General features: G+C 39.0%; 1 protein-coding gene across 2 annotated transcripts; it reads right to left on the minus strand.

Moving 5' to 3' along the window:
• Nucleotides 1–4,478: 4,478 nt before the first annotated feature.
• Nucleotides 4,479–114,743, minus strand: ATMAK3 (Acyl-CoA N-acyltransferases (NAT) superfamily protein). 2 transcript variants are annotated; one of them, XM_089403508.1, is made up of 5 exons: nucleotides 114,542–114,743; nucleotides 114,412–114,448; nucleotides 59,459–59,579; nucleotides 58,779–58,834; nucleotides 4,479–5,187 (listed from the first exon to the last, which is right to left on the minus strand). In XM_089403508.1, the coding sequence occupies exons 1-5, from the start codon at nucleotides 114,646–114,648 to the stop codon at nucleotides 4,939–4,941; spliced, it is 570 nt and encodes a 189-aa protein (XP_089259634.1). In that variant the 5' UTR covers nucleotides 114,649–114,743; the 3' UTR covers nucleotides 4,479–4,938. The 2 variants fall into 2 exon arrangements, with proteins under 2 accessions (XP_089259634.1, XP_089259633.1); XM_089403507.1 differs by having other exon boundaries at nucleotides 114,412–114,735.
• Between the last annotated feature and the right edge of the window lie 29,436 nt (nucleotides 114,744–144,179).

Here is a 144,179-nt window from a genome sequence, read left to right on the forward strand (position 1 = left end):
TTCTTACCTCGAGAAGCCAAGATCAATTGTTATAGACACGCTAAGGGTAACCAACAAATGTTTAGAGATTATAAGATATAACTCAATGTGCTATGAATACCTTGATAATGAAGGGTGAACAAGAAATACCTGAAGATGATATGATATATCTCCCTTTGATAGATATTTTCCATGTAGGTGAAGAGATGCTCACGGAAATATTGCATGTGTTATTTTGTACATGTCATAGACCCTTCAAGCAATAAAGACCCCAATCTTGAAAACTAACTAATCCATCATTCAGGATACTCGAATGTGTTTCGTGTTTCCTAATGTGTCGTTCGGAATTATCCTGAAGTGAAATTGTGTCAAAGGTCAATCATTTTACTTCTTACGGAATGGGATTTCGAAAACGACAGTGCAAATACCAGAATTTTTAAACAAAGGCTACATGAAGACTTACGTTCCACATTAACCATGTTAAAAGACTCCCTGGGAAATGAGTATGTTGGAGGTTGTGGAAATAAAAATATAAATATAAATATTTATAAGATAAAAATAAAACATGTGATGGGCACTATGAATTTGTGATGATGTCATTTCATATCATTGTTGAACAATTTGTAAACGGATTCATTCTCCATTTCTTAAATGACATTTCGATCTATACTACATGTAAGAAAAGCATGAAAAGCACTTGTAATTTGGTAGAAAGTTTAAGAGATCACAAGTTGTCCAAATGTGGGTTTTGTCCAAATCAAGTCCAATATTTGAGACACATTATTTAGTTGGTCCTTAGAAGGCTCAAGCTTTGTCGAGATGGTTACTCCCAGGAATGCTCCCATTGTTAGATCTTTCATGAACCTTGTAAGCTACTACAAAAGACATAACAAATGACTTTCCAAAGTAGTTATCATCACTTGGAAGTTTGACTTAACACCTGAATGTGTGGAGGTTTTAGCTTAAGAAGTTGTTCGTTAGTATTACCCTAAAGGTTCCAAATCCATATAAAGATCTTATTGTACATATAGATGGATGCATTGATGGTACCAAAGGGATTCTAATGTAAGCACGCCATGTTAGCTATTATGAGTCCAAAAATCTCAATGGACCATGGACTAAATTATTCTACTCATGACTTGGAGTTTATAGTTGTTCCTGCCTTGAAGAATGTGGAGACAATATCCTTTGGACAAAAGATTTAAATTGGGTAATGAATATGACAAGCTCAAATATTTGTTCACTCATCGACACGTAAGGCAAGACAATGAAAATAAATTGAATTTATTTGAGTGTAACTTTGAAATCGAACATGTCAATGGTGATGAGGACAAAGTGGTTCATGCACTTAGCATAATAAGACATGCAACTACCATAAGCTTGTGTGAAATTGAATTGGAAAAACAAATACTTGAGAGATGTTGTACATGATGAGTACTTCCCTACAGTCATGGAAGAAATTCTACATGCCAGAAATTATATGCAATAGAATTACGAAGACTTGAATTTAGAATAAGACTTCTTCAAGTTTGCGGGAAAAATTAATGTGCCTACCAATGTAGAGATGAGGCAACTTGATTTGAAAGAAGTTTATGATGCACCTTATATACATTGTCCTAGATATCAAAAGAGTATAACATTGAGGAAGCAATGAATATACCAAAAATGAGGGAAGATGTCACGGACTATGTTGCCTAGGGTTTGGAAAGTCGGGAGGTGAGGATGAAACATCATTATCCCATTGAATTGCTGTAGCGATTTGTTATGAATAAATATATACGAAATAATGTAAAATAATGTAAATGATAATAATCATAAATAATGATTAGTTAATTAGTAATTAGGTTGAAGAGTCATGTCTAAATGAGACATGACTCTCCATGAAGAGACACTTGCTTGGTATATAAGCAAGCCTCTCATTCTTATTGTATCAATCATTCTTATTCATATATTTAATATATAATATGTGTATCATCATGGATAGCTTTATACTCCAAATATTTTGGAGTAATTAATTTGAAGAAGGAATTTTGTTCGCTTCACGATTGCTCATTTTAAAATGAATACAAATATATTTTTATGGATCTCGTTATAGGTTTTCCCAACACAAGTAGGAAGTATCACCCCATCATGTTGTTCATGGAAGGACTTGCCACTTCTATCCCCACATGAACTACACACAAGGCTTCAAATATTGGCAAGATCTTTATAAAGGAGATAGTTCAATTGCATGGTTTGTTTACGAATATTTTCTGACAGATACAAAGAGAGCTGAAGTGTATGGTGTTTAAGAAGATTGTTCTGATAGAGATACAAAGATAGTTGAATTGTATAGAGTATCTAATGAGATCTGACCATTGAATTGTATGGTGTCTCTAAGATGATTTCCCGGTTAGAGATATTAAGTTTATTTCCAACTCTTGGGAATGGGTTTCAAGCTATGGACACCCAACTAAAATTTGGTACAATTTATTATCTGTAATCTAATGAGAAAACTAGAAGAGTGAAGCAAGCTCTTAACCAGGTTGTAAATGTATGTCATGGACACATAATCCAGGTAGAAGGAATACATATATCTCATTGACTTTACTTGTAAAATATTTTCCATACATAACTTGGCATGATCCCATTCAAATCACTTTATGGGATAAGGTTTGTTTGACACTCCACCGAGTTGGAATGACTCTAGAATCAGTTGGGCCAAATAGATCAAGAGGCATGGGGGAAATTGTTGTGAGGATTAGGAATCATTTGAAGGCAGTTGAAGGCCATCAAAAGAGTTATGTAGATGAATACATAATTCAGAATAATTTTGCAGTTGGAGAGTGTCTTCTTGAGGATTTAGCTTGGCATGATCCCATTCAAATCACTTTATGGGATAAGGTTTGTTTGACACTCCACCGAGTTGGAATGACTCTAGAATCAGTTGGGCCAAATAGATTAAGAGGCATGGGGGAAATTGTTGTGAGGATTAGGAATCATTTGAAGGCAGTTGAAGGCCATCAAAAGAGTTATGTAGATGAATACATAATTCAGAATAATTTTGCAGTTGGAGAGTGTCTTCTTGAGGATTTAGCCTAAAAAGAGTTCCTAGAAGCTTGGGATTTACTCAGATTTCACCTAGACATTGTGGAAAAATTCAGAGCTCAGAGAGGATTATGTTCTTTGCATCTAGGTTTGCATTACCACCTATTGTTAGCATGCATGTTTTTCATATTTCTTTATTTAGAGAAATGTGTAAACAATCTAAATCACATTCTTGATTGAGCTTTGATTCAGGTCTAATTGGAAGGAGAAATTCAGACAAAGCCAATACACATGCTCCACAGGAAGGTCATAATAATCTACGATCAAGCCATCAACCAATCATATTGTTAACAAACTGATTTATATCTATAAACCCGTATGTTATAATCAGTATTTGGTTTGTCAAATGGAAGCATAAAGGTTAGGATATATACTAAGTTACTAACCAAGTCATAGCAGTGTCACAGGAATTGCAAACCTGACCAGGGTCAATTAAAAATCCAAGTTTAGGTTTAGATTCCTAGGTGCAGCCCTGGAAAGTGCATTTGAGACTTGTGCTTAGATGAGTGCACCAATGTGGACATTTATAAGCTTTCCAGTTTGGTCAAGACAAGCTAAATACCAAGCAAAAGCAACATTCTATAGACAGATCCATGAACAGCAGAAAGGAGAAAATTTTGCATATTGTTGAATTTCAAAACAAGATTCTTAATGACCAGCTTTCTACTCTCGTATTTTAGACAAATATGGTTAAATTTCGATATACCTGCTGCATGGACACCTGAAAAAACACACATACATAAAGTTGAACCAGTCTGTAGCTACCTACAACAGCATCTGTGAATCAAATTAGTCCAGCAGGCTGTTATCTATCAAAATAATGGAGAGATCAATGTATCTCTATCATCACTGAAGAAAGACCCTTTTCAGGCTTCCTGTCATTTGACACGGATACTGGAAATAATTTTCTATGCTCCATTTATAAAATATGCATTGTAGCCAAGAATGGTATCACTAACAGCACGTGCATTGAAATCCTGGATAATGAATATATATGATACGATTGATGTTCTTCACAACCTGTTGCAAGCATATTTATACAACACCAGGGATATTTTATATGCAATATGCACATTTGATGAATAATCTATGGTAAATGCTATGACCTATATTTGTATTCATAATAAATGATAATAATGATATGAAATGATATTAAATTATATCAGTTTTAAAGTAAAACATTCCATGATTAAGCCATAATCAAATCGAATACAATTTATTGATGCAGATTAAAAAGAAAGAATAGTCAAGCATATGAAAGCCGCTGGTGGAAGACAACTACAGATAGGTGAGAGAACTCTATTGCACTAGATCGTTAGCATCCATTAGCAGTGGGATTGCATGAGGTACACAGTTTAAGATGGATGAGTCGTACTGAATTTTAACATGAAATCTCAACCGATACCAGATACTGTAGTAATGCATAACTCTTAACATTTTCATCCTCGAAACAAAGTAATTGGGAATTTGTAGCTGTTTTCATAACGTGAAGGCAGCCTGGTTTAAAGATGGGAGGATAAAAATTTATTTGTTGTCACACAAGCAACTCCTAAATGGACTCGTCATAAAGCATCTCTTGCAGATTTCAGAAGGTGCTATGAAAACGTGTCTTACCTAACTCCTAAGGTAAACTATGGGATACCAATAAATTATAATACTCACTAAATCTTCCAGAGAAATCTTACTGAAACCTACACAACCAAAACTTAATGTCATGATATTCTTTGCAAAGATCATTGGAAGAAGAGCCATAGAGTACACCAAAAGGGTGTCTCAATGCATCTGTAAGCACTATCATCACAAAGAAAACCAATGAATTTGCCAAAAGTGTATTTCGAGAAAAGCCACTCTCTCTCTCTCTCTTTATAAATATCAACAGTTTGTCTGTTGATCCCAGTGATAACCACTCCCCTCAGAAATGGGATGAGACAATTCCATATTATAATTTTCTTCACTTAGCATAAGCAATGAATCTAAATCAGGTCGTGGGAACAATAGTTTCAACCGAAAAGCATCAACACCATTCAAGTAATATCTAAAGAGCCTTTTTACACGGATAAATCCCAAATTTCCATATAATGCAAGGGCTCCCTTGTTTGTAACTTCTGCCTCCAGTGCTACCTGTGCAAACCAGAATGTCAATGCAGTCTGCTAAGATGGAAAATATTCGTATGGATCATTTGTGATGAAACAAACCATAAAGGAAAATCCTTGCAGATTTCAAAATACGTATGTTGCCATTATATATTCCAAAAGTAATTGTTGCCAACCTTAATCCACATACAACCATTTCTAAGTGACTAGATATGTCAACTAACACGGTGAATGGGTGGGTTCAGAATCACCATCTTTTCAATTCTAGGAAGCAAGCAGCATATATATTTTTATTTATATTCAAGTATCAATGTTAAATATTCATAGATGTGAGAATTTTTTATGCCATTTCTTTCATAAACAGTATATCCAATTTCATCTTTTTTTTTCTGAAATTTTTTCATGTTTTCGGTTTTTATAATCTTTTTTGTCATTTGTACTCAAGAATAGGTCGTGTGCCACTAACAAAAAAAATTCAAAATCAAATTTTGAGGCCAGAAACACCTCATCTGCACAATAAACTGTCAAGGAACACACAGGAAACATGTCACTAAAATTTTCATACAGCAAGCAACTTGGAGACATTTTTAGTGGTCTTTCCAAGGGTTTTGTACCAGTTCCCTGGAAAAGAAGGGGGTGGAGCATAGGAAACCAACCATTGTCACAGGAAAAGAACAGATGGCTTGGTTTTATCAACAAGGAAACTTTCTTTAATGGACTGGCAAATCATTCCAAATCTTTTCTAGCTCAAGGAACTTGCTGAAAATCTAATGTCTGTTGACAGGTGAACGAAAAACAAAAATAAATAAATAACCATATAAGGCTCCAATGTAACCATATAAGCCCAATTTCAAACATACATATTTGCATGTACACAGAAGCCTCTGCCTAAGGAGGGGTCAAATAATTTTTAAAAAATATGAATTTATGCAGTGCACGTATTCATAAAACCAGTTCACTAAAACAGTTATCTAACATGTCAAAACCCTAAGCAGGCCATTGCCTTCATGAATTTGCATTTTCCTGGTAAGTTCATAGAAAAACTGAATAAATGGACATGAGTAGAAAAGTTAGGTCGTATTTGGGATGTAAATACTGTGAGATCCATGCAAACACTATTTGAAACACATCTGTTATGATTTGTTTTAACTTTTAAGCCTAGATTGTTTTTTCCTAGAAGTTAATATGATGCTTGTGTCTGTTTCTAACTATGATGCAACCGAAAAAGATTTTAGTCATCCTTTTAGAAACATGTTCATAAATGTTAACATCACTATCAGGTGTCATGATATTTTTATATTGACTGCTTATCATCAACCTGATTTTTATTACACTTGAGGTCTTGGAAGACACTAACCCAGGTTCCAGTAATGACAACTTTGTAAGGAAGAGGCAAAAAAGACAAAACATGAAGTGCTGACCTGTTATTGATACTATTTGTATGCATGGATGACAGTGAGAATTCATGGTTCCTTGAATATTCTTTCCATCCAAAGTTTTGAATGTGGATTTGCTTAGGATAACTGTTGCATAAAAGGCCTAATGATGGTACTGTCTGTCAACCTTGGTCATGTGATCAACAATATCGTACACTATTTAGGTTACACTTTGGCCTACTATAACCTTTTGTACATATGCACAACTAAAGAAAGAGTTTTGCCTACTATTATATTAGTATGGAATGAAACACTACAGCATATTGATGTGCAATAACTTTGTAGTTCCATTTCATGATAGATTTTACTTGATGTTGAAAAAATACGCTGGATATCTAATTCAATTTGGATTGTACCTTTTAGTTTTAGGAATTTAATAGCTAGAGTTTACAATGGATAAGCTCTCTTAAGTTGTTTTAGCATACATAATAAATGTAATTTTTTTGGACAAGTTGCCCATTGTTATAAGGTATCTTAAGAACCCATACATGCATATGCACACATACTTCGCTGCATTTATGATAAATCTCAAAAATTCTAGATTGACCATGTTACCCACCAAAAGTGGGTGATCCCATAGGAGAATTTTTCTCCTAGTCATCTTTTCTAGCCAGCAGCCAACAGCGCCTGAGAGCCACCATGTAGCCGATGTGACGTGCCATACATATCTCCGCCACCTGCATCAGTCATATGTACCCTAGCCCATTTGCTAGGATCACATGTTGGAAGGTGGGCTTCTGGTTAAAAGGTACTTTATTCATTTTGCATTTGGGTGCTTATGCTTCTTTGTATTTGGGAATTTTGGCATGAACTATGGGGCGACTTGGAAGGAAGAAGGGTCTTGGCCGTAGTCTTATAATTTCACCTTAAATGGGGAGTTAATTTTTTGTCCTAGTCCAACGAGACCGCCTCTAATGGTTTATTGCTTTAGGAAGGGGCACTACTTCAGAATCCATGATTGACATAGTGTGTCCCATCTATCCCCTTTCCATAGTTATCACTCCCCTCCACACATTACAAACCCTTATTCCACTTCCCTTCTCCGGGTCCACTTGACCATGGGTCCACTAGGATCTACCACACCCCCTCCCCTTTTCCACACATCTGGGTCGGGCCTGGAAATGTTGCCCCAGAAGGTTAACGCAACTAAAAGAAAAAGAAAAAGTATATCATGGCCACAAGCAAGAAACAAAGGAAAGAAAATCATAAAATGCGAAAGAATGGTCGGGACATTAACATTAGCACGTGGGAGAAACCAAGCATGAGCTTTGCCCCTTATCATATGGCCATCACCTGGTTCCTATGGCCAATGTTGCCCTCTCACATCATTAAAAAAAACCCTTGTATGTCCCAACCACTGGTGGGCAATGAATTGCCCCACTACTAAGGGGGTAACCATTGCTATATATCATTCAAAAAATGCTCTCATTTCCTAGAGCTTCAAGTAGTAATACAAAGAAAATCAATAAAAAGCAAAAGGCAATAAAAGGGGTGCAAAAACAAAGGTCAGAGTAACTCATGCATCCATGATTGCTCGCTCCTCACATTTGTACACACAATATGTGGAATCCCTCATCATTGCTAGCCCTTTGACCATGGCATTTGGCCTTGAGACCCCTTATCCCTTTCTGTCATTATTAGTCACATGACACCTATCAATTGAAGGGAGGACTGAGGACATGTCACTTCCCTTTAGGGGTTGAAAACGCCTAAAAGGGCCTTCTTTTACCCACTCCCACCTAGGGACATAACACGATTACAAGACTAAGGCCCCAATTTTGGAAGAGGAACCTTGTACAAAGTGTCACATTGGCCATTACTTGCAAGCTTGGTTCACTTAGATGCTAAAATGATTAAATGTCCCTAATTTCATAAGTTGCAGCACTGGATATTGTGTGTGATTGGCAAGTGGTTTCATTATGGGCTAAGTAGCTTAACTGGGGCCCAAGTCCACCAGAGGATCATATTGACAGCCACAGGTGTTGTGTTGAGAGCCATTGGTCCCCAGACATTCATAGAGCATCATTTGCATTCATGGGCACCTTCAACATCCACAACCTCCAGACTTTGCCCTACATTATTCACGGTATGATGAACTTGGACAAGTTTGCCCCCAACCAAATTAACATGTATATATGGTGTGGCAGTTGATCCAGGGCCCAAATAATGTTTGTCTCGTTCATTAAGACATGGGAGGGCTTGCACCATCTTCAATGACCTCAAAATGTTGGAGCAAAGATAAAGATCTAGCCACATGGACACCGATCAAACCGAACATTGTGCTACAAAACCACTTTGACGGGCTAAAGGATGATTTGCACATAAGGCTAGGGGCCAACCCCTAGGCCATGATTTTAGAGGCCCCCTACACTTCATTCGGCACAAGAAGGCCTCAACGCAATCCCTAGGAGGGCCTACGGCTACATGAAGTCAGCAATCCGGCCTTTCTATTGGGGATTTATCTTATTTTCACATTGGTTACTAGGTCGGCCTATGACCTAGAGGATTTTTCTCACATTATTTTATAATTTTGGGGGCTCATAGGCCTAATTCAAGTTAGCAGGACGTGTATACATTGAAGATCGTTTCATTTGATCATCATTACTTAGAAATTTTTTACCTTTTTGAGGAACTCGCATTTGCTTCTTTCTGGCTATTGGAGATTCTTGGAATACATTTTGATGTGTGGAAGTGGATTGTCTTTGGAGTTATTCTATGGCAAATGGATGGATATATAGCATGTTATTTTGTAACTATTTTTTGTTGAATATTATCATTTTGAATGTCTAATATATGGAACTATTGCTTCTAGATTATGCTAGTTTGTGCCCTAATTTGTTGAAGATAAATTTTGAAGCCTATCTAGATCAATGTTGCGTATGTTACTCATGCATAACATGTAATGAATGTTTCCCAAGAAACTCCATTTGTCCTTGAGTGGGTAAATGTTGGAATTTTGATACCTAAGGCACCAAATTTCGGCCTCCTAAGCAACAAATTAGGCTTATCTAGAGCATCCTTGTTAATTTTAGGTATGTTCTATGCTTAGAGCAATTTATTTCAATTTTCACAGTTAGCTCAATAGCTTTTCCAGATTAGCAATCACATTAGCATTAAAGTAAACTGCAGATAGAACAAAAACATAGATCGTAGAAGACAAGCCAAGACAAGAGGACACAAGATGTGGCACTAGCCAAGGACAAACCCCAATGTGGGGAAACCCTTGATCAATTCTTCTTATATGTTCTTCAATAGTTCAGCGAAGAGACAGAGAGATAGTACGTTTACAACAGAAGCCAACACTTTGACTTATCTAGATAAGAGCATAGATCATCTCTAAGAAGATGATACATGAGATCAGTTGAAGACATGTTGCTTCAACTGATTCTCCAAGGTGACTCCTTCACCTATCGTTGTGTTGCATTTTGTCATCATGTTGCACCTCACCGCATTGCACCATGCTGCACCCATCATCACTATGCTGCATCTCATCACGCTTCATTAATCATGATTGTACCCATCACTGTACTGCATTATGTGCCATTGCTACACCATGTTGTCGTACTGACCTATGCTCTGGCTGCACCTTGCTTGCTTGTTGTCCCTTGCTTGCTTGTTGTCCCTAGCATGCTTGTTGTCCTTAGCATGCTTGATGTTGCATGCTAGTTGTCCCTTGCATGCTAGCTGTAACATTGCATGCTTGGTGTATTTGCTGCTAAGTACCATACAACTGTCCTAATGTTAGTTAGTTGTCCCTTGCATGTTGCTCTCCTTCGGAGATAGATGCTCTGACAGTTCCCAACAATTCCGACAATTCCGGTTGTTCCCAACAGTTCTGGCAGTTCCGACTATTCCCAACAATCCCAGCAGTTTTGGCAATGCTAGCAGTTCCGACAGTTCTAGGCAATTCCCAGCTCTTTCGGCAGTTCCCAGCTGTTCCAGCTATTCCCAACAGTTTCGGCAGTTCTGGCTTCTGCCCTCTAGATTAGCGCAGCGTTATCCCTTAGGATCTCTCCTCCTACTAAAACCCAAAGACAAGTAGAGAGGAAGAGATCCCAAGTGTGTTTAAAATGACTTGAAGGCCACCTCTATTTATACTAAAATGTTGAGCAAAAGTGGGGTTTATTTGGTCGATGGCCGACCTTGACGAATTGTCCCATAACACAAATAAATTCATATCTCCATGAATACTTATCGGAATCGGATGATCTTTAGATCAATCCTACACCTCTCGATGAGAGGGATCCAAGAAAAATATCAGCTTCCATTAATAAGATGACTCACATGGAGTTTGGCCCTAGTTGCCAATTTTAACAATCCTTGAGTCCATATGCCCACAGTACAAGGAACCAGTGCAAGTCTTTGGTGATCAGCCTAAAATTTCTCCATAATTTTATCTTCTCAAATTTGGTCCTTTTAAGGCTAGGGAGAAAACCTACGGCATGGAGCAAAATTTAAGAGAGGCTTTTTGATAATTTGAAAGCCTAAACATCAAGGCATAGATCTAGGCTACCTAACTTATCGATTTGGTGGGCATCCACTCAAATTTCATCCATAAAATATCTTACCCTAGTTGTTGCCCTAAGAGGGAAACCCTAATTTCTTCTTCCTCAACTTGAGGGCGTCTTTGAGGGTTTCATGAGCCTTGGATTAGTTGATTATCCTCACAAGAAACCCTTTCCCACAGACCTTGACTGCTGAAGATGTAAATAGTGTCAGTCTTCATAATTGTAATTTGTATCATGACTTGATGTAATCATTGTACTTGTCAAAAGAAAGAATGAGAAAATATATTTTATTAAAAGAAAAAATTATTTTTTTGTAAATGGGTTTCTTGCCCATGATTTTTGGTCCTAGGTCAAGCACCCATTGAGTGCTCTAGGGAGTCAAGTCAAAGTCATAATGTAAAGTCCCTTGTGGGCTCATGTAATAATGAAAAAGAAACATATTATGTAATTGAAAGGTCTAGAAACCATCAAGATGATCAGGTCGGCCAGCTCCTTGTGTCGGCCTTGAGGAGGCATGTGCACCCATAAGAAGGCCTACAAAAAGAAGAGGATTTGACCTCTTTTGACACACTTAAGTACTCGACTTTCTTGAGCATTCTAAGGTTGGAACATAGGTGTGAAGAAATAGGAAGGTGGAAAAGGATATCTCTCTTGTTTTGGTCTTGGACGAGTTTCTCTCTCTTATCTCACATGTGCAAAGTATAGAAAAGAGGGTGGTTGGCCTGGTTCTTATTTGGTGGTTTGGTCTTGGTTAGAGGGCTTGGAAGTCTTCATTGAATGTGATTCTATAAGAAGATTTCTCTATGTTTTCCCCTCGGTGGGTTTTGCCCTGCCTTGGAGCCTATTTTTGGTGTCTCCTTACATTGTGATCTTCTTGTTTGGCATTTGTTTTGATGATGAACAGAACATAATAATGATGATGTAATATTGTAATAATAATCACAAGCACTTGTCAAAGTTAAAGAGAAATTTGTAATAAAACCCTCATATATCTCTGCCCTAGATTTCTTAACATGGAATCAGAGCTTGGTTCACATACATAAGGGCATGAAGGAGATCACAAAGGATTACACAACGAAAAAGGAAGTCTTTTACCTAGGGTCGATCTCCTAGAAAAGAAAGATTTGGATTATGGGCCTATTTACAAGCCCTAATAACAGTGATAAGACTGAAGTCCTGAGCAAATAGAGTGAGGATTTTGAAGAGTTTAACAGCGTTGTTTTAAGGGACCGAGAGGCTAATCTTCTCGCCCAAAGAAGGTCAAGTCCATGAAGCCATGAATCGAAGTCTTGGGCACATTCTACAAGGGCTGAAATCATTGCTAAAAGAAGTCTGAAATCTGGTGCTATCTCAGAGATCTGAATCTCACATGTTATGGGTACTTTATGTTTCTCGTAGTAATCAAGGAATAACCTTTATGATCAGTTAGAAAGGCACGCTAGTGCAAAGTGTTTGTAAGACTTATCGGGTTGGTTGGAAGATTCATTATGTAACGACAATCACTATAAGAGAGGGAGTCAAGCCTCCTTAGACTTGGGCATGAGCCACAGTCATCTTGTGAAAGGGCCGAGACCCATTCTAAACATGGGCATTGAAAAATGAATTGTTTAGAAGGCTTGTCATTTATCCTGAAGCTCACTATAGTCACCACAAAGGAATCGAAAATTCTAGGCATAAGTGTTTTGGATAAAGTATATCCACAATCCTATTCAAAGAAAGTCGAGACTCCTATTGTAAAGAAGCTTCAGTCATCTGGAGAAAGAGTCGAGCCTCCTACCTCAGTCGTGGGCTTAAATGTATTCACTATCACCTTAAAAAAGGTGTCGAGACCTTTTCTACAGACCTGTGCATTAAGAAAACTGTGGAACGAATTAAGTTTGTCATCCATCTAAAGGAGAAACGCAAGCAGTTATGTACATACATAAGTGATATATATTATAGAGGACAAGAACTTATGTCAAAAGGGCAACAATCCTATAGCATATATACACTGAGTTCAAGCTTGAGAAGTCACACAAGAAGCCAACATTGTGACACCCGTTCTGAGCACACATATATATATATATATATAACTCAAAGTTTGTGTCTTGGAAAGCCCTACTTATAGGGTCATCTCAAGTCTTTGAAACCTATTCTCCCTGACACGTTTAAGGACAGATATCCCTACAATGGAGAGAGGAAGAAGCTACAGGCAGTTGTGATTATGTAACAGTGGGTTTCTAAGTTTTTGAAGGAACAATCTCCTATATACAGTGGTGGGAAGCTTCAAGATCCATCTTGAAGTTTTGTAGCAAAGCATAGATATTGTTGAAGATATGTTGAGAGATAATCTTGGCAAAGATCTTAGATCTGTCTCAAGAAAGGAAGAAACCACAATCTTGTATCAGTGATCTAAAAAAATGAAAGATCTTTGAAAAGGAATAGTCTCCCTGGAAGCAGTGATAGAAGATCACCTTGAAGACCTAAAGTTGTCATAAAAGTCAAGGGTAGCAACATTATTGTTTGGAGGGAGCAAGTCAAGGTCTCTGTTGACACCTAATCCTCTGCGATTGGGTGAATGTGGAATGTGAACAGTCATCAAGAAGATGAATTGATCAGTCACATTCATGTATATAACAATAGCTACCTAATGAAATAAATGAATCAGTTTTTCTGCCAAGTCTGGAGTTACTCCTGGTCTGACATGGTATCAGAGCCAGTCCTAAGAATAGTCGTAACTCCCTTCATCTCTGCCACTGCCTCTGTCCAGAAATGATGATGCACTGCACTACTCTGCCTCTGTCGCTGCCCAGAGATGCGTTGGACCCAACGCTCATTGAGGCACAATGTAACGTCCTCCCACCGTCGATGCACCAAGTTGAATCGGATTTTGCATCACACAACAATTCATAGCACGCCCCGCATGCCGCCCCTTCCTTGAACATAATGCTGCTCACTGTCGTGTTGCTTACCCCATACCCAGCTGCGTAGATATCATCATATCCGCATGCTCCTCCTGCAATATCTTCCAACATGAACCAAATTATTAAAACTAGAAGGACTGTACATGGACGCACCAGCTTGTCTCTATCAACCCAAATCAAGAAAATAATATAGGAGATTCGGCCTTAATCAGATTATGTTGACGTGACACAGCTTACCCATTGTTGATATGCCATTAGTGTCTCCATAACTAGTTGCTTGAACTTTAATTACATTTTTTTGAGCCGCATTTTCATTTCCATTTGTGGACTCCTCCCTTCGGCTCGGTGCTTGTTACGTTGAGCGTTGGCTTGTGAGACGGTAGCTGGTTGTTGCCTGGACTTTAACGGGATTTAAGGTTTCGTCTGCGTGATTGGAGCTCTTTTTTTCATGCACAAATGGGCTGCATACTTGCAGCAGACTTTAGCCCTCGACAAAGCAGAGACTCCGCATGAAAAGGCTTCGCATTTGTCTTCTGCGAGGAGGTATAATGTGTCCCTTAAGCTTGAGAATGTCGATAAATAACAAGAGCGTTGATTCCAGTGTATATTTATGATGGTGGTTTTGGTATAGTGTTGCGCAGTTGATTTTAATTCCAGTGTATATTTATGATGGCGGTTCTGGTATAGTGTTGCGCAGTTGATTTTAATTCCAGTGTATATTTATGATGGCAGTTTTGGTATAGTGTTGAGCAGTTGAGTCAAAGTGTATATCATTCAAAACGTTTGTTGAATTCATATCATTCAAAGCGTTTATATATCATTCAAAGTATTGCGCTGTTTTCAAAGTGGTTTATATATCAAAGCATTTGTGGTATTGCGCGTTCTATATATCATTCAAAACATAGTAGTATTGCACAGTTTTTCTATCATTTGAATGGTAAAAAAAAGGCATTAAAGTGATATGTACAATGAAATGTTGATGCTTCTATCAAACATTAGAGGGATTTCAAGAAAATATAGTGCATAAGGCTGTAACGTAAGGAATTTTTTTTCAGCAGAATTATTTTTTACAGAATGCATTCAATCATCTCTATGGTAGGAATAGTTCTCACTGGCAAGGAGAACTATCCTGAATGGTCCCGGATGATAAAACACACCCTCAGCAAAGCATATGCATTAATCGCAGCATCTGTAAATGAAGACGTAAGTCGCCATATTTCATCATATTCAACTGCCTTTGAAGCTTTACAAAAGCTCAAAGAACTCTATGACTCACATTCTGCACTTGAAGTTGTTCAGCTCATGATTAAACTCTTCACTCTTGAACTGAAAAATAATGATCCTCTTGCTCTTGCATCTGAAGTAAAATCCATAATGCATGATATCAAATCCACTAAGGTTGAGCTGGATATCCCTCTTATTGCTTTTCTCAAGGCACTCTATCCTACTTACTCCAATTATCTTGAATCTTTACAAGCAAATGGAAATCTTAAAGATATAACCTTTGACTCTCTTGTGAAAAAGTTTGTTGAAAGAGAGAAAGCCTTTGGAAAGAAGACAGTCCCTGAATCTTCTGAAGAGACTGTTTGCCTTGCTCATAAAGAAAAGCATCCTGCTCAAGATTCTACAAGAGGAAGAGGTGGACGAAGAGGAAGAGGAAGATACTTCAGAGGCAAGGGGGGCAGACATTCTCAAGGAGAAAAAGCAGATCTGCATTGCATTCGCTACAAACGAAATGGATCACATGATGCTTCTACATGCAAGCTACCATGGGACAAAATTGAGCATAAAAGAAACCAGCAGAAAGGTAAAATTGATGATACAGACAAAGGTAAAGCACCTGAATCCGCTCACTATATTGAGGCACAATGTAACATTGGAGTAAATGAAGATTTGTTTAATGCTTCACTTGCTTCTTCGAACAATGATTGGTTGCTTGATTCAGGAGCAACCTGTCATATGACTCATAGGAAAGATTTTTTTGAAGATTTCACTGACAATGTTGATGGAGCAGTATACTTTGCAAATCAATCAAAAATCAAGCCATCAGGGCTTGGCACAATCAGGCTTAAACTGCCTGGTCTTCCAGACTTTCTTCTGGATCATGTTCTATATCTCCCACAGCTCAAGAGAAACTTGTTGTCCTTGGTCCACATCCGCCAGCAAGGTCACTCCATTCATATGTTTGATGGCAAGCTTGAGGTAAGAAAAGCATCTGACCACTCACTTGTCATGAGGGGAATAAAAGAAGAAAGGCTTCTCAAACTGCAAGGAACCTCTGCTCATGCACATCATTTCTCATATATTTCTCATCATGAAGAAGGTACACTTCCATCAAGTTTATTATGGCATGCTAGATTTGGACATTTAAACTATGACAGTCTCCACTTATTGAAGAAAAATGGTGTTGTTGGTTTGCCTACAATTCCTAGGAAACATAAGCAATGTGATGCTTGCATTCTAGGAAAGCATAGCAAACAGTCTTCTCATGATTCACATTCAAGATCACATAGGAAGCTTGAACTCATTCATTCAGATTTATGTGGTCCAATGCCTGTTTCTTCTGCAAATGGAAATAAATATATCATGATATTTATTGATGATTACACCAGAATGTGTTGGGTTTATTTATTGAAGAACAAATCTGATGCTTTTCAAACATTCAAGAATTTTCATAAATGGATTGAAAATGATGCACAATCTCATATTGGGTCTATTCGCACTGATAATGGAAAAGAATATACATCAAATGAATTTGAACACTATCTTCACCAACATGGGATTAAACATCAAACAACTGTGCCTTATAATCCCCAACAGAATGGTGTAGCTGAAAGAATGAATAGAACAATCTTGAATATGGTACGATCCATGCTCTTTTTCAAAAATGTAAAGATAATGTTTTGGGCTGATGTTGTTCTATGTGTTGCATATATAAAGAATAGATGTCCATCTAATGCTATAAGAAACAAGACTCCTTATGAATTGTGGTATGGACATGTTCCTTCGGTAAAACATCTCAAGATCTTTGGTTCCACCTGTTATGCTTTGATACCAAAGGTACATAGAAACAAACTTGGTGCTAGAAGTCGTCAGTGTATCTTCCTGGGGTATTCAAACACCTCTAAAGCATACCGCCTCTATGATGAAGTAAATAAAAAGTTTGTTGTATCTAGAGATGTCATTTTTCTGGAATCATCCAAATCTGACAATGTTGTTGAGCGGCAACTTGATCGCTTGGATAGATTCGCAAAAACAAAATCATTTCAAGAATTTGATAATCAGATTCCACATCTTGAAGGGGGGATTCCTATACTAGATCAACATGTGGAATCTTCTTCTAAAGAACAATCTCCCCTGCATGAAACTCCAACAACGGATGATGCTTTAAGTGATGTAATTGATAGAATTGGGAGACTCAATCTTGATTCAGTCCCAACTCAATCAACAGAGCAGCCTGGACCATCTCAGAAAGGTCCCCCAAAGTGGCTGACAAAGACACTTGAAAGTGTTCATCCTGATGAAATTGGAAAAACAGGAACCAAAAATTCAAACCGGCAAAATGGAGGTGATGTAGAAGACTCTAATTCACCTGTTGATATGGATGTTACTTATGATTTTGAATGGAACTTGTCTACAGATTTTGAACCAACTTCCTTCAAAGAAGCTGCTTCTCATGATGAATGGAAAGAAGCGATGAAAAAGGAGTATGATGCCCTCATAAAGAATGGCACTTGGAAGCTGGTTGATCCTCCATTTGGGTCTACAAGAACAAGTACAAAGCTGATGGCTCACTTGACAAGCACAAAGCTAGGCTTGTGGCAAAAGGCTTTGCACAGAAGGAAGGGGTCGATTATGAGGAAACTTTTGCCCCCACAGCAAAATGGGCCACCATCCGGACACTCTTTGCACTAGCTGCTCAGAACGATTGGAAAGTCCATCAAATGGATGTAAAAACTACATTCTTGAATGGAGATCTAAAAGAGAATGTTTTTATGTCCCAGCCTGAAGGATTTGCTGTGAAAGGACATGAACATAAAGTATGCAAACTTGTGAAGTCCTTGTATGGCCTCAAACAAGCACCACGAGCCTGGTATGAAAAGCTAACTGAGTATCTTCTGAAACTCAACTTCAATCATTTTGATCTTGATGATGCAACTTTATTTGTCAAGAAAGTTGGCAAAACAGTTGTATATCTTGTGGTATATGTAGATGATCTTTTAATGACAGGGAACAATGAAAATTATATTGCATCCATAAAGAAAGAATTAGGAAAAAGTTTTGAAATGACTGATTTGGGCTATGTTCATTACTATTTTGGCATTGAAGTAACCCAACATCCAAAATCCATATTTCTTTCTCAAAAGAAATACATTGGAGATTTGTTAAACAGATTTGGCATGACAGAGTGCAATCCTCTTTCTACTCCAATGGAACAAAACTTAAAGCTCACATCTATTGAAGGAAAGGAATTTGAGGATGCAACAAAGTATAGACAGCTTGTAGGAAGTCTCATCTACCTCACTACTACCAGACCAGACATTTCATTTACTGTTGGAATCCTCTCCAGGTTCATGCAAAAGCCTTGTGAGGGACATTAGTCTGCTGCAAAAAGAGTTCTAAGGTACTTGAAGGGAACTCAAGACCTTGGAATCAAGTATACACGGGTGGACGACTTCAGCTTGATTGGATACTCTGATTCAGACTTCGATGGAGACAAAGAAACTGGAGTATCTACTTCAGGATATGCTATGAGTCTTGGATCAGGAGTTGTCTCTTGGAGATCACGCAAACAATCAGTTCCAGCAGATTCCACAACAGAAGCAGAATACGTGGCAGCAGCTGAAGCAACGAAAGAAATTGTGTGGCTCAGGAAAATTCTTGAAGATTTGCAGGTAAAACAACTACAATCAACTCCACTCATGATTGACAACACCTCTGCAATAAAGTTGGCCAAGAACCCAAAGTTCCATGATCGTACAAAGCACATCAATACTAAATATCATCTGATCCGACATCATGTTGAGGCCAAAACAATCCATCTTCATCATTGTTCCACAAATGAGCAAATTGCAGACATCTTCACCAAAGCGCTTGGAAGAGAAAAGCTTGAAAGATTCAGAACGATGCTTGGACTCACCAACATCCCTTCAGATTAAGGGGGGGAATGTTGACACCTAATCCTCTGCGATTGGGTGAATGTGGAATGTGAACAGTCATCAAGAAGATGAACTGATCAGTCACATTCATGTATATAACAATAGCTACCTAATGAAATAAATGAATCAGTTTTTCTGCCAAGTCTGGAGTTACTCCTGGTCTGACAGTCTCAAAAGAAATGTCTAACCGCATTTTGATAAGAAGATCATGGCATCTCGGAGCAAACCTTATAGCAGCCTTTATGATCATGAAGGACAAAGGTATGTAATCATGTTGTATGTACAATATGTTTATTTGTTAAACATGAAATATTTTAGGGCTAGTTAGTTGTATGGTTCTAGGGTTTGTAGTTTTTGTTGTTTTTGAAAGTTGTTGATGTCTAGGATTGTGAACCCTAGATGGTATGTAGAAAGCCCTAATCGTATGGAAACGCAAACCCTAACATGCTTGTTACCTCATCAAAACCATATTTCTTGATTTCTTGTATGGATAGATGAGGATGATAAGTTGAATATAACATCACGTCCCAAGATCTAGGTTTTGTACTTGAAAACCCTAGGAGTACATTCTCTAAGTTTTCATGGAAACCCTAGATTGACATATTGACATCATGCTTTTGTTATCACATATTTTGCTTGGTTGTATTTGTCAATGAATACTGCAGGTACAGGAAGTAAAGGAAGATGATGGCTAAGTAAAGCAGATCCTTTGTTTTTGGAAAGCATGGTGAGAGGAGGGAACTATAAGGACCCTGGAAAATGGTAGATTGGTAATCTAGTTGGATCCTTAGGCTCTCTGATCTAAAGTAAGATTTGTAAGGAGAATGGTCGTGAAAATATGAACGCTTGGTAAAGAAGATAGTCTAGAAAAATTCGTTATACGAAAGCCTGATGCATTTATAGCAGTCATTTAGCACATGATAGTACAGAAGCTCATGCAGCAGCTGGTTAGTGAGAGTCACCTAAGGATCCTCCATTGAATGACTTCATGAGAAGATTTATTCACTTGGTGAAAAAGGACGATGATGATATTACAAACATTTTCTATTCTCTCATATTTAGAGCAAGCTTCCTAGAAGTTTGTCAGTACAGTTGCAGCATGATGAAGCCTCATCATCAAGATGGGGAGCATTTTGAAGAAGACTAGATGACCAATTGAAGTAAAAGGTATGTATGTTTTGAGATTCTCCTTTGATTTAGTTAACTCATGTTTTCAGTTTGCAAGAAGAGCAAGTTGCAGGCATATGTCTAGTTGCATGAGCATGATGTGCCATGGACTTGTTTGGGCTCTTCTGAATGAAGACATGAGGATAGTGATCAACGTCTGATATGGTCTCATAAAGTATGAAAAACTACTGACTTGAGAGGGAGTTGCAGAAGCTCTGACATAGTAAGCCTGATATGAAGACGACTCTGCTTGTTTAGATGTTTGAAGGAAGACCATGATGAAGAATGTTGATGAAGACAAGACATGACATCTTGTGAAGAACTATATGACGACTCTAATATTCGATATATTTCTGCTACCTAAGAAGATGCATTACAAGAAGATAATAATGATGACTCAATTCCATGAATTAAATAGCTAACTTTGGAACTTGGTCCAAAGGATTTGATGACATTGTACACCACGCTAACAAAAAGAAGAATGTTGACAAGAAAGGTAGCAAGTTGCAAATAGTTGATTGGTCATGTCTTGGAAGATCACTTTCCTGACGTTTAAAGGGAGCGAGATTAAAACTCTATGATGTTTGGTTCGTGAATATGCAGTTGATGAAGATTGATGATATGGAAAGTGATGGTGTACCCTGTCTTGTTGAATAAAGTTGTTTATGAGGAAGGGATTTATGATGTTCAAAGAGGTCAAAGCTCGCACGTGTGATGATGATAGAGCCCTAAGAGCTACTGTCATGATCTTGGAGATCATAGTAATTGATGATCGACACTTCTCCCTAGATGAGAGGGAGCTCCTCCCTGGTTAAGAGGGAGTGATAGATATGGTTCTTTGCTTCATGTGTCATGCACTAACTAGACCAAGACTAATAGTCATAGGTCTTAGTGAAGGCCATGAGGAGAAAACGGCCTCTGAAGGATTGGGTACGCATCTCAGACCGATACTCCTTGAGGATTGTAAATCCAAGATAGGTAGTAGTCTCGTGACCAACACTCTTTGAGGATCTGATAGGGTATCCAAGACAAGAGTGGTCGAAGAGCACCGATATTCTTTGAGGATTGGGAATCCAAGATAAGAATAGTCCTAGAATGACATAACTTGTGAACATCTAGATGGGGTATGTGACTTGAGAGGTAGTGCGATCTCCCACATAAAGCCTCCCAACATTATGCTTTGATCTATTGAGAGAGAGACCCAGTTAGTCAAGGCCTTGCTATGTTGACAATGTTGGTTGTATATTGATCATAACGTTGATGCTTACAAGATGGCTTACCAATCCAGCTCTTCTTATGAGAACTTTTCAATGGAAGTATTGTCCATGTACCTGTGGTCAATTATGAATACCTCCCTAGTTAAGAGGGAGTGTTGAAGATGTAACTAGTGTCAATCTTCATTGTTGAGAAATCTAGGGTAGACATTTAAGTTGATTTCTCTACAAGTCTCGACATTTTCTTGTGATTTATATTAGGACATTTTTCATCATTATTTAATTATGTTCATCATCAAGACAAATGCCAATAAGAAGATCACAATGCAAACACAAGAACACCATATGTAGGCTGCTAGCCAGGGCCAAAACCTCTCCTAGAGAGGAAAACCCACAAAAATATCTTCTTATAGAATTTCAATGAAAGCTTCCAAGACCTTGACCTTGACCTTGACTTTGACCCAAGACTAACCCCCAAGTGATGAGCCAACCAAAACTCCAAACCAATTCTCTGCAAAATGATGACTAAGGAAACCCTAGTTCCTCCAACAGATCTGCACGTGTGAGCAGCAAAGATAGATTTTTCCTCCTTCATTGGGCTCCACAAAATTCGCTCCTTCCACATACTTTGTTGGATCAGATGTCCCTCTTCTACACTGGAATCAAAGATCGATCTTGATGTTTTTCTATCACAAATTAGGTGAAGCTCCTCTTTAAATAAGCTTTTCATGAGAGCAAATTAGGCCTCCTTAGGCTAACATGAGGAGGGTTGCCTGACCCATCACTCGGAGGCTTCTAGACATGACGTTTTACATTAAAAAAAAAAACTTTCTTGACACATGGCCCCTCCAAGGGCTAGTACATCATGACCTTGACCTTTTGTTTTGTCAACAAGACCCTTAGAGCACTCAATGGGTGCTTTGACCTAGGACCACAACATGATGGGCAAGAAACCCATTTTAATAATAATAATTTTCTTTTACAAATAATTTTTCTTTTTCTTTTGGCAAGTAGATCAATAATTACATCAAGTCATGACTCAAGTACAAATTATGAAGACTGACACTAGTTACATTTCAACGCTCCCTCTTAACTATGGAGGTATTCATAATTGACCACAAGTACAAGGACAGTACTTCCATTGAATCATTCTCATAAGAAAAGTCGGATTAGTAAGCCATATTTAAGCATCAACATTATGATCAATATACAACCAGCATTGTCAACATAGCAAGATTTGACTAAGACTCTCTCTCTCTCAATATATTACAGCACAAGGTTGGGCGGCTTTACGTGGGACACCACATTACCTCTCAAGGCACATACCCCATCCGAATGTTCACAAGGTATGTCCTTCTAGGGCCATCCCTATCTTGGATTTACACATCCTCAAGGAATTTCCTCTTCGACCACTCTTACCTATTGGATGCCCTGCCAAATCCTCAAAGAGTGTCGATCACCAGACTACTTCCTATCTTGGATTCCAAATACTCAAGGAGTATATATATCAGATGCTTACCCAATCCTCCAAATGCCATTCTCTCCTCATGTCTTTCACGAAGACTTACAGTTGTTAGTCCCGGTCTAGTGCATGACACATGAAGTAGAGAACCATATTCGTCACTCCCTCTCAACCAGGGAGGAGCTCCCTCTCAACTAGGGAGAAGTATCCATCATCAACTACTATGATAGTAGCTCTCAGGGCTCTATTGTCATCATCACACGTGTGAGCTTTCTTTGATCCTCACATAGCCCTCTATGTACGGCATCATCATCATGACAGGGTCCACCATCACTCTCCATATCATCAATCTACATTTGCTGCATCTTCATGAACCAATCATCATAGAGCTCGAACATTGCTCCCTCTAAACATTCGGAAAGTGATCCACCATGACATGATCATCGAACCATCTGTGACCTGCTATCATATCTGGCATTGTGTACATCAGCTCCTCGAACCAAGCACCAAGGCAACGACCTAATGGAGTCATCATATCCTTCCTAAAGTGAATCTTCTTCATATAGCAGGATCGTGCAAAACCTAACAGTATATCATGTCTTCATCAACATCATGGTCTTCCTTCAATCTTCATTAGAGTGATCAACAAGTCTCAGCCAATCATCTAGCCATGTTCCTTATTGTCCAAACTTAGGTCCATCGAGCTGCAATTGAATTAGCAAACTTCTAAGAACCCTGCTCTAAAACAGAGAGAGAGTGGTACCATCATGGTCATTCTTCCTAAGATGAAGGAATCACTCCATGACATCACAAAGGAGGATCCATAAATGATCCTTATCATCAGTTTACAGCAATATCTTGTTCTATCCTTCGTATGTTGCTACTAATTCTCATGTTCCAGGGATCCTCCCACAATTATACCATGAATCTATCTTTATACTTCAGAGTGCCCAATGATTCAAGGGTTCTTACAGTTCCCTCCTTCCATCATGCGTACCAAAACAGAGGATCTGCTCATCCTTCTTCCTTTGCTTCATGTACCTACAACATTCATTGACAAGTATACCCAAGCAAAATATACAATAATAAAAGCATGATGTCTATCAATCAATCTAGGATTACCATGAGATTCAAAGGGTGTATTACTAGGGTTTTCAAGTGCCAACCCTAGACCAATTTATCATCCTTACCCATTCATATTAGTTATGAGCACTAGATTGCACACAAATCCTAAAGACCAAGGTTTAGGGTTTCTATGAGGGAACAGGGTTGGGATTTACCCAAAACAAACCCTAGATCCATATACTCAACCTACCCTACAAATTTTATGTGGGATCCTTAATAACACATGCCATACATACCTCAATGTTACATACCTTTGTTGTAGTGACTTGTTATTCCGGATGCCATGGTTGCTTCATCGTTTTTCCTCATGGTGTGCATCAACTCAAGATATTCTTTACTGCATTTATTTGCTTACCTTTTCTTGCTTCAGGATCAATATACTACAATTTTTTTGTTTGTTCATTAGAGCACTGTCTGCAACAATATACCACTTACCCAAGAATTTCTTGAAGTTGCCAAGATGTTGCCAATGGTTGTCAACAAAACTTATCTTGTTATCAACTACTAATGTAACAGATTTTCTCCCTTCACAATATTGTGACCCTACTTACAGCCTCTTGGACTGCTAATTTCTTCAATGTCAATAGACAGCTACTTCTTTGTATCCACCTTGAAATGCACAGGTCCCACAGAACTTCTTGCAAGTTGCAACAGGTGTGACAATATTTCTTATACCCAAAATTTTTCTTCAAGGGTTGACTTACAATGACTGACAACAAACACAGAATTACTTTGCACTGATCATTGTCACAATGATGTGACCTTACTACTGCCTGTAGCCTGCTTCTTTCTCAATGTGAACAATCAAATATGTAGCTTCCTTATTGATGTCTATACCCTAGGACTAGGGCTTTAATATAGACTCACACTCAACAATTATTCCAAAATGAATGCTATTGTAAATTACAAAATCAAACAAATGTACCATTCCCATGTAGGTCGGCTTTACTGACTTCTGTAGACTTCAGAGTGTCTATATATATATATATGCCAACTTTGTTATTGTGGTATGTACAGGTCCTTTATAATTTTGTGGATCTCGTATCTCAGGATTTTATACCACTTCCACAGGTCAGCAAATTGGAAAATTCTATCTTGATCATTGGTTACTGTAGCTAAATTAGATGCACCTTCAGGATAGGCCTGTAGCCTCTACACAACTAGGCCTTGCGAATTTCTGAGATGTATACACAAGCCCCTTTTGATGAATAAGAGAGTATGCTTGTACCCAATTCTAAAGGAGGTCTCAACAGTTTAGAATTGTTTTAAGACTATACAAGTTGCAAGATGACCCTTCAAACAAGAAACGTGCTCAGATCTACAAAATACAAACTTGACTTCCCACAGGTATGCTCAGAATCTCGGTCTCCAGAATTGACAATGAATATGTACAGGTGTAGGGAATGGATCTCGCTTCTCAATGAGACCTAGCTTCAAACCTTCAGCACTATTGACAATGGAGTAGAGGTAGGACTTATGCTCAATATCACCTTCACAAAATCAATCTTGGACCAAATATTTACATAGGTGTACAACAAGTAACCTTGATACTGTTGAGATTGACTTTCTATTGATATGACACTCTTTACTCAGAATGATGATACAAAAGTTTCAGACCTCTGCTATAGGATTCGACTCCTATCTAGGGCTTCCAATGTAGTAGTTGAGTACAAAACCAATACCCTCAGAGATTCGAATTGTGACAGAGGGTTTGCTTCCCTTTCTAGGGTTATTGGAGATGCCAAAAGATGTCTTTGATGCCTTTCAAAACTCAGAATCATTTGCAATAAATTCGTTGATCTATAATATACATACCAGAAATGAGATGATGCTCAGAAATTCAATGACTTGGATGAGAGATGCAGACCTTGTGAGGTCTCTAATTGACCTTCGCTCCTATGCCAATGACTGTGGTCCCACTAGATCTGCTTGACTAGCCTTTTGCTCCACAAGAATAGGCTTCTTATGACCTCGTTCTTCTGTAGCTGGGTCTGTGGCCTATTATCAGAGATTAGAGATAATTAGGTGCCCAAAGAGTTGTGTTCTACTGGCAATGTGTGCAGATTTGAGAGGATTGCTTCCTCACTTATTTGCTCCCTTGAAACAAAGCTTGAATGCTCTCCAAATGCTCTCGATCTTGCACTATATACAGAGGCCTAATCTCTGCAATTAGGGCTTGATAAATTGCCCATAACTTTGTTCTAGATGCCTCCACAGATTCGACCTAGGGTTATTGCTTCCTTTGAGGTGAGATGATGCCAAAATGATCTTTTTTGCACTCTGTTCAAAACCTTGCTCTGATACCATGCAGAGAAATCTAGGGCAAACAATTAGGGTAGATATTTAATTTAATTTCTCTGCAAGTCTTGACATTTTTCATCATTATTTAATTTTGTTCATCATCAAGACAAATGCCAATGAGAAGATCACAATGCAAACACATGAACACCAGATGTAGGCTACTAGCCAGGGCCAAAACCTCTCCTAGAGAGGAAAACCCACAAAAATCTCTTCTTATAGAATTTCAATGAAGACTTCCAAGACCTTGACCTTGACCTTGACCTTGACTTTGACCCAAGACTAAACCCAAAGTGATGAACCAGCCAAAACTCCAAACCAATTCTCTGCAAAATGATGACTGAGGAAACCCTAGTTCCTCCAACAGATCCGCACATGTGAGCAACAAAGACAGATTTTTCCTCCGTCACTGGCCTCTATAGAATTCGCTCCTCCTTCCACAGACTTTGTTGGATCAGATGTCCCTCTTCTACGTTGGAAACAGAGATCTTGCTTGATGTTTTCTCTATCACAAATGAGGTGAGTCTCCTCTTTAAATAGGCTTTTCATGAGAGCAAATTAGGCCTCCTTAGGCCGACATCAGGAGAGTTGGCCGCCCCATCACTTGGAGGCTTCTAGACATGACATTTTACATTAAACATTTTTCTTTCTTGACACATGGGCCCTCCAAGGGCTAGTACATCATGACCTTGACCTTTTGTCTTGTCAACAAGACCCCTAAAGCACTCAATGGGTGCTTTGACCTAGGACCACAACATAATGGGCAAGAAACCCATTTCAATATTAATAATTTTCTTTTACAAATAATTTTTCTTTTTCTTTTTCTTTTGACAAGTACATCAATAAATACATCAAGTCATGACTCAAGTAAAAATTATGAAGACTGACACTAGTTATGTTTCAACATTCATAATTGTAATTTGTAGCATGACTTGATGTAATCATTGTACTCATCAAAAGAAAGAAAAAGAAAATATATTTTAGCAAAAGAAAAAATTATTTATTTGTAAATGGGTTTCTTGCCCATGACTTTTGGCCCTAGGTCAAGAACACATTGGGTGCTCTAGGGAGTCGAGTCAAAGTCATAATGTAAAGTCCCTTGTGGGCTCATGTATCAATGAAAAAGAAACATATTATGTAATTGAAAGGTCTACAAACCACCAAGGTGATTAGGTCAGCCAGCCCCTTATGTCGACCTTATAGAGGCATGTGCACCCACAAGAAGGCCTATGAAAAGAAGAGGATTCGACCTCTTTTGACACACTTGAGTACTCAACTTTCTTGAGCACTCTGAGGTTGGAACAGAGGCGTGAGGAAGAAGGAAGGCAGAACAGGATCTCTCTCTTGTTTTGTTCTAGGACGAGTTTCTCTCTCCTATCTCACAAGTGTGAAGTACAAAAAAAAGGGTGGCTAGCCTGGTTTTTATTTGGTGGTTTGGTCTTGGTTAGAGGTCTTGGAAGTCTTCATTGAAAGTGATTTTATAAGAAGAGTTCTATGGGTTTTCCCCTTGGTGGGTTTTTCCCTAGCTTGGAGCCTATTTCTGGTGTCTCTTTCCAATAATCACAAGCACTTGTCAAGGTTAAAGAGAAATTTGTAATAAAAACCTAATATATCTGCCCTAGATTTCTCAACATTGACCTTGTGAATATCTGTTACCATCAAAAAAACCTCAAAATCCTAGGCCTTGAGCCTTCCTTTTCTAGGGCTTTTCTTTGAGAGTAATTTGCTTCTTTTAACCCTTGTATCATTATTGTGCCTCTCTTTGAACGAGCTCTAGTTTGGTCACATTGTACCTTATCATTAGCATACCTATTTTAAGTGATTACTCCTTCACCAAGATTCCTCCCAGTGACATTGGGCCTCTGCCCCATTTTTAGCGCTTACTAGCTTTTGTCTTGCAAGGCTTCCCTCTCCATGGCCTGTTAGATTTTGTGGTAACATTTTTGGTGCCATTCTCGAGGACACGAAGCTAGTGTCTTATCCCAATATGACAATATACATACTTATTTGGTGACTCCATTGGAAGTATGAAGCCTTTGTTCTTCATTGAACTCTAATATTTAATGCTTGTTGGGGGGAGCAAGCATCTTTGAAGACATCTTAAATTCCCCCTGGCGACCCCCATTAGATTGTTATATGAAACTTGAGGAAATGGCTCCTTCGGATTTGCATGAGGTTGACAATAAGGAGTTTCTCCATATAGAAGACGGGAAGTGCGAGATTAGCCATCTAACAATGACCCAATATATGATACTAATGATGATCTTGCCCTTCCTCCGTCTTCTTCATATCACTACCACCATGTCCCTAGAGACAATGATGAGAATGATATGCCTGAGCTTGCTCTTCATCGAAAGTTTGTGGGCTTATTGTTGAGTTCTCCATTCTTTCGCTGCAAGAAAGGATCTAATGGCACAAGTTGGAATCCTCTTTTCCCTTCTCATCAATGATCCTTGATTCACGCTCATCTTATTTTCCCACATCCCACCTATGAAAATTTATGAATCTTTACAAACATAAATCCTACTACAATCATTGATCTAGCATCTCCTACTTGTTATTTAATTCAACAAGTTATTTAATTTATAAACAGTAATGAAAAACACTACTGCAGACTACACTGACATACAGATCATAAACTGAAACAATAGATGAGACAAACACACAAGGGACATCATTATTTTGGACAACACGTCCCCGAAAAAACCCAATGTGGGAAAACTGGTGCAGCAGATAGAGGGTTTGTATTATTTAGCAAGCAGAATTTGAGTACAACAGGTTGCCTCTCACACCAGCTAACCTTTCAGAGAAATCACGACAACAAGAAATACATACGAGGGTTTACCTCGTTCCTCAAGTCACGGTTGATCCAATGAGTGATCTAGCTCCTCCTGACAGATACTGCGAAGTCCCTACGCAATCACTGTGTGGGCCAACGTCTTGCCTTCAAAAGACTGTGTCACCCCTTCTGCTAGATCGATTTGCTGAAGGAAGACAGTTGTTCAGCCTTCCCAGCTCAGAACTTCGCTTCTCCAACAAAATCTCGAACTACTGACGAATACTCTGCACTGCCACTGCAAGAGAGCCTCCTGGCCTACATCGGCTCTGTGTGAGCCCCTCCTGGGCTACGTAGGCCTCTGCGCTGCCTCTCTGATGCTATTGTTGCCTCTCTGCCATGTACTCTTTGGCTTGGAACTCCTTTCCCATCCAAATCTCTGCTTCTACCCCTCTCACTGCAACCCATATCACTTGTTCAATTTTCTCAGTAAACCACGCCCCAGAAAAATCGAACTGATTGATCAACTTGGTGTATTTCCCACTGACCCTCAAACCTCCTCTTATACTTTTCCTGTTAATGAATCAATGGTTGAGATTAAGTCCCTAATCAACGGCTAAGAATAAAACAGACTTGATCCTTGTCTCTTAGAGGCTTCTCACTCATATTTTTATTAATACCCATTAAAAATTTTATTTTCCCAAGTTTAGACTTAGAAACCCCATTAAAAATATTAATTATTATAATAACTAACAATCTGGGTGAAATTTCTCCAAACAATTTTTGGGTCTTGGAGATCTCATGTGTTCTAGCCCCTCCACAAAATTTCGGAGCTAGAGTATATCCGATGCTACCCAAAATCAACACTCCCTCTTAGCGAGGAATGTGCTCTAGCAATACTTCCAATAGAAGCATCTCACTAATCCATGGCATCGGTCCTCTGTGATGTTGATGCTTGGCCTGTTGCCCTTCATCCACTGCACTGTTGCAACCTGTATTGGTGCCCATGACACTGCCACTATCATTGCTACATCTATACTGCAGCTCCCTCTCAATATGTTGCATCATGCTGCCCATAGCACTGCCACTGCTAACTGCTGCACTGCAACTCAATTGCTGAGAAGTAAGCAACTGAAAAGCTACCCAAAAGCTGACATGTTGGTCAGTCTGGATACCTCGTGATGCTGAAGCTACCTCTGCTGCTAATTTGTGTTGACCCTCTGATGCTACTGCGTTGTTGTTGTATCTGCTTTGTGCCTTCCGCACTGCTGCAACACTCTACTACGTTGCTTCAGACTTTGGCACTCTAGCTCTGCCATTGTCACTCCATCATCCCTCGCACCAACTGACTCCCGTCATTCTGTTACTGTCGTTAAGGGCTCCCGTAGTCGTATGTGATCCAAGAGTTTGGGCACCTCAAGGATCCTGCCCTTGTGTAATCCTCCCGACTACAGCTCTATGTCGCCCCACCTCTTCTCCAGAGGTGCATGAGCACTCATGGCACAATCCTCATCATCGTCCTCCTTATCAGCTTTCGCTGGAGCAGCCTTCGAGTCAAACTTCTCTTCCATGCCCTTCTTTCGAGGGCACTAAGTGGCAAAATGTCCCAATTCCCCACACTTGAAGCATCTGACTTTGGTGATCCTTTTTCTTCCTCTTTTGCTACCCTTGCTATCCTGATGAGCGAGAGTTGCATCCTCCTCCTCCCCTTCTTGGCTCTAACTCCTTTGCCACTACTTCCCGCCTTGGTTAACCACTTGATTTCTTCCTGTCGAAGAGCTGCCCATTGAGCTCATGCTGGGATCGGATACCGGGCCTTTGAGACTCGGGCTTTGATACTTTGCGAGAAGGAGGGAGGGGATAATTTAGCCTCATTGGATACTCAATAGACACTTTGTGCTTGTCAGAGAGGGACTGGTATGTTTAGATGGGCAATGCCATCTTTGCGCTCTTGAATTTCCCAGTTTGGTAGGCTCCCTGTCCTTAGAAATCCTTGGCCCGAGCCAGTTGATCCAGTCTCTTACATACGTTGATTCACCATTCAAAGATCATATGCCATACACATAGTCATTCATGCTAGTCAGGCAGTTCCAGTCAAGGGGGGAATAGGTGTAGCCCCCAGCGTGAGGTGAGACTTAGCACAATTCACCTAACTCCACCAGTCCATATTATAGAATGAATATGTTGATGATCTTTATCCAGCACCCATGGCTGAATGGTTAAAGCGCCCAACTCATAATTGGCGAACTCGCGGGTTCAATTCCTACTGGATGCAGGGGAACTACACATATCCATCTCCTCCCAGCTGGGGAGAGAAGACCTGCCCAAAAAGGTCTGGACAAAGGTCTCCCAGTCTTCAGTGAATGCATTCAGGGCAGTCTTGACCATGAACTCAGGATCTGGTGTAGACCCTACGGAAGTTAGCTGGTCTTGAATCCCTTGCAACCTGAGAAGGAAGGGATCGATTTCTTCTCCCTTCTGCATCTGATATTGTCTTAGTTGATTCTCCAGCAACATCTTCCATTGGACGGAAGTTCCCTCATACAAGGTGGTCGAGGCCTCCCACATTTCCCTTATTGTTTCCTTTTCAACAATATGTGGGACTACATGATCCTTGACCCCGTCCAAGATCATGCACTTCACCTTTGCTTGAGCCTCCTCGTATTTCTTGAGAGGATCAGCATCGACCAGAACCAATGTTTTTAAAACCGGAACTGGTGACCGGACCGGTCCACCTAATGAACTGGTTTATCGACCAGAACCGGTTGAACCGAGACTAGTTAGGTCTAAACAAACCGGTTTTAGAAAAATACATTAAATAATTAATTTTTAATGAAACAAAACTATTTTTAAGATTTAAAACCATGATTCCAAGACAATAGAGACAAACTATGCAAAGTTTGCTCATTTATATACAATGTAAAGGTGAATATATTAAAATGGCACCAAGTGCAATACATATCATTGACAAAATAGCAAAATACATAAGCAATGAGGCTCTAAATAACCTATAAAGTCCAAAAACAATGTTGCAATCTATGAGGCCATTGGCCTACTACAAGTCTACAGTGTACACATGATCAATCATCAAGTTCATCACCACTACTAGACACAGGATCATCATCAGGAGCTACATAGATATCATCTGGTTTAGAGTCTGAGGATGCCTCAACCTGATTTGCAACCTTAGTAGCAATGCCACCAATAACAGTAGAAGTGGACCTAATGGAAGCACGAGTTTGTCAACCTGCACGACTAGTGCCTTCCATTTGTTCTTTGCCTTTCCTTGATGCCGCTACTGATCCTGGTTCTGATGCCGCCACAAAATCTGCTTCATCACTCGCTAAAGCCATGTTGATTTCAATATCAGCCTCAAACATAGGATCTTCAGTCTCCTCCACCCATTTTGATGTTGGATCAATATTGTCCAACAAAATGGGATCTAGATCAGGTGTTTTGTTCATCATTTGGTCCCCCCACAGTCGAAGGTTGTATTGCACAAAAACAAGATCATTTAACCTTTTTTGTTCCAAACGGTTTCTCTTCTTCATGTGTATGCGCTCAAAAACAGACCAATTGCGCTCACAACCTGAAGCACTGCAAGTTTGGCTGAGGACTCTAATTGCAAACCTTTCCAATTGAGGACACTAGCCACCAAATGACTCCCGCCAATGCGCTGCAAAGAAAAAGACATTAATTAGTAACTTAGTTTATAATTTGAATTGTAAAGAACGTAAACAATTTTAACTTGGAAATTGGAATTGCTTACCTGGTTGATCCATGTCTCTTGCCATCATTGCCAAGTTTTGGCCAAAGGTACCACCTGCCATAGTGAAATCAGTAAGTTGTCTATGTATTTCCAACTGGTCTACATGGGTAGGACCATGCGCTCCAAGAAATCAATCAATCCAGCTCTGACCTCCCCATCAGGCAGATCTCCTAGCCGATCTTTATAATGATACTTTGGGTTCAAAAAATACCCAGCTGCATGTATAGGACGATGGAGTTGATTGTTCCATTTGTTATCAATGATCTCCCTTATACGGCCATATTTAGCTAACCTGTCCTTGTAAGTTGCCCGTATCTGCTCCTTTGCCTGATCCATTGCCTCATAAATGTAGCCCATGGCCAATTTTTCCCCATCCACCATCCTTAGCACCTTAACAAGGGGCTCGATAATTTTCACAAGCTCTACAGAGCTTTTCCAAAAATAATTGTCAAAGACTTTCTTTTTGGTGTCTTTTCCATCTTGTCTACGAGCCCACCGAGATTCAAACCATTCATCAGAAGAAAACATTTTCTGCAAGTTTTTATGTTGACCATTGAGACATTGCAACGTGAGGAAGAGAGTTGCAAATCTCGTAATTGCAGGCCCAACAAGCTCTTTGCCCCAGTGTTTTTGCTCATTAGGTTTAATACCCACGAGTGGTTGTAAATGTATTTTGTAATGCACTTGGCATGCTCTACAGTGTTTTTTACCCACTCCACTTTGCCTATGTCCTCAAACATGAGGTCTATGCAATGTGCAACACATGGAGTCCAAAATATGGTCCTATATTTGGACTCAAGCATCTTTCTAGCAAGAACATAGTTTGAGGCATTATTGGTGATGACCTGCACAACACTCTGCTCCCCAACTTCCTGAATAATGTCATCCAAAAGCTCAAATAGAAGGGTTGCATCCTTCACCTTATCGGATGCATCAACTGATCTCAAAAACATGGTTCCTTGAGGGCAAGAAACAAGGAAATTAGTGATAGTGTGGTTCTTTCCATCGGTCCATCCATCTGACATGATGGAACAACCTACTTTGAGCCATGAATCTTTAAACTCAACCAAATACTCATAAATGGAAGATATCTCTTTTTGCAAAAGAGCTCCCCTCAAGTCATCCATACTAGGGCCTTTGAAGCCCTTTCCTGTAGCTATAACAAAGTCCCACATAGCTTGGTAATAAGGTGAGCAAGCAACATTAAATGGGATATCTAAATCATACCACCATTTAGCAATGTATTGATGAGAAGTTTCTTTGCATTGTTTTTTCCAATGTTGATCCAAAGTGGGTTAACAACTTGGCTGGGAGGAAGTGGGATTAGAAGAGGCAATTTTGGCAGAAAATGAGAAAATACTTTGGATGTTTGTTCTCTTTGTTCCTTTTGATGGTTGGCCACAAGAAGGATGAACATAGTGAAAGGGGTCATTGGTGGAAGGGATAGAAGTTGAGTCTTGAATCTCATAATCATCATACCCACTCTCTTTCATGGCTTTTAATAATTCCCTCTTCCTTGCAATGTCATCTTGGATGGCCTTCTCCCTAGCCATATTCTCATAAAACTTTTCAAGCTTGGAAATATATTCTGCCCTAACAGGACCTAACACTACATTTGGTGCACCACGTGGCGTTACTTGGCCTCTTATCCCAGCCAAGTTTTGTTTCAATCTAAGAATACCCCCAACTCCAATAGATTTATGGCATAATTTGCATATCATTTTTCCATCAATTACGTCACAATGAGCCCATGCATTGTCCTTTCCTTTTGGAGCCATGTTTGCTTGAAAATTGAAATAATTACAATTTGCAAAGAAATTTACCATTTAAAAAAAAATTGCAGCTAAGAAACATGGAAAACCAAAGTTAAATTTAGGAAAACAAATGCACATGTAGGCTACAAAATTTGATAGCATAGAACTAAAGATTTGACAACATAGATGATAGAAGTGAGAAGTTTATAAATTTATAACACATAAAAAAATTTAATTCATGGACAGCAGTCATATAAGGAATTTTCAAGTGAAAATCCTTACCTGGAAATGCAAACTAGCTTCCTTAGCCTCCTCTTGAAGATGCCAACTCCACTGATAGCTACAAATTATCTCCAAAATAGCTCCAACTCCAAGATGACTACCCCAGCAAAAACTCAACACTCTCCAAGCTCCCAAGCAAATTCACAAACACTCATAAACACTCCAAATGAGATGTGTGAGACAAATGAGAGGGAGAAGGGCCTCTTAAAGGCTTGGAGAGGACGTTTTTGGAGGGAAAGGACCCTTACTTTCCCTCCAAAACCCCTAAACCACCTTGGCTAGGCCGCTGTGTGGGTCCTCCGTGGGCATGACATGTAACCAGCCGATTTAGGACGGAACCGTCCAGTTAAGACCAGTTAGGGCCAAAACTCCGCCACATCGCCTTCCTGACCGGGTTTTTCAACCGGTTCCAACCGTTGGCCTCGCTGACCGGCCGGTTAGACCGATAACTGGTTAGTTAGGTCGGTTTTAAAAACACTGACCGAAACAGCAACTACTTTCACGGCATAATCCTTGATGCGATTCTTGTCCAAGACTGCCAGGATCTTGGCCTTCTAGATGACAAAGTTGGATGCTCCATCCAATCTATCCTGATCCCTCGGTCCATTAACTGCCATCTCTGCTCAAACAAGTATAGAATAGGTTCTCTTCTCCCTCTCTTGTTTTTGCCCCAGTAAGACTCGGATCTGGATTTCTTTAGCACTAGAAATCCTCTAAGGAACAAGTTCTTTCTAGACTCCCTCTGAGTCCTGATTTCCTTCACGGAAATCCTCCCGCCAAATAATGTCGAATCACCCCTTCTCCAATCCTCCTTTTCTGCTGCTCAGTAACCTATACCTGGATTTCTTTTGGCAAGAAATCTGCCAAGGCAATGACTCCCTCTACCTCGGTTTCGTCTCCACAGACACCCTTCTACAACAATAACAACGACGACGACGTCCCACCAACACCACAGATTGAATCTGCACTGCTCTTAATCCCCCGGCAACTGACTAATTGAGCCCCTCAGGCTCTGCGCTGGCCCAAAGCACTGACACAGTGGCTGCATGAAATCCTCTCGGCTACTGCGTCTCCTCCTCCTGGCTTAGAAAGCTGACGCAGGCACTGTGTGAGCTTCTACGTCACTCCTCTGGTATTGCGTCACTCTTTCAACTGCTCCTTTAGGTCTAAAACAACGTTGTCACTCGGCACAGCTACCTCTCTGAAACAGATTTGCTGTTTCACCGAGCTGATGGCTTCAGTGTCCTATGATCTGCAATCACTCTAATACCATGTGAAAATTTGAAAATCTTTACAAACATAAATCTTACTGTAGTCACTGGTTTAGCATCTCCTACTTGTTATTTCATTCAAACAGTTATTTAATTTATAAACAGTGATGAAAAACACTACTATAGACTACACTGACATACAGATCATACACTGAAACAATAGATGAGACAAACACACAAGGGACGTTATTTTTGGACAACATGTCCTCGGAAAAACCCAATGCGGGAAAACCAGTGTAGCAGATAGAGGGGTTGTATTATTAAGCAAGCAGAATCTGAGTACAACAAGCTGCCTCTCACACTAGCGAACCTTTCAGAGAAATCATGGCAGCAAGAAATACATATGAGGGTTTACCTCGTTCCTCAAGTCACAACTGATCCAATGAGTGATCTAGCTCCTCCTGGCAGATACTGTGAATTCCTTATGCAATCACTGTGTGGGCCAGCGTCTTGCCTTCAAAAGACTACATCACCCCTTATGTTGGATCAATTTGCTAGAGGAAGATTGTTGTTCAACCCTCCCGGCTCAGAACCTCGCTTCTCTAGCAGAATCTCGGACTACTGACAAATACTCTGCACTGCCACTGCAAGAGACCCTCCTGGCCTGCGTCGACTCCGTGTGAGCCCCTCCTGGCTTGCGTTGACTCTGTGTGAGTCCCTCGTGGGTTGCGTAGGCCTTTGCGCTACCTCTCTAATGCTACTGTTGCCTCTCTGCCACATACTCTTTGACTCGGAACTCCTTTCCAATCCAAATCTCTACTTTTGCCCCTCTCACTGCAACTCACATCACTTGTTTGATTTTCTCAGCAAACCACGCCCTAGAAAAATCTAACTGACTGATCAACTTGGTGTATCTCCAACTGACCCTCAAGCCTCCTCTTATACTTTTCATGTTGATGAATCAACGGCCGAGATTAAATCTCTAATGAACGGCTAAGATTAAAACAAACTTGATCCTTGTCTCTTATAAGCTTCTCACCCATATTTTTATTAATACCCATTAATATTTTTATTTTCCTAACTTTAGATTTAGGAATCCCATTAAAAATATTAATTATTTTAATAGCTCACAATCCAGCTGGAATTTCTCCAAACAATTTGTTGGACTTGGAGAACTCATGTGTTCTAGCCCCTCCACAAAATTTCGGAGCTAGAGCACATTCGATGCTACCCAAAATCAACACCACCATTATGATTCATCGTGTCAACCCTGCCAAGGAGGATATGATATTTGGTTGCCCTATGTCTTGATCACTCATAGAATCTAATGGTGTGTTGGCTACATTAGCTATATGAATATACTTAGCTCAATGCATGGTATATATGTCATGCATATTAAAGTAGGTGCATTGTAGATTATGTTTGCATAGCTAACATCATCATATCATGTTCTCATGGTAGAATAGTTGCATTTAGATTAGACTTGCATCTTAGTATATATTTACTTTTCTGTACGGATTATTATTTTTATGAAAAACATGGGCAATTAAAGTACGCTCAATGCACATGCTACCAACAATTGCTTTGTGATGTGCACATTACAGATATATTGTCCCAAGAGATTGATAGAGTTCTCATGAACTCCCCATTCGAGTACATGGACCATGCGCTCTACTGTGAGCTCATGTCCTAGTTGGAGCCAGATGTTACCCACCAAAAGTGGGTGGCCCCATACGAGATTTTTTCTCCTAGTCATCTCTTCTAGCCAACAGCGAGAAATCCTTGAGAGCCACCTTGTAGCCGATGTGATGTGCCACACATATCTCCACCACCTGCATTATTCATGTGTCCCCTCGCCCATTTGTTAGGATCACATGTTGGAAGGTGGGCTTCTAGTAAAAGGCACTTTATTCATTTTGCATTTGGGTGCTTATGCTTGTTTCTATTTGGGCATTTTTGCATGAACTATGGGGTGACTTGGAAGGAAGAAGGGTTTTGGTTGTAGTCTTATTATTTCACCTTAAATGGCGGGTTAATTTTCTCTCCTAATCCAACGAGACCGCCTCTAATGGATTATTGCTTTAGGAAGGGGCACTACTTGGGAATACATGACTGAGATAGTGTGTTCCATCTATCCCTTTTCCATACTTATCATTCCCCTCCTGTGTTGCATGGGTACCCGCACCCGGGGTGGGGTTCTCGAACCCGTCCCGGGTTCTCGAACCCAAGTACCGTATTCGGGTACGGGTTCTTCCCAGACGAACCCAAAAGAACCGGGTTCTTCAAAAAAAAAAAATTGGGTTCTTTTCCTTTAACGGGTTCTTGGGTTCTTGGGTTCTTCGGGTGCTTGGGTTCTTGGGTTCTTCGGGTTCTTCGGGTTGGGTTCTTTGGGTTCTTCAGGTTCTTTGGGTTCTTCATAAAAAAAACTATATTAAAAATTTAATTTTCAAATAATTTTTTTTTATTGAAATTTAAAAAATAACTTATAACAAAGGTAAAACTTATAACAAAACCAAAAAACCCTGAATCAATTCTTGTAAATCAATTTGGAATGAAACATTCTTCCACGGTCCTTACCATCAAAACCTATGTTGCACGGGTACCCGCACCCGATTTTTTAAGTTTTTTACAAGTCTTGTTTTTTAAGAATTCTTGTAAATCAATTTGGAATGAAACATTTACTCCCGAGCCAAATAACCATCAAATTATAAACTGTAAATGCACACATACAGGTTCAGACATTTTCGGTCAAATAGAAAGTAGGATTGAGACCAGCCATAAGCTGTAATCAGTTGACGTTGTTAAATGGCGAAGGGATATTTTGGACAATGGCTAAATTAAGTATCAAAATCTACCAATTTCTCACAGCATTCTGATAACATCATGTTAAGATTAAAACTAGGAAAATATGCCTAAATCATATATGGTCTCTACAGACTTGTACACCAAGTAATCTCTAAAAACTGCGAAGATGTTTCATGTTTAGATAATTAATATTCAGGCAGAGCTTCGCACTCAAAGACAAACTATCCCTCAAGCCATCAGATGGTTGTTGTGCATTTTATTGGGAAACAAAGACTGATAAGCGTGTTTTGTGGAAGGGTAAGGTTGCCACTGTTTTTGGGATTGCTTTACCACAGAGCACACCATGCATGGGGCAGGTAGATGATTAGACATCAAGAAAATTCTAGACCACTATCAGGTTGAGAAGAATCTCCTATGAAAAAATTATGTTTTTATGTGGGAGAGACTAAACATTCAAAGCAAAGTTACAAGCTCAAGCTCCAGCCAGAATGAGCATTTTCAATAAGGAGAGAAGTTGTCTTGAAATTAGAGCAGGAGGCAGAAATGCTAACACTCCTTGGCTGTGTAGGAGGAAGGGTCTGTACGACCACAACCTGATTCATTGATAGGCATCCTTGCAAATGAACCTAAGCTGCATAGTTATTTTAAAGCCTGTGTGTGACAAAATCTGTCCCAAGTTTCACCAAAATAGCTGAGTCTAGCATTTATCCTAGTATGTATTTTGAATTTTCACATAGCTGTCACAGTGTCATGGTTACACAGAAAAGATTCAAAAAAACAGTTTTTTGGTGATAAATTTTTAAAATTCAATGTCGATGTTGAATGTTCAATGATGTGCATGTTTAAACGATTATCATTAAAGTTTTCTTGTTTAAAGTTGAAAAAATATATAAATTCAAATTTCATATATATTATTAATTATAAATTTATAATTTATAAAATTTAATTATTAAAATTTAATATTATTATATTACCCGACGAACCCACGCACCCTGTTTCCAAAAATGTCGTCCCCGTCCCCGCACCCACGTTTCCTGGCAACATAGTTCCCCTCCACACATTACAAGCCCTTATTCCACTTCCCTTCTCTGGGTCCACTTGACCATGGGTCCACTAGGATCTACCACACCCCCTCCCCTTTTCCACATATCTGGATCAGGCCTGGAAATGTTGCCCAAGAGGTTGATGTAGTTAAAAGAAAAAGAAAAATCATATCATGGCCACAAGCAAGAAACAAAGGAAATAAAATTATAAAATGCAAAAGATTGGTCGACGCATTAACATTAGCATGTGGGCAAAAGCCAAGCATGAGCTTTGCCCCTTATCATAAGGCCATCACCCAGTTCCTATGGCAAATGTTGCCCTCTCACATCATTAAAAAGGAACCCTTGCATGTCCCAACCCCTGGTGGGCGATGAACTACCCCACTACTAAGGGGGTAACAATTGTTATATACCATTCAAAGCATGTTTCATTTCCTAGAGCTTCAAGCAGTAATATAAATAAAAATTAACTCATGCATCCATGATTGCTCCCTCCTCACATTTGTACACCAAATAAGTGGAATTCCTCATCATTGCTACCCCTTTGACCATGGCATTTGGCCTTGAGACCCCTTATCCCTTTCCATTCCACTATTATTCACATGACACCTATTAATTGAAGGGAGGAATGAAGTCATGTCACTTCCCTTTAGCCACTCCTATTAGTGAGGTAACACCATTATGAGACTAAGGCCCTAATTTTGGAAGAGGAACCTTGTATGAAGTGTCACATTGCCCATTACTTGCAAGTTTGGTTCACTTAGATGAAAAAATGATTAAATGTACATGATGTCATAAGTTGCAGCACTGGATATAGTGTGTGATTGGCAAGTGTTTTCATTATGGTCGGGCAACTTCATTAGGCCCAAGTCCACTAGAGGATCATATTGACAGCGACAGGTGTTGCATTGAGATCCATGGGTCCCCTGACATTCATAAAGCATCATTTGCATTCATGGGCACCTTTAGCATCCACAACTTCCACACTTTGCCCTACATTATTCACGAGATGATGCAATTGGACCAATTCGTCGTCGATCGACTTAACATGTATATCTGGTGTGGCAGTTGATCCAAGGCCCAAATTACATTAATCTTGTTCATTGAGACATGGGAAGGCTTGCACCATCTTCAGTGCCCTCAACATTGGAGCAGAGACAGAGATTTAGCCACTTGGACATTCATGAGACCTAGGATTGTGCTCCACAACCACTTTGAGGGGCTAAAGGATTATTTGTGCATAAGGCAGGGGTCCAAAACCTATGCCATGATTTTAGAGGCCCCCTACACTTCATTCAGCACAAGAAGGACTCAACACAAGCCCTAGAAAGGCCTACGGCGAGATGACATCAACATTTTGGCCTTTCTATTGGCGATTTGTCTTATTTGTACATTGGTTACTAAGTCGGCCTGTGACCTAGAGGCTTTGTCTTACATTATTTTATAATTTTGGGGACTTATAGGAATAACTCAACTTAGTAGGACATGTATATATTGAAGATCATTTCATTTGACCATCATTAATTACAAATTTCGGACCTCCTTGAGGAACTGGCATTTGCCTCTTTGTGGCTATTGGAGATTCTTGGAATGCATTTTGATGTGTGGAAGCTAAATTTGGATTGCCTTTGGAGCTATTCTTTGGCAAATGGATGGATATATGGCATGTTATCTTGTAAGTGTTTTTTGTTGAAAATTATCATTTTGAATGTCTAATGTATGGAACTAGTGCTTCTAGATTATGCTAGGTTGCATCGTAATTTGTTGAAGATAAATTTTGAAGGCTATCTAGATGAATGTTGCATATGTTACTCATGCATAACATGTAATAAATGTTTTTATTGTTGAATCTTTTAAAAGCTCTCCCAAGAAACTCCATTTATCATTGAGTACGTAAATGTTGGAATTTTGATACCCAGGGCATCAAATTTTGGCCTCCTTAGCAGCGAGCTTATCTAGAGCATCCTTGACTCCATATGCTCAAAGGACAAGGAACTAGTCCAAGTCTTTGGTGATCAACCTCTAGTTTTCTCCATAATTTTCTCTTTTCAAATTTGGTCCTTTTAAGGCTATAGAGAAAAACTAATCCTGTAACAAAATTTTAGGGAGGAGGTTTTTTGGTGATTAGAGAGCCTAAACATCAAGAGATAGATCTACGCTACCTAACCTATCGATTTGGTGGGTATCCATAAAATCTCTTACCCTAGGTGTTGCCCTAATAGGCAAACCCTAATTTCTTCTTCCTCAACTTGAGGACTTCTTTGAGGGTTTCATGAACCTTGGATTAGTTGATTATCATCACAAGAAACCCTTTCCCATGAGCCTTGACCTTGTGAATACCTATTACCATCAAAAAACCTCAAAACCCTAGGTCTTGAGCCTTCCTTTTCCAGGGATTTTCTTAGACAACAATTTGCTTCTTTAAAGCCTTCTACCATTATTGTGCCTCTCTTTGAATGAGCTCTTGATCTAGGAGGATCTAGGAAGGCCTAAAATTCAAAGTCCCCAAAGTTCGATGGAAATAGTGTCAAGTCGAAGAGCTTAACAAGACAATTCCAATGCAATTTGAATCACGTTAAACCAACTCTGTATGAGGAAGATAGGCAATTTGCATATTTTGACCACTAGTAAAAAAGTCAACCCTACCATGACAGGTGACATACTCTCAGGGTGACATGTAGCAGGACCTATGGATGACATGTGGCAATACTTGAAGGTGACATGGCAATACCTGGTTTCGACAGGTGGCAATAAGTTGTTGATTGGGTGTTGACACATGGCTAACAATTCGTTAAGTGGACCAATCTAGTGGTGCCACATAGCTCAAACAAAGGGTGCCACATGGCACCCTAAACACCAAAATATGGGTTAGTCCAACAGACTAGCATCGGTGAGATTTGAATTCATAACTTTTGGCGAATTAACCACGCCCTCCACCAATGAGCCACAAGTATATGTTGCATAAGTAGGTAGGATAAATTATATTTAACCTTTCATTGCAACTGTAGCCAAAAAGGGAGAGAGCAACGATTGGTCTGACAAACCCGAGAACGTGGATTAACAATAACAAAACAAGGGAACATATGTGTTCTCAGGCTTTTAATGTGCTTATGATTATCGTTATAACCATATACCATATTTAGCATATGGCTATCACATTGCCACTACATGTTAAAACAATATGTATCATATGGTTGTTGGTATGCCCCAAGTGCAAACATAGCATATATTTAATATGTTGGAGAGCACATGGACCAAAATATGTTGGACGACACATTGGGATGGTATATTTGTTATAACAAAAGGGTTTAATATACACCATTTTTAAATATATATACCATTTTTGTTACATAATGCCAATGAATGAAGCTACAACCTCCGCAGGTTTGACCATGGGTTTGGGGACCCCTAAAACTATATATATAATGTTATTGCCATTGCACCACAGGTGTGGTTGTGTAGAAAGTCTGAAGCTGCCATTTTGTAGCATGATTATCATTCTTCTTGTGATAAATCATAGAGTTTTTGCCCTTTTGGAGAATTTTGAAAGGAGAGTTTTTGTGAGGGGTTCTTAGAGTTTTTTTGTAAAGTTGCATACTAGAGAGCAAGCTTTGATGATTGTGGAATTGACATAATGAGAGTCATTTTTGCATCATAATTGCAGAGGCCACTCCATTGGAAGTGGACCAAGAGACGTAGCCCACACTGGATGAACTCCGTTATCAATCTCGTTTGTGTTCTTTTATGTTATCTACAATTGTTTATCTCTATTATTGAATTTTTAATAGCTTTTTATCAAGCTTGGTATTTCGCATTCTATTTAACCCCAATAAATCATAGACTCACGATCAAAGATAATGATCAGCTCTAGTTGGGTCACTTTGTACCTTATCATTACCATACCTATGTTAAGTGATTCCTCCTTTACCGATACTCCTCCAATCGGTGAAAATCCGTGAAGTGCAGGGGGGTTTGGTTGAGGTGACATTGGGCCTCTACCCCTTTGTTAGCATTTTGTCTAGCTTTTTTCTTGTAGGGTTTACCTCTCCAAGACCTGCTAGATTTTGTAATAACAGTTCTGGTGTCGTTGATGGGGACACGAAGCATGTGTCATATCCCCATACGACAATATAGATCCTTATTTGGCGACTCCATTGGAAGAATGAAGCCCTTGTTCTTCATTGAACTCTGAAATTCAATGCTTGTAGAGTGGAGCAAGCATTCCCCCTAGTGACTCCCCATTAGATTGTAATGTCAAACTTGAGGAAATGACTACTTGGGATTTGCATGAGGTTGACATTAATGAGTTCCTTTATTAGATGAGGTGAAGTGGGAGATTAGCCATCATTTTGACAATGACCCAATATATGATACTGATGATGATCTTGTCCCTCCATCTTCTTCATATCACTCCCACCATGTCCCTAGGGGCAATGATGAGAATGATATCCCTGAGCTCGCTCTTCATCGAAAGTTTGTGGGCTTGATTGTTGACTTCTCCATCCTTTCGTTGCAAGAAATGATCCAATGGCACAAGTTGGAATACCCTTTTCCCTTCTCATCCATGATCCTTGATTCATGTTCATCTTATTTTCCCACCTCCTACCCTGATTCATCACACCAATCCTACAAAGGAAGATGTGATATTTGGTTCTCATCTCTTGATCACAAATAGGGGCAAGTTTTGTTATATTGATCTAATGATGTCTTGGTTACATTGGCTATATGACTATACTTAGCCCAATGCATGATGTACATGTCATGCATATTAAAGTAGGTCCATTGCATACTATGTTTGCATAGCTAACATCATCATATCATGTTCTCATGGTATAATAGTTGCATTTAAATTAGACTTGCATCTTTGTATAGATTTACTTTTCTCTATGAATTATTATTTTTATGAAAAACATGGGTGATTAAAGTATGCCCAGTGCACATGCTCCCAGTAGTTGTTTTGTGATGTGTAGGTTATAGATTTGCGGTCCAAGGAGATTGTTGGAGTTCTAATGAACTCTCCATTTGAGTACATGGATCATGTGCTCTACTGTGAGCTCATGTCTCTGTTGGAGCCAAATGTTACTCACCAAAAGTGGGTGACCCCATAGGAGACTTTTTCTCCTAGTCATCTCTTCCAGCCGGCAGCCGGCAACCCCTAAGAGCCACCTTGTAGCCGATGTGAGGTGCCATACATATCTCTACCACCTGCACAGTCATATGTCCCCTTGCTCATTTGTCTGGATCACATGTTGGAAGGTGGGCTTATGGTCAAAAGGTACTCTATTCATTTCGCATTTGGGTGTTTCTGCTTGTTTCTATTTGGGCATTTTGGAATGAACTATGGGGTGACTTGGAAGGAAGAAGGGTCTTGGTCGTAATCTTGTTATTTCACCTTAAATGGGGGGGCAGTTTTTGTCCTAGTCCAACAAGGCCACCTTTTATGGCTTATTTCTTTAAGAAGGGGCATTACTTGGAAATCCATGATTGAGATAGTGTGTCCCATCTACCCCATCTCCATACTTATCGCTCCCCTCCACACATTACAAACCCTAATTCCAATTCCCTTCTATTTGTCCACTTGACCATGGGTCTACTGGGATCTAGCACACACCCTACCCTTTTCCACATATCTAGGTCGAGCCTAGAAATGTTGCCTCGGGAGTTAAAGAAAAAGAAAAAGCATATCATGGCCACAAGCAAGAAACAAAGGAAAGAAAATTATAAAATGCAAAAGAATGGATGGGGCATTAACATTAGCGCATGGGCAAAAGCCAAGCATGATCTCTGCCTCTAATCATATGGCCATCACCCGGTTCCTTGGGCCAATGCTACCCTCTCACATCATTAAAAAGGAACCCTTACATGCCCCAAACCCTGGTGGGCAACGAACTACCCCAATACTAAGAGTGGTAACCACTTTTATATGTCATTCAAAGCACGCTCTCATTTCTTAGAGCTTCAAGTAGTAATACAAAGAAAAATCAATAAAAAACAAAAGGCAATAAGAAGGGTGGAAAAACAAAGGTCAAGGTAACTCATGCATCCACGATTGCTCCCTCCTCATATCTATACACCCAATATGTGGAATTCCTTATCATACCTCTTTGACCATGGCATTTGGCCTTGAGACCCCTTATCCCTTTTTGTTCCATTATTATTCACATGACACCAATCCATTGAAAGGAGGACTGAGGACATGTCACTTCCCTTTAGAGGTTGAAAACACCTAATAGGGTCGTTTATTAGCCACTCCTACCTAGGTAAGTAACACCATTACCAGGCTAAGGCTCCAATTTTGGAAGAGGAACCTTGTATGAAGTGTCACATTGCCCATTACTTACAAGCTTGGATCACTTAGATGCAAAAATGATTAAATATACCTAATGTCACAAGTTGCAGCGATGGATATTGTGTGTGATTGAAAGGTGGTTTCATTATGGGTTGGGCAACTTAATTGGGGCCCAAGTCCACCAGAGCATCATATTGACAACCATTAGTGTTGCGTTGAGAGCCATGGATCCTCAGGTGTTCATAGAGCATCATTTTCATTCATGGACACCTTCAGCATCCACAATTTCCACACTTTGCCCTACATTATTCACGAGATGATGCAGTTGGACCAATTTACCCACAGTCGACTTAGCATGTATATATGGTGTGGCAGTTCATCCAAGGCCCAAATGAGGTTTGTCTCATTCATTGAGATATGGAAGGGCTTGCATCATCTTCAGCGCCCTCAACATTGGAGCAAAGATTTCACCACATGGAGACCCATGAGACCTAGTCTCTAAAATCATAGCCAACCCCTAGGCTATGATTTTAGAGGCTTCCTAGACTTCATTCAACACAAGAAGGCCTCAATGCAAGCCCTAGATGGCCTATGGCTAGTTGATGTTGGCATTTCGGCCTTTCGATTGGAGATTTATCTTATTTTCACATTAGTTACTAGGTCGGCCAATGACCTAGGGGCTTTGTCTCAAATTATTTTATAATTTTGGGGCTTATTGGCTTAATTCAAGTTAGTAGGACATGTATATATTGAAGATCATTTCATTTGATCATCATCACTTTGAAATTTCATACCTCTTTGAAGAACTCGCAATTGCTTCTTTATGTCTATTGGAGATTCTGGAATGCATTTTAATGTGTGGAAGCTAAATTTGAATTGTCTTTGGAGCTATTCTTTGGAAAATGGATGGATATATGGCATGTTATCTTGTAAGTGTTTTTTGTTGAATATTATCATTTTGAATGTCTAGTGTATGGAACTATTGCTTCTAGATTATGATAGTTTGTGCGCTAATTTGTTGAAGATAAATTTTGAAGGCTATCTAGATCAATGTTACATATGTTACTCATGCATAACATGTACTAAATGTTCCTATTGGTTTAAAATCTCTCCCAAGAAACTTTATTTATCATCGAGTGGGTAAATGTTGGAATTTTGATACCTAGGACATCAAATATCGGCCTCCTTGGTAGCAAATTAGGCTTATCTAGACCATTCTTGACTCCATATTCCCAAAGGACAAGGAACTAGTCCACGTCTTTAGTGATCAACCTCAAATTTTCTCCATAATTTTCTCTTCTCAAATTCGGTCCTTCTAAGGCTAGGGAGAAAGACTAGGCCCTGGATTGAAATTTTAGGGAGGCTTTTTGGTGATTTGACAGCCTAAACATTAAGAGATAGATATAGGCTACCTAACGTATCGATTTGGTGGGCATCCACTCAAATTTCATCCATAAAATATCTTGCCCTAGGTATTGCCCTAAGAGGGTGTAAAGACAACGTTCGTATACGCAACAATAATCTTCAAAATACTTCAAAGGCAAAGACATCCATTGTAGGACAAGTAATTGCATATTGAATATTATATAAAAGAATTGATGTGAATATTACAAATGAGGCCTTTTCATTACTAATGACTATTTAGTCAACCCTATTATGATTATTATTGTTTACATTAATTTTATTATTTTTATATGAATTATATTCATAACATTGCCTTCATCTTCAAAAAGCGTTGTCCTCAAAGCTTAAAGCTTACTGATGAAAGGTCCTGATCTCTTTTCCCGTTTCGAATATCTTCTCATCTCAGTACTTTCATATTCGTTGATACAAGACGATATGATCCTCTGAGTGATAAACAAACTTGTTGGACTGAGAATGGATCTAACCATCCTAGATTAATCTTTTGTGGAATCTTCCCACCACTAGAAATTCGTAATGAATTGATATCATAGGACTGGATTCTGCAAACTTCAATATCCTTGGGAACAGAAATTTGTTGTTTCCATTCCAAATGGTTCAAATATGTAGACTGACTTAGTTTTCTACTCTTGTGATTTGAATGTCAATTAGGAGTTCTTGTGATTTGATCTCGCCCTAATCTGTTTGTGGTGATTTCTTAGTTTATTGGGGTATCTGATTTCTTTCAGATACAGACTTTGCTTGACTAATTGCGATAACTTCACTTTAAATTTTTTGGACAGCAATTTATGAATACGTTTTCACTTTGACTAGTTTATCCTCTTCTTGAGTTGTGATATTCACTGGATTGTATTTATTCTTTTTTCTTCAATTTGGACGATTACATCTAACGACTACAATACTTCCTTCGTGAGAAATTCTTCTAATTTGTTTTTTAATGATTTCTTATCATGCTTAAGTTTCTTAATTTGAGTGAGTAGGCTTTGATTATGTTTTTTGAAACGTATGAGTTCTTGAGTTTCTGGTTCATAAATCTTATTTTTAAGTTTCTCAACTTTGAAATCTTTGATATGTTCTAATAACCTTTGATTGAAGTTTTTTAAGCACGAATTTTCTTCTTCTTTTTCTAATAGACTCTCATTTAGTTTCTTCTCATAACTTTCCTTTTCTTGTTTTAGTCTTTGTTTCTTAACCTTGGACTTCTTGACCTGTGAAAGTAATTTTTCATTATGGCTTTTAAGTCGATAAATTTCTTCATTTTTATTGGGTATGACTTCTTCAAGCATCCCCTGTTTCTTTGATATTGTTTCTTGGTTTCCTTGAAACATTAGTTTCGAAATATCCATTACGTTTTTTGATGAAGGCAATCTTGATTCTAACTTCATTGTCACTTCTTGGAATGTGACCACTTTTTCTTATAAGGAAACATCAAAAGTTTTTCTCTATATTTAACATGAATGTACCCAATTTTTTAATCCAAAGTTGACCAAGAGTTATGTCAATATTTTTGTCAAAAATAGTTACAACACTGAATTGACAAGTGCATTCATCATGATCAATTGTAAACTTTAAATCATTAATTTCATACTCCTTTTCACCAAAAATATCTTTTCTTTCACCTATATTTGGCTCTAAAATTAATAATTGATTCGCCAAATTAATATTGATGTAATTTTTCTCATTGCTTGTGTTGATAACGATATTCACCTCTTTCTCTTGGATATTTCTTTTTAATGTAAATAATCTATAATCTGTGATTGAAAGACTGTTATAGTAAAATCTTCCTTCCTTCGTCATTTTCAAAAAAAGAACAATTGTATTCAGTGATTGTCTTCAAGTTGAAAAGGTACTCTTTCCTTTAATGCTTCTTCATTTATGTGGATTATTAAAACTTGAGTAACTTTGTACTTTGGAACTTAAGGACTAATCACCTTGAACTTTTAAAAAGTATCCATTGTATATCATTTCAAACTTTAATAATGTTTTTTTAATGCTTTTTCTTTTAAATGTTATTATATATATGTTTTCTTTAATTTTTTAATATAATTTTTTCTCCCTTTTTTAAATATATTTGACCCTTTTTTGATAATAATTTTTTTTATATATGACATATTTTTATTTTTTTCTTCTTTGATACTCTTTTTTAATAATTTCGACCAGAGCCAATAATTTCAATTGTTTTTTAATGGATAGAACGAATTTTATTAATTTGACGGCAATGTTTGTAGTCATCAATTTAGTTGACCTCAATTTATTTATTTAATTGGTTGGGCAATTGGCACTTTTACCTCTTGACTTAGCTTAATCAATGAAAGGTAGAGATTGTTGTATTGTAGTGATTCAATGAAGTGGATGAAGGTGCGGGTGCATTAGCGGCTACTGTTGGTGACAGTGAGTGGAAGAAGGCAACGGTTTCGTGAAAATGTTGACAGAAATGGAGCAAGGAACAAGAACAATTTCAACCTAATTAACACAATGGTTTGCAACATACGTGCAAATAATTATTGTGGTGGAGAAGCGTCGGTGTGGTTGTCCAATGACCAGAGTCTCAACAACGAGCTTGTAGCGTTGTATGGTTTCCCATCGGCTATAGTCTCGTGGTGGTTGCAGTGTTGGTATGGTTGGCGGAACATGGTCAATGGAGGAGCAGGAGCAGGAGCAGCATAGGGACTGTGTAATCGGGCGACAGAGAAGTTTATAGGTCGAAGATGAATTTTGCAGTGACGGCTACATGGAGTGTGAAAAATCAAAAACCTGATTCCTATTGCAGCAACTGGAAATAATTCTCCTAATTGCTAAATTAATTCTTAACAATTTATTCAGTGTGTGCTACAGCAAATACTGAATCAACCAAACTAAAACCTACACAAATAAACTACGGAAGAAATAAACACTGGAAGAAATACTAGCACACACACAAAATAACATTGTTATTTTTGGACCAATGTCCCCTAACAAACCCAACTCAGGAAAATCGGTGCAGTAGTTGAGGGTTTTATTATTGTGCAGCAATGAAATAATCTCAGTACAACTGGATGTCGAAACTAGCAATCCTACAGAGAAAAACTGGAAATATAATCTAATGAGGAGAAATTCATCACTCCAAATCCAAATCTCCTAGCACAACTTGCCTTTAGAATTTCGGCCCTCTGAGCCTCTGCGTCAACCTCTATGTTGCTCTGCGTAGTTGGCTAGACATCTCGCCTCGGACTGGACTATGATGAAGTCGTTCTGCTTTTCTGTTGGTCAGAAAGACGCTTCTCTAGCACTCTGGGATCCTTCTCGGCCTCTGGAACAAAAAACGTCAATCTCTCCCAACGACTTTGCCTCTAGAGGCTACTATGTTGCCCCAGCATCAGACTCTCTGTAAATGTACTCACCAGATCTGGAATACTTCCTCTGAATTCACTGTCTCTGCCCCTCTCTCACTGCTTTGATCTCACTAGCTCTCTCTTTAGCAACTAGCTATTGCTACTCTGGAAATTGATCTGTTGCTGAAATCGAACTCCTCAAGTGATTTCTCTAAGCCCCATCGACTTCTTCTTATAATCCTCTGTTGAGACTTCAATAGCGAAGATTAGATCTTAATCGATGGCTAGGATTAACTTGAAGTCGATCTATGTGAGTTTATAGAACATTCACACCACAACTTAATTAATTCTAATTAATTCGTCATATTCCCTAAGTTTAGACTGAGGAAATATTTTAAAAATGACTAATAATCTAGTTAAGTCATTTCTAGGTGGAATTTCCAGAAACGATTTCTGGGTTTTGGAGATCTCATGCATTCTAGCCTCTCCACAAAATTTCAAGGCTAGAACACATCCGATGCTACAAAAACTAACACTCCCTCATAGCGAGGAATATGTTCTAGCATTGTCACCTCCTGTAGCAACACCCTGTCTCTGTATCATCTCCTGTCACGTTGTTGATGTCTAGTTGTTGTTGCCCACCAACCACTGCGCAACTCTGATATCCGCTGCATCTGTGTTGCTGTTGACCCTGCTGAACTGCTGCCAACACTGCAACTCGTTCTTCATATGTTGTTGCTGCCACTGCAACATCTGCAACTGAAAAGCATCCTAAATATTGAATCAACTATGATCAGTATGATGCATCTGTCACGGAGTCTCTAACTACTGCTAGTATCTGCGTTGTCATTGAGGTATTTGCGTTGCTGCTGACTCTGCATTGTACCACCTGCATCGCTGCCAACTATGTACTGCGCTCCTCAGCATCTGACTACTACTAGACTCTGCATCTATCACTCTGGCATCTGACTACATCTACTGCCATTGATCCATCCTGCAACAAAATATTGTGGGTCACGTAGCAAGGTATTGATTCAAGAGGTGGACCTCCTCAAGAATCTTGCCCATTTGTAGCACTCTGAAGCTACAGAACCAAGTCACCCCACCTCACTCGTGGAGGTATGGTTGTCATCACCGCAAAATCTGATCTACTCATATTGTTGTTGTTATTGCTCTATTGATGCTTCTGCAATGTTGCTGCAACTACTACAATAATGAGTCTGATCTCCCCAAATCCTGAAGTACTAGATTCCACAGGGTTGTTCCCTTTGCAGCTAGACTCCCTCTGAGACTCAATCTCCCTATGGGAAATCTCTCTGCTCCCTCTAGGCAACTCGCACTGTCCTCCTGCGCTGTAAACTGGACTACATAGCTCTGCGCTGGGAATCTCCTAGCTGGATTTGTGCCTACATACTGCAACTAGGAACTCACACTACCTGTGCCACTGCAACTAGTTCTGCAACTATCTCCCAGGTACTGCTTGTAACTATCTCCCAAGTACTGACTACAACTAGCTATGCAACTGTCATCAAAATGACTAACTACACCTGTTGACACTGTGATCCTCTTGCTACTAATTATGTTGCGCTCTCGTAGCAAGGATATTGATCCATCTGAGAAATTTGCAGCAACTAGATCTAATTTGCTCCTCTTCCATGGATCTTACCCATCTATGGCCATCCCAGATGATGTCGAAATCTCCTCTTCCCTTTCTGCTCAGTTGTTGCTACTTGGCCACTACTGATTTGCAAGGGAATTTGAACTTCTTGAGACTAGAAGTTCCCTGAGGAAAATTTTCCCTCTCAGAGTGTGTTTTTCTTCCTCGTGACGCTAGTTCTCCTCTAGCAACTGTTGTAAAACTATTGCATCCAGCTAGAGATATGCTCTGCGAAAAAATATTGGTTGCTCCCTCTGCCTCTGCAAACCCTCGATCTAGAGATAGAATTTTTTCTGTCCCTCTCAGAAAATCGATTTCTCCTTAAGTATTCGTCCTCTTGGCCAAGGTGACTGCAATGCCTCTGGCGTTTCGAACGGCTACCCCTCAATGAAAAGAAAAACTCCTTTGTCGTCGAGCACTCTAGCTGCTCATCTGTGCTCTAATACCATGTGAAAAATCGAAAACCCGATTCCTATTGTAGCACTTGGAAATAATTCTCCTAATTGTTAAAATAATTCTTAACAATTTATTTACTGTGCTACAGCAAATACTGAATCAATCACATTGCAACCTACACAAATAAACTACGGAAGAAATAAACACTGGAAGAAACACTAGCACACACACATAAAATAACACAGTTATTTTTGGACAATGTCCCTAGAAAAACCAACTCGGGAAAATCGATGCAACAGTGGAGGGTTTTATTATTATGCGGCAGTGAAATAATCTGAGTTCAACTGGATGCCAAAACTGGCAATCCTATAGAGAAAAACTGGCAAGAAAATCTAGTGAGGAGAAATTCCTCACTCCAAAGGCAAATCTTTGGGCACAACTTGCCTCCAAAATTTCAGCCCTCTGAGCCTTTGCGTCAGCCTGTATGCTGCTTTGTGTAGCTGGTTGAATGTCTAGCCTCGGACTAGACTATGATGAAGTCGTTATGCCTTCTGTTGATCAAAAAGAAGCTAGTGTTGGCACTCTAGGACTCCTTCCCAGCCTCTAGAGCTGAAAACGTGAATCTCTCCCAACAAATCGACTTTGCCTCTAAAGTCTACTGCATTGCCCCAGCGTCAACCTCTTTGTGGCTTTTCTGCCTCTCTGCAAATGCACTCACCGGATCTGGAATCTTTCCTTCGACTTCACTCTCTGCCCCTCTCTCACTGCTTCGATCTCACTAGCGCTCTCTCCGGCAACTGACTATTGCTACTCTATAAATCGATCTATTGCTGAAATCGAACTAGCCTCTCCACAAAATTTCAAGGCTAGAACACATTCGATGCTACAAAAAATAACACTCCCTCTTAGCGAGAATGTGTTCTAGCGTTGTTGCCTCCTATAGCAACACCCTGTCTCTATATCATCTCTTGTTATGTTGTTGATGTCTGGTTGTTGTTGCCCACCAATCACTGCACAACTCTGATATCCACTGCATTTGTGTTGCTACTGACCCTGTTGAACTACTGCCAACACTACATCTGCACTGCAGCTCCCTCTTCATTTGTTGTTGCTGCAACTGCAACATCTGCAATTGAATAGCATCATAAATGTTGAATCAACTGTGATCAGTATGTAGGATGCATCTGTCACCGAGTCTCTGACTACTGCAAGTATCTCTGTTGTCACTGAGGTATCTGTGTTACTACTGACTCTGCATTGTGCCACCTGCATTTTTGTTAACTCTGTACTGGGCTTCTCAGCATCTGACTACTACCAGACTCTGCATATGTCACTCTGGCATCCGACTGCTTCTACTGCCACTGATCCATCCTGCAACAAAATATTGTGGGCGTCGTGGCAAGGTATTGATTCAAGAGGTGGACCTCCTCAAGAATCCTACCCATTTGTAGCACTTTGAGGCTACAGAACCAAGTCACCCCACCTCACTCCTAGAGGAATGGTTGTCATCATCACGAAATTTGATCTACTCATACTGATGTTATTATTGCTCTGTTGATGCTTCTACAGTGCTACTGCAACTACTGCAATAATGAGTTTGATCTCCCCGAATACTGAAGTACTAGATTCCATAGGGTTGCTCCCTTTGAAACTAGACTCCCTCCGAGTCTCAATCTCCCTATGGGAAATCTCTTTGCTCCCTCCTGGCATCTCGCACTGTCCTCCTGCGCTGGAAACTGGACTGCATAGCTCTGCACTAGGAATCTCCTGGCTGGAACTACACCTACATACTACAACTAGGCAATTCACACTACCTGTGTCACTGCATCTAGTTCTGCAACTGCCTCCCAGGTACTGACTGCAACTAGCTATACAGTTTTCATCAAAATGACTAACTGCACCTGTTGACACTGTGATCGTCCTGCTACTAATTATGTTGGGCTCCCAAAGCAAGGATATGATCCATGTGAGAAATCTACAACAACTGGATCTAATTTGCTCCTCTTTCATGGATCCTGCGCATCTTTGGCCATCTCAGATGATGTCGAAAATCCCCTCTTCCCTTTCTGCTCAACTGTTGCTACTCGACCGTCGCTCAATTGTTATTACTCGATCGCTGCTGCTACTTGGCCACTGCTAAACTGCAAGGGAATTTGAACTTCTTGAGACTAGAAGTTCCCTGAGGAAAATTTTCCCTCCCAGTGTTTGCTTTTCTTCCTCCCGACAATAGTTCTACTCTAACAACTGCTACAAAACTACTGCTTCCAACTAGAGATCTGCTCTGCGAAAAAATATTGGTTGCTCCCTCTGCCTTTGCAAACCCTCAATCTGGAGAGATCGAATTTTTTGTCCCTCTCAAAAAAATCGATTTCTCATCAAGAATTCGTCCTCTTGGCCAACGTGATTGCGCTGCCTCTGGGGTTTCGAACTACTACCCCTTAATGAAAAGCAAAACTCCTTCGCTATTGAGCACTCTGGCTACTCATCTGTGCTCTGATACCATGTTAAAAATCAAAAACCCGATTCCTATTGCATCAACTAGAAATAATCTCCTAATTGTTAAATTATTTCTCAACAACTTATTTATTGTGTGCTACAGCAAATACTGAATCAATCACACTGCAACCTACACAAATAAACTGCGGAAGAAATAAACACTGAAAGAAATACTAACGCACACATAAAATAACACAATTATTTTTTAACCAATGTTCCTAGAAAAACCCAACTCGGGAAAACCAGTGCAGCAGTTGAGGCTTTTATTTTTATGCAATAGTGAAATAATCTGAGTACAACTGGATGTCGAAACGAACAATCCTACAGAGGAAAATTGGCAAGAAAATCTAGTGAGGAGAAATTCCTCACTCCACAGGCAAATCTCTCGGCACAACTTGCCTTTGGAATTTTGGCCCTCTGAGCCTCTGCATCGGCCTCTACGCTGCTTTGCGTCGCTGGCTAGACGTCTAGCCTCGGACTGGACTATGATGAAGTCGTTTTGCCTTCTGCTGATCAGAAAGATACTTCTCTGGAACTCTGGGACTCCTTCCCGACCTCTGCAACTGAAAATGTCAATTTCTCCCAGCAAATCGACCTTGCCTCTAGAGGTTACTATGCTTCCCTAGCGTCAACCTCTATGTGGCTCTTCTCTCTCAGCAAATGCACTCACCAAATCTGGAATCCTTCCTCCGGCTTCACTCTCTTTGCCCCTCTCTCACTGCTTCGATCTCACTAGCTCTCTTCGACCACTGATTGTTGCTACTTTGGAAATCGATCTGTTGCTGAAATTGAACTCCTCAAGTGATTTCTCCAAGCCCCATCGACGTCTTCTTATAATCCTCTGTTGAGACTTCAACGGCCAAGATTAGATCTTGATCAATGGCTAGGATTAACTTGAAGTCGATCCGTGTGAGTTTCTAGAACATTCACACTATAACTTAATTAATTCTGATTAACTAGTCATATTCCCTAAGTTTAGACTTAAGAAATATTTAAAAATGACTAATAAACTAATTAAGTCATTTCTAGGTGGAATTTCGGGAAACGATTTCTGGGTTTTGGAGATCTCATGCATTGTAGCCTCTCCACAAAATTTCAAGTCTAGAACACATCCGATGCTACAAAAACTAACATGGAGAGCAGAAGCTACGAGTGGCCTTCAAAGTTGTCCTGCATGGGAGTTGCGGCCGTCGGAGGTCGTGGCAGTGGCTGCGTGTTGCAGTGGTACGTCAAAGTTTGGATTATATATATATATATTTAAATTTTTTTTAATAATAATTTTTTTTAATTTCTATATATATATATATATATACCTTCTTTTAATATATATATATATATATTTAATAATATTATGGCCAAAGTCCTAACAATGAAATGGATAACCTCCAATCACTTGTGAAGCGAAACGCTTGGCTTCTGACGACAAGAAGGTTGAAGAAAGTTTGATGGCCAATGGCCAGGGTCAGAGAACGTGGCCGTGTACAACTGTTGGGCGTCCAAAGGATTGAACAACTCTGATACCAATGTAATGAACAAAGTTTGTATACTCAGAGGAATGCTCTGATACCACTGTAACGAACAATGTTTGTATACACAGCAATAATCTCCATAATACTTCGAAGACAAAGACATCCATTGTAGGACAAGCAATTGTATATTGAATATTATATAAAAGAATTAATGTGAGATGATGTGGATGTTACAAATGAGACTTGCTTATATACCTAGGCAGGTGCCTCTTCATGAATGGTCATGTCTTTAAGACATGTCTTTTCATTACTAATGACTATTTAGTTAACCTTATTATGATTATTATTGTTTACATTAATTTTATTATTTTTATATGAATTATATTCATAACATAGGGTAACCCTAATTTCTTCTTCCTCAACTTGAGGGCTTCTTTCAGGGTTTCATGAGCCTTGGATTAGTTTATTATCATCACAAGAAACCCTTTCCCACGGGCCTTGACCTTGTGAGTACCTATTACCATCAAAAAAACCTCAAAACCCTAGGTCTTGAGCCTTCCTTTTCTAGGGCTTTTCTTTGAAAGCAATTTGCTTCTTCAAAGCCTTGAGAGCAATGAGAGCAATTTACATCTACAAACACATATGTAGATACAGATTCAAACATATGCTTATGCATATGTATTCAAATATAAACACAAAATCTATATACACGCTACAATATAAGTAGAACAAAGATAAATGATGACATCAAAAAAATCATGTACATTGAACCTTCATATTAAAATAAATTTTAATAAATAATAATGTAAATAAAAAACTGTATCAAATTCTATTACAAAATATTAAATAATGATCCAAGACATGACAGCGAACAACTCCGTCAAGTTGGAAAGTAAGAGTATGGCATGGACTTGACAAGAAGTTGGCAAAAACATGGTTGATCTCATTAGTCTTCCGGCGGAATTCCTCACATTGCACATCAAATTCGATTTCAGCCGCGAGCAAACTTGACTTCGGCGGCGAACAATGACAAAAAAAGCCCAAAAATAAACCATGTCATGGTTTTAAATGTCACTTTTCATGGGACATATGTCATAAGAGCCAAAAACGATAGGGCATGTTTTTGCCATGTCCAAAACACGTGTCTCGATTGGAGGACACGAAAAAAACGTTTTCGGCACATTTTAGGGCACGTTTCGTGACCAAGACATGAAATACGAGACACGAGACCCAGAGGGACATGTCCTGTGACTTAGATGCCTACAGTCAATCAATCATTTTATATGTCTGGCAGCAAACCACCCAGCTTGAATGGGTGCATATCAAACAGTGAGAAAAATCCCCAGCTCATTGAGAGTGTAGAATCATTTGATATGCATCCAGGCAAGCTAACTGACTCCCATATATTTGAGTCTTGAGGTTTCTTTCAAATTTCTTCAATATGCCACTTGTATCATTCTCTACATTTTTGACCAGCAGATACAGAAAAAATTTATTGAGCTTAGACTGACATAAAAACAGTTTGAACATTTTGAGTGGAATGAAAAAAAATTAATTAAAATACTAATTTGGTGACTAATATTAAATTTTCAATCGGTTATCCAACAACAATGATGATATTGCACAACATTGACAAATACATGAGCATAAGAAAGCCTAAATATACCTCCTCGCAACCAGATTCCTGCATCACTCGAATGGCTCTAGTTACAAGTTCTGTTGCTGCACGACACAAATAACCACATCCATGATTCTAAGTTGAAAATTCAAAAAATTGGACTAAGAAAGAGGAAAAATGTTCATGAACATGATTTCTTATGATTTTAAAGGACATGAAATAGTAGTTACTCAAGTTATGGCAAATAGAGATATAAAACATTATGAAACTCACAAGTCAACCAAATACACATAGTTACCAAATTCCTGCACAGGTGTTAATGTTTCTTGCACTTAACTCGAAAATCAGTGTAAATTATTGGCAAGAAAGGTGCATGCATGAACACAATTGACTACCACGACTGTAACCTGTACTTCTGAATGCACATTGTAAATTTATGAACAACATTGACTACCATGACTGTAAAGCTGTAACTACGAATGCACATTGTAAATTCGAGATCCACATTCACCATCATTTTCTTTGGCAATCTTAATGGGAAGATACAAGATTTGGAAAAATTGAATATTCGAAAAACGTTAAATTAGTAACTTCACAGTTCAAAGTGGTTTCAATGAAGAATGAAAAAAGCAGTCCACTATTGATTAGAAAGCTGGCTGAATACAATTAACTACAAAAAATAATGAAAATTTATTGGCATTGAAGAATACACAAAGTAAAGAACTCACCAATTCCTTTCCCTCTATAAGGTTTGATCACCACCAACATTGCTATATAACCTCGAAATGTGTTCCTATGCTGGCCCATCTTACAAACAATAGTTCCCACACAGTTGTCTTCATGAAAAGCCTGAAGGTCATAGAAATAGTATTAGCGCATTTCAAACCAATGAAGTACATGGCCTTCTAAAAGATAAGAACTCAAGCAAGTTGATGACACTAAAGTCTAAAACCAGCAACGGCAATGATTGACTAAAATATAATCCAGAAAAAACTACTTAAATAATCAAACATTTATTGCAGCAAATTGGTAAGCACCTAGAAATGCTAGACACTTAAAGCCTGAAGGTCATAGAAATACTATTAGTGCATTTCAAACCAATGAAGTACATGGCCTTCTAAAAGATAAGAACTCAAGCAAGTTGATGACACTAGAGTCTAAAACCAGCAACGGCAATGATTGACTTAAATATAATCCAGAAAAAACTACTTAAATAATCAAACATTTACTGCAGCAAATTGGTAAGCACCTAGAAATGCTAGACACTTACTAAATACTAAATACAAAATTGAAACTAGTGATGTTTCAGAAAATTTATATTTTCATGGTTTTGATAAAAACTAGCTTATTGCAAAAAATTAAAACTCAAGCAATGCATAGAGGGAAGTAGCCCAGTGGATTAGCTTAAGTGGTTGAGTGCTATGATTTACAAGCAGGAGATCACAGGGTCAAGTCCCCAGGCTGGCTGCCTCTGAACTTTCTGAGCCTCACTTGCTGTCCCCACCAGGTTAGGCTGGCAAAACTGGAACCGGCCAGTTTACCCTGGGTACCATCCTTGGAATGAGGAGAAGTGCCTCAAGGTTTTCACGGTATTTCAAGGGGAAAAAACAAATGACATGAGTAAAAACTGAAGTAGGTTGATAGATGACCATTGATAATTACCAGCATGATTAAGGAAACCCAATTTTGAACCTGAGGATTGCAATCAAAATGCTGGACTATTCAGCATCAACTGCAGTTAAAACAATTGGGTGGTCCCTACCAACCTGACAAACAGAGGTTGATCTAACAGCTCATCAGTAGATTTCCTCTCATGTTGGTTGTTAGAGTGGCAATACTCAATAAAGTGTTGTTAAGTGTCCTAATGTTTGAAGGTCATAATAAAAGTTTATAACCAAACAAGTTATAAGTTAGTTGAGGAGGTAGTTAAATAACTTAACTGATGTACAAAAAGAAGTGGTGAAGTATTCAATGACTCGTCACTCTTCCATTAACGAAAAAAATACATTCTCTATATCTCTCTCAAACACTTTTATGGTTCTGTGCCTCCAAAAGCCAGCAGTGGCATCAAAGCAATACAAATCCTTAGGCATATGATGATTGATCAAAGAATCATGTGTGGCCAGCTTTGGAAGATTCAAGAGTCCAGAGAAACGGAGAGATAGAGCTTCAAAGACAGAAAACATTGAACAAAAGGCACGTTTTAATTTTTTTTACCATATGAATCGTGATTATCTTCAGAAAAGTAAACTTTAGCTTTGATTTTCATAAGGGAGACCTAAATATACACCATCAAGGGCACAACCCACTAGCGACCGCGTACTTGAACCCGCCAAATGGTAAACTCAGGGACCATAGACTTAAGTCTTGAAACCATCAAAATATATAATTGACAGACTACAGACCATAGGAAGGCATTAAACCAATACAAGAAGGCATGAAAACAGTGTGAAACAAGTCCACACAAAGGCATGAAACAGTTGTGAAACAAGACTGCTGACCACATAATGTTTCTCTTTGCAGCTGCTACAGTGGCCATTTTGTTGAAACCAAGAAACGATAGAAATGTTCTGTAATTGATGAGAACAGTGAAATCTTCTCTCAAGCTAGTGACAACAAATTAAACTGCAGCGCTGTGCAGCCTAGATAGAGAGGCATAAAATGCCCTTTTATGGTAGGCTGCAATCAGCTGACCTGTCCACCTGAGGCATGTTGCTGATGGAGAGGCCATAGGTCACAGTTTCAAATATGGTCAAGTCCCTCAGGGCAACCATCCACTATTGTGGCTGGTGGTCGAGCCACCCTCCATCTGTGTATTCCAGGGAAGATGGGGGATCCCACTAACTTTTCATTGGGAAAAATATTTATTTAGTCTATACACACACTGTACATATGCCGAAATGGAAATCTAATACATAATCAGCATTAGAAGCATTTTGTTGGTTCTTTAAATTTTGAGAATTTTGCAGACGACTGAAAGGCATTTTTTTATTGCAATGGAAGCCCTTCTTGAAAAGTCCAATGCTTATAATCTTCCAACCTGGAAGGTCAAATATCAATTGCATTGATGTAAGGTCCCTGTTGCTGCAAAATCTAGCAGACCTTGTGAAGAGACTGGCAAGACAAGGGCCGGACCCTGTAGCAAAAATTGGGGAGATTGCCACTGTCACCTCAACAATCTTCCTCCTGTTCTTTACTGGAATTTTAGCACAAGAGAGGCTTCCCAGTACTCACCTATAAGGATATTCTAAGTTTTAGGGCTTAAGGTGATGAAAATATAGGCTAGGTGCAGACACTCTATGATGGACAAAGGCTCAACTCATCTTGTTAAAGGAGCAATGCATCATGCACCTAGACTACATAGAGACTTGTATAATTTAGGGTTTCTTGATATGCAACAGCAAAGGAGTACCTAGACACATAAAAGTCAAAGAAAGGGTTTGCTAAAAGATTAGGTCAACAAAACAATAGAGCAAACCCTCAAACTAAACCTCAAGTTGAATTAAAACCCTCAAACTAAACCTCAAGGGGATAAATTAAATAGGAGGTGCACACTAGGAGTTCTATCGATTTCAAGGAAGAAGTATTTAACATGCAAAAATTAACCAAGATTTCCCATAAATAATATGAATTTAGTTATGGATCACAAAAAAACCCTAGCATTAATTCAATTACATGTAAAACAATGGAAAATCAGCAATAAACTTACAATTCTTCCATGAAAAACCTTTTTTCAATCCCAAAAAAGACATCTCCAATACACAAGCCAATCTTCATTAGCAAATACTCCATAAAAATCACATCTCCACAAGTAGAAAATTATACAAAGGCTAAGCCATGCCCTAGAAGAGGGGCTGAAATATCGTGTGATGATGAATAAAGACAAGTGAGGGATCCGAGTTCTATCCCTCACTTTTAAAAAATGAAATTAACTTACAAGCCCTAAAACAAGTTTAATTTTGAGTGTTCATCAAGATAAGGGGTTACAAGCCAACCCCATAGCTCAAAATAATAAAACTATGCCATAAAATCCCACGTGTGGTTTGATATCCTCCATAAGCATGACATCATGCCCTTTGTGGGCAATAATTGCTATGAAAGTGCAAGGATGGGCAAGTGGGATTTCCCACTATCATAATCAAGTCAATCCTTGAGAGGAAGCTCTCAAGAAGAGTGTCAAAGTGCCTCCAAGTGTCGAAACCATGTTTTGGGTACCCTATGTTACCTTCTCAAGTGCTAGAAGGGTGACGTGGCATCATCTCTCTCCAATGTTGTGGCTCCAAGTGCTAGCATAAGCCCTCCCTTGTCATCCTAGGGATGACCATCATCATCTAGACTACAGATCAAACCATGCCCATCAAATGGTATTGGGCCAGCCTAGGGGTGCATTGGGTTCGTTGGGTACATCATTGAGAATATCCAAACACAAAGCGAGAGGAGCTTAGAGTTTCAACATCTGAGGGTGCTCTGAGATGTCAATCATCTACTGGAGTCATCAAAGTGCCCAATGCTCTGCTTTGGAGGGACAACGTTGCATCTGCAAGGTCATCACTACTCTCTAGAAGTGTAAAACAATGTAGGCATGATATGCAGTGGATACATGAAATGTGCCCTCAAGGCCTCTATTGCTATGTGCAAAACCACCTACTAAAACCATCTCAAGATCAAGTGAGTCATCAATCATTAGGGACAATGACCATAGATGCATCATAGTAGACCATACTTAATTGTTAAGGGCATAATAATACTTCAAAGTGGGATCATTTAAAATATCTAACTAGACCAAGTCTCATAAAAATGTCCCCTATCTGTGTTAAAGATGGCTAGATGGTCAACCCTATTAGGTGTTTTTGACCCCTAAGGGGAGGTGACATTTCTAGGTCAACCCTTCAATTCATAGGCGCTAGTGATTTGGTAGCAGCGGAGGGGAAAGACCTCATGACAAGGTGCCATGGCAATGGGACCAACTAATGAAGGTCCATCATCCTGAGTGTATGGATGTATGGAGGGAGCAATTGTGGAAGCATGAGTTACCCCTTTCCTCGGCCTGCTTTTTCCACCCCTCTGGTGCGCCTTTTACTTCTTTTTTATAATGCTTTGATAGGGAGCACAATTTAGATGTCCAAGCTTGCTTTTAATGATATATCATCTATTTATCCCTTAATGATGAGTCAGTGTCTCGCTCATCACAGTTCGAACATGCGAAGGTTTCTTTATTGTGTGATGGAGCATCAAGTGCTCAGGAACTAGGTGATGGCTAATGAGGAGGGTAAAGGTCATGCTAGGCTTTTTCCCACAAGCTAATTAATGTCCCAGACATATTTTTTTATTTTCTTTCATTATGGCCATCGTATGCTTTTATTCTTCTTTTAGTTGCATCAAACTCCATAACAATGTTTCCAACCAAGACTCAAGGATATGAGGGCACCAATCCCAATGAACCAATGATAGCAAGCCTTAAGAATGGACATGAAATCTAGGGAATGATGGAAAGTGGTAAGTATGGAATAACTATGGGCATGCTACTTCAATTCAAGTTTCCCAAGTAGTGCCCCTCCTAAAACCCTAAGGCCTTAAAAGAGGTCCCACTGGACTAGGGTCAAAACTAACCTCCTTGGTAAGGTGAGAGAACAAGTTTACAGTCAAGATCAGTAAATCATCCTGATGACCCCTTGATCCTTGTTAAAATGCCCAAAACATTAAGTAAAAGCACATGATTGCAAAATGGTTAAAGTACCTGCCAAATGTTGACCCACTTTCCTTAAAGAGGAATGCTAGATGGCGAGATTTGTTTAACCGATGCAAATGGCAGATGAATATGGCATATCATCGTATACCAAGCAATGTAGGGTTGTTGGTTGGCAAGAGGAGGAAATTATTCTCCTATGGGGTTACCCAATTTTTGGTGGGATACAACCCCCAGCACTTAACCCAGTGAATATTGTAATTATAATTAATTATGTTTTAATCTCTGTAAGCTCATGTAAATGTGAATGGGAAAAAGACCTAGAGTAATTGTAATTGTGATCTAATATCATCTAATGAAGGGGTGGAGCCTTGAGATAGACCATGAGAAGCCATGAGGAAGAGATAAGCTAGCAAAAAGGGAATTTGGAGAATTAATATTTTTACCAATGAATTATTGGTTGTAGTACGTACCAAAGGAGCATGAGATCTGAGATTGTCAAACTTTCCCAAGAAAATATCAAATGCAAAGGTGTAGTAATTACTATCAAACATTTATGTGAGGAGTGGGGCAATATTACAAGAACTACTCATAGGTTATGGACAACGTACCACTAGAAGACTTCTAGAGTCTAAACAGAAGCTTCTAACCTGACCCCGATGGGCAACCCCGACAGAAAATCTATCAAGGAAGAGGAAAAGAGGCACACGTGCACATGAAGGGGGAATGAATGTTTGAAGGAAGGAGGAGTCATTCATGGGGAGTGCGAGATTAGACCAAAGAGCAGAGAGACGAGAGGAAACTCTCTTGAGAACCAAAAGAAAACCCTTTGCATGATTCTAATCTGCTTGCTTTTCTGTGAGCAAGGTCGGAGATTGAGTCCTTAACCTGAGTCAGAGGACCAGTTGGGATTGTTGAAGAAATTGTTTGTGTTGTGCACAAAACACCAAAGGGCAGCAATCGAGGGACTCTTGGCTAAGTGACGGGCTCCCTTCGTGCTATGCAAGCTCAAAATGGCCCATTCGTTGTGAACACCTTGTTGAAAATCGTGCACCCAAGGCACTAGAGAGAGGCACTAAGGGATTCTTAGCTAGGTGAAAAGGCTCTCCTTCTGTTGTGCAGACCCCATTGTAGCCCCACAGTTAATGAAAACAAGCCCTGACTCTAAAGGTTGAAAGACTCCATACTAACTTCTGTGTGGATGAAGGAGAGTGGCCTTCATCCTTTCACCACTAGCAACCTAGGAAAGATGTTTCCCTTGGGTGTTTCTTGTGCAGAATCACTAAGAAGCCACCCATGACATTTGGGCAAAACTTTGGGCTTGAAGTGATTTGCAAGGAACTAGGGAGCTTGATGAGATGGACAAGATCATGACTACACCCTATAATGTTGAGTTAGAACTTCCCTCATGGCTTCATGGTCTAGCTTGTGGGTGGCCAACTGCAAGAAAGACTGTAGTGTAGCTAAAGCCTATGGTGGGGTGGAATGTGGCTCACCCTTCATTAGTTGTAGATAGCATAGGATCTTGATCAAATAAGTACCCTTATGGACTTCATAATTGAAGAAATGTGTACATTATGTGTATGTCTATTGAATGGCTATGACGATCTCTGTAATGCCTATTTACACAGTGAATTAATAAACCTAGCTGAAATGGCTATATAGTATTCTCATGCTTGCTAATCCCCCTTTCATGTATTCTTGTGATGTGTCCTCCATGTTTATGGACAAGAAATAATGGCTCACATTAGCAAAGGATTGATGGACTTCTAGTCCTAGTAATGGCTAGTGTCCATGGTCTACTGTTAGACAAATCAGATAAGCTCTAGGCTTGTCGAAGTGATTGGGTGGTCTTATGAATAATGTGGATGTCAAAGACAAGGATAAGAGCCCTAACCACAAAAAGGTAGACTCAAATGTGAAGAATTTTCTCAAAACATGTGACGATAAGTCTTGAAGAGTTCCTTGAAGAACACTTAAGCAAGTGAAAAGTTTAATGAAGAGCTTAAGTGGCCTTAAGCCAAGCCAAAAGGAGGACTTAGTAGTTGGATCTATATTTGTTTAGACTATGGAGACATTGGAAGGTTTTCTTGGTATGGGAGAGAAGATTTGAAGGCTTCAAATAAGGGATTGTGAGGATCCTGCACCTTCATAAGTCTTTTCAGCAGTTTCAGTGCCTTGACAAAGTCATTCTTAATTCTTGAGAGCTCCCTCTACCAGCATGCCTTGCCAAGGGAGAAATTTGGAGTTACCTCTTTTGTTTTACGCCAAAGAGAAACTTGGGGATGGAGTTTACTAGCGCAACAATTATGAAATTATGGGATTGGAAGGCCTCGGCCTCACCCCTTAGTCATGCAGTAGACAAATGGGCCATGATCAAGAGCTAGCTAAGAGGAGTTTTAGGCATTTGAGCAACCGGTATGGGAGTTCAGATGTTGGTCATTCTCTAGGGAATTGTCAACAGAACTCTTGAATACTAACAACACCTACACTGTCCAACAGTTAAAGGAGACATATGGTCAGGGTTGTTAAGTGACGAATACGAGATTATCGACGTTTTCGATTGTTAGGCATGATGAACAACAACGGCCAATTCTAAGATCCGATTTAAGCAAAGCCCAATATCTTTGTCGATTAACGGAAAGCCAAGATTTGACAAGCTATGAGAAGGATGGCTATCAGAGTGTCGACATATCGAAGGTCAACCTTTCATCTTTCGATAGTTGGGAGAGCACAATGGAGTCTACCAAGCAGAACCACCCCAATCCAAACAAAACCGCACTTCCCGCCACTTCACAGGAGTTCAAGAATTGTCAGTTAATGAGAACAAGTGTTGAGCATTAGGCTTTCGAAGGTTGGGTGATGAAGACCCAAAGGTCGTGATTCCTTTCAATACCTTTAACGCCCCATAATCTAGAGGACATGACATTCCAAATATCACTAATGTGGAGATGTGTTAGCCACATGGCATGACGTCAAGATGACGTGGCACTAACGTGGGGATGTCATGGATCAAAGTATGCATCGACCTAAGGTGGCATCCAAATCGAAAACAACATGACAGGTAACGTGGATTTTGGATATCGAGAGGTCAACAGTTGGGTGCGAGGCTCTCGAGAGACTTGGGCCTCTATATCAACCTACCCCCGATACAAACAGAACCCGCATTGTTCATCAATTAACAGAGGCGAGAATAGTTTGAGAACTATCAAATGATGTTTATATCGTGTTATGCTCTTAACCTACAAGACGATACCAGAATACACAATATGCAAAGAAATATACCCAAAACATAGAATAGTGAGAAACAACAGCAAGTATTTTATTATTCAGAAAGCAATGTTCACTTGCCTCTTCGAGGGGGCAACCTCCAATAGAGCAGAGCTCGATTACAAAATAAGACATGATGCTCCTCGCAGGGAGTCTCTATCCTTTATATATGACTCATACATGCAATACCATGGATCAATACCATGGTTCTTATTATTACCATCTATCTAATACCATGGCCCATTTGCAATTAACTATGATCCCATCATTAAGTGCGGGTTAACCGCTTACAATTATTAATATGGGCTTTATTGACTCTTTACTTAACTATAACTAAGACTCGATCCTACTACATAAATAAGGGGGTTAGGGTGGGACCCTAACATATCGATTATTGGGCGGTCAGCGATCTCGTGTCAAATTTTCGAGGAGAAAAGGGACTCAAATGAGTTTCAAAAGTGTGTTTTTGGCTGGGGGTCAAGGACCCGATATGATTGCCAATGAGCTAGGATAGTCGACATGGAAATCGACGTGGCATGTGTTAGTGACATGTGGGCAGTGTTTCCTACGTGTTTGACGTTATGTATATGTACGGATGCTAATGTGGCCCTTCCAGGGGGGGAATCTTCAACATGGCATAACTTTGTGCCCAGAGCTCAGTTTGAGATGAAATTTATATCATTGGAAAGCTCTCAACAAGAAGAATATGATAGTAATATTAGTATCAAGTTTTGAGGTGGTTACAGAAAGAGAGGAAATTTTCTAACCCCATCCCCATGATTTAACCTTGGAGATTGGGTTTGGAAACCCCGCATCCCTAATCAAGCATTAGGGGGCATTGTTTTGAAAACCGGCAGGCTCGAAATCGACTCGGCCGAGTTGGTCTGAGCCGATGCCCAAAAAGTTGACTCATCCATGGAAACGGTTCGTCCAGCCGGGTTAATACCAAGCCAGTCGAGTTGTCTAACAACTCAGCCGACTCGGTATTAACCAGGCCAACTCGACCAAGCCCGCAATAACTGGGCCGAGTTAGAGATAGCGGCCAACAAAACCCGTAAACTGCGATTTAAGAGAATTCATATATATATATATATATATATATATTGGGGGACTCCAAACCAGTTTTTAGCTTGCTTATTTGGTCTTTGGGGTCCATTCCCCTCTCCTAAACCCTATTTAACCCACCCAACCCCTCTCATTCTCTCACAGCCATCTCATGCATTTGAGTGAGAATTTCTGTGAGGGTTTGCGAGGAGTTGTTGAGTTTGTTTTCGGAGCAGCAGTGAGGAGTCTTGGGCAAGCATTATAGCTAGAGTGAGGAGCTTCTTAGGCAACCATTTGGAGCAGCGTTTGCCATTGAGGAGTTGGTTTCTTGGAGCAAGCTTGAAGAGGTAGTTTGTGCCTGGAGGTATTTTTATTCACTTGTAAAAATTTGTTTTTGCTTATTAAATTTTATGTGCAAATTTGGAAATCCTAAAGAGTGTTTTTTGTGAAAGAAATGAACAATGAATGGATGTTTTTTTGTTTTGTTTTCATTTTCAATTTTTTTGCTTTGATTTCCAAGTCAAAAAATGGCACCTAGAGTGAAAGATGTTGATTGGGCATATGTTGAAATGGTCGATAGTCAAATGCATTGCAAATTTTGCCATGGGAAAATTAAGGAAAGTCTTGGGGGAATTAATAGGCTGAAACAACACTTGGCGGGGATTAGAGGCCAAATTACTCCGTGTACCTCACCATAAATTGGGGAGATTAGGAAGGATTTGTTAGCCAGCTTTGAGAAGATTAAAGAAGATAAGGCTAGGCCAAAAGAGTTAGAGGCTGACATTGGGAGGAAGAGGAATATACAAAAAATGCTGACTACCAACACCCATTTTGATTTTGAGGGTTCTTCCTCTATCCCTTGTACTAATGCATCCAACCCCTTCCAATATGTTCCTCCCTCTTTTGAGTCTATTCAAGAAAATGAAAAGGGTAAAAATGAAAAATGGTGATATGAATATCAAAAGTTATTTCACTCCCTCCTCTCCATCAGATGCACATAGTCCTCAAGCTAGTAGAAGTCATATGCAACCCACTTTAGATGACCATTGGAAGAAAGAATTTAGGGAGACTGCTTGTGATTACATAGCTAGATGGTGATATGATGTTGATATCCCCTTCAATGCTTCCTGTTCACCATATTATGAGCCTATGTTTGATACCATACATGCTGCTGGAAAAGGCTTCAAAACCCTACTATGCATGAGCTAAGTGAGTATCGTTTGCAGAAAGAAATTTTCTTCATTAATGAGTATTTGAAAGTTTTCAAGGACTCATGGGCAAGAACAGGATGTACCATCATGTCAGATGGATGGACTGATCAAAGAAATTGTACCATCATAAACTTTCTTATCTTTTGCCCATAGGGAACCATGTTTCTAAAATCAGTTGATGCATCTGATAAGGTAAAAGATGGGCAATTGTTGTTTCAGCTATTGGATGAGGTTGTTGAGGAGGTGGGGGTGGCTAATGTTGTTCAAGTCATCACAGATAATGCCTCTAACTATGTTCTTGTTGGTAAACTGTTAGAGGAAAAACACAGGACCATCTTTTGGACCCCATGTGCTGCACATTGCATAAACCTCATGCTTGAGGATATTGGCAAATTAGGTTAGGTCAAAATCATTGTAGATCATGCCAAAAGCATAATAAAATTTATCTACAATCATTCGTGGATTTTGAGCCTGATGAGGAAACACACAGGGGCAAGGATATTATTAGGCCTGCCATCACTAGATTTGCTATTCATTTTTTGACATTGCAATCTATGCTTTCACAACATAGAAACTTGCAAAAGATTTTTTCTAGTGAAGAATGGAGTCAAAGCCAGTGGTCTCACACACTGGAAGGCAAAGAATTGAAAAAGAAAGTTGAAGAAATATTTTGGAGAAAGGAAGCAGAGATTGTTAAGCTTGCTGAGCTACTGGTTAAGGTGTTGCGGTTGGTGGATGGGGAAAGATTGGCTATGGGCTTCATTTATGAGGCTATGGATCAAGCAAAGGAGCAAATAAAGAGGGCATACAAAGATAAAGTGGCTAAGTATGGGCCCATTTGGGCAATCATTCATGAAAGATGGAACAATCAACTCCATTGCCCTATACATGCAGCTGGGTATTTTTTGAACCCACGGTATCATTATAAAGCTAAGGCGACAGGAGCTTTGAGGGGGGAGGTTAGAGATGGATTGATTGATTGCATTGATCGCATGATCCCATTGGAGTGTGATCAGCTGGAGATACACCGACAAGTCACAACCTTCAGCACTGCCTTAGGTATCCTTGGAAAGAAACTAGCAAAGATTGCAAGGGAAGCAGATGAGCCAAGTAAACAAAAATTTCAATTTTCAAATTCTCAGTACTTATTTTGTTAAATCGTTTATAATTTGAAAGTTGGATATAATTTGTAATTTTGTTGAGCTAACTCATTACACTCCTATGTTTTTTGCAGCACAATGGTGGGAGGCTTTTGGTAGCCATCATCCTGAATTGCAAAAGTTTGCAATTCGTATTTTGGGTCAAACTTGCAGTGCTACTGGGTGTGAGCACAAATGGTCTGTCTTTGAGAGGATTCACACAAAGAAGAGAAACTGTTTGGATCAAAAACGGTTAAATGATCTAGTATATGTCCAATACAACCTCCGACTCAAGCACAACCAATTGCTGAACAAAAGACTTGATTTAGATCCCATTGTGTTGGAAGACATTGATCCAACATCAGATTGGGTAGTGGAGAGTCATCCAGCAAAGTTTGCTTCTGATGAGGATATTGATTATGATTTACAGACGATAGCATCACTCGAACATAATGTTTAGTTGAATGCAGATCCTGATCCACTTGTACCAGCCTCGACCTCAGAGCCAGCAAGTCCTCCAGTTGCAAGCGCTTCCTCTGCTCAGCCACGACAGAAGCGCATATCTCGTCTATCTTAGCTTGCAGCTAGTGCAGAGCCTGCTAGTGCTACCACTTCTACAGTTGCAGTTGGAGATGATGATGAGGAGGAGCCATGGGGCCCCCTGTCTGACTCTGATGATGATCCAGAGATTGATCCACTTGATCTCAGCTCCTCTGGTAGTAGCCAGTAGTACTGGTCACAGTTTACTTTTGTTGAGAGGCCATTTCTAGCCTCCTTGGTTATGTGTTTTTGTTTTGATTTCTATATCATGATCATGTATGTATTGGACACTGACAGTGCACTGGGTACCATTTTGATATAATGGATATATTCATGAGCCTACTTTGATCATATGTTGTCTTCTATCTATATTCTAATGCTGTGTGTTTGGAAACATGAATGAAAATCTTTAAAATTATGTTTTTTATAAGAAAAATAAATATTTAATGTATTTTTTACAACGACCGAGTCGATACCGAGTCAGAGTTGACCCTCGACCGAGTCGGAGTCTAAGTCGGAGTTTTAAAACATTGTTAGGGGGTTAGGTAACTTACAATTTAATGCATAAGATATACAGAGAATTGCCAATGGAATGAAATCAAAACATGCACAACAACACAAAATAGAATGGCAAAATAGGGATAACAAAGCCAAATCCATCATTATAGTTCAAATGACTCTGAGTTCCACTATTTTAACTCATCAAAAAACACTAAAAGGAATTTGGGACATGTTGAATTAACTTAACGAGTCAAGACTCAAAAGCATTGAATGTTATTCTCTCCTTAAAACAACATTTTTAGGTTCAATATGACTAGTGGTGTAGCTATGTCAATTCACATAAATGAGTTGAGGTCCCTAATGAAATTGTTGGAAGAGAGATGTGTAAATTTTTAGCGAGATGATGATAAAGAAGAATTATTAAGCAGTGCACTCCAAAATTATAGCAAGGTGACATTCCCACTTTGTCGGTTGGGTTCACAATCCTTGGAGACTAATATCTAGCCTTACTACAGAAGAAAACAATATAGTAGAGGAAAATACTCAAGAAAATGCTCTTTTGCTAAAAGAAAAGCAAGCAAGAAAACATGTAAAATCAAGGTCAAAAAAGAAAAGATGAGTGCATTGTTGTTATTGTGAGAAACCAAACCACGAGCTAGAATTGTAAAGTTCAGGCAATTGGTCATATCAACAGAAAGGCTAAAGAAAAGGAGAAAGAAAGGAATATCTCCATTAATAACATTGTTGACAAGAATGATGACGGTGAGACCAATGGTGACAAAACTGATAATGATTTCCTATTTTTAATGGTCATTTTTGCTTGGGTGGGTCACTAGACAAGATAAACAGTAAAGGGATTGCTCATCAAGAACAACTATTTAAATAATTTGGTGTCATTGGTGGAATTCTACCTTTGAAAAGGCAACAACGACCTGATAGAACATATATGAGAATTTCAGATCAATTGGAGAAAAACAACAGCTAGCAATCAAGATTTGGTAAATCATCATCAAGATTTTGTAAATAATTTCTTAACTTTTGTATATGGAATTATGACCTTTGACTTTTGTGTCACACAAGGGGGTTTGGGGGGTGTTAAATAAAAGATTTATTTTTTGTGAAGGGAGGTGTTAAGAGTAGTAACACTAAATAAAATGACGTTATTAGTTCTAATGGTAGAGGCTCACAATAATTTTCCAACATTTCTCTCTAGGGGATGCCATACTTTTGGGAAATTTCAATGCTTGAGCCTTAGACTAGGACTTTGCAAACATAACCATTCATGATCAATATAAGGAAGGCCCTTGTCTAAAGGAGCTCGACCAAGACACAGTGGGACTTTAGGGAGTTAAGCAGACATAAACAGTCCTATCACAACTTATGGGAGATATCTTCTTGAATTGGGAAAAGTCGTGACCTTTTACTTCTCAATGCAATCTCCAAGTATGCCTTAACTTTCATGATACACAACATTATGGTCAAAATACTTCCAAATTATCATTATCAACGCTTGGGAAAAGTCGTGACCTTTTCTTCTCAATGGAATCTCCACGTATGCTTTAACTTTCATGATACACAACATTATCTCTTGTCCATAGGCTTCTAGCCACAGATAGGATGCCTCACAGTTGTTACTTCTCACATCACCTTCTTTCTCTATTGTCTCATACAATTAATTTCTCTATCTTTCTCTGTCTTTTTGTTATGTTTTTATGTGTTAATTTTAGGTATGTTCTATGCTTAGAGCAATTTATTTCAATTTTCACAATTAGCTCAATATCTTTTCCAGATTAGCAATCATATCAGCATTAAAGTAAATTGCAGATAGAACATAAACATAGAACGTAGAAAACAAGCCAAGACAAGAGGACACAAGATGTGGTGCTAGCCAGGGACAAACCCCAATGTCGGGAAACCCTTAACCGATTCTTCTTATATGTTCTTCAATAGATCAGCAAAGAGAGAGAGAGAGAGAGAGATAGTACATATACAACAAAAGTCAACACTTTGACTTATCTAAGTAAGAGCATAGATCATCTCTAAGTAGATGATACATGAGGTAGCTGAACTCAGTTGAAGACATGTTGCTTCAACTAATTCTCCCAGGTGACTTCATGACCCATCATAGTGTTGCACCTCGTCATCATGTTTCACCTCACTGTGTTGCACCATGTTGCACCCATCATCACTATGTTGTTCCTCATTATCATATTGTTGCTCCTTATGTTGCATCTCCCTGTACTGCAACATCTTGTTGTACCTTATCATCTTGTTGCACTCACCAGTGCTACCTCATCTTGTACCTCACCGTGCCCATCATGCTGCATCTCATTGTTGCACCATGATTGCTATACTGCATGTCCCATGTGCTTGCAGCACCATGCTTGCCATGATATCCCAATGTGACATTGTTGCACCATGTCATAGCTTGGTGTCCCAAGTACCATGCTCCACCAAGCATCATAGCCTTGCTATCCTATTTGTTTGTTACACCATGCTTGCCACCATGTGCTTGTTGCACCTTGTTGTTGCATCCTCCTTTGTTGCACCATGTGACCTTGTTGTCCCATCTTCCTTTGCTGCACCATGTGACCTTGTTGTCCCATGTATCTTGTTGCCAACACACCATACAAACCCCGATGTTTGTCACTTCATTACTGTTGTAATTTCTGGGACTGCTTAGGGCACACAACATTCCCTAACCGTCCTCAAATCTGGCCTAAAATTCCCCTCATGAAATGTGGCCCAAGCAAGGCTTCTCTTCACTCGTGCTACTATTCTGGGCACTTTACAGCCCTAAAAACTTCCACGCTATCCATGTTTTGAAGTGGTTAGGCCTGCGACCTACCACAGTCCTTGTTGTCACCTACAACCCCCTCCAAAACAGAGTTCCTTACCTCGTTTGCAACCCAACAGACTTGTCTTTGACTTGTGTTTAGCCCTGAACATACTTGGCCTTCTTGCAATAGCAACCAGTCCTCAAAACAGATCCTAGAAGGCTCCACACTGCCCTATTTTCCTCGTTGTAGGTGTTATGACCCCTTTAGGACAGCACTATGGTCTTTCCTCCATAACTGCATTAGGAGTTAGGGCATCTCTTCTAGGTCATGCGTAGATCATTTAGGACTGTGCTTTAGCTTCATGCTAGGACTCCTTTCCTATTGCGTCTAGGGCTTGTAGAGACCAGCGTATAGGGCAACGAGTAGCCCTCCTTCTTGACTGCGTCTAGGGCTTGTACTAGGGCTCCTTACCTTCTGAATTTAGGGCTTCCTATCTTAGATTTCTCTTCCACTAAAACCCAAAACAAGTGGAGAGAAATCAAGAGTGAAGTGTGTGTGAAATGATTCTCAAGTCATCTCCTTTTATACTAAAACGTTGAGCACATGTGGGGGTTATTTGGTTGTTGGTTGACCTTGACGAATTGTCTTATAACACAAATAAATCCGTAACTCCATGAATACTTATCAGAATCGGATGATCTTTAGATCAATCCTACATCTCTTGATGAGAGGAGTCCAAGAAAAATACCAGTTGCCATAACTAAGATGACCCACATGGAGTTTGGCCCTAGTTGTCAATTTTAACATTATGTCAAAAAATACCTCTTCAAACCAATGTGATGTATACTTCAAAGTTTAATGCATTTTTCTCTATAAACCTCTCAACTATTGGGTATCAATTCTCTACATGTCATGGGCTTTTTGAATCTCATGCATTTTGCAAAATTAGTGTTTTTTGTCCAAGTGCCAACAACATTTTATCTCTCAAGAGGGCACCTTTCTTCAACCACCTCACAAGATGACATGTTTTTCTAGAGTTTCTTACCTTCTAACAATTTCTTGTTGCAAGGTATTTATTCCCTACCTTGTTTATTGTCAATGGAATTGCCTACAAGCTCCTCTACAACGCCCTTTTATCATTAAAGCTCACTGCAAATTTTTCACTACCTGAAATCATATAATTTTTTGTTGGAAGTGGGCATCTTAGTTCAGGTGGACATTGTTACCCACCAAAAAGTTGGTAACCCATATGAGAATTTTTTTCTCCTCCTTGGACAACGAGGTAGCCAATAGCTCTATATGATCATCACATCACATGATGCTCGGATCCTCCACTCATTGCTCTAGTCAAATTTCTCTCTCCCATCTAACATTCTTTCTTGAAGGAATGTGGGTCATCGATTGGTGGGTAATTTACCATTTTGTAATCATGTGCTTTCACTTAATGTTATGGCCATTGTAATATGGCTCAAGGGGAAAACTAGATAACTGAATGATATTGATTATACTCTCGTTTCCTTACTTCACCTAGGAGGTTAGTCTTTGACTCTAGTCTAGTGGGACCTACTTTGAGGCTTTAGGGTCTTAGGAAGGGCACTATTGGGGAGGCATTGATTGAAATAGTGTGTCCATGATTATTCCATGCTTAGCACTTTCCATCTTTTCCCTTATTCCTCTCCATTTTTCCATCTGGTGGCCATTGGTCATTAGGATTGGCACCATTTCATCCTCATCCTTGAGTTTGAACCTAGAAAACTTTGCCCTGGAAGTGGATGCAACTAAAAGAAAGATAAAAGCATAAGAAACCACAATGAAAAAAAGTATAAAATGCAAAAGATTGTCAGGACATTTGATTAGCACGTGGGCAAAAGCCTAGCATGAGCTCTATCCCCTCACTAGCCATTACCCAGTTCCTCAAGCACATGATGTTTAATTTATAAAGGAACTCTTGTATTGTCCCAATCCTGTTAAGCAATACACCAACTCATCTTTTAAGGAATAATGAAAAAAATTCAAAAGCAAGCTTGGGCTCCTGAGCTATGCACCCAAAACATAAAGAAGCAAAAGGCGCACTAGAGGGGTGGAAAACGTAGGCTAAGGAAAGGGGTAACTCATGCCTCCACGATTTCTCTTCCCTTACATTTATACATTCAAGATGACCTCCAAAAGTAAGTCGAGGAAAGGAATAACTCATGCCTCCACGATTGCTCTGTCCTTATATCTATATACTCAAGATTTTTGTAATGTCCTCCACAAATTGAGGACGAATGGACTTAGTAGCCAATCCATCCTCATGGGCATGTTTTGAGTCAGCTGAGATTTTGAGTAAGCTACACTCAACCAATTAAGAAGATGAAAACCCTCAAGGAAATCTATAAATAAAGGAAGATAAAATTCATATGGAGCATCAAGCGTGGATTTTCTCATCTATTTTTTTAGCATTAGCTCTGAGGGTTTATGGACCCCTCTTCCTCTTGTCAATTTTGGTGGTGAAAGATTCCACCCTAGTTGACTCATTTTCTATTTCTTTTAATTATGTTTTGGGCACAAGTACACTATATGGAAGCAGCGAGTTCTTTGTTTTTTATTTTGGGGCACAGGAACACTATTTGAAGGAATGATCTTCTATTTCGGAAGCAGTCAAATTAGGATTGACGTCTAACCTGGGAAAATCGAAGAAGGAAGTTTGAACCCTATTATGGCATCTTCACGAAGGTTTTGGGTCAAACTGGGGTTTTGAGTTTGGAGCAGTATGGACTTGCGGCTAAGGAAACACATTGGAACAAGTTGGCAAGACAACTTTCCTATGGTTTTCTTTTATCATAGCAACCAGAGTGTTACACTAGAGTAGAAGGTAATTTATGGGACCAATCAAAGATTGGCAAGATTTCCTGTACCAACTTGTGACAAAGTCGCAATTCCTCTAATCAACTTTTGACAAAATCAAAGTCCTAAAGGGTTTTGTGTCAGTTTGAGGCTCCCGAAAGCATTATAGTGATCCAGAGTCAAAGTCTGGAAGAGACCTCGAGGAAAGACGACCATTGTTTCAAAAAAGAAGTTATGGTAATAGTTTCGTCTTAGAGCTAGTTGGGTACTACATTAGATTTATTTAGGAATGTGATATAAAATAGCGTAAATGTAGAATAGGGGACCATAGCTAGAATAAAATATATAAATTTTGTCGAATTTGCAAAAGGAATTTGGACGATGGAATTTGGACCTACATCAGTGCTTTGGAATAGTTAAAATTACACTAATGAATGGATGGTGTATTTATTAAAGTTTTAATGTTTTGTTCATATATAGATTTTGCATGAATTATTTGTGTTCCAAAAAAAAGGGATAATTGTTGGAAGCACTAGTTTTTAAAAATAAATAGATAATAAAAAAGAGAAGAGTAGAAAATTGCCTTAGATTGTCACAATTTTGGACCCCCATTACCTGGTCATTTGGCTATGGCACCTCACCTTGAAGTCTTTTTCACTCCGCAGCCACCATTTTCACACACACCTATGAATTGATAGGCTAACTTAAGCCATGTCACTTCCCCTTGGGAGCTAGAAACACCTAATAGAATTATCTATCTAACCATCCCTAACATAAGGAAGTAACCTACTTACAACAGGACTTGATCTAGTTAGACATTTGAAGGTGAGCTTTGTGTGAAGTATTACTATGCCCCCAATCATAAGGTATGGTCCGCTATGATGCATTTATGGTTATTGTCCCTAATGATTGGGATTTCACTTGATTTTGAGTAAGGTTTTATCAAGTGGTGTCATCACATCATACTAGAGGTCGTTTAACCATAAGGTTTTGTCACATGGTGTCATCAAAGTATACCAGAGGTTGTTTTATGAATTCCTGAAAGCGGATATGGCCTTCTTGATGCAACTTTGCCCATCAAAAGCAAAGTGTTGGGCTATATGATGGTTCCACATGCTACTTGACTGTGGCAGCCCCACCCATGGTCATCTCATAAAATGCATTGTAAATACTTTTACAATATAGACATTTAAAAAAAAGGTGTAGGTCAAAGGGACACGGATTCCAAAGCTAAAGAGGAGGATTGCTTACTTGGGATGTTGAGGCTTTCTTGTGCAAAAAATCTGAATTGTTTGGTAGCCATTAAAAGTTGGTTGGTGCATGAATTAATGAACTGGTTCTTAAAATTGAATCATTTGCAAAGGAAGGTATACAGGCCTGTGCACTTGGGAAACTTCACAAGCAAAAGGGGCAAGAAATTAAGAAGGGAACTACACAATGCAAGTAAGGGAGGGCATGGCAGTGAATGCCAGCTCAGAAAAAAGAGGAGAAAGCAAGGAAAAGAAGGGTATTCGAATTCAAGTTTGGAGGCAGTTAGGGAAGACATAAAGGAGAGCAACAGAAAACAGAGAACTTTGGTTTGATCAACAAGAAGTGCAGGACAAAAGAGAAGAGAAGAGAAGGGGATTAGTTCTCTGGTTCCCTGGAGGTTATGGGTTGAGTTGCTAGTCTCTGGAGCCCTATAACAATGTGGGTTCGTTGGAGGCTATGGGTTGAGGTAGGATCCCTGGAACTCTGTAACAGCTTGGGGCCCTGGAGACTGTGGGTTGAGACAGTCTCGGGAGCTCTGTAACAACTTGGGTCAATGGAGGTTGTGGGTTGGGATGAAATCTCTAGAGCCTTGTAACAGTTTGGGTCCCCTGGAGGCTGTGGATTGAGATAGTAGACTTTGGAGCCCTAGACAGCTTGGGAACAGCCGAATCCTGGAGCAACATCAAAGGAAGATTTGATTGAAGACCTCTAGTTACTGCATTATTGTTACAGTGGATTACAGATTCCCTAGAAGGGAGTGAAACATTGTGTGTGTACTTGGGGTGAGGCAGAGAACGTCTGGACTCCCTGCGCTGAGAAGGTGCCATCGGTTAACTAGTGGGATTGAGGAATAGGTCCTTTGGATTCTTTGTTTCAGTTGGAAAATGGTATCTAATCCCTCAAGCAAGCCCCTTGAATCATTTGCAAAGGAAGGTACACAACCCATGCACTTGGGAACCTTCACAAGGAAAAGGGACAAGAAATCAAGAAGGGAACAACACAGTGCAAGTAAGGGAGGGCAGGGCAGTAAATGCCAACTCAGAAAAAGAGGAGAAAGCAGGGAAAAGAAGGGTATTTGAATTCAAGTTTGGAGTCAGTTAAGGAAGACATAGAGGAGAGCAACAGAAAACAAAGAACTTTGGTTCGATCAACAAGTGTGGGATAGAAGAGAAGGGGATTGGTTCTTTGGTTCCCTAGAGGCTATGGGTTGAGTTGCTAGTCTCTAGAGCCCTATAACAGCGTGGGTTCCCTGGAAGCTGTGTGTTGACATAAGATCCCTGGAGCTTTGTAACAACTTGGGTCCCTAGAGACTGTGGGTTGAGACAGTCCCTGGAGCCCTGTAACAGCTTGGGTCCATGGAGGTTGTGGTTTGGGATGAAATCTCTAGAGCCTTGTAACAGTTTGGGTTGCTTGGAAGTTGTGGATTAAGATAGTAGACTCTGGAGCCCTGGACAGCATGGGAAGAGCCAAATCCTAGAGCAACATCAAAGGAAGATTTGATTGAAGACCTTTAGTTACTACATTACTGTTACAGTGGATTATGGATTCCCTGGAAGGGAGTCAACCATTGTATGTGCACTTGGAATGAGGCAGAGAACATCTAGACTCCCTGCGTTGAGAAGGTGCCAGCGGTCAACTAGTGGGATTGAGGAAGAGGTCCTTTGGATTCTTTGTTTCAGTTGGCAGTTGGTATCTAATCCCTCAAGCAAACCACTTGAATCATTTGCACAGGAAGGTACACAGGCCCATGCACTTGGGAACCTTCACAAGGAAAAGGGACATGAAATTAAAAAGGGAACAAAGCAGTGCAAGTAAGGGAGGGCAAGGCAGTAAATGCCAGCTCAGGAAAAGAGGAGAGAGCAGGGAAAAGAAGGGTATTCGAATTCAAGTTTGGAGGCAGTTAGGGAAGACATAGAGGAGAGCAACAGAAAACAGAGAACTTTGGTTCGGTCAACAAGAAGTGCATGACAGAAGAGAAGAGAAGGGGATTGGTTCTCTAGTTCCCTAGAGGCTATGGGTTGAGTTGCTAGTCTCTAGAGCCCTATAACAGCGTGGGTTCCCCGAAGGCTGTGTGTTGAGATAGCATCCCTGGAGCTTTGTAACAGCGTGAGTCCCTATAGACTATGGGTTGAGACAGTCCCTAGAGCCCTGTAACAGCTTGGGTCCATGGAGGTTGTGGGTTGGGATGAAATCTCTAGAGCCTTGTCAGTTTGGGTCCCTTGGAGTCTGTGGATTGAGATAGTAGACTCTGGATCCCTGGACAGCTTAGGAAGAGCCTAATCATGGAGCAACATCAAAGGAAGATTTGATTGAAGACCTATGCTTACTGCATTACTATTAAAGTGGATTATGGATTCCCTGTAAGGGAGTGAATCATTGTGTGTGCACTTGGGGTGAGGCAGAGAACGTCTGGACTCCTTGCGCTGAGAAGGTGGCAGCGGTCAACTTGTGGAATTGAGGAAGAGGTCCTTTGAATTCCCTATTTTAGTTGGCAGTTGGTATATAATCCCTCAATCAAGCCCCTTAGTCTCTGGAATCTAGCTTGGGCGATGATAGCTACAAGTAAGTGTGGTTGTCGTTGTCTATGGTTGGGTGGAGAGTCCGTGTCCCAGACTCAGTTGCCTTGCAAAATTAAAAGATAAGTAATTATTTGTGCTTGTTTATATGTTGATTAAATTATGATGCATTTATGGTTGAAACATTTTTTTTTTTTTATTTATGGACTGTAATAGTGTTGCAGATGTAATGAGCATGTGGTTACACCTCTATGCGAAGATGGCATTTATGGTTGTGACACACACACACACAGATATGTGTGTGTGTGTGTGTGTGTTGCATTTCAGAAATTTTGGTTGTTGTTAATTGAATTGCTCAATCGCGTGCCTCTAGATGGTAGAGAGGTGTTGTGTGAAGCATTTGCTAATGTCATCATAATCTATAATATGCAACAAAATGTAAATGGATAAACTTGATAACAAAGATTATGCCACACCTCTACACTAGAATTCCATTTTGTATGAAATACATAACAATGTTGCTAACAATATATATATAAATAGCTTAATGACACCATGACTGCCACAGGCAATGGAAGGATCCATAAGGACCTGAATAAAACTTGGAAACCTTGGGCATATAGACCCTTATATTATTAATAAATTATTACAAGGAGACTGCCTGCTTGGCAGGGTCTATGGTTGCATGTATATATAATTGTTCGTATAGCTATAAGCCTATGATTTTACACAGCAGGCTAGTTACTTAAATGTTGGAAAAGTTATTCTATCTTTAAATACAAGGATAGTCAAATCCCTTGCATCAAGGCTTAGTCATCTTTGCATATTAGCATCCTGGATGTCTTCCGCTAGCTTCCTAGCGTCACTAGTTAGGTATTGGTCGGTTCTGCATAGCGCCATAGAGTCGACTATAGGCCAACTTTGGAGATGGAAACCTTTGGTGTGTGGTAGGAGAGGTGAAGCCCTCCAGAAGGTCGTTGCAAGCCCACAATAGAGTGTGACTGCAGGAGCGCCTACATCAATACACCATGAAATCCCCTGCTTCGATACTAGGAATATCGAATGGCCAGGAACTCGTTGAAGAGGCCTTCGCCCAAGCTCAGGTGGGGTAGCACCGTAGGGTGCGTTAGCAAGCCACTTTCGCCATTGTTGCCGCTAAGCGACTATGCCATTCACTATGTCTACTCGACTCTTGTGGCAGTGCCCTAGTCAGAATAACCAATGAGAAGCGATCAATGAGGAGTTGAGGCAAGCTCTCACAATGTCGGTCGAAATCTAGATCGGGCTCAGCACAAAGGTCGACAGGATCTCCCTGGTCCGGCCATAGTAGAGTGAAGAGCAAGCTCAATGCGGTGCAAGAGGGCAAGCCTTAAACTTATAATGAAAATTTGGCAAACCATATCCCTGCATTGATCAAAACCCCAATCGTGACAGCCGCAGAATAGCACGCTTGATTTTCTTTTAACGCGATTGGATGAAGAAGTGGCGACATGGCCTGGAACCTCCAGCCTAGAGGGATTAACCCGAAGACTTATATTGCACAGCAAAAGGATGGAGCGTGATGACATCAGCCAAGGATGAGCTAGCTGACATGTAATCCTAGCAAGGGTGCCATTGGCTAGGGGTGGTACCCACCGAACAGCACAACCCCGAAGATTTTGCATTGACAATGCCAAGAGAAAACAGGATGACATCTACTACTATAAAAGTCCGATAGATACACTATTGGCCGAAAGGAGGCCCTACCTACTAGGTTTGCATAGTGGCTCCCACCCAGAAGTACAAGGGGGAAAGACTAAGGAAAGCGCCTGGTAAGACCTCATAGGATGACATAAGGGAGTTGTGTAACAGGGCCTGCACTAGCGGAGGCTACTATTGGTGGGGAATTGGGTCACGTGACAGGTGAGCCCGCCAGTCAAATCCCAAGACTTCGCAAAGGCGTGTGGAAAAGAGCGAGATGTCATGTCCCTAAGGGACCCACCCGGCATGTTAAGGGTAGCATGCTAATAGGCATTGGGGCGTAAGCATTGGAATGATGTGGAGACTTAGCCATATGGACCAATGAGAAGCAACGACGAGTGTAGGTGAGACCCATCAGTGCATGTAGGCCCGGAAGTCTCACCCCGAAGGCACACAAGGAAAAAAGGATGTGTGTGTTGGGCAAGAGCATGCGGGATGACGAAGATAGACTGATATGGCAGAGTTGCATCCCATTAGTTGAAAAGGGACCCCCGCCAGGTCACCCCGGCAGAATAAGCCTGGAGGCACCAAGAGGCGTGCAAAGGAGAGCATCAAGATTCAAGGGACGGGGTGATGTGGCACAAGTAGTTGTGGTGACCCCAATGGGAATCTAGCTCGGGGGTCAGAGTTGCAAGTAAATGTGGCTACAACTATCTATGGATGGGTGGAGTGTCCTTGTCCCAGACACAGTTGCCCTGCAAAATTAAAAGATAAGTATTTATATGTGCTTGTTTATATGTTGATTAAATTATGATGCATTTATGTTTGAAACAGTTCTAGATTTATGGATTGTAATAGTGTTGTTGATGTAATCAGCACGTGGTTACACCTCTGTGTGAAGATGGCTTTTATGGTTGCAACATATGTGTGTGTGTGTTGCTTTTCAGAAATTATGTATGTTGTTAAATGAATTGCTAAAGAGTGTGCCTCTAGATGGTAGAGAGGTGTTGCGTGAGGCATTTGCTAATGTCATCCTAACCTATAATATGCAATAGAATAAGGGGGCCCTACAATTCAGATTTTGAGGTTTTCTGTTGATTTTGATTGGGATGTTGAGGTTTTCTTGTGCAGAAAATCTAAATTGGTGGATATGTTATTAGTCAAAAGGAGGTCCTACCTGCCAACTCTGCCCAGTGGCCCCCACCCAAAAGTACAAGGGGGAGCGGCTAAGGAAAGTGTTGGGTAAGACCTCACGGGATGGCGTAAGGTAGGTGTGTGGCAGAGCTCGCACTAGTGGAGGCTACTATTCGTGGGGAAGTGGGTCACGTGACAAGTGAGCCTGTCGTTCAAATCCCAAGACTTCCCAGAGGTGTGTGGGAAAGAGCAGGATGTCATGTCCCTAAGGGACCCACCTGGTAGGTTAAGGGTAACGTGCGAATAGACGTGGGTGTAGGCATCAAAATGATGTCAAGACTTAGCTGCATGGACCAACAACAAGCATCGACGAGTGGAGGTGAGACCCACCAGTGCACGTAGGCCCGAAAGTATCACCCCGGAGGCACGTGAGGAAACAAGGATGTGTGTGTCGGGCAAGAGCATGCGGGATGACGAAGAAAGACTGATATGGCAGGGTCCGTATTGCATTTTGCCTGAAAGGGGGCCCTCACCAGGTCACCCCAGCGGAATAAACCCGGAGGCACCAAGAGGCATACAAAGGAGAGCATTGGGATTCAAGGGATGGGGTGATGTGACACAGGTAGTGGCAATGACCAATGGGAAGAAGGTGTGTCGTCCCACCATCCTCGTAAGCCCAGAAGGGAGATCCCGACGAGTAACATGGAATGCATTGAGGAATTGTTGAGAGAAGGTAAGCAAGGTGGCGTGTCTAGTGGCTGTGGGACCCACTTGGGAGGCATAAGGGTGTTATGTTTGAAGACGTTGGGTCGATGCGGAGAGCAGAGGTCGTTGCATTCAGCAAGGCCCGATAAATGTGTGTGTGTGTGTGTGTATAGAGAGAGAGAGAGATAAGCACGCAGAGTGAAAGCTCTAGTTATGAGGCCCTTAAGTTTAAGTGAAGTTCGGTGGAATTAAACAATAAAAATAAAAATAAAAATTACCTCATTCCTCTAATGGTATTTGAGGGGTTGGGTATGTTACAGTGACATTTTGAGGTACCCCTAGATGATGAAACGTTGAGCCCATTAAGCTTGGTGTTGGAGATATTGATGATGTGCCCAGATGGACCTAAGACGTCCCCAAACTAGCCTTGACATTGTCTGATAGGCGTTGCTTGTTCCGAACCCTGAATGATGACGGTTATCCTTGAGATGACAAGGGAGGGCTTGCACATCACTATTTGACCCCAACACTTGAGTAGATTGGTGCCACATCACCCCTCTTGCCCTTTAGAGGATGACGTAGGGAATTTTGGTGATGACATCTTGGTATGGAGTCACTTTGGAAGCATACCCATGGACATAGAACTACTTTTTGGAGTATGTAGCACTCATTAGCCCATTTGTCACTTGCATGTGGCATTTTGAGCTCCTTTTGGAGGATGACGTCATAATGGACCAGGATTTTCTCCCACACGTGTAGACATTTTTGGCATTATTTGTAATATTTTTGAGCTATGAGGCTAACCTGTAACCTCACACTTGTAGAACACTCAAAGTAAACTTTTAATTAGAGATTTTACTTGTATTATTGTGAAAAGAAGGGTGATAAGCCTCATATAAATAGAGGCTCCCCTTTATTCCGTTTCAGCATCACACATTCTTCACTCCTCTTCTAAGCGTGTGTATTAATCTTTTTCACTACACTAGGCAAGATGTGATTCTCTATGGTGTGAATTTCTTGTGGAGATGGCATTTTGGGTTGAGATGTTTTTCTAGGATTGAAAGAAGTGCTTATTTGGAGAATTTTGTAAGTTTCATGCTCTATCTTTGATATTTTTCATATTGTAAGTATGAAGTAGGGTTTCTATTTATGCCATGAATAAATGCTTAATTTATGTTGAAATCTTCCTCCATTATTGCATTCAAAATTGTTCTCTTTGAAACCTATAAAGAAACTTTGATAGTGCATTCCTTGTACTTAATTTCTCCCCTCACAAGAAAAATAGTTATGGTTTTATAAGTGGACGCCACAGTCCCCTTACTCCATCAAATCCTTTCCATGGAACTTTAGCACTAGAAACTCCATCAAACCCTTGTAGGACAAGGCACTATTCATTGATGTGTTGATCATCCATAAATTCTATTAAAATTCCTTCTCTATTCCTTGCCCCTAGACATCTAGGGTTAGTCGCTAGGATTTTAAGGCAGATTTATGCATAGAAAGTGAGTTTGTGTTCGATGTTTGTGGCTCATAATTTAGGAATTGCATCTATAAAATAGATTAAAGCAAAATCTAGCATATTGCATGGTCAATCCCTCTTATTTAGCGCTGATATCACATTTACTTCTTGTTTATTTGTACCTTCCAACTTAAAAAGAAATTTCCTAACCCTAACTGTAGTGTCTATTGAAAGGCATGCATTCCTTTTTATTGATTATCATTGGAAGGCTTTTTCTTTGGTTGTTATATGGCATTGTGCACTTTATCATTGCATATCAATCAAACCCTAAATTATAGCAGCCTTTTGTTTGGTCTAGGAATAGAGTACTAATGTTGTGGAATAAAATATCTAGGCCTCTCTGGGCTTTACCAATACTATGTGCCATAGTCCATCACCTTGAGCCATAGCATTTAAATACCCTTTAGGTGATTTCGAGAAGCCTTCCTTGTGGCTAAAAAACCACTAAAGGGCAGGAGAAATGTTGTTGAGGTGAATGTGGCAACCCTTTCTCTTGTTGCCATAAGGTCTAGCCCCGCCTGGTGAAGTTTTGTACTGGACCAGCTAGATTTTGCGGCAACAAGCATCTTAGTCATCTTCAACATCTTCTTTTCTAGTAGAATTCCATTTTTTTGGTCCTTCAAGATTTGAGACTTTTTCTTAAATTAAATTTACCATATCTTATGTCTTTGAAACTTCTAAATATTCACACTTTGAACGCCTCAATATCATTTAAATTCTCACATTTTCCCTCCTCAATTGTCAAGACCAGTGAAGGGTCCTTCTCCATCTTTTCATGATCATCGATTCCATGTAGATTCTAATTTTATATGGGTGCTAATATAATTGACACAATAATATTGGAGAGAATAATAAATATCTCAATACATTAATATTGCAACAAATACATCAGGAGCTAAAGGTAAGCAACCCACATATACATATCAACATCTCAAGTTCACCATCTCTCCTCATGCCTTACACAACACACTCATGTGGTTATTGTGGTTTAACCACCTACACCTAACTTTAACATCACATACAAAATATAATTAATATTAATTCGAGTTGTTGTTTGATCCTCCAACACTATCATCCACTCCACGATCACTAGAAGTGAATACCCCTTCAAATTCATATATATTAACAAACTAATCCATAAGAGACTCCAAAAAAACATTCTAATGACAACAAGCTTCTTTGCTATAAGATCAAACAACTTGCAAATTCTTGATTCTTCACTATAGCCAACAAAAAAGGATTTTTATTTTTACTTTCCAACTAGTGTTTTTTTGCTTTAGGAATATGAACTTAAGTTGAACAACCAAAAACTCTTAAATAATTTACCCAAGGTTTTCATCTAGACTCCACATCTTCAATCTCAATGAAACAAACTTCTCTAGTCGAGCTCAATGTCATTCGGTACATTGAGTTCATCACAGCTTTAACCCAAAAAGAATAATTGCAACATGCTCTTGGCAACCTTAACCTAGAAAGAAATTGTGTATTTTTCCTTCCTACAACCTTATTTTATTGTTAGTTATCTGTAACCATCAATTGTCATTGTACATTGTGATATTTATAAAACTTGTAAAGCTCCCTAGAGGTAAACTCTCCTCCATTCTCATTCCACAAAATTTTAAATCACCTCCCACATTAGTTCTATAGCATTTCTTTGAATGTTTTAGATGCTTCATAACCTTTTGACTTTATTAATGATGCACAAGTCAAGGAGTACTTGGATCAATGAATTGACTATATCCACATCAAACTACATATATCATTGTACACCAACTCTAGATGTCACATCACTAATAAAGCCATATTATTTTCAAAACTTTCGTGAAGTTGCTTCCCAACGAAGCATTCCTCACATGTTTTGATCTCTCCCTACATCATTGGGAGACCACTAACCATAACCACAAATACGAAAGATCAAGATTCTTGAGCCACACTTTGTTGTAAAATTCACTAGTTGTCATGAATGATTGTTGCTTTGTCACTGTAGCTTCAAATTTGTTCAAGCCTATTTTCTATTTTACACCAACTTTAGAACTTTGCTTTTCATTTTCATAATGAGACATTTGTCCATGTAAATTTAGTCTCACAAATTGCAAGCAAAGCAAAAACACCTTAGATAAACATTTAGAAGAAAAAAATGCCTTCTACAAGAAATTCATACCACAAAAAATACCTCAAACAAGCTAATTATTGCAAAAAAATGCCTCATGTAGGGAGTTAAGAAGACCTCATAAATGCAACTCTCATCCGCAAAAATATCTTGTCTTCACGCAACAAATAAAATATATTTTCTTCTTTATAATGTGTAGCAATGACAAACAAGATAAAAATTTACCTTTAAGGGTCACGTGTCTTTTGTTTGAGGAGCAAACTCCACAAATCAATTTGGTATATTCACTCATTGCAAAATCATTGCTACAATTCCAATCAACATAGCCTATTTTCTTCAAGCAACCAAAGAAAATATTCTTCCTTAAAATATGAACCTTTCCTAACCACATAAATGTTGTTTGTGAGGCAGTTACCCACCAAAATGAGTAACCCTATAGAACTTTTCTCCTATTCTTGACCGCTAGTCAAACAGCCACATAGCTAGCAGCCACTAAGGCACCACTAGTTTGATGTTATGCCATTATATCTTTGCCATTTGCATCAGCCATATGCTTCTCACCCATGTGGCATGAGCATATGGACAAAGGTGGGCTTCCTCTCAAAAGGTACTTTTAATCATTTTGCAATTAGGAGCTTATGCTTGTTTGTTTTTGGGAGTTTGATATGGATTATGGGGTGGTCTAGAAGAAGGATGGACTTTGACAGTGATCATACTCTCTCACCTTAAATAGGGGGTTAATCTTCAATCCTAGTCCAGTGGACCTGCTCTAATGGCCCAATAGGAATAGGAGGGGCCCTATCTAGAAAGCCCTGATTGAGATAGCATGGTTCCATGTATCCCTATGTCATACTTAACACTTTTCATCATACATTACAAGCCTTTATCTCACATCACTCTTCAGGTTCAATTGACCATTGGTCCTTTGGGATTTGGCACCCATAATTCACACACTTGGGTAGGGCTTGGAAACTTTGCCCTGGGAGGTTGATGTAGCTAAAAGAAATAAAAAGAGTATATCATCGCCACAACAAAACTAAAAGAAAGAATATCAAAATGCAAAAGATGGCCACAAGGACATACACATTAGCATGTGGGAAAAAGTGTTAAAATTGGCAACTAGGGCCAAACTCCATGTGGGTCATCTTATTTATGGCAGCTGACATTTTTCTTGGATCCCTCTCATTGAGAGGTGTAAGATTGATCTAAAGATCATCCGATTTCAACAAGTATTCATGGAGATATGAATTTATTTGCGTTATGGGGCAATTCGTCAAGGTCGGCCAGCAACTAAACTACCCCGTCTTGTGCTCCATGTTTTGGTATAAATACAAGTGCCTTGCAAGTCATTTCTACACACAACTCTCTTGAGATATCTTCTTCTCCATTTTGTTTTGGGTTTTAGTGGAGAGAAGAATCTCTAAGGGATAAACATTGTCCTAAAAGGATGCCCTAAATGCAATCCTAGATGATGCCCTAGCAGCTCTACGCATGACCTAGATCTAAGATGCAGTCAACCCTTATCCAATACACTGTAAAGGAAGACACAGTCATATCATGAAGAAGACAACCCTAATCCTCTATGCTGTCAAGGAAGACAGCGCTCATCTACTACGTTGTCCCAAGGGTGACCCTAGTCGCAGTTATGGAGATGCCATAAATACGCAGCCATGGAAATGAAGGCAGAAACCCTAGCAACAAGTCTAAGGAGGAGAGATGCCCTAATCTTAGTTGCTACACTGCCTAATGGAGATGGTACCTAAACATTGTCTTAGAAGAGAAGTTCTACACAAGTAATGCCCTCGTTGTCATGGAGCTCTCACACTTAAACGCTGAGGTAAAGAAGCCACCTCCAGCTATCCTTAACGTTGTTCTCTAACTGTTGTTTTGATTATCATAGATTGTTGTCTTAATGGAAGCCTATTACTGTCACCTAAACGCTGAGAGGAGAAGACATTGGCCTAGGCCACAGGCCATAGCACTATAGCTAGCCACCTTGAATATGACAGTTGAATGTATAATGCATCATATGGTACAGCAATGGTCAATGGCATATAGTGCGCAATGGGACAGCAATGGTCAATGGCATATAGTGCACAATGGGACAGTGATGGTCAATGGCATACAATGCACAATGGTACAATGGTACAGCGATGTGACAAGAAGGTACATGGTGCTGCAAACTCATTGGACAACACAATGATGGGATAGTAGCATGTTAGGACAGCAACATGTTGGGATAGCACAATGATTAGGACAGTTATGACATTGTGCGATAGTGGCACAATAGGACAGCAGCAACAACAAGTACATCATGGTTGTACATAGTGGTATGGTACATGGGACAACTGTATTTAGTGCAGAAAGTTCATGGTGCTGCAATAGTATGGTACATGGGACAACAACAAGGTGCAACAAGCATAGTGCTGCAAGCACATTGGGACAGCAGTATGGTACTTGGTGCAACAAGTACACAAAGCAGCAATGGTGCAGCAAGCACATGGGTGACAGCATGGTACAGCAGTGGCACAAGGTACAGCGGTGCTAAACACTAGGACAGCAGTGCAACATAAGGTGCAGCAATATGATGTGTACAGCATGGTCAGCATTGTGATGATGGGTGCAGCACGATGAGGTGCAGCATGATGACGAGGTGCAGCATGATGATAGGTGGAGTCACCTTGGAGAATCAGTTGAAGCAGCATGTCTTCAATTGATCTCATGTATCATCTCCTTAGAGATGATCTATGCTCTTATCTAGATAAGCCAAAGTGTTGACTTCTGTTGTAAATGTACTATCTCTCTCTCTCTCTCTGTTGAACTGTTGAAGAACATATAAGAAGAATTGATCAAGGGTTTCCCCACATTGGGGTTTGTCCCTGGCTAGCACTACATCTTGTGTCCTCTTGTCTTGGCTTGTCTTCTGCAATTTATGTTTATGTTCTATCTGCAGTTTACTTTAATGCTGATGTGATTGCTAATCTAGAAAATATATTGAGTTAACTGTGAAATTGAAATAAATTGCTCTAAGCATAGAACATACCTAAAATTAACAAAAAGGCTAGCATGAGCACTACCTCACCCATTATGGCCATCACTCAATTCATGAGTACATATTACATTATAAAAAGGAACCCTTGCATGTCCCAACTTGATGAGAAATCAAATGCATCATCATGAAGGGGTAATACAACTGTTATATCATTTAAAGCAAGCTTAACCCTTGAGCTATGAGCAATAATACAAAGCAAAAAAATCAAGAAAAAGTAAAAGGTGCAAAAGAGGGGTGGAAAAACAAGGGTCGAGTTGATAACTCATGCATCCACAATTGCTCCCTCCTCACATCCTCACATCCCCATCAGTCGGTCCCCTTAACCATGGCACTTGGCCACAAAGCCTTATCCCCTCTGTGATTGTCATTATTATTCATTAACACCTACCAATTGAAGGGTGATCTAAGGAAATGTTACTTCCCCTTATGGGTTGGAAACACCTAATATGGTTGTACTTTAGCCACTCATACCTAGGGAGAACACCATTGTGAGTTCACGGCCCTCGTTTTGGAAAGGGAACCTTATTTGAAGTATTAAATAGCCCATGACCCTCAAGTTTGGTTCACTTAGATGCAATAATGATTTTTGTCTCTAATGACTGGTTGATTTCACTAGAACCTGTGTTGTGATTGTCAAGTAGTTCAGTAGCCCATGTCTTAGGCACCTTACCCATAGGTACCCAAGCCATTAGAGAACTATATTAGCATTATCAAGTGAAGCGTTTAAACTCTTGGGCCTCCTAACAGCAACAGCATATCACACGTGTACTAGAGCACTCCTTTCACCCAGGTCGTTGTGCCTTTTTAAACCAGATTTGATGATTCTTCAAGATGACACACTTGGATCCAAAATGCCCCCAGGCAAGCCTTAGCTCCAAATTCCAATTAATGAATGGCAATTGATTCAAGGCCCAAATGAGGATAGTCTCACCTTCAGAGACTAGAGAGGGCTAGTAGCATCTGGAAAGCCCTCAACGTTGGAGCAAAGATGGACATTTTCACAATTGGAGACCCATAGAGACCACTTTGTGGTACCCTAGCTAGATTTTTGGACCACAGGGGAGCCATTGGGGTATATTTGAGGACAAACCCTCAAATCATGATTTTTACATGCTTCTACATCACATTTGGCACCTAGCACTTGGACATGGCATTTGGAGACCATTCTATGCATGACATCATACCTAAAAGCCTAGTCGCTCACACATGTGGGCTTGTTTGAGCATTTATGATGAGAGCTAGTGGGTTGGCTTGTAACCCAAGCATGTTTAGTGATTAAACTTGTATCTAGGGGCTTTTAGGCTAATATTAGAGCTTGTCCTCCTCATATAAATAGAGAAGAGGATCATTTCAATTGGATCATCATCATTTGGACTATTCGGCCCTCCTTAAGAGATTTTCGACCTCCTGTATCTTTGGAGAGATGTGATCTATAGAGTACTTTGCATATTGGAGCTAATTTCTTGTCTTTGGAGAAGTTACCTTGGATCAATATTGGACTATACATGGATTTCATCTCGTATGTGAGCTTTGTTATTGAAGAATTTTTTATTTAATGTCTAATGTATGGAATGTATTGGTTATCTTGGGTTTTTTATTGCACCATCGATTATTGAAAAATTAATTGTATAGCATCCAGGTATCCTAATCGTATGCATTATTCATGTATGGAATGTATATGGTAATCCCCTTGGTGAACTCTTGTTATAGCTCTCAAGTGTTAGTGACCCTTCACAAAGATAATAGCTAGGGTTTTATGCTAGGGCATCAAAACATCCTTACTCCTTTGCAAGATTTAGCTAATCTTTAACATCCATAAACTCCATCAATCCAAGGACTAGGAATCGACATTGTCATTTTGGTGATCAAGCTTTATTTCATCCACAAATAGAATTTCGCTCTCCTCTTTTCTCTAATTTCGACCCTCTTAAGGATAAGCAAGCTCATCTAGGGCTTGGTGCGAAATTGTCTAAGAGGGAAATTCTTGGTATGGGAAGGATTCAACATCAAGAGTAGGATTGGTTGCCTCAAAATCATTCTCCTTGGTGGCTAATCCATCCATTTTTCCCCATAATTTATCTTGCCCTAGCTATTTGCCCTTTAAGCTTCAACTAGAGGGCTTCTTGAAGGTTTCATATTCCATTAGATTGTTAATACTCATTGTTGGAAATCATTTCCTTGGTACCTTCACCTTAGGATATCTCATTTTGCATGTTATCACTCAAACCCTAGGTCTAGCGTGCCCTAGTTTGGCCTCTCTAAGGGATGCAAATTGCCTCTTCATCTTTGTTTGAACCATGTAGTTACGTTGAGCCATCCACTGGAAGCCTATTGTGTCACCTTAAACCTCTGAGCCTAGAATATCTCTTGTAGGTGACCTTATACTGACACTCCTCCCATTGGAGAAAATCCATAAAGAGCAAGGGGTATTGACTATGGTGGCAATGGGCCATCATTACCTCATTATTGTCACATTGTCTAGTGCTTGCCTTGTAGGGTACCCCTCTACAACACCTGTTATTTTGAGGCAACAAAGACACGATGCAAAATTGATCTGTGATACACTCACTACAAAACATTTTCTACAACTTTGAATCCATGTCGCTACAATAATCACAAACTCCTTTTTGGGTTTTTTATCACACTATATAATACCTTTTGCTTTAGATATTATTACAGAAGTCCAATTTCAATAATAAGGCCTCACTACTAGTACCATATTATTCTCTGATCGAGTTGGCATTGCCTAAAATACATTTTAATCCAACTACTTTTTCTCATTGTTGAAGCTTTAATAAATATCTTCCCACAATTGCATCTACACCTAAATCATGATACCTAAAACTCATTGGTGTTGGAAACTAGGCCATTATTTTTCTATGTTGCTACAAAAACATAATTGTTCTATGTCATTTGTATTTTATTCTACAATGTCGCATTAGTTTTATTTCTTTGAATTTTATAATACAATGAGGCAAAGTTAAGTTATCATTAGGTAGCCCATGGGGCTTTGGATTGACGGTGAATGGGTGCACTGTTAAGGCACTCCTCGCGATAGGTCACTGGTTCAAATCCCCCGTGGGTGCTTACCTACCAAAAAAAAGTTATCATTGGGTCAACTCATAGGTGAACAATGCTCTTAACACTACTGCTATGCATACAATTTGCATCTCATTATTGTTGTTGAGCATAGACAGTGAATCTCAACGTTGTTGTTGGGCATCCACATTGAATCTCAACATTATAGTTGAACAGAAGTGTTAAATCTCAACACAATATTGAGGATACACATTGAATTGTCTGTTTATTCCGAATGTTACATTTATTGTTATCATCGAGGGTCCAAAATTTAAATTACCAGCAATATCGGGGAAAATATCAAAAATTATCAAGAAACTTTAAAAAATAGAAATTAATCATTATTTTCTCAAATCTTTAACTTCTAAAACAACATCAACATCAAACAAACAAATTGCTACATAAAATTAAATCAGTATATAAGATGTATAAGATGCGATACATTAGACATCAATATTGAAATATGATATTTAACCTGAGTCATAAGATCTAATAAAATCATATCAAAACATCAATATTGAAATATGATATTTACCCTGAGTCATAAGATCTAATAAAATCATATAAAATCATATCAAAACAAAAATAAATGTATCTCATGAGATGAATCATGACAATGAAAACAATGGATTTCCCCTTGTTTGCTTGATGGAAAATGGTCACAACATCCTCAACAATGTTCTCAAAACTAGACCAAAAGATTGGTTGAACAAAAAATACATAAAATATTCAAAATTTTGAAAAGAACATATAATCCATGTGCATCCATATGAATCCAAATTATTATACAAGAATATGCAAAATTTCCCATGCATATAACAAGGGTGAATATAACCAAAATATCACCGAGTGCAATCCATCTCTGAATCAAAATAGATCAATAGAGAGGCTCTAAATGGCCTCTGAAATCCAAAGAAAATCATGCTACAACAAATAGCTACATAACATCAAAATCATTGCCTATATTGGGATCCTCCTCATCAAGATCACCCTCTGAGCATTAAAATAAGATAGAAAAGGCTTAACATCTTAATCAATGATTTGCTTGAATGAAGTGGACATTTTTACAAGGGTCATGAATAATTGAGTGAAGTGTACATTTTTACTAGGCTCATGAAGAAGGAGCTCAACAGTCAATGCCACCAACAATGAGGTAGGAGGGCTTGGTGATCTTGATTGGATGTTAATTCCATACCCTTGTACATCACATAATGTAGTAGAAACATTGCAATCTCGCCAATCCTAAAATCCTAATAACTGTCAAGCCTGTTGGATTTTGAGTGGGATCTGAAATTCTACTTTCTCCATATGAAATCCAATGAGGTTGGAACCACTCTCAAACATCCTGAATCAAATAATGCTAATGTCAAAAATTTAAGTAAAAGGATGAAAATGTCAAATTTACGTTAAGAATTTAATATTACGGTTAACTACTAGGGTGTATCTAATGAGATGAATCATGGGAAATGAAAGCAGTAGATCTCCCCTTTTTTGCTTAATGGAAATAGTCAGAGTATCCTCATAGTTCAATCCCCTAACTCACTTTTAAAAACTTAGGGTCAAAAAGAAAAAGAGAAAATAGTAATAAGTTGAAATTAACAAAGACCAGGCATAAATTTCGAAATTATCATTATAATTACCTAAATTATTGGGATAATTTCAAAAGGGCAAATTATTGCGATAACTACTACCGATATTATCGTCGAGGTTGGTTTTGGTGATATTATCGCGATAAGTGCAACATTGTTTAATCCCATGCCATTACATGAATGTTGTTAATATGTAGCTAGGGACATAATCACAACCGAACCAATATTTCAGCAAAATCATTGTTGGTGAACAAAAAAGGTTACAATGTCAATTCATTTCTACTCTTCACAGTTCACAGTTCACATGCCCTATCAATCATTGATTCTTCTTGTTTGTAGGATTTCAAAGGAATTTCCATCTGTTGTTATGGACAATCTGAAAATTATTTTTTTCTTCTCACGCAGACACAGAATTTCTCTACCAAATAGAAATGGAATAGAACAAAAATAATTTCACAAAATTCACACAAAAAACAACACAATTTTTCTAAGGAACCCAACAGGGAAAACCCTCACTTGCTTGAGAATTTTATTGAAGAAAAATAGGCTAAAAATCTCTTACAAAATCCAACTATTTCAATAGAGAATGCAATTTGATCTCTCGACCTTGAACTAGGCTTGAAACAACTTTGCAAGAATATTGATCTACTTCCCAAGGGAAATTCTCCTCCAACAATTCGCACAAGATAAATCCTCTTGCTTGTTCCTCTCACAAGCTCTCTTGCTCACAAACTCGTGCTTAAGAATTGAATGATCAATTGTGTGCCTTCGATCTCCTTATAAGCTTTTCGATTAGGGTATGTTAGTGAGTTTCCTAAATTAGGAATTGAACTAGAGCTTTTCTAGTTAACAAAAGTCAACACACTTAGTTAACTGGATCCTCCTAAAATTGAGGAGGCTAACTCCACTTGTTCACTCGATTCCCAATTTAACTCACTCTAGAAGACAATTAACTTAGTCTTCCACAAACTTGCACTAGTCAAACTGCTTCTTGAACTCATCCTCATCATTGGAACTCTTGCATGGTTAAGAAGATCACAAATTTGATTCCTTGAATTAATGCACAAATCAAGGAATCCATTCCTTCACTATTTTCAACATTGTTGTCATAGAATATTTCATCTCAAGGGAAGCACTTCTAAAATTTTGTAAATGAAACTTCATAAACCAAAACTTACTTTTTTATCTATCATCTTTACCAAATCAAACAACACAAAAACCATATAAATTTCCACTTTATATAAATTAAAAAATTTAATTATGACCTTTTCTCTATACCTTCATATGGTGTACACAATTTGTTGTTGTCAACTCTACTACCAATTTATTTTGGTTATGTTTACCGCATCTCAAACACTGACCACGTTAACTTCTAAATTGTTCCTCCACTCATTCAATATGCATGACCTCAAACATGGCTCTAATACCTTGTTAAATCTACAAGAGGGAAGAGAGATGACATAAACAAGAAATGCAATATTCAATCAATCATGAATTACATAATGGAGTAGACAATATCTCGTACTCAATTTATCAATTGCAATGGTTGTCTTAAAAGTTAACCACTGACCTAATCACTAATTATTAACATATTGATAAGTTGATAACTTAATTGCACCGAGAGGCACTCTATAGCCCAATATGCCATATGGGGGAGATGTTGTAGTGGAGCGTTAGATCAATGAGGCATTAGACCTAAAATTAAATATTAAACAAAAAAATAAAAATAATGTCAGCTCCATTATGGGGGAGATGTTATAGTGAATCTCAATGTTGCACATATCACGGTAATATTGGAATTATTGCGATATTACCGCCAAACTACCCCTTGTCGATATTATTGCCATTTCTTATCACAGTAATTTCCTTGTTTTGAATTTATCGTGATAATTTAGGTAAATTTTGTACTAATTTCCAAATTATCATCCTGTCTTTGTTAATTTCAACTCATGACCATTTTTTTAACCCTAATTTTTTAATAGTGAGTTAGGGGATTGAACTGTGAGAACACTTTGCCTATTTCCATCAAGCAAACAAAGGGAAATCTATTGTTTTCATTTTCCAAGATTCATCTCATGCAAAACATACCCTAGTAGTTAATGGTAATATTAAATTCTTAAAGAAAAAGTGACATTTTCCTTTATCTTTCATTTTCGTCTTTTTACTTAAATTTTTAACATTACCATTAATTGACTCATGATGTTTGAGAGTGGTTCCGTCCTCGTACGATTTCATATGGAGAAGGAAGAATTTTATATTCCACTGAAAATCTAGCAAACATAACAGTTTTTAGGATTTCGGGATTGATAAGATTGCAAAGTTTCTACTAGATTATGTGATGTACAAGGGTAGGGAAGTAACATTTAATCAAGATCACCAAGACCTCTATGTACCTCAATGTTGGCGATGTTGACTATTGAGCTCCTCCTTCAAGACCCTAGTAAAAATGTACACTTCACACAAGCAAAAAAATGATTAGGATATTAAGCTTTTTCTATCTTATTTTAATGCTTAGTGGGTGATCTTGAAGAGTAGGATCCCAATGTAGGGAATGATTTTGATGTTATGTAGCTATTTGTTGCAGAATGATTTTCCTTGGACTTCGAAGGCCATTTAAAGCCTCTCAATCTCTATTGATCTATTTTGATTCAAAGATGGATTGCACTCGGTGATATTTTGGTTGCATGCATTCTTGCTATACACATGATAAATTTTGCATATTTGTGTATAATAATTTGATTCATATGGATGCAGGTGAATTACATATTCTTTTCAAAATTTGAATATTTTATGTATTTTTTGGTCACCCAATCTTTTGGTCCAAATCTGAATAACATTGTAAGGATGATGTGACCATTTTCCATCAAGCAAACAAGGGAAATCTATTGTTTTCATTGCCATGATTCATCTCTTGACATGCATTTATTTTTGTTTTGATATGATTTTGTATTCTATTATATCTTATGACATAGGACAAATATCATATTTCAATATCAATATCTAACGTATCACTTGACATTTTATACATCTTATATATCGATTTTATTTTCAGATTTATGTAGCAATGTATTTGTTTTAGGTTGATGTTGTTTTATAAGTTAAAAATTTGAAAAAAAAAAATATTATTTTTGTATTTTTTAAGTTTCTTGATAATTTTTGTCAAGTCCCACTAGCACAACCGGTTGAGGATGGTCTTCATTAGCAAGGAAACCCAAGATCAAACCTCATGAGGGGTGGTTGTGCCATGTGCTAGGGGGGAGGAGACATGCTAAAAAATCAAGTCAGCTTGGGGTTGGTGTGGCCTAGGCCGGATGCGATCCCCAAGTAACTTTGACCTATTAGATGCCCCTAGTTCGCAGCTCCTCAAGCCACAGGTCAAGCCTGGAGGATCACACACAACTTGACAAACAAACAAAAAAGTTTCTTGATAATTTCTGATATTTTCCCTAATATTGTCGATAATTTAAATTTTGGACCCTGGGTGATAAATTGTCGATAACGATAAATGTAAAAGTGGTGAAGCGTTAAATAAAATGTTATAGTGAAGCATTAGATCAAAAAATAGTAATAATAGGAACATAATCTCAGCTCTATTAAAAATGTAATAAAAAGTACAAAGTAATAAACATAATAATAATTGTAATAAGTTGGTCGAATTCAATTTGTTATATTGCAATCTTGTTTTTATTAATAAAATTAAAGACAATTTTGTCCAAAAAAAATTCATAATATACATACTACATTAAAAATTAAAATAAATTTAAATAATGATTATTCATATTCGTAACCATGATATTTCTAACTTCTTGTTTAGATTTAGTTAATAATTATATAAAAATTTAATACTTACAATAAACTCTTTTTCTAAGCATTATATATAGAGAGTTATATAGAGAGATTTAAAATTAACAAAATATATATATATATATATACAGTATAGAACATATCACAGAAAAATGTCATACACATATGTATGTAGCTTTATATATTATAAGGGTTTTAATATAATTAGATATAGAAATATTCTATATATAGAGTTGTGAAATATATATAAAATATAAATAGAACAATCTTACCATATAAATGATGATTCATATTCATAACTATAATATTTCAAAAATTCATATTTAATTTTAGTTAAGTAACATATGAAACCTTAATACTTCCAATTATGCGTGGGTGGGTGCCCATGGGGCATATAGAATAGACGGTGATAGGGCGTTCTATTAAGGCACTCCGTGGTGTAAAGGTCATTGGTTCAAAACTTCGTGGGCAAAAATCCAACCATGCTAAGAGTCGATGTGGTTTGGGCCGGGTGCAATCCATAGGTGATTTTGATGGCTTAGATGCCCCTCGGTCACAACTACTCAAGCCATAGGTTAGGCATGTCAGTCATCTCAGGACTCACATAACTTAGCGCGCGCACACACACACACATATAAATGTGCATTTGAAAAAAATTTATAAAACATGTCAAAGAAAAATGCCATGTGCATATGTATGTAGCTATATGTTAAAACTGGCAACTAGGGCCAAACTCCACATGGGTCATCTTATTTATGACAGATGATATTTTTATTAGATTCCTCTCTCGGAGAGGTGTAGGGTTGATCTAAAGATCATCCGATTCTGACATGTACAAATGAAGTTATGAATTTATTTTGATTATGAACAGATTGTCAAGGCCGGCCAGCAAACTCATGTAGGCTCAGAAGCCCAATAGTCATGTCTATTCATCCTCAATGTTTGCCTATAAATACATGATGCATCCTCCTCATTTGGACATCACTCATCTTCACACATCTCTCTCTCCTCATCTGATTGGGTATGGATTTTTGGGCAATTTCTCTCTCCACTCGTGCAAAGGAAAGGAGAGTAATTTTCTGTTTTGGATGTTGACCAGTCAGCGTTGACTTGTTTGACTGTGTTTTGTTGGGGAAAATTCTATTTGGGCAGGCGCATTTCTAGGCACAGAATCGAGGCAATATGCATTGTTTGACCAGCGTTGACTCTTGTTAGGGTTGAATGCAGGTTGACTGTTTGACCAGACTTTGACTAGGCAGAATTCGACTATTTTGAGGGCTGTTTCATCTTTCTGTTTGGAGGCCGAAGTTGACTGAAGTTGACCAAATCTTTGAGGGTCAAATCTACCCTATTGACCAGCGTTGACTTTTCTGGTTAGGGCTCTTTTGTTGTTGTTATAAATTATCAAAATTTGTAAATTGTACTATCTCTCTCTGTTGAACTATTGAAGACTAAAAGAAGATTTGATCAAGGGTTTCCCCACATTGGGGTTTGTCCTTGGCTGGTGCCACATCTTGTGTCCTCTTGTTTTAGCTTGTCTTTTACTGTTTATGTTTATGTCTTATCAACATTTTACTTGCATGTTTATGTGATTGCTAAACTGAAATTGATATTGGGCTTGTAAAGAAATTGAAGTAAAATTTCTCTAAAGCATAGAACATACCGTTGTTGTCTAAAATTAACATGGTATCAGAGCTGAGGTGAAGACAAAGCCCAAGCAAGAGTGAAAGAGAAATCACCAAAGACAGTTGGACAAGGACAAAAGACTCAATGGGTTCCTCATCCTACTTCTCGACTGAAGACAAGCTCCATGATAAATCTGACTATCATGGATGGAAGATGTCTCTTAATTTGACCTTGGAAGAGAAGGAAGTGATGGATTATGTGCAAGGTAAAATCCCTGAGCCTCCTTCAAATGCACCGGCTACTGCGAAGACCAAGTACAATAAGGTTGAAGTCAAAGCGAAGAAGATTATCAGGGATTCCATTGACAAGCATCTAGTGGCCTATATCTCTAAATTGAAGACCTCCAAAGAGATATACGACAAGTTGGTCGGCATGTTCAAGGTTAGTAATGCTAATTGAATCCTCTTTCTCAAGAATAAGTTGAAGGATATTAAGAAGGGCAAGGACGAGGACATTCAATCCTATTTCTTGAGGAATACTGAGATCAAGAATGATCTACTCTCGATTGGAGAAGTCATTCCTGACAGGGAACTTACTTTCACCACCCTTGGAGGACTCCCACCTGAGTGGTATGTAATTTAGAACCACTATACTCAACAATGATCGAATTCCAGGTTTTGAAGAATTGATGTCGAGATACATTCAAGAAGAAACAAGAATGGTGGAGCACGAAACACCTTCTAATAGAAGCAACCCCACTGCATTCTCCGCTCATGCGAAAAGGAGGAAATAATGCAGGGTCTAAAGGTCACTTCCATGGAAATCCTAGATCTAAGGGAGGAAGGAAGGGCAGGTGCTTTGTTTGCAATAAGTTTGGCCACTATGCAAGGGCGTGTCCTAATAAAAGGGATGCACCTTGAGATGATGACTATCATAACAACTCCAGGGGCAACTTCAACAACAACAACAACGATCAAAGGAATGGCATGTACAATGGCAAAGGAAAAAGGAATGCAGGACATCAAGGAAATGGTCGACCCTCCAAGAAATCAAGGAACTCCATATATGATGAATCCAATGTTGTTAACAATAAGCAAAAACAGTACTATCTTATATCGGCCCTCTCCGCTGCCTCTCCTCCGGACACTTTGGGAAATTGGTTGATTGATAGTGGTGCCTCAAGGCACTTCACCGGATACAAGGAAGCCCTCTCTAATCTGATAGAAAAGGAGACAAACTTGGAGATCATCCTTGGAGACGATGCCACCTATCCCGTGAAGGGAGTAGGGAATGTTAACCTTCAATTGAATCAAGGTAACACTATTCATTTGAAAGAAGTACTATATGTACCCAATCTTAAGAAGAACCTGGTGTCCATTTCAGCAATGGAAGATAAAGGAGTCAAGGTGGCTTTTATTGATAGAAAGGTACGTGTTTGGAAAAGAAATTTCAATGATGCTTTCACTCTTGGGTTCAGGGTTGACACTTTGTATCAAGTTGGAAGAAGTCCATTAGGAGCCATGTCTTGCAACACATCTCTACAATCTGAACTATGGCACTGGAAGCTCACCCATCTTCATTATAAGGCCCTAACCAATGTGAGACAAATGGTGACATGTATGCCCGAATTCAAAGTAGAGCATGAAGGTGTATGTTTGGGATGTGTAGAAGGAAAACTTACAAGGGGACCATTCCCCTCAAGTAATAGCAAGACCACAGACATATTGCAATTGATCCGCTACGACATATCTGGTATGATGCTCGTAAACTCCTTGGGAGGATACTTATTGTTAGCCTCTCTCACAAAACAATAATAAATCCAAAATAAATTAATTAATTAAATATTCTAAGTTAAGAATTTGTGCCTAACTCTTGGGTTGTTCCTCTAAGATAGGAGTTAGTTTAGGTAACTCCTATATTGGTGTGTGTCTGGTGAGAAATTATCTCAACCAAAGGAGAAATTATCTCAACCAAAAGTGTCTAAGATAGCACGCACTATCTTAAGAACACTATCTCTCATCTATTTATTTGTAACACTATATTCAATTATTAAAAAAAAATGAATGAAAATATGAGAGAGAATACCTGAGGAAGCATGAGGCTAAAGCCTTTTCCGCCTATATTTTGTCTAATTTCATATCTATGTTTACTGCAATATGTTTCTGAGTTGTTTTAATATGTATTATGTGGTATCAGAGCAAAGTTCATGATTGTTGGGATCATGTGACAAAGCTTGAGTGTTAAAAATTCTGCGTGCAACAGAGGAGAACCTGGCGAGGAATTGATGGCTTGATTGGAGCAAGGTTCATCCATGTTTTTTGATAGTGGATGTTGTGCGAATCACATAAGGATTTTGTGAACATAACCGTTGTGCGTTTTGTAGTAGATCGGGATCGCAGTGTGGCGAATCAATTCGCTTGCAAGTTAGAGACATTCAATGGTGCTACATTCGTGCTGTTGGAAATTGTCAACGTGATATTTGGCAAAGAGAAAGGTCTTACTGTCAATACAACCCTTGCCCCTACATTTCTCAGGTTTGAAACTTCTTTTTGAATAATTAATTCCTCTGAAAATTGCGATTCTTATTGGCTTTTGGGGACGGATATCCGCTCTAAATGTATGATTTGAGGTGGTTGTTCTGACGGTGACCAATCAGAGCTCTTCAAAGAATGAAATAGAACAATCTATCAGCGGAAAATTTTGAATGAGCGCTGGAAATTATGTTTGAAATTCCCCAGAGAGGAGCGTGGAATTTTTTATATTGTGTTCATTGATGTCTTTCGGAAACGTGGTAGATTGGATGAGCATCTGATTCTGTTGAATCGTAAGCTCCAAATGATTCAACAATAAACTGCATTCACATACAAATTCACCAAAACTGAGCCACATAGTCAAATGAATGTTTCAGGTTTTTTATTAAGAACAATTGTCAAGTATTATAATATTATTTGCAGAGAATACACCTGGGTTTTAACAACAGAAGATAGAGCTCGATTGTGCTAATCTGAAAATGCTATTGAGAACCAAATATACCACTACAGCATGAAATCTTATTCAGATTATGAGTATTGGATCGCTTTTGTCGACGCCCATATGGAGGCCTCCTACACTGCACCAGCAATCGCCCTTCACATCAATCAGTCTGTCCCACATGAAAAATTCTCTGTTGGTTGTTTCTGATCAAAATAGAAGAGATCCAATTGAAGTGTTGGAGTGTTTCACTGAATAGCGCAAGTGGTAGCGCTGAAGTAGTGGGACGAGTGGTGCAACGATGCCAGAATTTACAGATCTCGATCAAGAGACGACTGGAAAATAAAGAATTTGCTTCTGATTCCAATGTCAAATCGCCACCACTGAATTTTGCTGGCAACGAGATTCGAAGGCTGGCAGACTGTTGTGCAATAAATTTCACTACCCATATTTAGATTCCACGTTGAATTTCGTTCCTTGTATGTGATATATAGCTTTGCGCATTTGATTGAAATGAAAGCAAAAACTGGATGGATCTGCTAGAGACCAAGGCTACAGATTCTGGTTTCTTGTGATTGAAGGTGAAAATCGTGACAGCATGAATATTTCAGTGGAATGATCCCTACGTGGCTGTTCACATTGCTGCGCTGAAGGAGTTTCTGCCACATGAACATCAAGAAGAAATTGGAGTGAAAGGTGTGATTTTCCCATTGATATTAAATATTCCAACCAAAAATCGTTGATTCAAATCCGCAAGGCTCTACTTTGTTCAAGAGGTAAGTTTGAGCCTATCTTGTGCCTGCAAGTGTTTTCTTTGCACATGCAAATAATTTCCCATATGCGTTTCCCACTCATTCTTTTTAAGAATAAGGCTCACGTGGATAATTTCAAGAAAGTAAAAAAGTAACTTCATTAAATGAGTCATGTGGATTTTTATGAAAGGTATATGGTTGTCTTCACATGCATAATTTTTTTGGAATATTTTCCATTACAACAGAACGAACCATATGGTGCATTTTTGAACACAAAGTTTGAAGTGATGTTTTCACTTTTTTACAAAGTGATATTGAAGTAAAGTTTTTGGAGGAATAAGAGTGGTTTGCGATAATGAGAGCATGTTTTAATATTTTGGAGTGATAAAGTTTTTTTTGAAGTAAGAAGTGATTTTGTATTTGGAGTGATAAGGGAAAGTTGTTGTAATTCAAAGTATTGTTTTACTTTGAGAGGGATCGTGTCACTATCCATTCAGATTTTGAAGGCGAGGTGTTTCAAAGGGTTGTCACCTTGGCATTATCATTGCTTCAGATGTACTCAGTGATTAATAAAGATATCATTTTTTTGGCGTTGATGTGTCCTAGATCCGCCCAAAATTGAATAAGGGGATCTAAGGTACACTATGTGTGTTTGATGGCGCATGTGTTTTATGGCTTCATGTTTTTGCTTTTTGATTTGTGTCTAGTTTTGACACATAAATTATCTCATTTAACACACATAAAGTTCAATGCAAGCAAGCACAACACTAGTCACAAAATAGCTACAAGGAAGGATAATTAAGCTCAACACATGCATTTGCGTCACTACAACAAATAATCAAAGTTTTCAACATCGGCATTCTACCTCAACAAACAAAATCGCTCAATACAATCAAGTTCATGAATCTGCAAACTCCAACATTTCAAAGCACAGTCTACATCAACATTATTGAACTTGTAATCAAACTCAAATTACATTGAATTGTAAGGGTGCATTCTCGGTTGAAACCGACACCCAAGTCTTCCATCGAGTCGAATTTAATTCATTGTAGTGAGTCATTGAAATCATTGTAAGCTTTTTGGGTGCATTTTCGACAGTGTTCGACACTCAAGTGAGTCCATGAATTTTAACTCTAAAGCAAACAAGCAACAAGTTCACATCTCCTGCAAGCAAGCGTGAGTATTCATTCAAGCAATTTGCATCACAACAGTACAAAGTTCAAACCTTCAAGCGACCCAGCGTGAAGTTCATTGCAGCAACCATCAAAGCAACCAAACAAGTTCAACTCTAACACCAATCAAGCAAGTTGAGATCGACATCAAGCGAGCGTGGCTATTCATTCAAGTGAGCGTGAAGTCATTCATGCAAACACGATCGTCATCAAGCGAGCGTGAATTCCAGAGTTTAAGCAAGAAAGTTCTACAACTCTAGCAAGTGTTCTCAGCAAGTACAATAAGCAACAAATAAAGCGAGCATGCCATTCAAGTCCCATAGCAAGCGAGCCTGTCATCCAAGTAACAAAATCAAGTGCAACAATTCAAAGCACGACATCTACGACAAGAGAGCCTGATTTCAAGTGAGCAAGTTCAGATGGCGCAACATATTCAGTTGTTAAACATTCTTCACAGTTTGATCATCTCCAGTGATGAAGACATGGTCCACATCAGCAAAGAAACTCTTGCTGATATTTCACGGCATCTCCAACAAACACATGAAACCATTGAGTTTCTTCAACTAGAGTCGCAACTACAAAGAGATGAGCTACAACAAAAGAGTGCTTCTTCCGAGTGAACCGATAATGGTACTCTCATGCAGTTGAACGATGGAGTACAACAGTGAAACTCTCCTACACCTGAAGGGGGGGAGTTCAAATATATTTTGGAGAAGATTGTCTCTCCTTTCAGCTGACCAAGGGGGGGAAATGTCAATGAAATTGACAAGTGGTTGTGAGACTGAAAGTCTCGACAACATCAGCGAAGCAGCCAGTGGGCATCTTCATCAGCCAGTGGGCCTTTGTCATCAGCAGTGAGCATCAGCAAATTCGCCAGTGGGCGATTGACAGCCAAAGCAGCAGTGAGCATCAGCAAATTCGCCAGTGGGCGATTGACAGCCAAAGCAGCAGTGAGCAACTTTCATCATAGCAAAAGCAACATTGAGTTGTTTTTCGACATCTTCAGCCAGTGGGCAATCATCATCAGCAAATACGCCAGTGGGCGTTCATCAAATTGTGTCAGTGGACACCGGATGTTGTTTTCAAACAAAGGACAGTTGGATCCTTTTGCGGCTTGGCACGTGATGGAGTTGTCAAGCAACATTCAGAGATGAATCAAGCATGCAGTTGATTCATGTTCTCTTCAGATTTGAGTCTTTTCCAGCATCCAGTTTTGGCGGTTTTTTCAGGCAATGTTTTTGAGGATCAACATGAGAACTTGGAAGATGGTTTCTCGTTCTTATTTTGGATTTATCATTGAGGGGGGGAATGTTAGCCTCTCTCACAAAACAATAATAAATCCAAAATAAATTAATTAATTAAATATTCTAAGTTAAGAATTTGTGCCTAACTCTTAGGTTGTTCCTTTAAGATAGGAGTTAGTTTAGGTAACTCCTATATTGGTGTGTGTCTGGTGAGAAATTATCTCAACCAAAGGAGAAATTATCTCAACCAAAAGTGTCTAAGATAGCACGCACTATCTTGAGAACACTATCTCTCATCTATTTATTTGTAACACTATATTCAATTATTAAAAAAATGAATGAAAATATGAGAGAGAATACCTGAGGAAGCATGAGGCTAAAGCCTTTTCTGCCTATATTTTGTCTAATTTCATATCTATGTTTACTGCAATATGTTTCTGAGTTGTTTTAATATGTATTACTTATATTATCTCACCTTTGTGGATGATTATTCTCACAAGACCTGGATCTACTTCACCTAGTTCCAACATTTCAAAGCCTTAATCAAAAACTAATACGAGAAGAAAATCAAGATATTGAGGACTGATAATGGGATCGAGTATGAATCCAATGAATTCCAAGATTATTGCAGAGAAGTTGGCATTAAGAGGGAGACTACAACGCCATACACTCCTGAGCAGAATGGTGTGGCTGAAAGGAAGAATCGCTCTATTGTAGAAGTTGTTTGTGCCATGCTTCATGATCAAGGCTTTCCGAAGTTTCTATGGGGTGAAGCTGCAAATACCATCGTGTATGTTCAAAACCGATGCCCTCATCAAGCATTAGACTCCAAGACTCCCGAAGAAATGTTCACTGGTAAGAAACCCGATGTCTCTCATTTTAGAATTTTTGGAAGCCCTGTATATTTTCATGTGCCGAAAGAGAAAAGAAGCAAATTGGGTGCATCTGGGAAGAAAGGAATCTTTGTGGGCTATAGTGAAAATTCTAAAGGATATAGAATTTATGTGGCTGGTCAAAAGGAAGTTGAAATAAGTCATGATGTCACCTTCGAGGAAGATATGGCCCTAAGGAAGATCAACAACCTTGCTATCCTAAGGAAGGACAAAGAAGTTGAAACAGGAAATCAATGTGAAAAAGAGGACGAAACGATGCCTGATGTTGATGAACCTATGGATCTTATTGATCCACTACCTCATGAGCCTTCCTCCTCCAAGCGAAGGCCCTCATGGCTTAGGGAGACTCTTGAAGATGCTGAGAGGCACATTGCACCAAGGGAGACTTTCCGTGAAAGCAAGAAGTTGAACAGGTACCAAGGATATTTGACCGTCATGAGCACTATCATTCAAAATGAGCCTTCATCATTCGAAGAAGTTGTGAAGCAACAAGTATGGAAGGATGCTATGAATGAAGAATACGATTCAATTATGAAGAATGATGTTTGGGATGTGGTCCCTAGAGCCCAAGACAAATCGGTTGTCACTTCTAAGAGGCTCTACAAAATCAAGCATGGAGCTGATGGAAGTGCAGAAAAATTCAAGGCTCACTTTGTTTCTCGAGACTTCTCTCAAAAGGAAGGTGTAAATTACGATGAGATATTTGCACCTGTTGCCCGATACACCACCATCCGCTCGATCATAGCCCTTGTTGCCTCACAAGGATGGAACCTACATCAAATGGATGTCAAGACCACCTTCTTGCATGGTTCAATCAAAGAGGAAGTCTATGTGGAACAACCCAAGGGGTTTGAAGTTCATGATCGGGAATCTCATGTTTGCAAGTTGAAGAAAGATCTCTATGGATTGAAGCAAGCGCCCCAGGCTTAGTATGAGAGGATCAATAGCTATCTGATGAAGCTGGGATTCACTAGAAGTGAAGTCAATCTGAACCTTTACTTTAAGGTTGAAAATGATAAACCTCTCATTCTGGTACTTTATGTGGGCGACCTCTTTCTGACAGGTGTAGACCCTCTCATTCACAAATGTAAGAGGGAGTTGGCTTCTGAATTTGAGATGAAGGACCTAGGATTGATGCACTATTTCCTAGGGTTGGAGGACTAGCAAAAGCCAAGTGAAATTTTCCTCTCTCAAGGAAATAAGTTGTGAAGATATTGGAAAGATTTGGGATGGTGGAATACAAGCCTGTGACTACTCCGATGGAACTTAACTTTAAGAAGTTATGTGGCAGTGTTGTTGGACTTGAATTGGGAAATGCTTCTGAGTATCGTCAACTCATAGAAGCATTGATGTTCTTGGTGAACTCTCGTCCAGACATATGTTTTGCAGTTAACACATTGAGCCAATAAATGGTTGAGCCTCATCATATACATTGAATTGCTGCCAAGAATCTTCTGAGATATCTTCAAGGCACAATCACTCATGGACTAAGATACACTGTCGGAAATGTGAGGTTGCATGGTTATTCTGATGTTGATTGGGCCGGCAGTGTGGTGGATCACAAGAGCACTTCTAGATGTTGTTTTTCTTTGGGTTCTGCTTCGATATCCTAGATGAGCAGGAAGCAAAAATTGGTTGCCTTGATCACCGCCGAGGCCAAATACATATCTGCTAGTATGGCCTCCTATGAAGTTCTATGGTTGAGGAAGCTCTTCAGTGAGCTATTTAGACATGTGTTGAATACCACTGTGATCTTCTGCAACAACCACAGTGGGATCCAATTATCAGAGAATCCTGTGTTTCATAATCGCTCCAAGCATATAGATATCAGGTACCACTTTATCTGGGATATGGTACAACAAGGAGCAACAAGGCTCCATCACATTGAGATTGATGAGAAGGTCATCGATATTCTCACAAAGCCCCTGGGGGAGGTCAAATTCTTGGCCTCAGAGAACGACTTGGAGTCATGGAGAGACCCTCTTATGAGGGTCCTATATGAGATGGACATTGAGCTTTGGGAACTCCAGGGGGCTTGGGGTACTTCTTGGAGCAATGATCAACCATAGGGTGAGTGGTTCAGCCTTCCCCTAGTGGTTTGTTGTGTACAAGGTGAGTAGTCCAGCCTTCCCCTAGTGGTTTGTTGCGTACAGGGTGAATGGTTCATTCTTTCCCTGTGATACCCTTGGCAACATGTGCGTAGGACGAGTGGTTCATCCTTCTTCTGTCAATACATCCTACCCATGCAGTCTGGTGCTCATGGGAAGTACCTTTCATCTTGCCAATGAGTAGGGAAACGAGGATAGGGACCATAGTACTACCGATGGACGCATTGTGTACTACCGTACTCCTTATGCTAGGATGTCCGATATTGATCTGGGATCAATGGAAATTGACTTTGGGTTAGTAAGAGTGGTATGAGACACTCTCTTTTGATTGGGACTGACTTCGGGTCAGTAAGAGTGGTATGAGACACTCTCTTTTGATTGCCGGGTCAGTAGAGTGAATGGTATGATACATTCACGCTCACTTCTTCTTCTTCATAGTTCAGTAGAGCAGTGCATGCATGGAAAAGATAGTACAAATTGGCAGATGGATTAACAGGTGGAGTTCCCCCTAGGTGAGAAGGAGTGTTAAAATTGGCAACTAGGGCCAAAATCCACATGGGTCATCTTATTTATGACAGCTGATATTTTTATTAGACTCCTCCCTTGGAGAGGTGTAGGATTGATCTAAAGATCATCCGATTCTAACATGTACAAATGAAGTTATGAATTTATTTTGATTATGGACAAATTATCAAGGTCGGCCAGCAAACTCATGTAGGGTCAGCAGCCCAATAGTCACGTCTATTCATCCTCGACGTTTGCCTATAAATACATGATGTGTCCTCCTCATCTGATTGGGTACGGATTTCTGGGCAGCTTCTGTCTCCACACATGCGAAGGAAAGGACAGCAATTTTCTGTTTTGGATGTTGACCAGCGTTGACCGAATTTCAGGAAGGGTTTGAATGACGTTGACCAGCCAGCGTTGACTTGTTTGACTGCGTTTTTGTTGGGGAAAATTCTCTTTGAGCAGGCCACATTTCTGGGAACAGAAATCAAGGCAATCCATACTGTTTGACCAGCACTGACTGTGGTTAGGGCTGACCGCAAGTTGACTGTTTGACCAGACTTTGACTAGGCAGAATTCGACTGTTTTGAGGGTTGTTTCAACTTGCTGTTTGGAGGCCAAAGTTGACTGAAGTTGACCGAATCTTTGAGGGTCAAATCTGCCCTGTTGACCAGCATCGACTTTTCTGGTTAGGGCTCTTTTGCTGCTGTTATGAATTATCAGACTTTGTAAATGGTACTCTCTCTCTGCTGAACTATTGAAGACTAAAAGAAGATTTGATCAAGAGTTTCCCCGCATTGGGGTTTGTCCCTGGCTGGTGCCACATCTTGTGTCCTCTTGTCTTGGCTTGTCTTCTACTGTTTATGTCTATGTTCTATCAGCATTTTACTTACATGTTTATGTGATTGCTAAACTGAAATTGATATTGGGCTCATTAAGAAATTGAAGTAAAATTTCTCTAAAGCATAGCATAGAACATACCATTATTGCCTAAAATAACACTATATGCATTATAAAGGTTTTAATCAAATTAAAAGTTAGAAGAACACAAAACAACAACAACAAAAAAAAGAGAAAGGGATGTTAAATTTATACATAGTATAAATAATATTTTAAAAAACCAGCATAATTCCATCTTTCACTCTTGATCTTTACTAACATTATGCTAACACATTAAATTAATACCATTACATTACATCGTCTAACTTTATATTCTAGCACCTAACACTAAATATTAATTAACTCTTAACCATAAGTAAGGATCCCTTTCAATGCAGCGTCCTAACTCTCTAGGTTGTGGCAGAACCTCCATAACAGAAAAACCGCCAAAACGGCAATAATGGAAAACATAAAAGTTGCCGCAAACAAGAAATTTCAAATAACAAACAACAGAGCCTCTCACAGAAGCACTCATATTTGGCACTTTAAAGTTTAAACATACAATTTTGGCAATGCATGTCTGCTTCTCTATATAGAAAATGTCAAGAATACTACAAGAACAGAGTGGCCATGTCGGAAAGACAAGTCTGTTAGCTTTTGAAGAATCTAAGCAACAGTGAATTTGATTAGGTTAGCTCACCAACACAATCTGTGGGGTGCAGCGTGATTGAAAGATCAAACAGACAAGCTACCCGCCAATCTGTCCAAAAATTCTCTCTTTCAAATGGTACTATCTAGATCCTCTCAATGAGATACCTTACAGGACTGTTCCACACAACAAATTACTCACTTTGTGCTTGATATGTGCTGAACAGTGAATAATGTCCATGGTTTGTTGATGGGGATGCACAATATGACATCTGTAGCCAATGCAAATCGGATATTTGGCCTCCTCTGCCACTGTCGTGGTTTGCATACAGGCATTGTGAAAATCATCAATGCTATGTCACATTTTTGAGCTCACACATATTTTTAGATACAATTAAGTTATAGTACATTGGTTCAGCAACGAAGAGAGGCAATGAATACTCTTACTAGAGGCATGAAGGGTACCTTATAACTCAAGTGTTTGGTGAATTACTTATGTCACTAGGATTGAGGACATTTCGTGTGGTGCCAAGTCCGCTGCTACCCCATCTCCCAAACCAGTCTAGGGTGTGGGCAAACAATTAGTGTGCATTTGAGCTCTGAGTGTTCGAAATTACGCATTAATTAATAATAATAATAAAATTGCTCACTTCAGATTTAGTGCCCCCGTGTGAGACAAAGCCGACTAAAACCTCCTTTTTGTTAACCATGCTTCGTCATTAGATAGGAAGATTTACCAATGGTCTGCTTTTGTCAAACTCCACCACCCATAAAATGTCAACTTCCAGAAAAGGGCCAATGTTAGTTCACACGAACTCCATGATAGGGGTAACTGTCCCACCAAAATAGCCCGGAACATACACCTGGCCTCAAGCAAGCCGTCGATAGAGGAGGGAACACTTTCTGTATTACATGTAACTGCCTGGTTGCAATCATCATTATGTGAAACCTCAGAGTTCAACTCACTAATCCCAAAAGGTGCTTGACGTGCCAGAAATGAGCAAACCCGACGTTAACGTTAAAACAAAGCCCCAAAGGTTGTCTCAAGGGATGACACCCGATGGATCCCACCAACCTGACAATGGTTCAAAACCCTTGGCTACAAATTTTAACATTCCTCGTCATAAAAGCGAATGCAAACCCAGCGGAAATTTTGGATTCGGAGAGAACCCCAAAAATAAAACCAAATTAACAGACAATTTGTACTCCATTTGTATAAACCATACTACTTACTTGCACCTATTATAAATATCCCAAATTCCATGTTCAGTGTATCACAGATCTAAAACCTAACCCAACTTAGGGGTATTTCCCGCACAAGGCAAATTTAGCTCAAATAACAGCAACAGCCCCCCTTACAAGCAAGACAACCAGGTATTGTTCAAGGATAGATTTCACACTTATTTTCATTAGAACTGCGAGAGAAATATGGGATACCGTTGCTTACCAGAAAGCAGAGACGAGGCCAGTTCTTGGTGAAATATCTGTAAGTGAAAATGGAGTAGGGTTCGCTCAGTTCTTGGTCAATGATGCTCATTATCAATGGAAGTTGGTGCTCCCCTTCATAGCATGCATACCTGATGCTTTCTGCTGTTACTACTTCCCCACTCTTTGTATTTGTATCTTCTGCTGCTGTGACTTCCTGTAAATGAGAGGAGGATGCCAAAGTCCCCTCTTTGGCCATGGTCCATGCTTGAAAGAAAATTTACCAAGAGTCCTACTAAGCATGAGATAGTCAGACAAAATAATAACACATATATACATAGTGTCCCTGTGCTTGTTCGCTGCTGCTTCTTTATGAAGAGCAGCTCATAAATAATCGAAATATTTATTTGAATAAATTAATAAATAAACAATAAAATATGAATGGACAAATAGATGTGAAAACTTTAATGTTAGAAATTCCAGGCGAATCAAACGAAATTAAAATTGAGAAACTATTATAATACATTAATTAAATATAAATATTTTGTTCTTGTAATCTAAGGTGAAAATTATTTGTATAAATCCTCAAAGATTATGTATCGTTTACTATAAAGTAAAGTGAAAAATGTAGAAATATCAAATATTATGTCATAAGAGGGTTATTACTTTCATAAACATTTCTAAGAACAAGAATATGGTATTTTGGGATTTATATTTTGATGGGGTCAAATCGATTCTATGAGATAATATACAATATCATGTGGTTTTAAAACAAAATTTAACCTAGGGGAGTATCCAAGTCATCGAAAGGTTTTTGGAACTCTCTAGATAAGAAGCATTTTTAAGTTAGAAGAATAATCAAGGAAGATTTGGAAAAATATATTTATGATTTGGAGTTTTATTGGGTTAAATTTGGAAGTAAGTTTTTTTGGATTTTTTTTCATAATTTTGAATTTTGGAATATAGTTTTGTGTTCTTGAAATGGGGGATTTTATTTCTCAATGGAGTGTTTTATTGAAAGGTGAGGGGTATGGGGCTTGCTCACCATTTTTGTTGAAGTAATTGTAATTAATGAAGGAAGGGCATGCTTTGCCTCTCGCACGCATGCTTTTAGTTGGCAGAGAGGTTATGTAATGGAGGCAATGGGTGGTAAAGGCATTTGTGAAAGATTGTGTGAGGGGGTGACAAGTCCCTTGTCGCCCTCGTGTTATCAATTTACAAAGTCTGTTGGTGATGAGTCTTGGGTAAAAAGGGAGGAGTTGGTGCGGCCAGAAAGTAAGGATTTTCTCAAAGCCAGCTCAATTTGGATACTGGCAAAGAGTTCTTGTGGCTTACCATGGGCTCATGAGGGGTTGATTGCTTGAAATTGGTGTTTTTGGTTGGCATTTGGAGGTGGTAAGCCCTGTTCGCTCACATTGGACTTGATTTGGTTAGTTTTAATTGTCTTGCTTGGTAATGTTGTGAACATACTTTGTTTGGGTTATGCATCTCAATTGATAGTTGTGGCTTGTATTTAGGGTATTGGCGTTTCCATCTTGGCTCCAGCCATGGGGTCAGTTTCTTTGCAAGGGAAAGGATAGCTAGGTTTCATCGTTTGGGGTGATTTGGGTGCCTTTATCGATGAGGTTGCTCCTATGTTGTGGGTTGGGTTGGGTTAATGATATGTGAGCTTGTGGTTGTGGAGTTTTCTGGTCTTGGGGTGTTGTCTAGTATACTCAATGGTAAGTGGGGTTGAGTCTCTAGTTGAAGAAGTTTTGTCTACTCCCCTATTTGGTAGGCTCTCGACTAAAGCTAGGTCTTTTGTCTAGTGTTTTTGTGACAAAAATATTTTTTGGTATATGGGTTTTGTTGAGATAGGGTCGAGTGGTCCTTCGTGTCATTTTGCAGGTAGAAGTAACCCCTTCAAAGAGATTGAAGAACCCTACTATGACTCTTCAATGTTGCCAAGGTAGAGGAGGAGAAGCAAGAGGGGAGGAGGTAGCATATCTCATCCAAGCCAGCGGGTGCAAAGCTTTTTTTCCCGCGACTCTGTAGCGTCTTATTTTAATGTTATTCCACCAGAGACTCGTCAAGAGATCCTTGAATTGGAGATAAAATTTGGGAAAGAGAGACATTCTCTCTCAGACGCATAATTACTTGAAGATATGTCAATGTGGGTTTCGGACCCCGGGAACACCGGGGGAAGGAATAAGTAGTATTTGAATTCAGTAATGCTCCATTGCTATTCTACACACAGATACCTTTCCAACAATGTAAGAATCACCTCAATTAGAGTTTGCATGCAAAAGTTATGTCACTCAAAATTTGGCCTTCCTATTTTGACCACCATGATTTAAGAGGATGCCATGTCAGACCCCATTATTTATGGAATAAGGGCTAGCCATGTGATCGCGATGAAGAAAACTCTAGAAGAGTCAATATTGTAACCCTAGTTAAGAGTTGAAGTCAAACTTAACCACTAGTAGGCTATTAGCCTGTGTTATAACTAGACCACTAGGAAAAAAAGGGGTTCCAATCTATTCAAGTGCATTTTGTTCCATAGATAAGCAGAGTAGCTGAGAGTGGATAGAGAGAGAGCAAGTAGAGATGGTTTGTGCACAATAGCAATCTACGGGCCACAGGTCTCACTCCCTTATACTTGCATCCATTTCCATTTAGAGAAAGGGAGAGCAGAGCAACCTCACGTGTGAACTGGGGTTTTCTCCCAAAAGGGTTTCCCGAGTCATATATTGTGTTCATATGGTTGTGAGTGATTGTATTTGTGTCTATTATCTATTCTTTGCATTTTATGTATTACATGCATAAAATAGTAACTAAAAATATATATAAGTCTAAGGAGAATTAACCCTCATGGTGCAAATTTCATATTTTAAGTATAATTTTATCAAATTTGACGTGACAAATTATCCAGTGGAATATCCACAATAGTTTATGGATCATATTGGTATCATAGCATGTTTCTTTGGGTATATTGAGGGGAGTTGCAAGAGATCCATATCTATCAAGTCAAAAGTCATAAAACCCCAACTATGATCAATGGATCTATTAATAACCCTTAAGATCCTGCAAAGGAGAGGCTTGTGCAACTGGAAGCACTAGTCACAAATATAAATTGTAGTGTGAGCCTTATCATGGTGGCCTTGACTAATAAGACCAGGTTATTTGAAGAAGATGGAGGTTCTAACAAAGACCAGATAAGAGGGCAAATCGACATATTGAGAAGAACCGAAGATGCAATCTACTAAAGAACCTGAAAAGGATCAACCTAGTTCGAGTGTCGTGAACCATTCATAGTCCCTGTTCAAGATGGAACTGAAGGTCAACATTAATTCATATCAAGGTGAAATTGAATTGACACTCAATATTAAATCACTAATTGCAGTAGTTATAATTTTATTTTTAGTGTTCAACATACAAAGGGAAAACATAAGATTTGGTTTGCTCCGTCAAAATTAGAGAGCCATGCCTTGGCTTTGTGGGAAATCCACATTAAGACTCTAAGATTAGAGGGAGATTCTCCATTGACTAACTGGGAGGATTTCAAAACTTTCATAAAGTCACAATTTTACCCTATTAAGTATGTAGAGGACCAATAGATATGGTGGCATTACTTTAGACAGAAGCAAGGGCAGAGTGCATAGGATTACACCAAAAAAATAAAAAATATTGATCTAAATTTATGATGGGAATGAAATAAAACACAAATTTAAAACCAAAACACAGAGATACAGTGAAACTTGACTTCAATTAATAAATGGAAAATGTTGAAACTATATACATGCATAATGAAATCAAACTAGCTGGAACGATGGTATCTTATCTCTACGAAGAGATGTGATGGTTATGCGTCTTCTTGAATTGTGTTACGATGACACTTAGAGAACTTTTTATTATGCAGAAGCAATGAAAAACCCTAAACATCCAATAACCCAACCCTAGGAGATGAAGTGATAAAGGCTTATGGCACCTGACAAGCTAAGTTGGGACATCAACTTCCCGACGTCGTAACTTTGGCATACAATTTTCATTTGGCACAATAGCTCATTAGAATGGTCTATCTAAGGATTACAATTTCCGACTGTCATTGTTGTCATCTTGTTTTCCCAAAGAAATATTGTTTAGGGCCTCAAAATGGTTCCAAAAGTTCAGGACCTGAAAACTGCTAAAATAGGAAAAATTTGTTGTGAGCTAGGGGAATAAGTGGGTGGCCACCAATATCCACTTGGATCAGTCCTCCCCCCTCAGGAATTAATGGTCTCCATTGCATTGAGTGCCTCCATGAGATGGGGAAACTTTTGCTAAACTTGGGCCCTAGTGAGCCACTTACCTTGGTGCAGGAGTTGGCCTACTTTAACAACCTAACATAGTTGGACTCTTTGTTGACAAGTGCTCTTAATATATGTGTCTATGATATGATCAGTTGTGGCTTATTCAATGCAATTTGGGTTGAGCTCTATCGTTGTCAATTTCTCAGTGATTTCTGATGTGTCCAATAATGGTGGAAAATGTGGTTGAAGGTGGTTTACATTGAACACTAGGTGCGGGCCAAGTAGTGGGGGAATACTTAGTTCAAAAGCCTTGTCACCCATAGCCTTGGTCATGGTGTAAGGTCTTGTTGAAACCCCGAAAATCGGGTCTACAACAAGGGGGATACCCACCCGATCCGGACCTTGGTTGGCAGCTCCTTTCCGTTTGGTATAGTGGGTCCGACTGGGGATATGGGACCAGTTTCCCAATTTAAGTGTGTGTGTGAGAAAGATTGATATTTATGTTCTAACAGTTTCTAAATGGAATACTTCTACTCTACTTCTAATCTAATAACAAGGGAATTATATTCTAACAAGCAGAAATATCTAAATCTACACTAACCTGGGGTGTAATCTTTCCTTTTATGCGATCTAAAATGATTTCAAACAACAACTAGTAATAAAGATCATTCAGCTGTTATGAAAAAAGAATTTAATAAAGATGAACCACTTCGTATAAAAAGTTAGACGAAACAGTTGTGAAAAACATATCGCATAGCAAGCTACTCATACATTAAGCATAAATAAATAACTATCACAGTACAAAAGTGCCAAATGATAACTCAGGCATTCATACATGAATATATAAATAACTGGACATGAAAATCACTTTAACACACAGGCAAAAATAGTTAAGAGATAGAAATACCATTTATAACTAGTCCTACTCATGAGCTTCAAGCGATAACGATTTATCTCTTCTTGATCAAATATCCACTAAGAGTACAAAAGTGCAACATCAGTAGCAGATATCAAATGCAAATATCAATAAATCATGTTCCATTCATTCATCAAAACCTCCTCAGAGAGTACAGAAGTGCATGTTATGGGGATAAGTTTGTGATAAATTTCAGGACCCTTCTCTAAATGCATGAAAGGGTTTAAATACTAGTAACTAAATCTAAAAATAAATTATTACAAAAATTTAGGATGCGGTTTAAATGACCGTCCTCTTTTTAGGCAAATAAAACAAAATTAAATCTAAAATTAAAACTACTTCTGTATTTGGTCCTTGAAATCGCACGCATGCAACATCTATTTGAGAAGAGTCAGCTGGCCGACTTCCGATTTTAGCTGAGCTGAGAAAACAGAATTGACAAGAGCTGGCGCTATCTTTTCGGCCGAATTGATGATACACTTGATAGTCATCCACTGGCTATGTGGCTTTACCAAGTATGCCCAGTAATAATCCCAGTTCAACTTGGTTAACCCTTGGATTGCTTCTGCCTTTTCTTTTGCCTTCTGCTTCCAATCTTTCTCTAGTTGTTGTGTGTTAGGTAAATAGCCTGGAGTGGTCTCTGCGATCAAATTTTCCCTATGCAAATTTTCATTTACACAATCAATAATATTGCTTGCTGCCATGGCTGCTCCTTCTGTTTGCTCTGCCTCCCTGATTTGCTCGTCCCATTTGTTAAAGAGTATTTCTTTGTGGTTTTCATTGATTCTTGGTGCACTTGCTATTTTTCTCTCGTTTGTTTCTTGCCAAGCCAAATATTCAGTCACCCGTTTATCAATTAAATCATAGTCACTTCATAAATCTACCACTTGATTAGTGGTTTTATCACTTATTTCACAATAATAGTTCCACTGCGATATGTTTTGGCCCAACGCTTCTTGCTGCTGCAGTAATTGTTCATTCAAGGAAATGGATTCGGTGATAAATTCTGTAAGTTTTGGATTGTCCTTGTGCATCTCCTGTAAATCCTGTAACTACTTTCCTTTCTCATCCAAACTTTTCTGGTAGCCTATCTACATTTGCTGGAAGTCCTGTTGTAACCTCTCAAGCTGTTTCTATGTTTCATTGTTAGCGTTAGCTTGTTGCAACTGTTGTTGCAAAACTTGTATCTGGTCTTCCTTTTCTTTTAGCAATTGTTGTACCTCAGATGCTTTATCAATAGTTGCAGAGGCATATGCTCCTGCGATCTGAGATAGTTTGGTGAGATTCTCAGTGGGATTGCTAGTTGGATCTTGCCACAAGACGTCTAATTGTTCTGCGTCTTGAGAGAGCACGTTTTCCAATTTCCTTTTCTTCCTCTGTCTTCTTACTACTGCTTTGTGTTGTGGGCTATAAAATATATCAAGCGGAGGAATTTCTTATATTTTTAGCATAAGCTCAAAGGATGGGGCAATAGGAATATGCTCCATATCTGAGACATTGCTAACTGTTCTTGTGACTACTTCTTTTGTTACCTGTGCATTGCTCGCAGGTGTTTTTATGGTTTTCCCTTCAAGATTGATCAAGTCATTGAAGGTTTCCCATTCTTTATCTAGTTCGGTTGTGACTGATGGCTGCTGAATGATGAGAGGGGGAGGATCTCTTTGTGGGGAGGTAAAAACCTGTTGCTGTAGAAGTTCCGTTGACTGGGCAGTATCTTTTACTGACTCTTCGCTCTTATCCTGTTCACTTACAGATCTTTTAGAATGTTCAGATGTTTCCTTTCCAGACTTGGATTTAGATCTGTTAGTGCCTGAACTTCCACTAAGACTAACACTTGGAGTTGGTTCCCTTGCGGGTTTTAGGCGTAGTTTCTCCAAAGGAATACTGGCTAACCTTCTTTCCCTGTATATTTTGAACTGTTGAAATTCTTCTGGAGAGAATTGCATTTGGGCTACATGCAGAATTTCTTCAAGTGTGTTTTTTTGTTGGAATATGTCATCGAATAAATCATCTTCTCCAGAAAACACCTTTATCTTGACTGCAGTAGTGAAATTCTTGGCAACATCATGAGGGTCAAATGGTCTTCTTGAAAATTTGAATAACTGTAAACACGTTATGTTTTTTACTTCTGTGAAGGCATGGCCTACATCAAAAAGCGAAAAGGCCCCACAGGCTACAGGAAACTGGGGCCATATAGCCTTCTTCTTGTCTTTCAAATCTTTAGTCAAACCTCCTTCTCCACAGGTCTGATAAGCAATTTCTCGGGCTAAGAGTTTATCAGGGATATACAAAGGTAGGACATGAGGGGAAGCAAAAATTCCAAATACCCTGACATAAGTAAACAATTCCTCCCCGAACCATCTTGCAACAGGGAGGATGTCTACTTCTGCTTCAGGAGAGCAGCTCGGAGCATCTTTATCATACAACATTTTGTACAAGGGCAACATAATTCCATGACAAATCTGGTAGAAGTATGGAGTGAACTTAGAGTCCCACAATTCTTTATGATAGACATGGATGGGTAAAGGGTCTTGAGTTGTCCACTTCCAACCCATAATAGGAAACTTAGAAACATAACACATCGCATCCCTTACATACGCAGATAGGTAGAAAGGGGGATAGATTCTTTGAGAGACAACTCTTTTAGATCAATAACTTACAATGGCCGTGACTAGGTTATCAGACAATATTTTAGCCCAATCTACAATAGTGGCATTTGTGGCGGCATCTAATAACGGTAGCCATTCAGATGAAAATTTGTTGATATCTGGCATTCCAAACAATCTATAGAGCATGGCAGCAGCAAAGCAATATGGGGAGGTGAGAGAACCAGTACTATACATATCGTGTTTATCTTTCTTAAGCGGTTCGTCCCTCCTTGACCAGTCTTTGGTGGTTTCTGCCAGGTCTTGATTTTCTTTTACAAATTTCTCCATAAACTGCTTGTTATAAGTTGTCTGTGGCTCCGGTAAATGATACATAAGCTTTAAATCTTGCGCAGCGAATGAGCCAATAAGTCCTTGACCCTGAGTTTTAAACTATCTATTTATGATATCCACGCTCCCCAATACCCACTTCACCATGTCTGTGTATGGGAGAATTTTGGGTCTTGCTGCTATTCGGTGTGAGAATGAGCAAGCTAGTTCTGTGAGAGATGCCTCAGAAGAACTATTTGAGCCCGCGGTAGCAGCAACTTCCATTACTCTGGGATTCTCCTCTTCGAGCAGATTATACATGCCTTCCCACGTAGCAATTCCCATGAGCTTGGGGCTTTGCTTTTCTTTCCAATTTTATCTTGCCTATTGCTTTGTATTGGCCTCTATTCTCCGTTCCCACAATTCACAAGTGAAGTGAAAATGAATGACAAGGAAGGGTGATGGGAAAGTTTTAAATGCTGAAGACGCATAAAGTATACCACCTTACATGAGATTATTTTTCGATAAGAACGAACCCATATTCCATTAATAACTGGCAACTAACTCATTTATTAGCATTAAAGCACATAACCAGGTGTCAGTTTATGGAAAATAATTTTCTTGAATAACGAGCCCAAAAGATCTGCGATTTTGCGATTTGCTTCGCAACATCGCAGATCCCAATATCGCGGAATCACCATGTCACATAATCGTAACATCGCATTGTCGCATTGTCGATGTATCGCGAAATCGTAATATCTCCATATCGCAGGTCGCAGAAACGTTATATATTACAACCTTTGTTATCATGTTTTCTGCGAAATGCGATTTGCGATCGGCGTCATCGCATATCGGCAAATTAAAGTTTTTCGATGTAAGTTATGCTGAATGCGATGCGATATTTGTTTATTATCACATATCGCGATCTCGCAATATTGGAATTCGGCTTATAGGGTGGTATGCTGTCATCTTTTTGCGATGCGATTTTCCTAAGGAAAGATTTTATCTTACCTTATCATAAAACTTGGATTTTTTAGATTTTGCAAGAGGGGTTTCCTAAACTTATGATGGTAATTTTATTTGAAAAGGAAATTTAAGCGCTACTTTGATTTTTTAAATTTTTAACTAAGGGTCCCCACTTATTTAGTATTACGAATAACACTAAATAAGAAGGGGGGTTGTTGCTGGCCACAACAGGTCTGTAGCAAATTCGCTGAAGCTTTTGATGGGCACCTTCAAGGCGTTCCTTTTGGAGATGCAACCAAACCTTGTCTCCCACTTGAAACTTGTGTGGCACTCAGTGTAGATCATGGCATTGTATATACTTAGTATTGCCTTTCTGTAACATATTATGGACCTATTAGCGGATGTATTGAATTCGTTCATTAAAATTGGTAGCTTTGTGGGCTTCGAATTGAACATGTGTAGTCTCTGTCTGTATAGTTGCAAGGGGTAGTGCGACATCAACGGGGCCTAATGGTTGAAATCCCAGGCCCACCTGATAAAGGTTGTGGCCAGTTGAGTTATCAAAATCTCTATTATAGCCATGTTGAACATAGGGGAGACTCTAATCCCATGTGCATGGATGCTCGGAGTTGTACATGCATAAAATGTGCATGATCATCCTATTGACGACCTTCATCTATCCATCAGTCTGGGGGTGGAAGGCAGTTGATTTGATTATCTTGGTGTCCATCAATGACCAGAGGATCAACCAAAATGTTCTTAGGAACCTACTATCCTGATCTGATATGATGATCTGTGAAACTGCAAAATGTACCCACACCCATTCAAATAATAACTTGGCAGTGACTTCTACTATAATATTATTTTTGCAGGTAGTCAAGATGGTCATCTTAGAAAATCTATCAACAACGAAAAACACAATCATTGCCATGCTTAGTAGAAGGAAGGCCAAACATATAGTCCATCGAGATGGATTCCCAAGGTCGGTTAGGAGTAGGAAGAGGGGTGTAAACGCCTTGCTTCTTAATGGTTGATTTGGAAATAGCACTGGTAGTGCAGGCCTTGATATACTTTCAAAAACCTTGTCGAAGTTTTGGCCAGTAAAAATACTTTTGCAATACTTCCATTGTATTCTCCACACCAAAGTGCCATGCTACCTGACTATAATGTGCCTCCCATATTAGTTTGGCACGCTCGCTTGAAGGAACACAAAGATTTCCCATGTATCACAACAGTGCATCCTAGAGGTGGAAGTTTGGAACTTGCTTTCATGTCATCAACATCTGCTATGTGGCAGTGAATTATGAATCACTACTATATAAGTATGACCATCCAAAGGTCTTGTGCCCACAAGAGTTGAAAACAGTGGTGAGTGCCACAACCAAGGGCCAACTGAGGCAATTTGTGATGTGATTAGTGTTATCCTTCTTGTATTTAATGTCCAAATTAAATGTTGCACATATATAGACCATTTTTTATAGCATACATTCTATAGCTTCCCTTGTGCCTGCATAAATTGAAGAGGCCAATCACCGCGTGGATGATCATCTCCTTCCTTAGAATGTAATGCTTCCATTACCGATAGGCCTGCATGATGGAATACATCTCCTTATCATAGTTGGGGTATCTTTGGACAGTATTAGAGAGTGCCTCACTGTGATAGGCCACTAGATGTCCTTGTTGAATGAGGACTACACTAATAGCATAGTCAGAGGCATATGCCTCAATCTCAAATGACTATTGCAGGTTTGGTAGAGTGACGACTAGTGCAGAGCAAAGGTAGTATTTCAGTTCATCGAATGCCTTCTGTTGTGACTCAAACCAAAAAATCTTTTCTTTTGCTTCACCCTTGGTAAATTGACTTAAGGGCCAAGAGATATAAGAGAAACCCAACATGAATCTTCAGTAGAAATTAGCTAGTCCTAAGAAGTTGTGAATATTTGTTAGAGTCGTTGGGGCTAGCCAATCTCGAATGACTTGGATCTTAGTTAGATCCATATGCACATCTTTCCCATCGATAATGTAACATAGATATTAGAACTTTTCCATCCCAAAGGAGCATTTTTCTAAGTTAGCACATAGCTTGTGTTGCCACAAAGTGTAGAGGACCTAACCAATACATTGCAAGTGTTATACTCAACTCTTACTGAAGATGAGGATATTGTCCAGATATATAACCACGAAAGAGTTCGTGAAAAGCTGCGAGATATCTTCATCAACCTCATGAAAGATGTGGGGCAATTCGTCAAACCAAAGGGCATGACCAACCATTCAAAAAGATACTCGAATTTGAAATTGGCCTTCCACACATCAATTTGTTCTGTTGTGGCTTGGTGATAGTCAAACTTCAAATCAATCTTACTAAAGTACTTGGCCCCCTTGAGTTGGTCAAGAAGGTCATCAAACTAAGGAATCGACTACGTGTTCGTGACTATGATTTTGTTAAGAGCCCGACAATCAATGCAAGGTCTACATGTCCCATCCTTCTTTTGCATGAGTACAATTGGTATCCCATAGGGTGAGGAACTTGGTTGGATGTGCCCATTTTGTAGATGTTCTTAGATCTGCCACTTAATTTCCTCATTTTTCATAAGAGAGCAGTAGTAGATTGGCCCATTGGGTAGAGATGTGCCAAGGGTTTGATCAATTGAATGCTTGCCCTAACTATGCAAAGGTACTCCCATGGGTGAGGAGAATATGTCTATGTACTCTTCCACAACCTTATCCACTTGCCTCTGTTGCATGAAGGAGCCCTATGTGGAGGCCATGGTTGTGGCCACGATATTCTCCTCTGAGAACAATCAAGAAGAAAACAAATTTCCCAGTCTTGGAGATGATCTTATTGCATCTCTTAGTAGAGATCACGGAAATGGCAGTAGGCAAGACTACCTTTGTTGTATTGTATAGTTATCTGCCATAAGTAATAATAACACTACGAGATCTAGACTCATACACAGCATGATGCTTCCACAAGTATGGTTGACCTAAATGAACATCACAAACTTTAAGGGGAGCAATGTCACACAATATCGCATTCGCGAAAGGCTTGATGTTGTACGACGTATGACATTATCAGCTAACGCGGGGATCTCTCCCCTAATGGAGCCACCTAATGGTGTATGCCTGCGAGTGTGGTGTTGTCGGTAGGCCTAACTGCTTACTGACCTCTGCTGAGATGAGGTTCTTTTATTTCCTGCTATCAACAATGAAACACAATGGAGCAACCTTCACCCACATCTACGAGTGAAAGAGATGCTCACATTCCTTTGAATCTTCGGGCTCACTTTGCTAGACCTTGGTGGTGACGACGGTGGCACTAGATTCTATGTCAATGATTTGTTTTTTCTTTTATAGGTTTCGTTTAGAGTCAAAACCTATGTCTGACTCTGAATCTTTTAGCTTGGCCACCAACAACTACTTTCCATGACTCTCATTTGTTTTATGAGAGGGGATCTTGGGGAACTCACACCACTTTCCCATGTCTTTCTTTGTCTTCCCATTACCATTTTTTGTTTGTGGCTTTGATGGGTTGTCCTAGGATGGTCCATCCTATCTCGGTCCTTTGTTTTGTGATTTTGGGATACCCTTGCCCTACTTCAGTTGTGAAGGATTCATGGATCCAAAGTCTCGCTTATCCTGTTTAAATTTTTGCTCAATTTTGATAGTTTATGACTCCGAGTGACATTTGGTGCTCAAGTACCTATCGTAGTGTGGTCCATCTCATGTATTGTTCTTCGTAGCTTCCAACAAGGTAATATTGTTCCTTAACAATGTCCCTAAAAGAGCTCCATGTGGGTGCAACTAAAAATAATGTACATTCATCTGTGGCTTTTTTCTCACAGTAAGTTTCCCACTAGTCCTTGAAATGGGGGACAACCTTAAGGAGTGCAAACTTAATCTCTTCTCTATCAAAAAATTTATGGACCCAAAAATATCCTTCTAGCATATTTGACCACTTGTCTAGAACATTTGCATCTATCTTACCTCCAAATATAGGAATATCAAAAGTAACTTATACCTTAAAGGGGGAAACACCTCTAAAGTGGCCACTAGATGAAGATGTGTTGCTTATTGGTATCTGCTAAAGAATCTAAGAAAAATTATCTATCATCTCGTTCCTTTATCACTCAAGGGCTTCTTCTGGCAACAATTTGATAGGATCTCCTACTCCCTCGTCTTTATTTTATTCTTCCTTGTGAGGTCATCGGGGTTGGCAAGGATGGTCTTGCATGGGCTCAAGGAGTTCAAGTCCCGACTCCTTATGCCTCAACCTCATTGGGGACATGCACATAAAATCGAGAAAGAACATACCACTATGATGCCATTTATTTGAATTTATGAAGGAAACAAAATGGAATATAGGTTTAAAACCAAAACATAGAGATACAATGAAACTTGAATTCAATTAACAAATGGATAATGTTGAAACTATATACATGCAAAATTAATGCAAACTAGATGGAATGGTGGTAGCCTAACTCTAAGAATAGATGTGATGGCTATGCACCTTCTTGAACTGTGTTACAATGAGGCTCGAAGGCCTTTTTATTATGAATGAGCAATGAAAAACCCTAAACATCCAAAAACATACCCCTAGGATATGAATTGCCAAAGCCTTATTGGCCCCGATGGGGTAAGTTGGAACGTCAACTTCCTAGGGTCATAACTTTGGAATACATTCTTCCATTAGCGCCCACATTGACCTGTTGGAATCCCTAAAAAATGTTGTTTAGGACCTCAAAACAGCTCCTAAAGTTTAGGAAATGAAAACTACTGAAATAGGAAAATTGTTTTATGAGCAAAGGGAATAGGTGGGTTGTCACCAATATCCACATGGATCAAAGATGTCCATAATGTTGGGTCTCTCCAAAAAGAGCCTAGATGTGCTCCTCGAGTATTTGGGGGGTCTACATAACCATCTGTGGAAGCAATTGATGTTGTCCAAACCTAAAATTGTGGATGAGGCTTGTGTATAGGTACAATACCTAGAGAACTTAGGCCATGATAAAGGGAAATTAAGTGGGTCAAAGTAAAAGGAGCACCAAGAAGCTTCCAAGGAGGGGTAAAATAAGTGGAAAGAGGGGAAAGACAAAAATATAACATAAACAACACCAGTGCAAAGATCCCAACAACCATTGCAACCAATATAACTGATCTAGGTGGATATCGGTGGCCACCCACCTATTCCACTGACTCAAAGCACGGTTTTGCAACTTGGCAGTTTTTTATATTTTTTTAGGTCCTAAACTTTTGGGGTCATTTTGAAGCCCTAACTGACATTTTTATTCATGTTGCGAGTTCTCAGGCAATAGTCGTAGGCTATGGTCTGGGCCCACTTGAAATGTGTACATCTTGGCTAGAACTTTCGAATGAGGTACCAAGCGAGGCAAACAAATATTGTATGCAATAGTCATAACCCCTGAAAGTTGACATACCAACTAACCCCACCAAGGCCACAAACCTTTTGGCATTTCATCTCTTAGGGTTAAGTCTTTAGATGTTTAGGGCTTTCTCATTATACTTTATGTTAAAAGGGCCCTTTTGGCACCATTGTAATGCGCTCTGAAAAATGCGCGTAGCCATCACATCTCTTCTCATAGATAAGTTACGACCATTTTAGTAGAAGTCAAGTTTTATTATATCTCTCCATTTTGGTTATAAATCCGTATTCCATTTCATTCCCTTCATAAATCTGGATAAGTGGCATTAGAACAGTCTACTTCTTATATGCTTTTATGAGCATGTCCCCAACGAGGTCAGGGTATAAAGATTTGGGGCTCCAACTAATTGAGTCTTTGCAATACCATCATCACGGACCCCGACAACCTTCCATGGTGGAAGAAAAGAAAGATGAGGGAGCATGAGATCGTATTAAATTGTTGCTCGAGGAAGCCCTCATGTGACAAAGGAACGAGATGATGTATAATTTTTCCCAAATCCTTCTAAGGTTACCAATAATCGATGCCTCTTTGTCAAGCATACACTTTAGAGGCGACACCTCCTTCAAGGTACAATTTAGTTTTCATATTCATGTATTTAAAGGCTGGATAGATGAAAATTCTTTAAACAAGTGGTTAAATGTGATAGAATGGTATTTTTGTCCACAATTTTTCCAATAGATAAAATATTACTTTTATAGTCCTTAATGATGTCCCCCGTGTCAAGGATTGGTGGGAGACTTACTGTGAGAAAAAGGCCACAGAGTAATCCACAATGTTTGCAATTGTACCACTTGGGGATATTTCAAGGATGTTATTAAGGAACAATATTATCTCGTTGAAAACTATGATTACCAATACAAGAGATGAACCACACTGCAACAAGAGAGGGAGCAAATAGTTCCAAAATTCTCAAATATCTTCCATATCTTGTGCACCAAGTTGGGTATGAAAGACTCTAAGAAGCATTTAGTGATTAAGTACCATAGCAGCCTACATAAATACATCTTGACAAAGATGGAGTTCTAGACATCTCATCATTGGATGTGACATATCGATATGCTGTCAAGATCGAGCAAAATTTTAAATAGAATAAAAAAGATTTTGGATCTACAAATTCCTCACAACAAAAATAGGGAAAAGCCAGGATGGACTGCCATATGAAAACCCGTCTAAGCCATGAACAAAGAAGTGTAATAGGAAGACAAAGAATGACACAAGAAAGTGGTGTGAGTTCCACGAGAGCCCTTAGCACAACACCAATGAATAAAACTCAAAGCAATCATTAGTGGTCAATCTTAAAGCCTCAGAGTTAGATGCAGGTTTTGAATTAGAATCAAATCTAGACAAGGGGAAGCAGATAATTACCCAATGCCATCCTTGTTACCATGAAGGTATAGCCAAGTGAACCCAAGGAACTCGAGGAAGGTGAGTGCCTTTTTCACTAGCTTATGTGGGAAAAGGTTGCTCCATTGCACTTCATTATCGATAGCGGTAGTAGAAAAAACCTCATCTCTATTTAAATATGTAACTAGTTTTGGTCTTCATAATGACATGTGTAATCATGATTTTATGTATTTGATATAATAAGAAAAATAAATTCATTATTATTATTCTTGAGGCATGGGTTTCATGCTCAAGGAAATTTATTTTATAGGTCAAGCTCCCATTGAAAGCTTTGAGGGCTTGATTCTACAAGTCAAGAAAGTCATTGTCATGTATGAAACACCCTTCTTGAGCATGTTACATATTGTAAAGAAAATTATTTGAGTCAAAGCTAGAGTCAAAAGACCCTCCAATGACTCACCATGATGCAAAGAACAAGTCAGCCTATCAAGAAGACATGTCAGCCTAGAAGCAATTTCAAGTCAGCCTAGTAGAAGGCTCAAGGAAGCCTATATATAAGGCAATTGACCTCATTCAAGGGAACACAGACTACCTCATCAAGAAGCTCGATCAAGGGTCAAGAAGAAGCCTCATATCAAGCAAAGAAGAGAATTTCAAGAAGATAGAGGGATCAAAATAATTTTGGGTCTGTTTTGGGCTATTCTTGTTTACACTTGTGAGGAAACTAGGGTACAATCTACTGTAGTAGACTAGACGTACAGTCAGCTCAAGAAGGTTGGAACAAGGTAAGAAGAAGATCCCTCTTGTAATTTTAAGTTACAAGGAGACCAGCTCTAGGTAAGTGAAGGAGAAGAAGGGCTAAAAGTGCCCTAATATAGGTTACAAAAAGTTGCAGGAGGCCGAGAATATCAAGAAGAGAGGACGAAAATTGCAGTCTAGCATTGCAGGGTCGAAGAAGAAGTTGTAGAAGTATTAAGGCAAGGTTGAATTTGTTTGACTTGGTAAGAAAAGGGAAAGGTTTGACTTGATCTTGGAGGAGTCTTGGTCAATGGTCTAAGTCTTCAAATTCATCAATTTAAGTTCTATAAGAAGAGAAGAATTCTTGTGGGTTTTCCTCTCAACAAGAGAGGTTTTGGCCCTGGAAGATAGGCTACATCTTGTGTCCTATTGTCTCATTGATTTTATTGTTGTTAGTTATTTAATGATAAATAACACTAATAATAATCAATTGAAAGAATAAGCTAACCAAGATAAATAAAATAACATCACAAGCAATTATGGAAGTAAGAAAAATCACCTATCTTGATGCCCCTATATTTCTCAACAATCTCAGTAGAGTTCATCAAGCAGTTCAACTTGTTGACAACACCACACTTGCAACCATACACCATTAAGTGGCTCCACTAAGGGCAAGATCTCTGCATCAACCAACAATGTTGTCTTCCCTAAAACATCAAGTCCTTCAAGGACGAGATATTGTGTGATATTTCATCCCTTGAAGTTCTTTTAAGCCAACCAGACTTGTGGAAGTTTCATGTTGTATATGAGTCTATACCTAGTAGTGTTATTATTACTTTAGGTAGACAATTATACAAGATACTAATGGTATCTCTGCCTACTGCCATTTCTTTGATCTCTGCTAAGTAATGCAGGAAGGTCATCTCCCAGTCTAGGAAAATTGTCTTTTTGATGATTCACTCTCAAAGTGAGCAGAAGTTCATGACCACATCCATGGCTTCCACACAAGGCCTCTCCACACAGTGGAAGCAAGTGGACAAGGTAGTGGAAGAATGCAAAGACATCTTCTCCTCACGCACTGGGGTAACTCTACCCTATCAAGTTAAGCATTCAATCAATATAACCCCTAATGTAGCTCCACCCAATGGGTCAGTACATTGCCGTTATCTTATGGAAAAAATGATGAAATCAAGCACCAACTCCAAGGGCTGCTCCAAAAAGGGCACATTTGATCAAGCTCTTCACCTTGTGAAAACCCAATTGTACTCATGTATAAGAAAGATAGGACTTGGTGACTCTACATTAATTATAGGGCCTTGAAAAAAATCACGATCAAGAAATGGTACCCAATTCCTCGAATTGACAACTGTCTTAACCGACTCAAGGTGGCCAAGTAATCTAGTAAGATTGATCTAAAGTTTGGATACCACCAGGTCCTAATAGAATAGATTGATGTATGGAAGATTGTTTTCAAGTCCAAAGAAGGTCTTTTTGATTGGTTTCTCATGCCCTTTGGTTTGACAAATGCCCTAGAAATTTTCATGAGGCTAATGAATGATATATTGCGACCTTTAACCAATTCTTTTGTGGTGGTGTATCTAGAGGATATCCTCATCTTCAAAAAGAGTTGGGAAGAAAACTCGCAACATATTCAGTAGGTCCTCCACACTCTGTCGTAGCACAAGAAATATGCTAACTTGGAGAAATGATCCTTTGACATCACTACATTGTTGATGAGCATGGTGTGTGTTGTAGCTTATATTGGGTTTAAGATTATTATTCATTTTTATCACAATGTGTGGCCTAAAATCATTAAGGGGTTTCAACCTCAATGAAGCCTTTTATATTCTCTACCCTGCAAAGTCTAAAAGTAAAAGTATTTTGCTTGTGGTAATTACATATCAAAAATATATGAAAACACATTTGAATACATATACATATATGTTGCAAAGCATAAATATATCGGATTTACAAAGGAAACAAATGTTAAAGTTTAAGGCCCGGACCTGAAATATATATATATTATGCTTTATAAAGTTCTTCGGGTCCGCTGCACCGCAGAGTTATGTACGTTGGGTTCCGTCGATTGTGATAAGCGGACTCGAAATATATATATACTATGTTGTAAAGTGCCGGCGGGTCCGCAATAACGTAGCGTGCCTTTATATATATATGGGTTTCGCCTATTGCGATTGCGATAGGCCGCACCAGATATTTTATATATCATGTTTTACATTTTCGGCGAGTCCGCTAATTGCAGTTTATTAAGGTTTTGGGTTAATACCCCAATTGAAAGTGTTGATTGAGATGGGTTACAGACCTGATGAATTATTAAATACAGATCAATGTATAATCAAGTTTGCAAGGTGTACGAAAAGGAGGATTTTAAGCTAAAAGGCAGAATTTTTGGCGAATGCAAAGTGATAAGTGGTTTTTAGTGGAGCTTTCCCAAGTCCACTTATTGTTCGACATGTAGCAGCCGAGTGGAGAGAGAAAACAGCCCATTTCGGGCGAGTATTCTTCGGGCTTATGTTCCACCCGAAATCTTTATAGATCATCTGATCTGCTAAGCGCAGATCTACGGTGGGGATCTATCGCGGGAAAGGTATGCCTCAATAATTGTGCGGAGCCTATATTAAAAGCGAAAAAGCATGTTTTATGGCATATTTCTATTATAAAAGGTATATAATAGAAATAGCGCAAATATGAAGGATTTATGCATATGAGGCTTAAGGGTGCATAAAGTTAAGTTTTGTAGTGATATATCATTTGAAAGGGCCAATTGCAATTTGCAGCGGAAGTCAACGGAGTGCTGTACGGGTGGATTTGACAGATTTATAAAGCAAGATTAACTCTTTTGAGTTCTGTATTAATCAAAGGTTCATGTTAATTTCGTTGTGTAAAGCGGAAAATCAGGGTTAGAACCAAAGCTGAAGAGGAAGACAATCGAGTATATTTTCTTTGTATTTTGGCCAATCAAAATGATCGATACGTATGTAAGCCCAGGATTACACAAGCTAAACACATTTCATTACGGTTAAAGCAAATTAAACATCATTAGGGCATATACAGAGGAACTCAGCAGCGGATTAACAGAGCAAGCCAACAGTTATCGTCCTCTTCTGAATTCAGTTATGTTCTTGTTATTTCATGTTCTTTGAGGTGTCTTTTACCCTCTGTAAAATTCTGTAATAGTTTTTACTTCATGTAGTTAGAGAAGCAGTTGAATAATTTGGGCAGTTTCAGAAATCAATAATTGTTCCACAATGTATAAAAAGAGGAAAATTTACTAAGAAAGGGTTCGAACTTTGGAGAACCCAGAGACTAGGCCACTGTATTCCTGATATAATTGTTGATTAATGAAAGAATCAGAAGTTTCCATGAATTGTTGGGTATAATTTTGTAACCCTCTCTGTTATGTGTCATCTTATGTTTTCTTCTTTCAAGTATAGTAATGAAGTTGCAGGTCTTTATTTGCTTATGTAGATAAAGTTAAAATTCCTTAAAAGAGCACTCCTATACTTGAAGTTTCCACCTTCTTTTCTAAGTTATAGATAATAGTTCCTGTGAAAGACCAACATATTATCTTTAACTTCTCCCAAAGTCACAAATAGTAGTTTCTGTGTTAAGCAGCCTATTGTCTATGATTCAGTTCTCATTTTCATAATTCTTCTAAGTGACGGATAATAGTTTCTGTGAAATATCAACATATTATCTTTAACTTTTCCTTCAAGCCTTCTTCATTCATCATTTGTATCTAGCAACAAATGACATTTTGAGATGTTCTAGTCATACATGTATTAAGAGTAAAAAACCAAGTCTCCAGGTCCTTCATTTAAAGACACAACATATATATCTAAGTGACAAATAAGTGACAGTAAATAATATTTATTAATGTCTTAAGCACAATTTCCCTACAGCTAGGAAATTGGTTTCTTAAGGTACAACATTAATTGGTGCCGCTGCCGGGGAAAGAAGACAAGAATACTTTTCCCTGGGTTTTCAATATTTTCCTTTGGTTGTTCAGTGAGGAGGAAATATTTGGCTATTTTGAATCAAAGCAATAACTTTGGCTTCAAAAAGGCCCCATACAAGATCAAACACTTCACAACAGAAGGTTCAAGCTCTTTCAGATCCTGAAAGGCTATTTTCTAAGAGGGTTGGAAGGTCTAAGATTCCAATTACACCTGCATCAGGCAGCAATTCACCTGAACATTCATCTGATAAAGAGTCATCTTTTTCATCATTTCATTTCAGGAACCTAACTGTCAAGAGCAACCTTTAGAATCTGTTACTTTTCATTTATATGCTATAATCATTCAACTTTAACCAATAGCCACATTACCACCTGTGCACATTCCATCTACCTCTTAGTCAGTTTCCACATCTGTTGGTAATCAAAGTTCAATAAACATGGCAGTACCTGCATTCTTGATGAATATATATGCACCTCTTCAATTACCACAACCATTAAATCAAATGCCATAGGATTACCTCAAAACTCTTCCTCGTTTTACAGGGGAAGATGAACAAACTGCAGAGAATCATGTGTTAGTATTTTGCAATTTTGTAGCAAACAAAGATATTGAACATGTAGATGTTGCTCTAAGACTTTTTGTTCAATCCTTGGATGGAGAAGCAAGGAAATGGTTTAAAGGACTTCCCAATAATACTATTCCTTCTTGGGAAGAGATGGAACGTTTGTTTATTTAGAGATGGGGAGAAAAAAGAGACCATGGGTATTCATTAATAGAGTTTAATGCCATAAAGAAAAAGTTTGATGAAACTGTGGTTGAATTTGTCAGAAGATTTAACAAATTGTACAATAGTCTCCCAATGGAGATTAAGCCTCCTCCTGCTGGTGCAAAAATAACTTTTGTGGGGGCTTTTGAATCAAGTTTTGGATTCACATAAAGGGAAAGAAGAGCTCCAACCCTTGATCGGATCCAAACATATGCATTAGAGATAGAAGCAAATTTGGTGGCTGCAGGAAAAGCACCAGAAACACAGCCTACCCAAGACAAGGGAAAGGCAAAGATGGAATCCTCTCAAAGTCAAACATTGGAGGATATGTGTGATGTAATTAAAATTTTGTAAAATAAGGTAAGTAGATTAGAGTTAGAAAATAAGAGTTTTCAGAAGCAAACACAGTACAATAAGAAATTTAATCCCCAACACAGAAGACAACCTTTGCAAATCTTCCAAAGGGAAAGAAAAGATCAAGATCAAATTCAAGAACCATTATATATAGAGGTAGGTCCTGTTGAAAAACAAGAGCATCCTGAAGATCAAAGTTTTACATTATATGCAGTGGATGAAGATGAACTTGGTATCGAAGAAGAAGAGTATGAATATGATGAAAAATATGCCATTCATGATAAAATTGATGAATATTGGAAGCAATTTTCTGATTTTATGCAGGCTGAACTACATAAGAAATATGAGTTGAGATTGAGGAAGAGGTCAAGAAATCAAGAAAATGAAAGTGAGCAGCAAGTTTCAACTTCGTTACCAAAGGCGACTCCACAAGAATCTCAGTCTGCAAAACAAGTGAATAAAGGGAAGCAGCAACAGAATGTAAATGGCAAGACACAGATACTTCAAGGTGAGTCTTCTCAAGATCAAACTGGAAAAATTGTTTTGGAGAGACTTGTTTCAATTCCTCAAGTAATCCCAGTCATGAAAAAAGGTGAAGAGGAGAATGAAAGGACTACTAAATAGGATCACTTGTTTGGTGTTACTAAGGAGTTGGAAAAGGTAAGAATTCAGGTTCCTCTTACAGAATTGACAAAAATACCTATTTATCAAAAGGAGATTGCTGAGGTTGTTAATGTGAAAGAAAATGAGATTATAAATGATACTGTAAATCTGCAGGAAGACAAACTAGTAGTGGTTTTTGGTCCACATGTAGAGGAAGTAGATCCTTCAATACCTCCTTTTTATATTTCCTTATTGGTCCATGACTTCCTCTTACATAATTGTATGTTTGATTTGGGAGCTTCACACAATCTTATGCCTTTGTCAGTAATGAAGCAACTAAATCTACAAGTTACCAAACCCTATAGGGACTTGTATTATTTTGATTCGAGCAAAGTCAGGTGTCTGGGGTTATTAAGGATCTGGCAGTGTCACTAGCCCAAATTCCAGCTAGAAGCTTGGTCATGGATGTTGTAGTAGCAGATATTCCTGCTAGATTTGGAATGCTTCTATCTAGGTCCTGGGGGGCTAAATTGGGAGGTGTTTTGAAACTAGATTTTACATATGCTGTTATACCAATTTTTGGTGGGGAGGAGAGGAGATTGTATAGAGAAACTAGGTTTGTAAAAACAATTACAAAAAATGGAGCAAGCAATTCACCTGTATATAGTCAGGAGAAGGATGATTTTGCTTGTTTCACACTGTATGATAATGCAGAGATGGATGAAGATAATCAGAAGCAGCTTGCTTCAGCCAATGTAATTAAAGAGCTACAAACTGAAGGAGTGTGGAAATGATTCTTTGATGGAGCTTATTCCAAGGAAGGAACAGGTGCTAGTTTTCTTCTAATTACGCCTAAAGGTAATATGTTCCCTTTTTTTTTCAAATTAGAGTTCGAGGCAACAAACAATGTGGTAGAGTATGAGTCCTTGATTATTGCTCTACAAACAACTAAATAGATGGGAGTTAAGTCAATTTCTGCTTTTGGAGATTCAGCGCTAATTATCAAGCAAATAAAAAATCATTTCCAAAAAAAGAACCCTAGGCTTAGGGTATACAGATATGAGGTATGGGATTTGATTGAGAACTTTTTTGAAGCTTTTAACATTCAATTTATTCCAAGAAATGAGAATAGATTAGCAGATTCATTGGTTGTGTCTGCTAGTATTTTCAAGCCTCCTATTAATCCAAGGCTAAGATATGAGGCAGGGATGAGACATAGACCCTCTATTCCTGATAATGTTAAAAATTGGCAAGCTTTTGAAGATGATCAGTAGATTCAAGAATTTTTTACTATAGTTGAGGAGTTTCAGGGTATATAAATTGATCAAGATAAAGATGAAACAACAGAAGTTGCAGAAATCAGTGGTTTAAAAGATTCAATAGCTAGTTCGAAGATTTTTCAATTGAAGGATAATATTTTGCTAAAGAGACTTGTTCCTCTTGAAAGGTTTTCTAACCCCAGTGATGTGGCTGTTGACTCAGGGAAGGTTTCACAGGATGAACACATTCAGGATCACAACATTGGAACTCGGGAGAAACTCAGAATGAATTGTTTTTTCAAGATTGACTGGCAGAATGGTTCAAGATTATGCACTCAAATGCTAGTCTCATTGGAAGATTGACTTCACTTGATGGAGATCAATCATGTACATATATATGAACTTGTACATAAATAAGCTCAGGTGTTGAGAATTTGGTTTCCAATTGCAGTTATTCAGTTTAATCATTAGTTGATGAATAAGGGTGACTTTCCCAGTTGGAAACTGGTTTGCAGAGGTGTCATACTTCAATATTGTCAGGTTTCAGTTGTCAAATTTCAGGGTTTTCACAGTTTTGGACTCCATGCCCAACTAAGGCTACTGATCTATGATTCTCAATACTTTGCTATCGAAGCGCAAGCATTTTATCATTGCAGATATTAGCGTGAGTTCACTGTACAAAATTTTCACATAGTTAAGTTTGGTGAAGCAATATATGACTCCATGCCCAATGGATAAGGCATTGATATGTGATTCTTAGTGCTTCTTTGGCAAAATCACTATCCCCAGTTGGAGCCAGATGTTGTAGCTTATATTGTGTTTAAGCTTATTATTCATTTTTATCACAATGTGTGGCCTAAAATCATTAAGGGGGTTCAACCTCATAGAAGCCCTTTATATTCTCTACCCCGCAAAGTCTAAAAGTAAAAGTAATTTGCTTGTGGTAATTACATATCGAAAATATATGAAAACACATTTGAATATATATATATATATATATATATATATATATATATATATATAAGATTTACAAAGGAAACAAGTGTTAAACTTTAAGGCCTAGACCTGAAATATATATATTATGCTTTATAAAGTTCGTCGGGTCCGCTGCACCGCAGAGTTACATACGTTGGGTTCTGCCGATTGCGATTTGAGATAGGCAGACCCGAAACATATATATACTATGTTGTACACTGCCGGAGGATCTGCAATAACATAACGCGCCTTTATATATATGGGTTCCACTGATTGCGATTGCGATAGGCCAGACCCGATATTTTATATATCATGTTTTACATTTCTGGTAGGTTCGCTAATCATAGTTTGTTATGGTTTTGGGTTAATACCCCAATTGAAAGCGCCAATTGCAATTGCAATGGGTTACGGACCCGATGAATTATTAAATACATATCAATGTATAATCAAGTCCACAAGGTGTACGAAAAGGCGAATTTTAAGCTAAAAGGCAGAATTTCTAGCGGATGCAAAGTGATAAGCGGTTTTTAGTGGAGCTTGCCTGACTCCACTTATTGTTCGACATGTAGCATCCGGGTGGAGAGAGAAAACCGCCCATTTCGGGCCGGTATTCTTTGGGCTTATGTTCCACCCGAAATCTTTGTAGACCGTATGATCTGCTAAGCGTAGATCTACGGTGGGGATATATCGCGGGAAATGTATGCCTCGATAATTGTGCGGAGCCCGTATTAAAAGTGAAAAAGCATGTTTTATGGCATATTTATATTATAAAAGGTATATAATACAAATAGCACAAATATGAAGGATTTATGCATATGAGGCTTAAGGGTGCGTAAAGTTAAGTTTTGTAATGATATATCATTTGAAAGGGACGATTGCGATCTACGGCGAAAGTCAATGGAGCGTTGTACGGGCGGATTTGACAAATTTATAAAGCAAGATTAACTCTTTTGTGTTCTATATTAATCAAAGGTTCGCGTTAATTTTGTTGTGTAAAGCAGAAAATCGGGGTTAGAGCCAAAGCTGAAGAGGAAAACAATCGGGTATATTTTCTTTGTATTTTGGCCAATCAAAATGCCCGATACATATGTAAGCCTAAGATTACACAAGCTAAACACATTTCATTACGGCTAAAGTGAATTAAACATCATTAGGGCATATACAGAGGAATTTGACAACGGATTAACAGAGAAAGCCAACAATTATCGTCCTCTTCTGAATTCAGTTATGTTCTTGTTATTTCATGTTCTTTGAAGTGTCTTTTACCCTATGTAAAATTCTGTAATAGTTTTTACTTCATGTAGTTAGAGAAGCAGTTGAATAATTTGGGCAGTTTCAGAAATCAATAACAATTCCACAATGTAAAAAAAAGAGGAAAATTTACTAAGAAAGGGTTCAAACTTTGGAGAACCCAGAGACTAGGCCACTGTATTCCTGATATAATTGTTGATTAATGAAAGAATCAGAAGTTTCCATGAATTGTTGGGTATAATTTTGTAACCCTCTCTGTTATGTGTCATCTTATGTTTTCTTTTTTCAAGTATAGTAATGAAGTTGCAGGTCTTTATTTGCTTATGTAGATAAAGTTAAAATTCCTTAAAAGAGCGCTCCTATACTTGAAGTTTCCACCTTCTTTTCTAAGTTATAGATAATAGTTCCTGTGAAAGACCAGCATATTATCTTTAACTTCTCCTAGAGTCACAAATAGTAGTTTTTGTGTTAAGCAGCATATTGTCTATGATTCAGTTCTCATTTTTATAATTCTTCTAAGCTACGGATAATAGTTTCTATGAAAGATCAACATATTATCTTTAACTTTTCCTTCAAGCTTTCTTCATTCTTCATTTGTATCTAGCAACAAACGGCATTCTGAGATATTCTAGTCATACATGTATTAAGAGTAAAAAACCAAGTCTCCAGGTCCTTCATTTAAAGACACAACATATATATCTAAGTGACAAATAAGTGACAGTAAATAATATTTATTAATGTCTTAAGCACAATTTCCCTACATCTAGGAAATTGGTTTCTTAAGGTACAACAGTGTGCATGTGGATCTAACTGAGATTCATGTCATTCGTGACTGGCCAACCTTGACCACACTAACTAAGCTTTGGATTTTCTTAGGCCTCACGAAGTTCTATTGCAGGTTCATGTTGGGATTATCTCATATTACATGGGCCCCATCCAAGCAACCAAGGGTGGTAGAAAATAAAAATCCATGTGAGGAAATTCACAACAGAAAGATTGCGATAATCTAAAACACCATATTTTCTTAACCCTAGTGCTCTCCTTACATGATCTACAACAACCTTTTAAGATTGAGGCGAATCCTTTAGACTATGATGTGGGCACAGTTCCCACTCGACACAATCATCTGGTGGCCTACCATAGTGGGACACTATCAGATGCCATCCAAAAATACCCCACCTATTACAAAGAAATGTATTCCATTGTATAGGTTTATCGCCACTAGAAATATTATATTCTCAGGAAGAAGACGATCATACACTAATCACAAGCCCTTACAGTTCATGCAGACACAAGGAAAATTGTAGAATGGTCGTCTTAAAAAGTGCTCCACATACTTGTATCAATTTCATATCAATATCAAATATAAGTTAGGGAGAACCAATTGCGTTGTTGATTGCCTCAATCGACCTCTAGTTGAAACACTAGCTACAATGCTCCATCCCTACAGACAAGAATCCTCTAGGTGGCCCCAATTCTATGAGAGTGATCTTGACTTGGCTACCACCTACCAAATGTTAAGCATAGGCACGACTGTGACTGAATTTGATCTTCATGACAAAGTTCTATGCCATATGGGAAATATTTATATTCCTTTTAGCAAGCATGTAAAGCTAATTTGGGAAGCTCACTACAATTGGGTGGTAGGCCACTTTGGCATGGAAAAGATAATGGTCAAGCTACAAAAAAAATTATGTTGGCCAAACTTTCGACAAGATGCCAACAAGTATATCAGGTCTTGTATTGACCACGCAATTACCAAGTCAGTGACTAAGAAGCAAGGCCTGTATACCCCTCTACCTACTCTCTATAGCCCCTGAGAATCCATCTTGTTTGATTACACGTCTAGTATTCCTTCAACCAAGCAGAGTAATGACCGTGTCTTCATGGTTGTTGATCGATTTTCTAAGATGGCCATTTTTCTACCCTACAAGAAGAATATCACAATGAAGGTCATTGCCAAGCTCTTATTCGAATGGGTGTGGGTATATTTGGGATACCGCAAAATGTCATAGTAGATCAAGATAGTAGGTTCCTAAGCACTCTTTGGTCAAGCCACTTTTCACTGTTGTACAACATAGCTACAATAAAGCCCTTCATAACTCAACTTGTTATAGCCCTTTTGAGGTGGGCCTATGATTTCAACCATTGGGTCATATTGATGTAGCACTACCCCTTTCATTTGCACCGGTAGAATCTTTCCATGCTCACTCAAAGGGCAACAAAGGTAACAAAATTATCTAATGGATTTAGCACATCCAACAAGATGTCCATGATATTTTATAGAAATTCAATAATAAGTACAAGAAGTGTCGTGATCAACACCAGGTGCCACACAAATTCCAAGTGGGAGATAAAGTTTCTTTTCATTTGTAGAAAGAACACCTACAAGACCCCATCAAAAGCTTCATTCACTTCACTATGGACCTTACACCATCACCAAGGCTATGGGTGGCAATTATTTTGACCTAATTATTCTCCCCTTCCTTGGCTCACACATAATGTTCAATGTCGACCTCCTTCAACCATACTTCCTATACACATAAGAGATAATAGAGCAGTTGACACTAACAAAGCTCAACCTCAACGGCATGGAACATGAAACCATTGATTAGATAATGAACACATAGGTTAATAGTATTTTCCAACAAAATGTCCAACTTTATCTAGTTGTCAAAGCAAGGTAGCTCCTACCAAGGCAAGTGGGTCACTGTGGTGAAGTAAAATGATGAGTGCGGACACAAATAATTCCTCTAGCCCGATAATGGGTCTAGCCACAACCGATACATTCTATGGAAGATTTCCTTAGGTTAGAACCAATTAAGAGGGCCTACCTCTTAGCACGCTTATCCCGTTTGATGATGTCCTTGCTTGCTTGCTCCAGCTATCTCTCTTTTCCTTCTTCAAATACTTGAAACAAGTAAACAACAACAAACAACAACCGAGATAATAGACAAATTGTAATTCAGCCTACTTAACAAGTCAAGAAACATTAAGCCATGAACATGTAAGATGACACATCATGTAGGAAATTAATCAATAGTTTCCTATATAGTGAATCAAGAAGAGATTACAACCATTGTCTTGATGTTGTCATTCTCCTTCGACAAAACCAGGTTCCCACACACTTCTGTTGGCATTCCATGATGGCCTCAACAATGATAGTTTTAAGGCTCTTCCCTTTAGGCTTCACACTAAACCAAATTCACACTTCTCCCTCACATAACTAGAGAGCAACAATTATGAATAGCTTGTTATTTACTCCAAACTTAATTAGCACTAGCACACCAACATTAACACTAGCTTATGCTTGGGAAAAAGGGAGGTTTATATAGCATGAATGGATGGGAGATGGATCCTCTTCTTATGGAGAAGGTGTTATCTCTTGAGGTAGTTCCATCCTTATAGGGGAAAGGAGCCCAAATTGACATCCTCGACCCCATCCGACCAAACCATTTAGGGGACTTCCATTACGAAGCTTTTAGAGCTAGAAGCTTCGGTTATTTATTTAAAAAACTTTCCATAAGAGGATTGACGCAACTAGAACAAAGCTCAGTCACTTCGGTCAATGCTAGGGACAGTGTTAATCTCTGCATATCGGTGCGAGGAGGACAAGGGCCATTAGTACCAGTCTTGTAAACTGGGAAAAACAGGAAATTTTGGGGAAATGGTGCAAAAGGGAAGTGCTCTTCTCGTGAAGAGGGACATAATGGGAGTTTCTTCATAAAGGGAAAGCATGTAGGGTTCATTGTAGAGGTCCTCCACGATCAAGGAATGTGGAGTATAGGGATAGTGACAAAATTTTGTGTAACAGATGCCCCCTAAAGCGTGAAGGCCGAACTAGAGTGAGGGACGAAATGCTTTATGAATCAGTGCGGGGAACCATAGCATGTCATCGGAAAACCTGCGAGCAAGTACAAATACATATACATAACCGAAAACTCTGTCAAATGATACATGAATCGTGGTATGGATGCAACCATCCAAAGAATGATCATGTAAATGGATCCAGGCATG

This window comes from Pinus tabuliformis, chromosome 2_1 (genome assembly GCF_031772625.1).
Source record: "Pinus tabuliformis cultivar Carrire ecotype Pingquan chromosome 2_1, CPIR1, whole genome shotgun sequence".
Lineage (NCBI taxonomy): Eukaryota > Viridiplantae > Streptophyta > Pinopsida > Pinales > Pinaceae > Pinus > Pinus tabuliformis.

Bases quoted from the DNA above. Each gene is read 5' to 3' on its own strand.
- ATMAK3 (XM_089403507.1), bottom strand. From the start codon at position 114,648: ATGGCCAAAGAGGGGACTTTGGCATCCTCCTCTCATTTACAGGAAGTC. The intron at 59,580-114,411 runs GTAAGCAACGGT...TATGACCTTCAG, and splicing joins GGCCTCGTCTCTGCTTTCTG to GCTTTTCATGAAGACAACTG. The intron at 58,835-59,458 runs GTGAGTTCTTTA...TGTGTCGTGCAG, and splicing joins TTATAGAGGGAAAGGAATTG to CAACAGAACTTGTAACTAGA.